Consider the following 107,975-nt stretch of genomic DNA (forward strand, 5'->3'; position numbering starts at 1 on the left):
CTTCGGTCTCTTGGCTGTCTCTTTGATGATCTGGTGCAGAAGGCTTAGTCTCTTGGCTGCTGCTTTGATGATCCATGCTGCAGAGTGCTTGGTCTCTTGGATGCAGAGGAGGCCTGAATGGAGGATCACGCTAGCCAGTCATGGATACCAGTGTGATGAGATCATGGTAGGTAACCATGACTACCAGTGTGATGAAGTGCTCCGGCCGAGGGCTCCTCTTTTATACTTGAATTGGGGTTACTTCTGACATACACAGAAGATAACCAGATGTATCTGGTTATCTGGGGGCTATGACTTCATTGCAGGTGGACTTTTAGTTATCATCATACTTTAAAACATGTCCAAACTTGTTTTCTGGACTTGTCCAGACTTGTTTTCTTTCCTATTACAATATGGAGTCAGCTCTGTTAAGGACCTGTTCCTTACAAAACAAAACAATACAAAAACAATGGGTGCTTCAGGAAAATTCAACTTTATAGTAAGCAATAGTTAGAAAGAGATTGAAACAGTATATAACCACCACAATGAAAACTCAATTTTCATAATGATTTACTGCAGTTACTGTATTAACCTGTGTGTAGCACTGAAAAGGTGAAAATCAGATTGGACAAAGGCTTTTTAGTGTCAACAATAATAGATTATTATTCAAGATTTGTTGAAATATGTCTTAAATATGTGTCATGAACTCCCTAGAATCCCCTGTCAAATATGCTTCTGAGGTCAGGAAAGTATTCTTTTAGGCTGAGAGATGCAATTAGTATGCAGCACTTACCTGACATGTGTAAGACCCTGGCTTCTACCTGCAGTGCCAGAGAGTAAAACAAACGTCTATATTCTTGACCCACCCTGTCCTTTTTGCATCACTAGAAACCTCACTAATTCGAAGATACACCCCAAATTGTGTTAACCTCTTATAATTGAGAGACAAGGGTAGAACTAAAGTTCTTGCTTGACACCCTTGAGGATTTTTTTGTAGTAAGCCAGACTTTTCCCTAGAGAAGAGAATGTTCACTGGCTAGGGCCCAGCCTTAGAGGACAGGGTACTGAACCCCTATGATGCTGCACTGTCAGCTTGATCTGGACCTGTGCTGCTTCTTAGGCAGAGTGTATACACATCACACGTCACATGGCTGATCCTTCAGTAGAAACATTCCTGAGATAGGAGCTAAATGTTCCTTAGAAAGAAAAGCCCAAAGAGCTCAGAAGCCTCTAACTCTTATGTTACAGGGTCTTGGGGTGCAGAGTGGTTGGCTAAGACACTGCAGAGTCTGTTGTATGGGAATGACAATTGTATGTCTTGGGAAAATATACCAATGTGGAGAAAAGGAAAGCAACAGACTGGGGAATTCGAAAGGAACTCCACAGCTCCATCCTGGGCAGAAGAAACAAAGCTACAGCTGCAGAGAAAGCAGCAGCTTCACACTGGGAGAGTGCAGAGTCACTCAGTCTACTCTGGACACCATGGCTGAGCTCAGTTTGGGTGGGAGTTGACTGGCTCCTTCCCTTCCCTGATACTCTCCCCTACCTGCTTCTAAGGTTTCAATTACTACCAAACACTCCCAGAATGGTTTCTTCCAGCAGCTTTTTAGCACTCTGTAGCAGTTGCAAAAAGAGTAAAGAGCTGGGGTGATGGTGGTGGAATGAGAGAAGGGGTCTGTGCCAGTAGGAAACAATCCTTGGAAGTTGCCTCTTAGAGGGTACTGCTCTCCTGATCTACCTAAATTCCAGGACCCTTCCTGGAATTGTAGAAACTTAGAATTAATAAAAAGCTCTGATTTTGGTTTTAAACTCAAACATTAACTTCCCCCCAGGGACACATCCCAGGGGAAGCACATTTCAAAGGCATTCCAGAGGAAGAAAGACCCAAGATAAGAGTTTATGAGCCCTTAACACAGTAAAACCTGGGTAATCAGAGATTACTTAAGCTGACCTTCTTTGTTAGTTGCTTAACAACCAGTCCTGGGGATGGAAAACCAAGCCTGAGAACAGCTGTTAGAGTTTGGCCTTTATGGTTAATGTTTAAGAAGTAATTGTATAACTGCTTTTATGAGCCCTGTGAATATGGTATAAATGCTTCCCTCAATTTTGGCTCAGGGTTCTTCTTATCTTCATATAGGAGATCCCCGGTACAGGCTATTATCAACTCATCAATAAACCTCATGTTATTGCAGCGAGTCCTGTTCGTGAGTTCTCTGGGAGAGCGTGTCACCTGTTATTAGATCTTTAGAATCCAACAGAATTTCACTTCACTTAGACAGTAATAATACAACAGTTCTGAACTGGAGGGTGGGTCAGTTCTCCTCCTGCATCTCTCACCTCAGGAATGGTGGATCCTCCACCCCAGATTGCTCCACGAGTTCACTGACTTGGCCATCCTCTTCACAGGACCACTAGCTTGCTTCCTTATACTCTGCACAGCAAAGGCCTGCATCTGTCTTCCACCCTGAGGGAGTTCCTCAAAGCAAGCTACACATCCCTGCCAGCTCTTCTTCCAGGAAAAAAAGAAGCCTGTGATGCTAAGAGAAGAGAAGGGGAGGGGAAGAGAATGGGGAGGGGGAGGGGAAGGAAGAGGGACAGGGAGAGGGGAAGAGGGACAGGGACAGGGACAGGGACAGGGACAGGGACAGGGACAGGGACAGGGACAGGGACAGGGAATGGGAGAAAATGTGAATCCACATACTAAAAAAGTCCTGGTCCAGAAATGCTTGAGAGAATTCTACCATCCACTTTCCCTCTTCAACAGACATTTTGCAAGAACATTCCGGATGCTGGATTTGACCAACTGTGGTCCTGAAGAAACTGAGACCTTTGAGAGATGTCCTTTGTCTCAGGAGTTGCCTCTCATGCTCTCCACAGCTTACAGTTTCCTAAAAACTTGCTAAGCAAAGGCTTAAAGGATTGTTGAAGTATGGCTGTTCTTGATTCTAAAACTGCTACAAAGTTGAATTTCAAGTGTTGTTGTTCAGACAGTCAGACAGTGTTGTTCAGTTCCCTGTCTAAGAGTTCTTACTGCTGCAACAAAACACAATAACAAAAAAGCAAGTTGAGGAGGAAAGGTTTTATTTTACTTATACTTGTTTATTGCTGTTCATCATCTGAAGAAGTCAGGACAAGAATTCAGAGGGCAGGAACCTGGAGGCAAGAGCAGATGGAAACTGTAGAGGGGGGCTGCTTACTGGCTTGCTCCCCATAGTTGACCCAGTCTGCTTTCTAACAGAACCCAGCACCCCCAGCTCAGGGATGGCACCACCCATAATGGGTTGGCTCCTCCCCCATCAACAACTCATTAAGAAAATGTCTTAGAGCTGGATCCTATGGTGCCATTTCCTCAGTGGAGGTTCCCTTCTTTCAGGTAACTCTAGCCTGTGTCAAATTGACACAAGTCTAGGAAAATACCTCCTTTAAAGGTGAAAATCTGAAAGATAATTTTTTACTTAGGGGGAGATTTCCCAGCTTATGGCTTCTATTCAGGGGGTCTACTGTTCTAGAACTATAAGCTGGCCATCCACATGTAGAGCAACCTCTCAGCTGCTGGTGACTATGAACCTCCTACAAGTTACGTGGACCTCAGAACAGATTGCTTGAAATGCCACCATGAAGTTTAGTGTTTCCTTTCTTTTTGGTGCTTGACCCACTCTTAAAGGCAACCTAACAGAACCCTATCTCTACCAGTTCCTGGACTCTGGCCTTGTTAGACAAAATTCAATGCCCAGTCAGACTTTTCTGGCCAGCAGGGCTGTTTAACTTGCTCTTAAAATTTTGAGACAACTACCCTTCACCTCCCAGAGTGTGATCTACAGGGCAGTTGGGGTGCCTCTGAAGCCCCAATCTTTCAGGATGCCTACATGAAAAGAGGAGCCCTGAAGCTGTCATTTTTATGCCAGACACTGGTTGAAAGAAGCTGGGATTTGGCTGGGCTATTTCTTCACACCCCAAAATTCTAGTCTAAGCTTTGGCCTAAGATGAGGAAGAACTGGCCTGGGGGCTTTGGGAACCAACAAGAAGCACTTCTGTTAACAATGGGAAATCACAGGAACTCAGCTCAGCTTATGGCCCTCTAGCCTGCCTCAGCTGAGGAGCCCAGGGGACTACTGCCACTGTGAACCTCTTGGGTAGTAGTGAAGCTCCAGACACCTCAAAAATTGCCACATTACAGGATTAGAGGGGAAAATCAGTGGTGCTACTCAACTTAATACACATTCTCATCCATGGAATTTGCTGTTCCCAGTGTTCTTTTGGCCACCACCATCACCCTACACACCCAAACCCACTGCCAGGTTCCTTAGGTAAGCACTCACTTATCATCCTACTCACAACCCACTGCTCTGTGCTAAGATGCTTGGAGGCAGCTCTGGCCACAATCACTATAGAGGGTGTTAGCATGCAGACCAGGACTCCCAGGACTCCCATGACTCCCATGACTCCCATGACTCCCATGACTGGTGGTAGCATCCTGAATCTCTGAGCTAGTGTGGACATGCTACCCATCTTGAAAGGCTCCAGAACAAGTGAGAAGGCTCCTCTTGGGAAGTCTGTGAGAGAAGATCAGTGAGTTGCTGGGGTGAGCAATTGAGGCGGGAAGGATGGAGCAATAAGGAAAGCATGTGTCCTCATACCTGTACCTGAACCCCAAGCCATCCCACCTGCTGTGGTCCCCCCTCCTCTTTCCCTCCCAGGCTTCTGCAGAGCTCCCAGCACTCAAGTGTATTTTCCCTAAGTTTTATTTTGTCCTTTGACCCCAAACTGGTAAAATTAGGGAAATTTTTAGTATGATCTTTGGGTCCATTTTACATTTAAACCCTTCCAATAAGCAGGCCTTGAAAGACTACCAAAAAGATGCTTCATTGTATTCTTTTTTAAAAGGCCTTGCCTTTTCCCAGCCCACAGAAGTAGTCTTCCTGCCAAGAATAAACAAGTCCTAACTCTGCAGATGACTACAGAACTACATAGGAATCTATTACTGAACTGCACCATTAGTGTCACTAAAACTATGCCAAAGAACAGGAACAAGTGCAGAGTAAAGGGAGGGGAAGACATGTGTTCCCTCAGAAGCCAGGATCCCCAGCAAGCTTCTGCAGGCAAGGATAGAGAAGATGAAGCATGCTGCCGTCTGTGGGCACCAGCTTTTCAGTCACATGCACAGCCACTCAACAGTTCATCACACATAAACACAGACCCAAAAAGAAAAAAATCGTCTTCACAAGGAATAAACACTAGTCTCAAATATGTGCAGAAGTGTGCTCTTCCCCCAGGCCTGAGCAGGCCTGCAAAGTCATTTACCACAATAGACCAAGCAACAATAGGACCTAGGAGAGGCATTGCATTACCAGCCTTGGCGCCTTGGTGCCTTGAAGCCTGCTACCTGAGCTAAGAAGAATGGACTGCCTGCTGAGCTAGCCTTGACACCTTCTGGACTGCTATCTCCTTGCCCAGCCCCTGGGCTGAACCAAGAAGAGACTCTGGGGGTTGGGGCTTCCCCTTTATATGTGAAAGCAAATTATTAAACTTCGAGCCTTGATCAGAGAATTTTGTCTTGGCTTCATCTCTTCCCGCCCATTTCCCTATCCTCAGCCTCTCTTACAGGTGAACCCATTCAGCTGTTGCTGCAGGCGGCAACACAGAAGAGTCCAGGGTAGCTACAATTGATCTGGGATCTCCCAGAGATGACACAGACTAAGGGTAAATCTGAGGAGAGAGAAGCCTGGCTAGGTTGCTTTGACATTGGCAACCCTGTTGCCATGCTGGAAAGGCACAAAGACTGAATAGGACAGGTCCTTGCAGGCTTCAGCATGTGCACCAGGCTCTCTCCTTCCTGCCCTTCCTGTCTGAGGTAGGAAAGTTCCTGGGCCTCCCCTAGTTGTTCTTAGCTCTCTTTCACTTGTGGGCTGATGCCAAAGTCCCTGGACCCTATGATCAGTACCCAAGACAAAGATGCCACAAGGTGATCTTTCAGGAATTGAGACAGCTGAAGTCAATAACGGTTCTCAAATACCTGCCCTAAACCCACTTGGTTCCTCAGTCATTGTCATGAGTCAGGGTAGGACCAGAGAAGGGTCTAAGGTGGTGCTAAGCTGCAAGAGCTGCTATAGCTCTAGCATGGAGAACTTTCTGAAGTTAGCTCCCCCACCCCCACCCTTGGTTTCACTGTCCTCAAGAGAGCTTTGAGACCAGGAGTGGGGATTGGCAAGGCACAGGTGGAGAGGAGGTTCTCCTCTTTGCTTCTTTTCCCAAGCAGGCTAAACTATTAATTGGGCAAAAGAGGCTTCTCAATGATTTGGGGTGATCGAGATGGGCTCAGAGTCACAAGGGCATAAAAAATGACCAATTCTGAGACTGCATACCTCAAAACAAATGCAATCCATTCTCTTTAGGGGTTTAGAAAGATTTAGATTTCTTTAATGCCTGCCAGGATTAAACTCAGGTCATAGACTTGGTGGCAAGTGCCTAATTTACCAGCCGAACCATCTTGTCAGCTTCTCCATCAGTTTTGAAATTTAACAATAAGACAGATATATATATATATATATATATATATATATATATATATATATATATATATATAAAATTTTCCTTCCAGCTCCTGCAATGATGACTCTGACACTAGTTATTTATTAATAAATGCCCAGGCCATAGCTTTGGCTCAAACTATTCTGTCTATGACATGGTTAGTTACCTCTCCTCAGCTTCATGTGTCCAAGCTCTTCATGTGTCTACTCCTCCTTATTCTATTCTGATTTCAGCTACCTGCTGGTTTACATCCATCTCCTCAACATTCCCAGGCCAGTTTCTCCTTTTACTCTATCCTGAGTTCATCTGTGTGGCTGCTTACCTCTGCTCAGCTCCCATGCTTCTGGCCTCCTCAGTTTTTCCTGGTGAATCTCCCTTTATTTGATCCTGAATTCATCTACCCGCTGGTTAGTTACCTCTCCTTCAATCCCTGACTGTTTCTTCCTTAGTGTCTTCCTTCTGCAGCTCCTCCAGTGTGTCTCTTGAATCTCTCTTTATTCTCTCATTATTTCGCAGAATCTTCTCTTCTACCTGTGTCCCACCTTCTATTTCCTAACTCTACTCATTAGCCATAGGCTTTGTTATTGTTAGGTGATGTGTATATGTGATTTTCTACACAGAAAAACCTTACTTGGAACTTAAATCAAAATGGAAAAACAAAAGAAATTCTTCAAGAAATAAAGTGCTTTAGTTCTAGCAAGGCTTACCAGGGAAAGGCTTTTTCAAAGTGGGCCAGAGAATCTGTGTTCAGCCCTGGATGAAGTAGCAGGATGGAACAGACTCCCTATGACTTAACTCCTTATTCGTAGCTCTCCCCATCCCACATGCTACAAACATATAAACTAAGTTAAATTAAGTAATTGATGTCTGTGTGTGTATGTGTGTGTGTATGTATGTATATATGTATGTATGTATGTATGTATGTATGTAAGGTTTGTGACAATGTGGGCTGAAACATTATTCCTTCCACCCATCACTTATATGTATGTATGTATATGTGTAAAGCTTCTCTGGGTGTGTGTTGGAGCTTGCTCTGTCCACCTATTGTGTGTATTTATGTATCTATGTGTGAAATGACTGAAGCCTACTTGCTGGAGCTTTGCTCTAACCAATCTATGTATGAATGTATACATGCCTGTCTATAAATCTGTAGGCATGCATGTATGTGTGTTTGTATGCATGTATGTTTGTGTGTATGACATTTCAAGGAACCCTGAATTTTCCACTTTAGAGGAACCAAGGACTCTAACTTGAAAATTCTATAACACATGCCTCTTAAGGCAGCTAGACCAGACTGACTTCATGACTCCCTTCAACTACCTGAACAGCATGCATATCAAAATCTGCCTTAGCCTGGAGAGACTACCCATTCCTTTTTAAAATTATTCAGGGCACTACCCTGGCATGCTGGCCCATGCCTGTAATCCCAGCACTTGGAAGACAGAGGCAAACAGATCTCTGAGTTTAAGGCCATTCTGATTAATAAAGTGAGTTTGAGACTATAGTTACCTATAAAAACCCTGGGGGTGGAGGGTAACAGTGCCCTTAAGAAGGTTTAGTTGAATTTCTTTATTTTCATACAAAAGAATTAAGAAAATGGGTGGTCCTTTCTCAGATCTCAGATATCTTAATTAAGCCTTTGAAAACACTAATACACTAGAGAAAACCTGTATCAAAAACCAAACAAACAAAAACAAAAGAAAAACAGAAAACAAAAGAAAGAAAACAATAATGCATACTCTAAACAGGAAAGCAGGTAAGCTAACTGCAGATGTTCACCTCGCCTTCTGCTCCTGCAAATCAAATCCCTAAGTCTCACATCCAGCATTGCTACAGAACACCTGCTGCAGCCTCTTGTTTTCCCATTTCCCAACTCCAGTGGATCCCATCTATCTTCCTATACTCATCTCCCTTCTCCAACTTGTTGCTTTGTTCCACACCCAGCACAAACTCATACTCCCTGGGATATTATGGTAATTTCTTACCCCAATGAGCCTGTATAAAAAAACACATAACCAGCTATTTAATTTATAAGCTATATGCCTAGAATAGGCACAGCTATCACTATACTAATTTATTCCCCAGTTATGAGACCCCCTTGCTACTTGTGGCTTCTCTGTGCTATAAGGTTCTGCTTCATCTTCCTTCCACCTCCTCTTCCTCCCTCTTCTGAGACCTCCCCTCGTACCTTTTTCTTCCCCTCCCAAATCATTGGCTCTACACTTTGACCAGTCAAATACACACACACACACACACACACACACACACACACACACACACACACACACACAGAGTCAAACACGCAATAAAGCACTCTGCCATCTATCCTAATTTAGAAATTTTACAATTTATGTTCTGATTTTACTTTGCATTACCATCTGAAAACCATCCTTTCAAGTCTATATCATATCTCTCAATACTAAACAACTTAAGTTTGCTTATGAAACTATAACTAATCTACTACAACCCTGTCAGAAATCCAAGAATGAATTAAATACTATCTGAGTATATAACAAGCACAAAACATGGCTTCTAAAACTTAAACAGTCTGTAGAGACAGCTCACTACCTGGACAGCTCCTAATGTCTCATAAGACTGGAGCTTCTGTCTTCAGCTTTCTTGCCCAGAACCACCTGTCAGACCTTGAAATGAAGCAGGAACCAGGACTAGCTTACCCTGTTTTGCCAGAGCTTAGCAGTTGAGTATCCCACATCTGTTTGTTTTGGGCAATATTTTGTCTGCAGATGACATAGGCAATGTCTGCACAGTGACTGTATTGCCATGATAAGCAGCCTATGATGGAGGTGAAGATGCTCAGTATCTTCTTTGAACCATGAAGGAGAACTGTCAGGAGCAGACATGTCTCATGGTCAAATGATCCTTAATAAAGAAATACTATTCAATGTCACATTCTGCAGATCTCTGTTTTTGAATACTACTTATCTATGAAAAGTATATCTGAACTGTTAAACCTTTAACTACTCAGCCATTTCTATTTGAGTAAATTGAAAAGACTTTATTATAATTAAATCAGAATCCAACATCAGAATCTAACATGAGTTTGCTATCTGTCCCTTAACCTGTGTTACTAATCATCCTAAACAGTGTGTAAAAACAGCTATTAGAAGGACTGGGACAAAGCCTCGTATTCTTAAATGGGTTGCATAGGCACAATGCCGAACTAAGAGTTACAATATTAATTTCAAATTTTATATCAATATGCAGATTTATACCAATGAAAACCTTAATCCTATATCAATTTGCAAATTCTGTACCAATGTAAGAAAGTATAACTTTAATTTTATATCAATTACAAAGATTTCTATCAATGTGTGATAATGGCTTACAATGTTTTGTTTAAGAATAAATTTGATAACCTATCTCTACTTGTCTATTCCTCTAATTTTTATGATATTACTATATTCCCCCTTTTCTCTTCCACTCCTTTTTCCTTTACTTAAGAAAGAAGGATAGAGAAGAAGAAAAGAAAGGGAGAGATCCCTGAGTCTGAGCTCTCTAGTTTCATTCCTGTCCAAAGCTACAACATTTGCTAACTATCCCTTAAAGTAAAACGTATCTATAATTCATAAAATAATCAGAGCCATTCACCCAACCTAAGTGACTGGAGCAATGATCTTCTTTCGCTTGCTTATATTGTAATGCTATGTGCAGGCCCCCAAGACCTGGTTATCCCAGATGAGAGAGCCCAGCACACATGTATACCCGAGTGACATTATGTGACCTTGCCCCCAAGTCATTTCTGAATTGTCAATAAAAGTACCTATTGTTAAAAGCTGGACAGAATTGACATATGCATTTCCTAGTGTGCCTGGCCTGGGGATGGGAGGAGACCATGACAAAGGTAGATAGAAGAAGGTAAATAGAGGAGATGCCACCATGAAGTAAGAATGTTTAAATAATGGCCATATTAGTTGGCTAATTAGACTTAAGTGCAGCCCAGACAAAACCATGACAAATTATATAACGGAATTATTGGCTGATAAATATGTATAATAGTATAGAGGATATCTATCTTCCCCGCTCTTGTCCTAACTAAGGCTGATCATAAATATAAGGGCTGTATGCATCTTTTATCCAGGAACTAAATGTTCAAAGGATGGGTAGAAACTCTGGGTTGAGATCACATATTTTATACCACACAAAACCAGATATCAGCACCCAGAATTACAATCTTCCCAATCCCAGATGCCTACACATGGAGAGATGTGCTGCAGACTAAGAGACCACAAATGCTAGACCAGACTACTAAGTCAGGTGAAACTTACAATCACTATAGATGGAAGAAATAAGATGTGACATGATAAAACAAAATTTAAGCAATATCAGTCTACAAATTTAGCTCTATAGAAGGTGCTAGAAGGAAAACCCCAAACTAACAAGTTTAACTACTACCCTGAAAAGTCAGGAAATAAATAATCCTAGACCAGCTAAGTCAAAGTAGAGAAGCATACATGTAACACAACAATAAAATCAAAATAACAGGAATCGACAATCATTGTTCATAAATAACTCTCAACATCAATGGTCTTGATTCCCCCCCCCCAAAGACACAGTCTAACAGATAAGATATCTAAATTGGATGCATCATCTGGAGTCAGCTGCACTGAAGAAATGCACCTTAACACAAAGGGTAGCCATCACCTTAGGGTAAATGGTTAGAGAAACATTATTCCGAGCAAATAAACCTAGGAAGCATAGCCATTTTTAATATCCGACAAAATAAACTTCAAACCAAAAGTAATAAGGAGAGATAGGAAGGATACTACATACTCATAGAAGAAAAAATCATTAAGAAAATGTTCCAATTCTTAAAATCTATGCCCAGTCCCAACTACAGCTCCAATCACATATTGACACTCACACTGAAAGCAGAGACTTCAATGCCCCATTCTCATCTCTAGATAGGTCATCTAGACAAAAACTAAATGGAGAAAGGTCGCTGGTCTTTGCTACTTTCTGGGTTCTTTCCTCCACCTTTCTCCACCCCTCCCCCAAGCTTCTAACACTAGGATAGAAGGGAGAGAGGAAAAAAGAGATCCCAGAATCTAATTATTTTTCTTCATTGAGCATGACAACTAACCAACCCATAACCACAACCAACCCTGACAACTACTGACAACAAACCAACCCTTCCCTTGCCTCTCAGGCCCTGGCATTTCTATACCCTCGAAAAAGTTCCCAGTTTTCCAAACATCACACAACTGAAGAAGTTACCTGCAGTTGGCAAAATCACGCCCCTGCTATAGTAAGAGTCAAATCACAGTTAGCTGCTGTGGACAATCTGAAGCAGTTCCATATCCCTGGAAACCTGGGATTAAAGTGAAAGCACATTCTTATAATATTTCTGTGTTTTTTTTTTTTAAAGAAATCGAGCCAGGCAGTGGTGGCGCATGCCTTTAATCCCAGCACTTGGGAGGCAGAGGCAGGTGGATTTTCTGAGTTCCAGGCCAGCCTAGTCTACAAAGTGAGTTTCCGGACTGTCAGGGCCTCACAGAGAAACCCTCTCTTCTTGCCAAAAGCTACATACTGACTAAAAATCTCTATAAAGTCCTTAAACATGCTATTCATTCTAGGCTTAAATGACAATGTTACATATATAACTTACGTGAAGTTATTTTATAAGTGACACTGATCTCAGCTATTGAAGAGATAGACTATCAGAAATAGAAGGACACTGCAGGACCCACCCTGGATATCTGTGTAGGATAACAGTAGCTGTACGACTGCTGTCTCAGACACACCAAGGGCATCAGATCCCATCACAAATGATTGTGAGCCACCATGTGACTGCTGGGACTCAGGACCTCTTGCAAGAGCAGTCACCAAGCCATCTCTTTAGCCCTGTTTTATTTTATTTAGGATTTAGTACATATACAGCATTCTGTCTGCATGCATGCAGGCCAGAAGAGGGCGCCAGATCTCACTGTAGATGGTTGTGAGCCACTGTGTGGTTCCTGGAAATTGAACTCAGGACCTCTGGTACAACTGCCAGTACTCTTAACTGCTGAGCTATCTCTCCAGTACCATTACTGCTGTTCTAGTCTGCCTGGTGCCTCCAGTCTATTTTTTCATGAATGTTGGCATGATAAAGTTTGATCTTACATTTTTGCACTCAAAATGGACAGTCATCTACAATGACTTGGTCATTTTGGTGTCAATTATGGAAAATTGCATTTGGTAATGGAAGGTTTGTTTCTGTTTATATTTAGCCTGGAACTCTGTATGTAAACTAGGATGTTCTACTCCCTGACATTTACCTGCTTCTGCCCTCCTGCTTGAGCTCTTGAACTAACAGTGGGCCACCAACATGACAGACACTTTCTTCTTCGTGTCCTACAACCACAAACAATTAAGTGCCTACTATGGCATTTTATAAAATATGCTATTAGCTTAGATGATTCATGACATCTGGCATGACGTATAGATTAAGAATTTTTAGATGGGTATTTTGAGGCTTCCATTGGACTAGACAGAAGACACTGACCTGAATTGTTTAATGGCGTTCAGTGCCTTGGGTTGCCTAGCATTTTTATGAGTCTGAAAGTCCTTTGAACTTTTGCCAGATTGAGGGTTGCACACAATTCTCACTAGAAATCAAGTGTCCGTTTTTGTAAAACTGAGGCTGAGGTTTTTTTTTTTGAGAGAGAGAGAGAGAGAGAGAGAGAGAGAGAGAGAGAGAGAGAGAGGAGTGCTTGTGGTGAGGGTGACTCAGGTCTCCTCCAACTCTTGGACTTGAAGGCAACTGTGGGAAGAGACACAGGTCAGGTGCACTAACTTCTTACTTCCACAAGGTGGCACCCCATACTTGATATTCATATGCTCATTTCTTAAGGACAAGTACATAACTACCTTTGGCCAGCAGGGGTCACAGCAACACCACTCTTCTGTTTCTCTATTTGTTGCATGTGACCACTGAACTTTCTAAGTGGAGATCACCCTTATAGACAGCATATTGCTGTGGTCAGAATGGAGAAATGTTGTATTTTAAGACCTGTCACTAGTAGAAATTAAAAGTTGACATTGTGCCATAGTCTATTGTACAATACTTTATTGAAGGCTTTTGTTGATACTTACAAAGGTATAAGAATAAAAAAGGCACAGTAACCCATTTTATCTGCAGATAGTATAATAAGATTTAAGAAAACCCCAAAGATATCATCAAGAAAGCTATTATCAGCATTACGGAAATTTTTCGAGGTGATTGCCCATTAATTTTATAAATAAATTGTATAAAAAAATAAAGAAAAGCATAGACTAATGAATACTGATTACTGCATGTTTTTGTTTTTAATTTCAAGTTTGTTTCACTCAGTGTGTGTGTGTGTGTGTGTGTGTGTGTGTGTGTATTTCTCCATTTTATACAGATGTATAAAAATATGAATGTCTCTATGACATGGACAAAGTAAAACTGTCATGAGAGATAAAAAGAAATGGTGAGAAGAGGTGAGAAAAGGATGGATAATGCTATTGAGAGGCAGAGATAGGCCTGATATACAGTAAATACATATGTGAAAATTACATGTGTGTGTGCATTCTCTCTCTCTCTCTGTCTCTCTGTCTCTCTCTCTGTCTCTCTCTCTCTCTCTCACACACACACATACATGCACACTTGTGCAATAGCAGCAAGGTACTCAGCAGGTAAAAGAACTTGCTGGACTAGTATGATTACCTGAGTTCAATCCTTGGAACCCATGGTAGAAACTAAAAACTGAAAATCGTGGCACATATTGAACAGACACACGCACATACACTGACAAAACATTGGAAATTAATAAGCATTTGAAATTTGAAGCACAAGCTTCAGGAGTTGGAGATGAGTCCCCCTGCCTCCCCCAACATTGACCTGCCTTGAAAAACCTCAGATCACAGACTGAGCTAAACTAATGTATCCTATTAAAGTGTGAAGCTTTTAAGAGAAAAAATTAATATGCAAGTATGCATGGCACAAACCACAACAAATATTAGGTTAAAAATATCATATTGCTGGTCCCTTAGCTTAGTTGAAAGAAAGAAAAAATGAAAGAAAGAAAGAAAGAAAGAAAGAAAGAAAGAAAGAAAGAAAAACAAAGAGAGAGAAAAGAATATAAAAAATTATGAAGGGAAATACAAGCCATTCAAATTAAGTCACGGAATGAAAGCAAATGGGCTCGGGGTGCCATACTTGCAGGAAGAAAACACGTTGGACCCTTTGCTCTAATGAGGTTGACTGAGTTTGTCCCTGCAGGTCCTCCACAGGCACTTGTCCCCTGCTGACTCAGCTTGGGCATAGTTGTTCCTCCTCTTGTAACCAGGCAAGGCAGGCAGTGGGAGAGCCAGGTCTCCAGCCAGCAGGATAAGCTGCTGTGCATCAGAGCCAGGGTGCATTGTTGCACCCTGAGCAGGAGTTCCTGAGTCCGCACAGCCACTGCCACAAGGTTTCCACTATGCTCCTGCTTTTCTCACCTGTGAAGCCCCTGCTGCACAGTGTTTGGTGCTTGCTACTGTACTGAACTGCTGCCAGAAAAGTCATGATCACTCCCTGAACAGGACTTCTTTCCCCATGTCCTAGTAAATTTTGTTTTCCAATACTTCTGCTGGGTGGTGGGCTGGAGGAGAGATTGAATGCCTATTAAAAGTAGGTTGCAAAAGAAATTGCCTACACACTGCTGTAGTAGAAGTAAGGAAAAAGGCAGGCTCCTTTGTACAAAGTATTTCATCAGAGGCCTTGGGCTCCTCAGGCTTCCTCAATAAAGCTCTGAAGTCAAGTTTAAGGAGGATCTAATAATCCTGTGTGTGGTAAAGGAAGCCAGGCACTTGGCTCAACTAAAAGCCATTATATGTGGTTTTAAATATGTTTCTTCAACAAAGAGAAACTTCCTCTTTGAACTCTGAAGCATCCTGAACTAAAAATAACAAATGAAGCTTAAAAATGATGTGCTTTCACATCTTCTGAGCCTTCTGTCTCCATTATTTTTACTTTTATTTTTTGTTTTCCTGTATGTTTGGGAGTAGACTGACTGGTTTTATGGGGGAGTTTAGGTTTTTGAGAAAAAAATCAACAAGACAGTCAAACTCTGTTTCCTTGATTATTTTTATTGTATTGTTTGTATTTTATTTATTTCAACCCTCAATTTGAATATTTCTTGTTATGTATTCTGCCTGTGTGTGATTTTTTCTTTTGGTTTAAGCATTCAGGTGTGCTGTTAAGTTATTAGTATAAACTTGGCTCTTGGAACTGCTTTCATTGTGTCCCCATAAGCTTGCACATGTTGTATATTCATTTTCATTGGATCCTAGAGAGTCATTGATTTCTTTCTTGAGTGATTTTTTTTAATTAATAGAAAGTTGTTCAATTTCTGTGAATTTGTAAGTTTTTGTTGGTATCTAGCTTTAATCTGTAGTGGTCTGATGAGATTCAGGGAATTGTTTCAACTTTCTTGTATCTGTTAAGATTTGCTTTGTTTCCAATTATGTGATCAATTTCAGACAAAGTTTCATGAGGTGTAGAGAAAGACGCATATTCTTTGCTGGTTGGGTGAAATGTTCTGTAAATATTTGTTAAGTACATTTGGTTTATAACCTCAGTTAACTACAGCATTTCTCTGTAGGAAAAATTTTGGAATTTGTATTTCTTTCTGTGCATTCCATACAGTATTGCTTCTGACCAAGGAACTCATTTCACAGCAGAGAGGTGAAACAGTGGGCCAATGATCATGGATTCTAATGGTATTAGTTACCATTAATACCACATTCCTTGTTACCCTGAAGGTGTTGAACTGATAGAAAAATAGAATGACCTTTAGAAGACACTTTTACACAGCCAGTTATAGGACAGCCACCTGAAGAGCTGGGCAGGGTCCTAGGCTGTATGTATTTTGAATCAGCTTCCAGTATTTAGTACAGTTTCATTCATAGCCAAGATCCATGGTTTAAGAAATCAAGGTTGTTGGAAACCTGTGTGAAGGTCGCAGTCCCCCAAATCTGAGCAGGAACTCAGCTCAAAATGGAGGACTCTCTTTATTAGAAGGGCTTCAATTTCTCTGCCTCGATTTTTCTAGACAATGTCCCTGAACATAATTGGCCGTCCTTTGTAAGAGGAGCCAAGGTGAGTAAAGAGGGAGAGAAAGAGGGGGAGGAAGGGAGGAAGGGAGGAAGAGGAAAAGGAAGAGGAGGAGCTAGGGTGGGTGGAAATGTAGGAACCATGAAGAGCCATGCAGGTATGGAGAGCAGTCCTGGGTAAAACTTTTATTTAGGTTAGCTAATTGGGAAATAATTCTCTTTTTATGGGCAAGTTGTTATTGAGAATTACTAAAGCCTTTGATTAATCTTTAAGCATTAGAGTCTCTTTTCTTACTGGACCCGCATGGATGGCAGGATGGTCTGGCACTGCCCAGTCTTGCAGAGACAGTGTGGAAGACTGGTAGAGACATCTCCCATGCTGGCATCTCATGGGTGGCAGAGCTGGTGTCTCTGGCTGGCCATTTATATCTGCAGTGTGCACATGGCCTCTGGTCATGGAACATGGCAGCTGAGCTAGGCAGAGCCTGCAGCCTAGACAGTCGGCCTGACCAGGGGCCACTTTTTAAATATTCACTTCAAAGACCTTATCAAAAGAATGTTCCTGTGTGGAGCTACTTAAACTCAGCACACAAGTTCCATTCTGTCTTCCCCACTTACATGATACTTAGATATACTATTATGACCAATTAATCCTTTCAACGTATACCCATTAAAACCCTCATATACCTTATTTCTGGAACAATAAAGTAGAGTTGACTCATGGTGCTGGTCTCTGGAGTTAGTTTTATAATACTCACAGCCATCTCAAGCCAGATTGCCATGGCTGTTCCCTTTGTCATCACTATTTGGTGGCTAACAACCACCCAAGAATAAAAAAGACCCACACCAAAGCTACCACCCTTAGTGACCCAATAGGGAAAAATTGCTTCCTATTCCTCTGATCTTAAGTTCTGTTGGCCTGCAAGTATTAGTTATAGAGAGGTGAGCTCTCCTTCCAGGAATTACAGCAAACCTTCAGTCTTCCCAATGGTCAATTTAGGCATCTAAGGCCCTTAACCCAACAAGATAAGAAAGTAATAACAATGTTAGAAAGGCTGATTAATCACCATGGGGAAGTTAAATTGTTTCTCCAAATGGAGTTACAGAGGTTTATGTCTAGACTGCAGAATCACTTGTGGTGGTTCTCACCTTTCTGATCTGGGACTGTTGAATACAGTTCCTCATATTATGGAGACACTCAAAGCATAAAATGAATTATATTGCTGTTTCCTAATTGTAGTATTGCAACTGTGATGAACTGTAATATGAATCTTTGATTTGCAGTTAGTCTTAGGCAACACTTGAGAAAAGGTTCTTAGATTCCACAAGGGTTGTGACCCACAGGTTGAGAACTAGTGTTTTATGGTATCTCTTGATGATGCAATATCTTGTAATTAAAAGCAATGGGAACCTATAACAGCCTTCTCCAGACAGGATGACAAAGGGCACAGACCCATCAGAAATAAAGGTATGAATCACTCCTCCAGGAAAAGCTCCAGATCTGCTGAGGTTATTACCAAGGTTGGGGAAAGTACAGCATGGGTAGTAGGGGAAGGTCCTTATAAATATAAACAAAGGCCACATGACTAAGTGCACAAATGAGGATTATAAGTGATGTGAGTGTTCCTGTCATATTTTGTTTATGTTGTATTTCTACAGACAGTTGTGGTTTCTTTCTCAATTTCAGGAAATCAATTAAGAGAATATCAATGGTTATCACACTTGAAGTTGCTACACTGAAAAATGTTCCCACGATGTGATATAACATTTTTATGTATCTGTGTTTATACAAGGAGTAGTTCAATCATTTTAGGCATAATTATGACATGGTCCAATACATAATGGTTTTCCTTTTTGCTGAAATTGTAACATTTAAACATTATTATGACATTTTTTAATTTGGAAATTAACCATGACATAAGAAGATATGATTGTGTGTGAAGTTGACATGGGGTAGAGTTAAGATTGCTGTCTTTTATTTATTTATTTATTTATTTATTTATTTATTTATTTATTCCAAAACAGGGTTTCTCTGTGTAGCTCTGGCGGTCCTGGAACTCACTCTGTAGACCAGGCTGGCCTCGGAACTCAGAAATCCACCTGCCTCTGCCTCCCAAGTGCTGGGATTAAAGGCGTGCGCCACCACTGCCCGGCTTGATGAGATTGCTGTCTTGATTGTTAACTCTATTACATCTGGAATTAACTAAAAACCCAAAAGTGACTTTAATCTGAGTCTTGATAGTGTAAGACACAGCTTTAATCCAGATGTTTGAGCTGCAAAGCCCCAGCTCTAATCTGACTTATACTGCAAGCCTATATAATGACATGGAAGGAAAAGGCTGTAGGAGCAGATAAGGTGGGAGGAGTAAAGAAGAGGAGGAGGAGAAGAAAGAGGAGGAGCTAAGGGTGAGGCAAAGAATGAGAGACGGGGACATGGAGGCTGATGTTCGCTTGTCTGTAGCAGTCAAAGATAGTTGGTATATCTAGGTTGGGTATTGGGTTACACCTTTGATTTTGATTGTAAGGGCATCTTGTTATTGATAATTACCAAATATATAAGCCTTTGGATAATCTAAGCATTAGAGTTTCATCAGTACTCAGCCCACGTGGTTGACGGGATGGTCCGGGCAATGCCCAGCCTTGTGAAGACAGCATGGAAGAATGCAGAGCCACCTTTCACACTGGTGTCTCATGGGTGACAGGGCTATTGTTTCTGTCTGGCCATTTCTAGCTGGCTATGCAACATGGCAGCTGAGCTAGACAGAGATGCTACAGCTTAGCCGGTTGGCTTAACCAGTGGCCACTTTTTAAAATAATTACTACAACAGAAGGCATTCGCTCTTGAGCTGCTTGCTCTCACCTTGATAGCAAGTTCATTCCTTCACTGACATTAGGGCCGCCTTGTTTGGAATTCCAGCTTTTTTGAAACTTCTAAGCTGAGACATCAAGTCTTGTGGACTGAGCAACTACTGCATCCTTGCACTTGGCCTTTATAGCTAGTTATTGTTGAATTAGCCAGACCATCACAGCCCTAAGTCATTCTAAACAACACCCTTTAAATAAAGAGGAATTTATTCTATTAGTTTGGTAGTCTATAGAACTCTGACTAGCATACTAGACAAGTAATGAATACTTTTAGAGCAGTTTGGGCCACACAACCATCTCAGCTCAGATACAACTTCAAAATGGCCACCTTCCCTTAATGTTTTGTTCAGGTGATGCTTTGATGCTGGGCTGTTACAGCTATTGGAAAAGAATGTCAATAGCAAAAGTGTAAAGTATCACAATTGTAACACAAATAATACAATTATATGAGGACCTCAGATAGAGAGATTCAAGATTAAGTGAGGAATGGAAAACCAAATGTCTTACCTTCTGTAGGCCAAGACCTGGCACCCCTACTCACATGAAGATCAGGTGACAGGAGATTCTTTTAATCCTTGATTTTATAGCACCAGTCTGGAGAACCCTACAGTTTCTTGTCCCACACATTGACTTGCTGACTCACTGTCAGGCTCAGAAATCAGGTTCTTTCTGGGGATCTTCACAAGAATAAAGCACTGGAAGAAACAATCAGTCACATCAAAAATATTTTACTTAGTATGTCAGGAGACAAAGTCACATTATCTAAATAGTTATTCCACTTCCATATTGTACAAATACTGGCCAACCATGTTTTCTCTCTCTCTCTCTCTCTCTCTCTCTCTCTCTCTCTCTCTCTCTCTATCTATCTCTCTCTCAGAGGGTTAGCAATATTTAAAAAGTTCTGCTGTGATTATTTTAATTCAACAGAGCTAAAGATATGAAAATGGTTGTGTTTTAATTTAGAAGATAAGATAAGCCCTGTGCTGGATCTTCCTATCTTTGTATATTTATCTGTTTTTAAAGAGGTTTTGCTAAATATAAATATCTTTTAAATTATTAACATGTTTACGCCTCTATAAAATTTAAATTATGTATATATCATAATGAAAAACATAGATATGTTATTCTTATATGAGGACAATGTCCAGTATTAATAACATCTTCTGGTCTAGGAGTAGTAAACTCTTTGAAAGTAACTTAGAATCTTAAGGGATAGAGACCACGTTGTGTACTAGAAATAGGATAGGGTTCATAGAGATATCACTGTACCCAGAACTGTATGTTTACATGTGTCATATATTTAAAAGTAGATGTTAAAATTTAATTATATATCCTCATGTTACCTATTCCAAGGAAAGATGCAGACCCATATTATCATAATATATTTATTGTACCTGTGTGGATATATTGGTTAAATATATTTTTGTCTTTTCATATCAATTTTTAAGTTTATTTTCATTAGGAACAAAATGAACTAGAGTCAAGTTAACAAGTTTAATTTATTTGTAATTTATTTGCTATTAAGTACATGGTGTGAATAACAAACCATGTTTCCTGAGTATATTCTACACGTAATTAATAAAAAGTCAATTATTAATAAGCCATGAATTTGTGTCTATTGCTTGTCTGGGATTCATGTTTCAGAATTTTCATTGTCAAGTGAAAACTTCACATAGAAACCTTTAGTAAGCCTGGCAGTGGTGGCACACACCTTTAATCCCAGCACTTGGGAGGCAGAGGCAGGTGGATTTCTGAGTTCCAGGCCAGCCTGGTCTACAGAGTGAGCTCCAGGACAGCCAGGACTATACAGACAAACCCTGTCTTGAAAAACCAAAAAAAAAAAAAAAAAACAAAAAAAAAGAAAGAAAGAAAGAAAGAAATCTTTAGTAAGCATATTTTTAGTTTGGGAAGAAAGTAAACCAGACATGTCTAGAGCAGAAGTGTACTGAAGGGCATTTTATCTCAGAGGAAAATTAACTGCAGAAATAGCTGACAGTGAGACCCAGCATAGGGTAGCATAAATGTTCTTTGCTGGCAGCAGGCTGTGTGGCTCTTGGCAACTTATCCTTTGATTATCTGTAGAGTTCCGTGAATATCAAAGTCTTTGCTCCATTTGCTAGCATGCTAGTTTTGGAGGCAAATGGCTGGAAAAACTTTTAGGTTCTTTCGAGAAGCCTTTCTATAAGTAAGAGAGAAGCTATCAGAATAAGAATAAAACAAACCATTAAGATATAAAATGAATACCTTGTAGGCCTGATATTTCTGAGCCTAACTCTATCCTCTTAATTTCCTAATCTCCTAAACCTAATTCTAAAAACCATTATCCTAATCCTAACCATGACACTGTCTTATCCCCTAACCCTAACTCAAACCCTGCTTGCTGTGGGGCATATTTCTTAATTACAACTTTTGAAGTGAGAAACCCTTTATTAATCTTGATCTTTAGAGATGTTCAGATCCACCTTTAATCTGGGCTACAAATTCTTTTGACAACATACATATATAAAGGACATTGAACAGGGTGGTGTTTTTGTTTTTTGTACTTGCCCTACTTTTTTACAAAACAAAGGTGATTTGTTTGTTTATTTGTGTTTTAAAACTGGCATTAGTAAGTACTTATCTCTTCAGAATCCTGAAATACACTGAATATTAGCTGTAATATCCTGCAAAATGAAAAGAACCAGTCCTTGATTTTTCTAATTTATCTTGTCTAACAGCCTTTATTGGGACATTCTATTAAATAACCTTTCTGTATACAAAGATTCATTCTCTCTATGATTTGAGATAAGTTTATCTACAGAACCTGTACTAATCCAACTATGTTTTTTCTTCACTTTGCCATTGATGAAGATGTGCTGGCTAACAATAGTGCTCAACTGTCTTTCCCTTATGATTCTGGATTTTCTCCAGGGTTGATTGATACCTATCATCTGGTGAAAGGGAGCTGGAGTTTCCCTGAGCCCAGTATAAAGCTTGTTTTCTAAAACCCCTCTTTAATGTTAATGGTGTTAGCATTCTGTCTAAAACTCCACCTCACAGTTATCTGGTGACAGCCAGGGAACCTCTTCCCTATAGCTACTGAAAGAAAATTTTGAAATAGGCCCAAACTAATAAGAATAGCTGGGCCCTATGATTCCTTTCTCTAACCTAAATAGTTAAAAATGCTTGTCAGCAGGTTTGGGCCCAGTTAGTTACAGAAGATGTGGAGTTACAAGACAAAGGCCTGTTGAATCATCCAAGAAACTGACTGGCCATGAAAGATAAAAAGTATGCAAGGACATTCGTAAAAGAACAGAAATATGTCCAAATGAGTAATGGGCCATCTGGTGTTCTTCCATTCTTCCCCCTTTTGGGCCTGCTCAGTCTGCATAGCCTGTAGATGTTCAAAAATGTAAAGCAACCAATCATGTGTACCCAACTGAAAATCTCCCACATGCCCCACCCCTTGCCTATAAAAGCCCTAATCCTTTGAGCCTTGGGGTCACCTCCACTGTCTCCTGAGTGAGATATGTGCTGACCCAGAGCTCTGATATTAAACTGCCTCATGAGTTTACATCAAGCCGGTCTCTCATGTGTCCTTGGGTGCATGCCGTCCTGAGACTTGAGTGGGGATCTCCTTTTGGGGGTCTTTCACTACCTCTCTTTAAAGACAGATGGAATATGTTCTATGGGTGTGTGGGGAAGTGTGGGAAAGGGGGTGTCTCAGCAGACTCATGCCTCCTGCCAAGATATTTTCCCCCCAGAGAGGCCATTTCTCATGCTGAGACATCTCATCCCCAGAAGCAACCTACCACAAGACAGTATAGTATAGAATATAGTTTATTCAGGACATGGGGAGGAGAGTTAAGAGGGTAGTAGAGGCAGAGAAATGCAGAGAGAGGCAGAGAGTAGAGAAGTAGAAGCCAGGCATGAGCATGTGGAGATAAAGGATGGAAAGGAAAGAGCCCAAGTGGGCAAGAGAAAGAGAGAACAAGAAAGCAAGAGATTAAGAGAGAGGAAGGGGCAGGCAACCACCTTTATAGTGGGTCAGGCCTACCAGGGTGTTGCCAGGTAACTGTGGAGAGGAGAGTGCCTGGCTGTTGCCAAAAGGGTTAAAAATTTTCAGAAACTCCTAGCAGGCTGATCAGAACCAAGAGTTCAGGTCAGCTTGGTCTTGAGCTCTGTGTTTCAGGAACTTGGCTGACCACAAGATAGATGGTTGATTACAGATAGGCTCTTTGAGAATAGCCTATACAAAATGTTCCCCATGTTCTGTTCCTTGGACCCTGTCACAAACTTAATAATGAGCTGGGACTTTCCACAGGTACTCTCCAATAACCCTCCTTCACTCCCCCTAGGTTGTGGTTTTCCACCCTGGGTTGTGTTTTTTGCCTTTAAATTTTCTCTGCCTCTAAAGCCCTGGGGGTCAGACCCAACTGCCCCTGCATGGGTCATGGGTCTTGACCTCAACATGTTGATCAAAATATACCTCTTGCTGATTGCATCGAAGTTCGGTGTCTTGTGAGTTATTGGGTGGCTGTGCATTCCTGAGGCTTGGGTGAGGTCCTCCCTTCATGGGGGCCTTGATTGCCACATAACTGGGGTGGAGTTTAAGCAGAATGCTAAGAAATAACCAGGGTTTCCTTCCACTTGTGGGTCAGATTGATACCTCCACTGCACCTTGAGTAATGGGCTATGGAAGCTATTCAACTTGATTATAGGAAGAAGGCAAGTACTGTGAGGAAAGCCCATACAAGGTCTGATGTCAGGTCCTGGAAGTGTAGGATCATTGCTCTTAGAGGGGAGGAGCAGGCAGCAGAAGAGCCAGAGCTGGAATGGTGGGTCCTCCCCCAGGGCTGGGTAGGGTAAGATTCCTCTTTGAAGACAGAAACAGAAGACAAAAGTGTCCCAGAAGCACACTTTAACCTTGGGGAGTGGTAAAACTCACTGGCCTATCAAGGCTTCCAGGCAGACCTGCCAATCAGACAAGGAGGCAGGTTTTTCCAGGTGCCATTCTGCAAGTTCACAGTGGCTGTGCAGGCTTGAATGATCATCTGTGCCCTGCTCTGAGCTCTGCTGTTGAGTGCTGTGTGGAGACCTCAGGGAAGCTCTAAAATCAAGTCATGGTGAGCACAGGATCACTGCCCACAATAGGTAAGGGCAGGCGGCTGAGCAGTGGGAACTGGAGTGCTGTGTCCTCTCTAGGGCTGCATGGGAAACATCAGCCAGATGTGACCACCTGTGAGGTACATGGTGATGCTCCTCACTTGTTAGATCAGGCAGTGACCTCTGAGTAAAGTCACTATTTTGGCTAATTCTGAATCTGCCCAAAACATTTGGACCAGTTGCGTTCTTACAGAAACACGGGTGGTTTCTCTGATTCAGCAGCACATTTGTCCAAACCCTTTTGTCTTTTATAGTATACATTAAGAAGCCAGGTATAGCTGGGCAGTGGTGGCGCATGCTTTTAATCCCAGCACTCGGGAGGCAGAGGCAGGGGGATGAAGGTGATGGAATAATGATCAATAATCATGTTGATCAACAATCAATACTAATCAATGGCCAATAATCAATACTAGTCAATAACCAAAAGTGATCAATAATCATGATAATAAATAATCAATAATCAGCAGTGTTGATCAATAATCAATACTAATCAATAGCCAGTAATGATCAATAATTGAGGACTCACACCTTTAATCCCAGCACTTGGGAGGCACAGGCAGGCGGATTTCTGAGTTCAAGGACAGCCTGGTGACAGAGTGAGTTCCTGGACTGCCAGGACTACACAGAGCTAGCAGCTGGCCTGAGACTACATTTCCCATAAGGACGGTTGCCAAGATGGCGGTCGGAGAACCTACTGCGCATGCGCAGTAAACTCAATCCAAGATGGCGGCCGGACTTTAAACTACATATCCCATGATGCTGCGAAAAAAGCAAGATGGCGGCCGGCCAGAGACTACACTTCCCATAAAGGCTCTGCCCAGGTGCACAGGCATGATGTTTGGAAATCCCCACTGGATACAATTCACTTCACGAAGGGCCCGAGAGACTGCGGTATGATACCACTGTTGCCACCACAGCAGTCCGGGAGGAACACCTTGGTCCCGGTGGCATTGGTGGGCTCTTTCTGATGTCACAGACCGCGCAACGCAATCTGATCACCCACCACTGGGCCGCCACAGACCTGGGAGATTACCTAAGCTTCCAAGCACCATGGCAGGTGGGTGGAACCCCAAGACCCTCAGGACTCCCAGCTAAAGTATTGAAAGACCAGTTGGCAAGATGAACCATTGTTTCTATGTCAGTGGCTTGTCTGCGAGATTTGTGTCTGTGTGCCTTGGTTTTCAGGTTTTTCTTGAGTATATGTGGAGGGAGATGACTAAATTGAACGTGGAACCCTGCTACAGTGGATACGCTGGAGGGTCATAGCCTTGAAGTGTTTCGAAGATGTTCCAGAGCCTGGTATAGTGGATGGTGTTTCTCTGGTCTTAATTTCTGGGAAGGTTAGAGCAGACTTGGAACCCTGACAGGGCTCACAGCTGCTGCCATCCTGTCTTCATTTTCTCCTCTGTCCAAGTGGAGGAATCTGCTGGGTAGACTTTACTGCCCACTTGTGGCTGTCTATTTTGTGTGTGGAGCTTTGTTATTCTCTCACTGAGGAAATGAGACAGATTCCATCCTAATAGATTTAGTTACTAGCCCCACACATTGAGTTAAATCCTTCTTAAAACAACAGGAATTAGACCCATTGACTACTCCATGGCAGAGCTCTTCCAGACAGAACCCGGGGCAAAATCAGGCTTTGCCTACCTTGTTTTACAGGGTGAAAAAAAAAAAAAAGACCTCATTTCCCACCTCTTGAGCTACCCTCTGCCCAGTTCATATATGACTCTATACTTTTAAAATTGGAGCTGTCATGAGATGGAAGGTCAGTCTTCATCAATTCTAAAAAAATTAGCATATCTTCCTTGGGTCAGAGCATATCTGTCCTTTGTTGATGGTCATTTCCAGGTCTGTGAGACAATCCGCTTTTCTGTGCACCTTCCAGCAGTTTTAGCCTCCTCTTTGGTAGCACTGGCCTGAGAACCCAAGGTTAAAGATGCCTCACCCAGGTCAGTACAGCCTTGGAGCACCCCTTCCAGTGTATCCTTCCCTGCTCTGAGCCAGTTGCCCTCCCTATTTTGTCCTGGCTCAGCCACAACTACAAGTCCCTCATGGGGTGGCAGGAGCTCCTGTAATTGATGTGGTTAGCTCATTGGTTTGAGTTTTTTACAACTTCCTCATTTATTATTGTGTCTGTGTCATAGTTGTTTTCAGTTCTCAACATTTGAGAGCTTAAGCCATCTGAAGGATCCTCAATCTAGGGTGTGCCCTCATCAGAATGGCTGGTTGTTATGTCTGTGAGAGATAGTGTTGAAGATTGATTAGGAAGGCTCTTCCACTTAGGGTGGCAATATCCCTAAGCAAGTGGTCCTGGGCTAGATGAGAGAGCTAGCTGAACTGGAGACAGTGACCTTGCAAGTGAGCAAGCCAGGAAACAGTGTTTATCCATACTTTTTGCATTCAGTTTCTAATCTAAGCTCCCAAAATGATGGACTGATCTGACAGAACCATGTACAACAACCACTTATTACCTGAGATGCTTTTGCTTAGAGGATTCAATCACAGCAGCAGAGCAGCAGTTAGAACAACAACATGGTATCAAAGGGTTATTTTGCTGCTGGACAGAATCTGTGTTGTAGATTGCATTCTTGTGGACATGAACAAATTTTGGGTAGAAAGGTTTTTGGATTGGTTGGTGTCTTTAACTCCCCACTGGGGGTCCTGCCTGACTGCAGATAAGCCGTCTTCAGTGTCCATATCTAACTGCTATGCATCTCAGCTAAGATCAACCCCATAGACTCCTTGTCACCCTCCAATTCATGGTCTCTGGCACATCCTAAATGTAGCTCTTCCCCCCAGCCAGCTGCAAATTTTGATTCATTTTCCGCATCTGGCTCTCTCTTGTCTCTCACCACACCTGTTGCTGGTTCTCCCCGATTCCCCTTTCTTATCTGAGCTCCCATCCAGTTCTCTTTCTTCCATCTGCCTCCTATGACAGTTTTATTCACCCTTCTGAGTGAGATTCAACTTTGCTCATTTGGGCCTTCCTTCTTGTATAGCTTCTTTGGGTCTTTAAAGTATAGTGTGGGTTTCCTTTATTTTATGATTATTATGCACCTGTAAGTGAGTACACACATGCATGTGCTTTTAGGTCTGGGTTACCTCACTCAGATAATAGTTTCTAGCTGTATCCATTTGCCTGCAAAATTCGAGATGTCATTGTACTTTATAGCTGAATAGTTTTTCCTTTTGTAAATGAACCACATTTTCTATATCCATATTTTGGTTGAGTGACATCTGGGATTCTTCCAATTTCAACCTGTTATAAATAAAATGGCTATGAACTTTGTGAAGTCCCTACTTTAGCTCGCCCACCTGCATAGAATCCTTCTCTCCAATATCCTCTGTTTCTCCTTTGAGAACGTGCACGCCGCTGGGTATCTGCACACCATGGTGCATTAAGTCTCTGTTGGGTTAAGTTCATCCTTTCCATTGAAGCCAGACATGGCAGCCCAGTTCAGGGAGCAGATTCCAAAGATAGAGAGCAGCTTTAGGGACAGCCCCTGCTACAGTTGTTGGAGGACCATCATGAAGACTGAGCTACACATCTGCTATATATGTTCCAGGAGCCTTAGTCTAGACTGTGTGTGTTATTTTGTTTGTGGATCAGTTTGTGAGTGTCCCCAAGGGTCCAGGTTAGTTGAGTCTGTTGGTCTTCCTGTGGAGTTCCTATCCTCTTCAGGGCCATCAGTCCTTCCCCCAACTCTTCCATAACAGTCCCCAAGGACCTTTCAATGTTTGACTGTGGTTCTCTGCATCTGTTTCAAGTCAGCTGCTGGGTGGAGCCTCTTAATGGACAATTATGCAAGGCTCCCGTGTGGGAGCATAACAGACTATCCATAATAATATCATGGATTAGTGCTTGTTCATAAGTAGGGACTCCAGTTGGGCAAGTTTCCTTGGCCATTTCCCCACTCTCTGCTCCAGCTTTACCCCTGTATTTCTTTTTAGACAGGACATATTTTGTTCTGTGTGTCTACTGTGTTGTGGTTGAAACTGATCAGTTGCCATTTGTGTTTCAGGGCTATATCCTATTCAAAGGGATCAGAAGCAACAAAGGTGAAACTTATAATTCAATTTTCTTCTAAAAGGACAGAATGATTAGATTATAACTTCTGTTTCAGGCGATAAGTGGAAGAAGCACCAGAATTGCATTGTTACATTGTCTAGAAACCATCCCTTTATTTACAGTGATGCCACGATCATGCTTTGGTTGTACAAATGTATGGAATATTTTAGGATGCAGTGACTTATGATGATGTGCATGTGAACTTCACTTCAGAAGAGTGGAATTTGCTGGATCGTTCCCAGAAGAAACTCTACAAAGATGTGATGCTGGAGACCTACCACAACCTCACTACTATAGGTAAGACTGTGAATTTTATTTTGCTTTGCAAAATACTGGAACAAGTGATTCTTGGTTATTGATGATCCTCTGTTATTTCAATTGAGAATAAAGAAGATTGAGCTGAATAAATCAGGTTCAGTGCTGTAAAAATTCACAGTAATTTGAATTTTACCTAATTTCCAATATTATATCATTCATTTTCTGGTACTGTGTTTTAGGTTACAGTTGGGAAGATCACCATCTTGCAGAACAACCTCAAAGTTCTAGAAGGAATGAAAGGTAGTTTTCATGTGCAAGCTGATACAAATATGCATGTGAGGAAATTTTAATGCATTTTGGAAGCTCTAAAGAAAAGCATGTGTGTAAAAATATCAGTCCTTTAAGTATAGCTATGATTATAATATTCTCACAAAGCCATGTTCCTCAATCTCAGATATCTGATTTGAATTTGTAAGGCATTCCTCTAAGGAAGAAGAAATGGAAACAATGCCTTGAGAGATACCTTTAATTGATTTGTAGCTCCATTAGAGCTTTGCTGTTGGACTACCAATCTGAATAATCTCATAATATTTAGCTGTTGCACATTGAATAGTGATAAATATATATCTAAAGCCATCCAATAAGCAAATAGTCCATGGTAAATTTGGTGATACTCATATTCTTGTAGTGACATTTCTAGGTTTATTGAGTGGTCAGTTAGTGAGAGTAAAGAAATTTGTGGAGAAACCTTAATCTATATACCACATGTCTACAAAGAACAAAATGTTGTGAATTTAACATGGAAACGTTTTATCTGTCCTTGTTCTTTTAATGGGTATATCAATTGTCAGAATGGATAAAACCTTGTGAGCATAGGGATGTTGAAAGAAGCAACATACCTCTTTCTACTCCAGAAAAATGAGAAGATATGTAGTATTCTGCCTTTGGTAGACTTTCTGAATATGATAGATATTTGCAGTTAATTGGTTTTCTGACATTACTGGGGACATCCACAAGTCAGACTGCTGAAAATCTATGGGTACTAGAAGTTTGGAAATTCTTCTCTTTGTCCTGGCTCACAGTGCTGCTGTGGTGTGATGCACACTACAAAAAACCTAAGAAAGCAATCAGGGTTTTAATACCCTGATATCTTCAGACATGTGAAATATATCACATAGAAATCTCATATAGAAAAAGGATGTTATAAATGTGAGCCATGTAGTAAATGATCTTACCATCACAGGTATTTTCAAAGAGGTAAAGCAACCTATAGTCAGCAAGTACAACCATGAACATCAAAGGGATAAAACCTTACAATCTGAGAGTTCTTTATTATTAGAAAAACTGCAAAATTCATTCATATTGATAAAATGATTGATCAGGCTAATGAATTTGGTAAAGCATTTACATGTGCCCATTATTGTTGCAGGCATGAAACAAGTCATATTGGAGAGAAACCACATGAATGTAATCAATGTGGTAAAGCCTTTTCATGTCACCGTTATCTCCAAAGACATAAAAGGGCACATACTGGAGAGAAACCTTATGAATGCAGTCAATGTGGTAAAGCCTTTTCAGGTCACAGTGGTCTCCAATATCATAAAAGGACACATACTGGAGAGAAACCTTATGAATGTAATCAATGTGGTAAAGCCTTTTCATGTCAACGTAGTCTACAAGACCATAAAAGGACACATACTGGAGAGAAACCTTATGAATGTAATCTCTGTGGTAAAGCCTTTTCACGACAGTCTCATCTCCATAACCATAAAAGGACGCATACTGGAGAAAAGCCATACGAATGTAGTCTGTGTGGTAAAGCCTTTTCACAACAGTCTCATCTCCAAATCCATAAAAGAACACATACTGGAGAGAAACCTTATGAATGTAGTCAATGTGGTAAAGCATTTTCAGGTCAGAGTAATCTCCAATCTCATAAAAGAATACATACTGGAGAGAAACCTTATGAATGTAATCAATGTGGTAAAGCCTTTTCATGTCACAATGGTCTCCAATATCATAAAAGAACACATACTGGAGAGAAACCTTATCAATGTAATCAATGTGGTAAAGCCTTTTCATGTCACAATGGTCTCCAATATCATAAAAGAACACATACTGGAGAGAAACCTTATCAATGTAATCAATGTGGTAAAGCCTTTTCATGTCACAGTGGTCTCCAATATCATAATAGAGCACATACTGGAGAGAAACTGAATGTCATGAATGAGGTAAAGCCTTTCCAGGACACAGTCATCTCTGAATACACAAAAGAAAACATGCAAGAATGAAACCTTATGATTGTAATGAATGTGGTAAAGCCTTTGCATGTCACTGTACTTTCCAAACACTTAAAGGAACACACACTTTAGAGAAACCTTACAAATGTAATGAATGTGGTAAACCCTGTGCATATCTCTGTAGTCTCCAAAGAACACAAACTGAGCAGAAACCTTTTGATTGTACTAAAGTTGGGAAATTGTTTACATGCCACAGTAGTTTCTGAATACAGAAATGCACACATATGAGAGAGAAACCATCTGAAAGTAATCAACATGTTAAAGCCTCTGCATATTCTAATCATTTTTTTGTTTTGTTTTTGTTTTTTGAGGCAGTGTTTCTCTGTGTAGCCCTGGCTATCCTGGAACTTACTCTGAAGACCAGGCTTACCTCGAAGTCAGAAATCTGCCTGCCTCTGCCTCCCAAGTACTGGGATTTAAGGTGTGCACAAACACTTCCTAATCATTTTTAAAAGTATGAAAGAAATTAGAGTAAAAATAAACTGGTGATTTAAATATTCTTGATCCTAAAAGGTGGTAATATTAAGAGATGCGCTTTGTGGGAGTGGATGTTACCTTTTTGAAAGAAATGAATTACTGTGGTGGTGGGCTTCGGAGCTCAGGCCAGTACAAAACAGACCCTCCTACCACTTGGCTGGAAGACAGTCTCTTCCTGATGCCTTCTCATGAAGATGCAGAACTCTCAGCTCCTTCTTCAGCATCATGGCTGCCAGCATGCTGACATTCTTCCTGCCATGATGGTAATAAACTAAACATTTGAAACTGTATCCAGGCCCAATTAAATATTTGCCTTTAACACAGTTGCCTTGGTTACAATGTCTCTTCTTAGCAATGGAGATTCTAAGACACAAGTTAGTACCCCAGACTTAAGCATTGCTATGATAGGCCTGATCATGCTTTGTTTTGTTTTTTTTTTGTTTGTTTGTTTTGTTTTGTTTTATGGAACAATGTGGATTTTTAGACTTTGGATTTCTACATGCATTAAGTGGAACTTAAAGCACCATCCTAGTAGGAATATGAAACACATATGTACTGAGGGTGATTTGAACTTTGCATATAGTTTTTATTATGTTTTGCTGAAGAATGTTGCTGCCTTTTGCCCTTGTCTGTAGAGTGTCCTTGAAGATAAGGTAAAGAGGTTGATGTTCATTGCATTGACAAAGGAAGTCTCAGTAAAGCCAGCAAAGCCTTTGACCTGTGTTTAGACTCATGATGATTGTTTTGAGCAAGCATAGTAATCTTAGAAAGAAAAAAATATAAAATGTTATGTCAAAGAGAAAAGCCTCACCAGGAAGTTGAATGAAGCTAAATCCTGTGATTAATGATATTAAAAGGCATTAAATGAATGGTAACATTAGGGCAAGATTCCACCCACCTAAACTCATGGATTTGCAGTTGTATGAAGGAGAACTGTATCATGTTAAGCTTTATCATCACCTGGTTATTGTTTTCATATGGATGCAAGGGTCACCAGTATGTGTGAAATTGACAATCAATGAACTGTGATTACACTTCTGGGTTTTCATTTTCAGATCTAAAATAAAATACTTCAGTACAGGCATGGAGGTACATGCCTTAAATCCCAGGAGATGAGCATCAAGCAGATTTCTGATTCAATTCATCCTGGTACAGAACATGTTTTAGGTAAAGAAAAGCTTAGGTACAGGCAAACTGTTACACATGTATTACACAGCATTCAGGAGACAAAGCCATGCAGATCTGAGTTTAAGGTTAATTTACAGAGCAAGTTCAAGGACAGCGGAGCTTAGGTAGTGAAGTCATTGAAAAATATAAAGCTGGTGATGATGTAATAGAAGGGGCAGTTTTCCAGCCCCAGCAAGCAGAGGAACTCAGCAGCTTTGTCCATGTGGTTCTGGCTTTAGAGGCAAGATTAGAAGGGACAACTGAGACAACTGATGCTGGTTGGCTGTAGTTAAAAAAAATTAGTAGGAATGAAGAAGAAATCAGCACCACTGAGGTGACATCTTCTGGTAAGTGTTTTCTGAGAGGAGAAAGAAGCTGTATTTCAGAGGTAGCCAAGGTTGTCCCTTGTGTTGCAGCTTGACTCAGTTTTGGGTGTAAGACTCACCCAGGTGACACTGGTTTTTAGGCATGAATATTTCATGCAGTGAAGCTGAGGCTTGGCACCATGAAGTGAGCATGAGAGGAATTCAGTGAAGACTGTTTGTCCCAGAAGAACCCAACATATTGAATATGTCAGTCCCATGGGATGAGCAGAAAAAACAGCAGCAGCAGTTGAGTGGAGTCAAGCAGAACATAGTGTACTGTACAGGGAAGAGCTGGAGACAAGACCCAGCTTCTCTCTTTTGAGGAGTACAGAAGATCACCTGTGGATCCCAGATACTGGAACAAGAAGCTGTAATTTTGAAGTTACTTGGAGACCCTAAGATTTTTAGGTTCCAGAACTATAGGATATCTTCTCAGGAAAACTACTTTCAGGAAATAAAATCCGACAAAGGGAACGAGCTTGAAGTTGAAAGGCAACATGCTGCTCCCTTTGGTGGTGCATGCCTTTAATCTCAGAACCCAACAGACAGGTCATAATGCTGAGCTGACCCAGCTCAGCTATCTAATGAATTTGAGGCTAGCCTAAGCTAAATTAAATATTGTCTTACTTTCACCTCAAATATTTTCATTGTCACTGGTTAGAAAAGGTGTGATATGAGTACATATTTCTGTATATATCCCTTTCTAATTAATGATTTAATGTAAATAAATTCATTGGAAAACAAGAAGAATTAATAATAAAATATTAAAATTAATTTCTGTGGGGGAATTTAAGTTTACTTTAACTTTTGAATTTTCTCTTTTACATCTATATTTCATCATTTTCTGTATCAAACATGGATTCCTTGTGCAGTTTAATCAAAAGCACAAACTATGACAAATACTCTACACAACAGGTGTGGCCTGTAATGTGTTATTTCATTCTAATTCCTGGGAATTTTTTTAAAAAAGATATTAAATACACATTTGTAGCCCAGCTGCCGAGGCCAAACAGGGATCAGGAGAGTCTCTAGTAGGAGAAGGCCAAGAAAATCTCCAGTGCTGGAGATAAATCACACGATGCCCAGGATGAGGTTATGTTTTCTCTTTAAGCAGCAGCAGATTCTGAGTGAGACACTGACTCTGCTCATTGCAAGAAAAGCTTGGTAGGGTGAAAGCAGAGCTTGAGCGCTAGATTTAGAGCATCTGCATATCAAAAATCAGCAGCCTCTAGAACAGATTCCAGCCTAGACTTCAGCCGTGTGAAGAACAGAGAAGGGAGGAGTCAGTAAGGTCACAAGGTGTGTGGCATCGTTAATTCAGAAGACGGACACATACATTATAACGTCATGTGCAGTTACTGACCTAACAAATGCCTTTTGGTCACTACATCTCCATTAACATCACCAGAAGCAGTTTTTGTTTTATTGGGCATTGCCAGCAGTATATGGTTACAGTTTCCCCTCCAAGATATATGGTGTTTGCAGCTCTGTGTCATAATGTAGTTAGAAAAGACTTGATCCTCTGTGTATTACATGAAATACGGTATCAGTGCTAGACCTTGATTGTCATAGAATTGTTTTCTAAATTCTGTTGAATTTGCTTCAGTGTGACTCCAACAGAACTTTTGCTTGTTAGTTTCCATAGAACCTGTCTATTAAACAAGCCACAATATTTTTTGGCTTTTCCTTACAGCCTTTTAGGTATACGTACTGTTTGCCTCTGCCAAATTCTAATTCATTGCAAGAAATTCATAGACTTCTTTTCTTAGGTAAGACCATAAGTTCCAGTGCTGATTACTTTATATCCACACAGGCTGGATTGAGTCCAGAAGCCTGAAGTTATCTATTAACAGTAGTGTTTTTCCAGAGGCTTCGGTCATTTCTTTTTAGATGACCACATTCCTGTGGTAACAAGTCTTTGTTCTCAAATAAGAGTCTAAATTTGTTATGAAGGTGCCAAGAGTACACTATTAAATGCAGTCTGCTAACCCCTTTAAATAGTTATCTCTATGTAAAGTTCTGATGCCCTTACATACTTAGGATCTTATCCTCAGACTCTAAGGTGGAGGAGGACTGAACTCTACTGATGAAACATTAAAATTATTGGGGGAGAAAAAATAAACCTTTAAATCTCTAACACCTGTATCTATACACAAGTCCTTCACTCACCCACAAAGACCTAACATCAGACTCATTCATTCTTGAATACTGAGACCCATCTCACCTCATATTCTTTAGTTAGGAGTGGGTGAGACTCCAGTTGTGATTTATTCTGGCAGAGTTACTAACTTCACAGCTACAAAACCATACACATAAACTTCTACCAGCATAGAGTTGGCACATGCATATAGAGGATTGTTATTACCATTTAAGGAAGAGAATTTAAAATAAAGAGAGCATCCAGGAGCCTGCAGCAGTTAAAAATGTTGGTTGGCAAATATCGTCTGATTTTAATACTGGAGAATATTTCCCTTAGTCCTTATGAAGTTGATTCTTGGCCTGCTTTGAGGCAGTAATCTTGTCCTGTTCAACATCTTTTCCTTTCAACATCTTTTCCAGAAGTTAAAGGAAGTGATTTCTGTGTTTACCACCCCAGAAAGATCTTTGTTCTGATATGTTAAATATTTTTTAGAGGTGAGGTCTGATACAGGGAGCCTTACAAAGTCTCACAAAAATACATCTATTTTTCATCTTCCATTAAAGGTATAGGACATAAGTGTCTGCAATCCCAAGATTACCCTCCAGAACAAATCAGTATTTCAGAGTGTCTTAAGCCCACATAATTACCATGGAAAAGATCCCCTGTAAGTTTTATGAAAAACGATGAATGCTGAGCAATCACTGCTGATATATTCCAATTGGCAGAAGACCTCCACTTGATCTGATATATTCTGAAATTGCTTACCTTTCCTAAACATCTGCAAACCATTAGTAATTATATCTTTTGTGCAGATATTAAAATCACACATCTTGCTTTCTTTCATGGCTTGGAAGGAGCTGTACTTAAAGGCCAGATCTATCTCATCTGGCTGTTGGGAGCCGCAGTGAGCATGTCAACATTCGCCATTACAAGATGGTGTGGACATCCTGTCCTCCCACTAGTAAACAACTGACTGCACAGGTGCAAAGGGCAAAAAGCACGCCAAAGTCACTGCCCATCCCGGGGCGTAATATGGGGTGATGAGTGAACAGCCAATCAGAAGTGAACACGCCACTCTAGGGTACATATAGCAGTGCCTTTCCCGGGCTTTGGGTCTTTCCGCTTCTGCTTATACAAGAAGTAAAACCTCATTGTAGTAACCACCCGAACACTGCCTCACGAGTCTCTTTCGTGGGCGAAGGGGACTCAAAAAGGGGCGCGGAACATCTGGCTCTAGTTTTCTTGCTAGGAATTCGAAGATCTTCTTTATGGTTCTTCTGGTGTCCTAAAAGAAGAGGACATTTTAAAGGAGGGTAATAAGGAGAGAGAAAGAATAAGAGAGGTCTGAGAAACATATGCAGAGAAAAGACTGTGGATAGGGAATGGAAAAGTGGCACCATGAAAAAGCATTGAGTGAAGTTGAGGAAAGAATAAGGCCACGGGGAGCAGGTAAGAGACATGTGCAGCATTTGTGTACTGACTTGACTTTCAACATGACTGATCTTTGGTTGTAAGAAAACAGATGGTAACATTTCTTTGAGGTAGAGAGGATATTAGAGGTGGGGTATAATATAACCAAGGATCTCTTCAAACTTGTTTTGTAGTGGATGAAGACTATGATATTTCTGAACCTTCTACCTTCTTTTCTTTAGGGCTATGTTTACAGGTGGGTGCCAACACATTTCCTAAATTTACAGAGATGATTTTTCTTGAGACTAGTTCTCATGATGGATCCATTTCAGGTAGAATGAAAACTGTTATGGAGACCATACTGAACTTCACCTTGAAGAGATCAGAAAACAATCTATCTCCTTTTGCTACATAAGTGCTGTTATACCGCAGCTGGAGTGAGATGTTTAAGGAAACTCATAGAAATATTTCTAAACAGTTATCAATGTGAATGAAGGCAATGTGCATAAAGAACTTGACAGAGGTTAATTCTTACATCAAATAATATTGCTTCCTATGGGTAAAGGAGAATAATACAGTTTTACAAGTTTCAAAACAATGTTCTTAATAGTTGTTACTTGGGGATATTTCTGGGAGATTTTGTTTTGTTTTGAGCTATAATGTTGTAACTCAGATGGCCATCAACATCACAGTCTTCCTGCCTCATATACAGAATTCTGTACTGACATTACAACTGTGCACTACCACAACTGACTTGATTTTAAAATATAGTCATAAGAAGGTAGAATCTTATACTGAATATTTTCCTTTCAGTATAGCTCTTCTACTGGTATTATTACTTAAAAACATTAATTAAATATTTTATTGCATATTTGGTTAATATTTTATGTGAAGATGAACCATGACAATCAATGAAAGAGTGTGTGGAGTAGATGGAAATGAGATTTTTGAGAAACTAGGCTAGCTTGCAGCAGTCAGCTAGGTAATGAAGTTTCCTGGAAAAAATTATGTCATAATCAAAAAGTAGATTTTACAATAAGCAAAGGAGCATAATTGCTTGTTTTGTTTGTCAATTTGACACAATATAGACTCATCAGGCTCCTCAGTTGGTTATGCCTCTGTGAAATCAAGCTGCCACATTTTATCAACTAGTGATCCTTGGAGGAGGGACCAGTGTTGGTAATAGGGCTGGGGAAGAGCAGATAGTTCCTCACACCACACTCTGTGTAGTTGGCTGGGAATGCCCTGGGTTCCTCCAGCTGGAAGTTAGGCCTGGCTGCTCACTAAAGGCCTCTCCACAGCTACTCATGGTGCAGCCCCAACACACGAGAAAGTCCTTGGGTTTCCAAAACCGGTTTATTGGCATGATGGATGGTGGATGGATCTCGATGCACACCCCCATAAAACCCAGGGCAGACCTGAGTGAAATGGGGGGGGGGAGAGGGAATGGGCTGGGGAGGAATGCTTAATTGACCCACCCTCTGGCCTTCAGGTACCTAATTAGTATGGAAATCTCTCTAGGGCCTTAGGCCTGTTTCTCATGCCCTCCACCTGTGTATATGACTGAAGGGCACAGGTTGAATGGAGGTTAGACCTTCTGTCAGGAGCCTGGGTTCTAGGGGCATAGCCAAACCCACAACCCAAGAACCAGGATACCCTTCCACGGCCCAACAGACCAGCACGTGGTGGGTGGTGCCATCCCTGTTTGTTATTCCTTATTTCTATAAGAAAACAGGCTGAGCAAGCCTAGTCAAGCAAGCCAGTAAGATGCACCCCTTCATGGCCTCTGCATTAGCTCCCACTCATTGGGTTCCAACTCTGCCTGAGGTCTTGTTCTGAATTTTCCTCTGTTCCTCCAGATTTAATCTCCCAATCCAACCCCCAGTTCTTATCCAAACAATCTATGGCAGCTCCCCAAAATTTTGGGGATCCCACATATTCTCTTCTAAACTTGCTTCTCCAGCTCTTTCAATATCCCAACCCACACCTCCAATGGGTCCTCCTTAAGAATTCACAGAACACTCTCTCCAGGAAAGTGGGAGGATAGCAATTGATCTTCACTTCTTATTCTATTCCTATTAGTCAAATCTCCCAGGCAGGATTATCCCCAGATTTGCAGCAGTACACCTGCAGCAGACACTCCCATCTACTGTACCTCACAGATCTTACCATCATAACCTTTCTCCTCTTATTCAGTGTTTGGTCTTACCCAAAAACTCCATCAGGTACTCCCTGGGAAACCACATTGCCAACCCATTCATGGAAGCTAGTAGGCTAAAACAAAACATCACCTCTGTTTGTTCCTCTAAGTCCAGTCCCCTAGTGTCATCCCCAGCTCTGTGCAGAACATCAGATGTAACCTCCCCCAAATGCTCTCATCTCCAATGGATCACAGATACTGTAACCTGTAAAACTCTTTTCCCCTACTCCTTGCTTTGTCCTAGTCCCCACATCCTGAGAATCCACAGGCCACTCTGATCAGGGAAGCACGTAGAGTAACTGCAGACATTCACCTCTCTCTCCATTCTTCCAAGTTTTGTACCCCAGTATTTTGATATAAACCTCATCCACAGATTTATATCAAACATTTTTATGGCCTTTCCTCTCTTAGTGCCTCTATTTCTGAGTGAATAACTAAGAAAATTCTAGTGGAATATCCAGCTTTCTTCCCTTCCATGGACTGCCTTAGGTTCCTCTCCTAGTTTATCTACTTTCTTAAGTGTCAGATCTTGATACCCAGAACACATTTTACCTGGAACTCTCCAGTGACTATACATATCAGGATACCAGAACAATTTCTCATTAGGCAACATACAGCTACTGCACTCACCTCAGAACCAGATAAGACAACAAATACTAAGAAAGAAAACACCAGTTCAAGAAGGCAGGACCAGATATCAGTACTTTGATGCATAATCTTTCAAATTCCAAATCACTAGATGCCAGGATAAAAACATAAAGTATAACATATAGGAAATTATGCCTTCACTACAGACCTGTTACCACAGTACAGGTCTTGAGTATCCCAACATAGATTAAGAACAAGAAAAATACCTTAAGATAGTCTATATGGAGATGATAGAGGTCCTTAAAGGGAAAATTAATAAATCCCATAAAAACTTCTATAAAAACACAGAGGACACAAAAGAACAAAAAAATTTAAGACATGAAATCTAAAATAGAATCACTCAAGAAAACTCAATCTGAAAAAATATGCTAATAAACATTTAGAAATTTGAACAATATCCTGAAAGTAAGATTCACAAACAAAATACAAGAGTTGAAAACCAGACTCCCAGCCATTGAAGATAACATGAACAACTGGATAGAGTAGTCAAGGAAACTTTTATATTAAAACCGGTCACAAAATATCCAGGAAACTTGGTACATTTCTATGAATAACAGAAGTAGAGAAAGACGAACTATTCATGTGAAATTCACAGAAAATATTTTTAACAAAATCATAAAAGAAAATATCTCAGCTGGGCAGTGTTGGTGCATGCCTTTAATCCCAGCACTTGGGAGGCAGAGGCACGAAGATTTCTGAGTTCAAGGCCAGCCTGCTCTCCAGAGTGAGTTCCAGGACAACCAGAGATATACAGAGAAGCCCTATCTCAAAAAAAAAAAGAAAGAAAAGGAAATATCTCAAACATAAAGATGGTGATACCTATCAAAGTACATGAAGCATACAGAACACCAAATAGATTGGATGAGAAAATAAATTTTCCTCAGTTCATCATCATCATCATAAACAAACATGCAGAACAAATAATGTATAGATAGGTAAGGGCTGAAAAGGGAGGATCACATGAGGAAGGAAAAAGGGAACTAAATGGAGGAATGGAATATGGGAAGAGACAGTTAAAATTAAGGAACATTTGATGGAAACCTACTAATGTAAAATCATTCTGAAATATATCAAGGCCATCTAAGTAATATTGCCAAATAATAGAGAGATGCTGTCTGAAAATGGCCATCTCTGGGCCCTAAAGGAAGCTTCAAGTACTGGCATTGATCTACATCCAATATATTTTTTGGCCCAAGAAGTTACATTGAAATCCTAAGCAACACAATCTGTTGCCAAGACTATAGGTTACTCTCCACAAACTGTCAATAAGACCCCAGTGCTGCAGATAACATCTAGAGAACTCACTGAACAAGGAGATGTTGGGCTGGTGCCAACATACCGCTATCACACATTACATTCAAACATGTTTGTTACAGGAAGATACTATGCATGTTATTGTGAGAACAAAATTTGAAAGCAGCATTGTAACAATAACAAAAATTCATGGTCAGCAAAGACCACCAACAATTTGTTAAATATAGTCATAATAAAAATATTAAGCCCCTGCAGGGGCAGGGTGACCCAAATGAAAAGGCATGCTAAGATGTGCCCAGATAAGCCCAAGTGAGTAATGGGCCATCTGGTGTTTACTTTTCTCTCCCCCTTTCTGAGAAGTCCAAGGTTTCATGGTCAAAAGTAACTAGTCATCTGCCACCTCGCACGTAGCCACTTCTGCAAGTTGCTGATGTTTGAAATATCCAATCATATGTAAGCGTGCCAAATTTTCCCACTCCCCCCAAACCCTACCCATAAATATTCCAAATTTCCTGGGTTCTGGGCTGGAACCTCTATCTCCTGTGTGAGATATGTTCTGGCCCGAGGGCCCTCGTCATTAAAACTCCTCTGCAATTGCATCAAGAAGGTCTCTCGTGTGTCCTTGGGTTCATGCAGGTCAGGACTTGGGTGAGGGTCTCCTTGCAGGGGTCTTACATTTGGTGCTTTGGCCAGGAAGTGCACAACCCCAGGACTCATGACAACCCCTTGGAGGTAGGTCTGTATGAGTGGAGTGTGTCTGAGTGCAGCACTGCTGTCTTTGTCTCTGTGTTTTGGTTTCTGTATCTGTGCCATGGTTTCGGTTTCGGGCAGCCGCCACTACAGGCCGTCAGGACTTAGTGGCCAGCAGTAGCAGATGCGCGGATCAGGCCACAGGCTGCAACCCTGGGGGATGCCCTAGAAGAGCTGGGAGAGCCAGCTAGGTCAAGGGATTTGACCATCTGACGGTCGAGGGATTCGTCCGGGCGGTTGAGGGATTCAACCATTGAGTTTCTGAATCTGGGAGATGGAGTGCTCCATCTGGAGGAGAAGACGTGGTGTGCTTCTCCATCTGAGGTCGCGTTTGGCCGACGTGGCCGGGTGTGTTTGTCTGTGTTTCCTGTGCCGCCCATGGCAGGGGTGAGCTATCTGTATTATTTGGTTTATATGTTCTTAGACTCTGACTGCTTCTGTTTCTTTTCTTTTGGTCTGAAACTACTGTGTAAAACATCCTAAGTTAAAAAGAGATAACATGACCACCGGCAGAAAAAGAGATGGAGCAGCTGGTGAGTGCTGCTGCAGAGCAGTGAGACAGGCAGGTCCTGTCCCACAGCTTGTAGCCAAGAGAAAATTCTGTTTCTCTGCTGTTAGTGGAGGCTACGGAGGAGGTAGGGTGCAACAGCTACCTAATTGAGTGTGTGTGGCTGTTCAGGGGACCCCAAGGTTGCTGCTGTAACAAATTGGCAGCTTTCCATCTGCTGCCTATGAAGATAGGTAGAGCCCAGGTGATAAAAAACCTGGTGGAGGAGAAAGACATCTTCCTTGAGCCATGCTGGATAAAACAGCCTCAGCAAGATTATTCACCTGAGAGTTATAATTATTTTTTTTAAAAAAAGAGAAAAGAACTGGTTAAAACTGCTTACTTAATTTTAGTTTAAAACTTACTTGTGAGGCAGTCTTGATTTACACAAGAAAAACTGATAATTCGCCCTGCTCTGTGGCCAGGAGAAGGACACCAGTAGAAAGAACCTTGAAAAGAATTTACTGTTTTCATAAGCAGCCCTTGGAAGGGGGCCAGCAGTTTTTTGGCTTCTGTAATAAGAAAGTTGATAGTGGTTTTTCCCATTTTAATAAGTGAAGGAGTGCGTTTTTTCTTAAATTACAGCTAAAAAGTTACAGGGTGTCCTGAGTCAGAAAATAAATAAATATATATATTTAATATATATATATTTATATATATAAATTATATATATAAATTATATATATATGCTTCAGTTTTGATAGACTTTCTAGCCATTGCTGTCTGAGATAATTTCATTATTTATATGAGATTTTCAAGATTTGGTTCAAAGATGAGAGTTCAGACAAGATAAAATTTAAAGAAGTGGTGAGGACTTGTGCTCATATGTTAGAGATAAAATGTTTACTTTCCTGTTCTTGTTGTGAATCACTTCTAAAACAATATTCTAATCAGAAATAACTTTTTAAAAGGTTTTTATAGAACTATGACAAAGGTTTCTATTTTGTTAAAAGTTAAGTTTAAATAAGTGTCATCTTAATAGTCCTTGCTGTGAAATGCTATAGATAAGGCTATTCATTCTGATTTGATTTCTTTCTTAGAGCTTCAGAGGTGAGCTCACATTACACCTGTGGACAAGGTACTGTTTGCAGACTGAATTAGGTTGTGGTCTCTAGTGTGATGTGAACAGCAGTCATGCAGCCTCACAGATACATTAGTCTGTACAGAATCCTAAAAGACTATTTACTGCTTTTACAGGTGATGAAAGTAATAAATAAGATAAGAGCCTTTCTTCCACAAGACTCTTGTAGGTTCTGGTCTTCAGGAGTGAAGAGCAAGGGAGGACACAGGAAAAAGAATGTTCCCTCAGACATGGGGACCTCATCAATTGATCAGGCTGTGGTCAACAGCGAGTTACAAAAGGTAAGGGACACTCAAAGGTCCACGCCAGATCCCATTGCACAAAGATACATGAGGTTAAGCAGGGATCAGATAAGTTACCCACAGCCTTTCTAGACTAGCTCATAGAGACATTCTGTCAGTGTAAACAAGGCTTCAGAGGCTAGAGAGACTATAAGATAAGTCATTGAAAGATTTAGGAAGTATACTATATTATATCAGGGAGAAAGGAAAAGAGCAGAAAAAGAAAAGAAAGATAGATGGGATCATAGACAGGGTTAAAATTATTGATGGTAATAGCAAGTGAGAGAAGGTTTAGAGTAAGTCTAGAGGAAAGGAGTAGAGGAGAGGAATAGAGATAAGTTGCTGGGAAAGTCTAAAAGAAAGGAGTGAAAAAGATAAAAGGTTTAGTGTAAGTTGCTGAGTCTAAAAAGAGGAAGAAAAAGAAAGGTGACAGGTAAAGAATTTACAGAAAGCAGAAAAGAGGGACTTCAATCAAAGAGAGATAAGAAACTTTTTGAAAAAGACCAATGTGCACATTGCAAGTAAAGGAGCCAGCTTTGGGTCCAAGAGGGCCCTAAGAAATAGAAGCCAGGGCCAAGAAATCCGAGGCTTTGAAAAAACATCCCAGATGGTGAAGATATTAGCTCTGTGTGAAGACAGCGATTAAGATAGATAGGGTCTCCCTCCAGGCCAATGGGCTAAAATATATTTATGGACTACCCGAAAATGGTGGACTAAGAGATGGGCTGGGTATCCCATTCATTTATGGTCATCCTAGACTGTTCCTACCCCCTGTTGGGTTGAGACTTACTCCCCAGGATTGGAGCCCAGACAGGCTGCAACTAACTGACAAGAATTTATGGGTAGAGGAAAGGCTTCTCCTACTGACTCCAGCCGGGAGCCAAGGTAACCTGCTTTACAGACGGGAGCAGTTTTCTCCATGCTAGTCAGAGGCAAGCCAGCACTACTGTGGTGGACACAAATGTCATCTGAGCTGTCTCCCTACCCCTGAGATCATCAGTGCAGAGAACAACCTTGGAACTTGGGGCTGACAAGAAGACCAACATCTGCATGGACAACAGGTATGCTTTTGCCACAGCCCAAGTCTGCAGGACTATATACCAAGAGAGGAAACCCTAATGAAGCCAGCAACTGTGAGTACTCGTTGCCCAGGACACCAAAAGGGAGGAGACTCAGTGGCCTGAGGCAATAACTGGACAGATCATGTGGCTTGGTACGGGAGCCTGTTCAGTTGTGGGCCTAAGAGATGGCCTCACTTAAAGCACAGAGTAAGAGACAGAACTTAGATTGCTAGCCATCCTGCCAGATACTATCTAGAGGAAAAGAGACAATGGTGCACACAAGAAGAGAGAACTATACTCCTCAGAAAGCAAAAGACTTACCAGGATAAATGCACAGATTGACTCTTAAGATATGAGTACAACCAAGCAGTTAAGAGATTTAAAATGTATAATAGACTTCAGGTTTTGGGCTAAAGAAATAATAAGATAGTGTAGGATATGCCAGCAAGTAAAGGCTTATGAAACTTAGTGTGAATAAGAAAATACCTAGAAGAGAACAGCCTAGAATAGAAGTTTTCCTGAGGTTTTCAAGTATCTGAGATAATTAGATCAGATAACAGACTTGCTTTTGTCTCTAAGTCAGGAATTGTCAGAAATATTAGAGACTAATTAGATGTTTCACTGTTTATACTGTTTCCAAAGTTCAGGACAGGTAGAGAGAATATAGAGAACCCTAAAACTAATTGCCCTCCAGAACTGGCGCTGGCTAGAGTGTTCCCTTGTCCTTGTTCCATACCCAGAATGTCCATTTTGTGTGAGAAATGATTTTTCAGGCTACTAAAAGACTGTTCCTGGTTTTGCTGACCATCTGACCTTGAAGTTCACCATCACCACCTGTGACTGATGCCAACTGGAGAAAATCCAGGTGCCTGAACAACCCCCTACTCTTTAGCTCCAGGTCTTCTGCTATTCTACAAGACTAAAGAGCAGCAGGCCTTGACTCCTGAGACCACCCCAGGGGCACAGGGAAAATGCTGCCTTGGTGGGTGGGACTTAGTGTGTATACTCCCAAGGTTAAATGACAACTTGTGATTCCAAAATTAAAATCGAAATGTGAATCTAGAGTTATACAAATTTGTTCCTTTTTACAATTTCTCTTTATTATATATGTGATTATATGTATGTGTAAAAGTCAGAGGACAACTTTGAAAGTGTGTTTCAAAGAAAAGGAAATGTTTTGAGACCCCTAGTCAATAGAATAGAGCCCAAGGAGCCCTACTAACAGATACTTAGTGCCTAAGATTGATAAATAGTGAGCTTACAGTTCAAGATTAACCCTTTATATATCTACTTCTGTCTTTGATGAGGTCAAAGATTATTGAGTACTTGTCTAGCTAGTCACCCAGGTTTATTACCACCCTGAAGGCACATTTGAATGTGAGTTTGAGATACACCCTAGACACTTCTGCAGAGAGCCTATTTCCTTGACCCTAGCTATCATACTGGGACTTGGAGTGGCTGCAAGTGTGAGAACAGGTACTGCTACATTAATACAGACACCCCGTTATTTCCAATAGCTAAGAGCTTCCATTGATAAAGATTTGAGAGCCTTAGAACAATCAGTACTTCCCTCTCAGAGATTGTTCTGCAGAACAGAAGAAGATTAGACTTGCTGTTTCTTAAAAATGGAGGACTATATGCAGCCCTCAAAGAAGGTTGTTGTTTTTATGGTGATCACACCGGGGTAGTCCAAGACTCAATGCAGAGACTTAGAGAAAGGTTAGACCAGAGACAGAAAGATAGAGAGGCACAACAAAGTTGGTTCAATAAGTCTCCTTGGATGATAACCCTACTCTCTGCTCTGGCCGGTCTCTTGATAATAATTATTTTTTACTTTTGGTTTTAGGCCCGTGTGTGATAAATAGATTGCTAGCTTTTGTTAGAACTAAAATAGATACTGTTCAACTAATGATGTTAAGACAAAGAGATGAGATTATAAGAGACAAGATAGAAGATACTGATCTTTAACTTTAAGATTAAAGTTATTTAAAACAAAAGGAGTAGGCAATGTGAGAACAAAATTTGAAAGCAGCATTGTAACAATAACAAAAATTCATGGTCAGCAAAGACCACCAACAATTTGTTAAATATAGTCATAATAAAAATATTAAGCCCCTGCAGGGGCAGGGTGACCCAAATGGAAAGGCATGCTAAGACGTGCCCAGATAAGCCCAAGTAAGTAATGGGCCATCTGGTGTTTACTTTTCTCTCCCCCTTTCTGAGAAGTCCAAGGTTTCATGGTCAAAAGTAACTAGTCATCTGCCAGCTCACACGTAGCCACTTCTGCAAGTTGCTGATGTTTGAAATATCCAATCATATGTAAGCGTGCCAAATTTTCCCACTCCCCCCAAACCCTACCCATAAATATCCCAAATTTCCTGGGTTCTGGGCTGGAACCTCTATCTCCTGTGTGAGATATGTTCTGGCCCGAGGGCCCTCGTCATTAAAACTCCTCTGCATTGCATCAAGAAGGTCTCTCGTGTGTCCTTGGGTTAGTGCAGGTCAGGACTTGGGTGAGGGTCTCCTTGTGGGGGTCTTACATTATCAAAAGAGAAATGCAAACACCAAGCCAGCCATGAATCTACTTATCTACAGTGCTGTCATATCTGTAAGACATGCTAGAACAATGGTGGCATCAAGCTTGTGGTAGTAACTCACCAATAACTCATTTGTCTTAAGGTTCACTCTATGAGATGGAACCCAGACCTAACATTCTGGCTGGCCAGAGACTAAATAGCCTGTGGACTCGGTATGAAATAAAATAATATGTGTGTGAATAAATTAGTGATAAATACTCCTAATGATATGATTAGTGATATGTTTAGCAGCCATCAGAGACTTTCTCCTTCAGCATTTGGAAACAATAGAGAGACCCATAGTTATACAATTCAGAGAATGAGAGGCCTTTTACCAATGAGCCCTAAATGGAATATTTCCATCAAATATGTCCATTTAGAGATCAGGCATTCTTCAGAATAAAAGGCAGAAAGAGTTCAAGAGCCAGACTAGAGGGAGGATGTACCCTCCCCCCCACCATGAGCAGGCCTGAGAGACCTTGTTTACCACAACAAGGTCAAGTGACAGGATCTAGGTGGAGTTCCCCAACTTGGCTGCTGGGAACACAGAAGCAGAACTACCCCTGGGCTTGCCTTGAGACATCTCTGACTTTGACCTGGAACGGACTATGGATTATCCCACCCATCTGAAACCTGGTGGGGTTGTAGGATGGGTCTTCCCCTTTAAATTGAGAGCTGAACATTAAAGCTTTGGGCCTTGATCAGAGAACTTTGTCTTGGCCTCATCTCTTCTCACCCTCCTTCCCCCTTCAATTCCCAGCCCCCCTTTTAGGTGAACCCAGTTGACTTGTGGCCACAGGCGGCTACAGGAGGACACTAAGAAAACAGGGCCCTCCACATCATTTTGAGAAAAACTCTTAAGTAACCACAGGTCTAGACCAATATTCAAGTATTCACCAGTTCTCTCTCTCTCTCTCTCTCTCTCTCTCTCTATCTATCTATCTATCTATCTATCTCATAGAGGTTTAACAATATTTAAAAAGCCCTGCTGTGAGATTATTTTATTCAACAGAGCCAAAGATATGAAAATAGTTGTGGTTTAATTTAGAAGATAAGATAAGCCCTGTGCTGGATCTTCCTATCTTTGTATATTTATCTGTTTTTAAAGAGGTTTTGCTAAATATAAATATCTTTTAAATTATTAACATGTTTACGCCTCTATAAAATTTAAATTATGTATATATCATAATTAAAAACATAGATATGTTATTCTTATATGGGTGAGGACAATGTCCAGTATTAATAACATCTTCTGGTCTAGGAGTAGTAAAATCTTTGAAAGTAATTTAGAATCTTAAGGGATAGAGACCACATTGTGTACTAGAAATAGGATAGGGTTCAGAGAGATATCACTGTACCCAGAACTGTATGTTTACATGTATCATATTTTTAAAAGTAGATGTTGAAATTTAATTATACATCCTCATGTTACCTATTCCAAGGAAAGATGCAGACCCATATTATCATTATATATTTATTGTACCTGTGTGGATATATTGGTTAAATATATTTTTGTCTTTTCATATCAATTTTTAAGTTTATTTTCATTAGGAACAAAATGAACTAGAGTCAAATTAACAAGTTTAATTTACTTGTAATTCATTTGCTATTAAGTACATGATGTGAATAACATACTATGTCTCATGAGTATATTCTATACGTAATTAACACAAAGTCAATTATTAATAAGCCATGAATTCGTGTCTATTGCTTGTCTGGGATTCATGTTTCAGAATTTTCATTGTCAAGTGAAAACTTCACATAGAAACCTTTAGTAAGCCGGGCAGTGGTGGCACACACCTTTAGTCCCAGCACTTGGGAGGCAGAGGAAGGTGGATTTCTGGTCTACAGAGTGAGTTCCAGGACAGCCAGGACTACACAGAGAAACCCTGTCTTGAAAAAATAAAAGAAAAAAGAAATCTTTAGTGAGCATATTTTTAGGTTGGGAAGAAAGTAAAGCAGTCATGTCTAGAGCAGAAGTGTACTGAAGGGCATTTTATCTCAGAGGAAAATTAACTGCAGAAATAGTTGATGGTGAGACCCAGCATAGGGTAGAATAAATGTTCTTTGCTGGCAGCAGTCAGTCTGGCTCTTAGCAACTTATCCTTTGATTATCTGTAGAGTTCTGTGAATATCAAAGTTTTTGCTTCATTTCTTAGTATGCTAGTTTTGGAGGCAAATGGCTGGAAAAAAACTTTTAGGTTGTTTTGAGAAGCCTTTCTATAAGTAAGATAGAAGCTATCAGAATAAGAATAAAACAAACCATTAAGATATAAAATGAATATCTTTTAGGCCTGATATTTCTTTTTTTGTGTAATAGGGATAATATTGATTCAGTGGGACTATCAAGAATAATGGCAGCCTCCTTAACTTTAACCCTGAGCCTAACCCTATCCTAAACCTCACCTCTTAATTTCCTAACCTCCTAAACCTAATTCTAAAAACCATTATCCTAATCCTAACCATGACTGTCTAATCCCCTAACCCTAACTCAAATCCTGCTTGGTGTGGGACATATTTCTCTATTACAACTTTTGAAGTGAGAAACCCTTTATTAATCTTGATCTTTTGAGATGTTCAGATCCACCTTTAATCTGGGCTACAAATTCTTTTGACAACCTACATATATGAAGGACATTGAACAGGGTGGTGTTTTTACAAAACGAAGGTGTTTGTTTATTTGTGTTTTAAAACTGGCTTTAGTAAGTACTTATCTCTTCAGAATCCTGGTATACACTGAATATCAGCTGTAATATCATGCAACATGAAAAGAACCAGTCCTTGTTTCTCTTTTTTTATTGGATATTTTATTTACATTTCAGATGCCATCCCCTTTCACTATTTCCCCTCCCTAGAAAACCCCTATCTGATGCCCCCTTTTACTTTTTGCTTTTATGCAATTTTGTAAAATGTTAATCAAAGGTTTTATAAGTTTGGTAATGCTCAATCAGAAGTGTAACCCAATACCCAACCTAGATATATTAACTATATTTGACTGGTGGAGACATGTGAACATCTGCTTTCATGCCCCACCCTCTCTTTCTCTCTCTTTCTCTCTCTCATCACCTAGCTTCTCCTCCCCTTCCTCTTCTCCTCTCCTTACTGTACCTCTCAGCACTCCTTCCCCCTTAGTTCCTCCTATATATCACCCTTCCTGTGAAAATAAAATTTTCTAATATACCTTGTCTAACAGACTTTACCGGGACATTCTATTAAATAACCTTTCTGTATACAAAGATTCATTCTCTCTATAATTTGAGATATGTTTATCTACAGAACCTGTACTAATCCAACTATGTTTTTTCTTCACTTTGCCATTGATGAAGATGTGCTGGCTAACAATAGTGCTCAACTGTCTTTCCCTTATGATTCTGGATTTTCTCCGGGGTTGATTGATACCTATCATCTGGTGAAAGGAAGCTGGAGTTTCCCTGAGCCCAGTATAAAGCTTGTTTTCTAAAACCCCTCTTTAATGTTAATGGTGTTAGCATTCTGTCTAAAACTCCACCTCACAGTTATCTGGTGACAGCCAGGGAACCTCCTCCCTATAGCTACTGAAAGAAAATTTTGAAATAAGCCTAAACTAATAAGAATAGCAAGGCCATGTGATTCCTTTCCCTAACCTAAATAGTTAAAAATGCCTGTCAGCAGGTTTGGGTCCAGTTAATTACAGAGGATGTGGAGTTACAAGACAAAGGCCTGTTGAATCATCCAAGAAACTGACTGGCCATGAAAGATAAAAAGTATGCAAGGACATTTGTAAAAGAACAAAGATATGTCCAAATGAGTAATGGGCCATCTGGAGTTCTTCCACCCTTCCCCCTTTTGGGCCTGCTTGGCTTGCACTGCCTGCTGATGTTCAAAAATGTAAAGCAACCACTCACGTGTACCCACGTGAAAATCTCCCACTTTCCCCACCCCTATTAGGCCTATTAAAAGGCCTAATAAAAGGCCTATTAAAAGGCCTAATAAAAGGCCTATTCCTTGAAGCCTCAGGATCAGCTCCACTGTCTCCTGAGAAAAATAAGTGCTGACCCAGAGCTCTGATATTATATTGCCTCATGTGTTTATATCAAGCCAGTCTCTGGTGAGTCCTTGGGTACATGCAGTCCTGAGAGTTGAGTGGGGATCTCCCTTTGGGGGTCTTTTACTACCTCTCTTTAAAGACAGATGGAATATGTTCTATGGGTGTGTGGGGAGGTGTGGGGGAAGGGGATGTCTCAGCAGGCTCATGCATTCTGCTGAGATATTTCTTCCCCTGGGGGAAACGTGCCTCATGCTCAGACAGCTCTTCCCCAGGAGCAACCTAGCACAAGACAGTATAGTATAGAATATATGTTATTCAGGACATGGGGAGGAGAGTTAAGAGGGTAGTAGAGGCAGAGAAATGCAGAGAGAGAGGCAGAGAGTAGAGAAGTAGAAGCCAGACATGAGCATTTGAAGAGAGAGGTGGAAAAAGAAGAGCTCAAGTGGGCAAGAGAAAGAAAGAGCAAAAAAGCAAGATATTAAAAGACAGAGGAAGGGGCAAGCAGCAACCTTTATAGTAGGTCAGTTGCCAGGTAACTGGGGTGGAGTTTAGACAGAATGGTAAGAAAGAACCAGGACATCTTTCCACTTGTGGGTCAGATTGATACCTCCACTGCACCTTGAGTAATGGGCTATGGAAGCTGTTCAACTTGATTACAGGAAGAAGGCAAGTGCTGTGAGGAAAGTCCATACAAGGGCTGCTCTGAACTCTACTGTCGAGTGCTGTGTGGAGACCTCAGGGAAGCTCTAAAATCAAATCATGGTGAGCACAGGATCACTGCCCACAATAGGTAAGGGCAGGCGGCTGAGCAGTAGGATCTGGAGTGCTGTGTCCTCTCTATGGCTGCATGGGAAGCATCAGCCAGATGTGACCAACTGTGAGGTCACTGGTGATGCTCCTCATGTGTTAGATCAGACAGTGACCTCTGAGTAACATCACTGTCTTGGCTGATTCTGAATCTGCCCAAAACATTTGGACCAGTTGCTTTCTTGTAGAAACACCGGTGGTTTCTCTGACTCTGCAGCACATTTGTCCAAACCCTTTTGTCTTTTATAGTATACATTAAGAATAAAGGTATAGCAGGGCAGTGGTGGCACATGCTTTTAATCTCAGCACTTGGGAGACAGAGTCAGGGAGATGAAGGTGGTGGAATAATGATCAATAATCATGTTGATCAATAATCAATACTAATCAATAGCCAATAATCAATACTAGTCAATAACCAAAAGTGATCAATAATCATGATATTCAATACTACAGAATACAACAGACAGTGCTAATCAATAATCAATACTAATCAATAGCCACTAATGATCAATGATTGATGACGCACACCTTTAATCCCAGCACTTAGGCGACAGAGGCAGGCAGATTTCTGAGTTCATGGCCAGCCTGGGAGAAAGAGTGAGTTCCTGGCCTGCCAGGGCTACTCAGAGACAGCAGCCGGCCGGAGACTACATTTCCCATAAGGAAAAGATGGTGGTCCCAGAACTAACTGCACATGCGCAGCAAACTCAATCCAAGATGGCGGCCGGCCGTGAAACTACATATCCCATGAAGCCTCGGAAAAAGCAAGATGGTGGCCGGCTGCAGACTACCTTTCCCATGAAGGCTCTGGCCTGGCGCACAAGCATGATGTTTGGAAATCCCCACAGGAGCCAATCGACTTCACTGAGGGCCTAAGAGACTCTACTGCTGGATCACCGCCAGCCAGAAGAAGCATCTCTGTCCTGGTGGCATTGGAGGGCTCATTCTGACATCACAGACCGCACGCAATACAATCTGATTGCCTGCCGCTGGGACACAACAGACCTGGGAGATGACCAGAGCTTACAGGTACCCTGGCGGGTGGGTGGAAATGGAGGTCTCAGGCTGCCCAAGAGTGGGTGGCGGTGGCGGTGCCTGTGAATCTGAGGCAGGGGCATGACCAGAGCTGTTTCCAGATACCATGGCTGGCAAACCTATAGACATGGCCCCAGACTTGTAGAAAGTAGAACTGTATCATGTTGGGCATTGTTATTGAAAGACCCCCAAGAGGGGAGACCCTCACTCTAGTCTCCAGTAACTGGCAAGACAGCTAGAGGCTTTATTTCCAGAATCACCCAGCTGAGGTCAAGACGAAGAGCAAGGAGTGTCGACCTTGAGGCCAGAGAAAGAAGGGTATTTAAAGGAGAAAAAGAAAAAAAAAAAAAAAACCCACCAGGGGAGTTAGGGAGAAACCAAGGAAGGATATCAAAAATAGTGGAAAGTCCCAGCCCATCATTCAGTTTGTCATGTGGGAAACATCTTGTACATGTTTTTCTCAGGAATTGAATCTTGCTCAACCATCTACTTTGTGGTCAGCCAGTTCCCAGAACAGCCCAGCTGACCTATACTTTTAGTTTTGCTTTTTTTGTGGTCATCCAGTTCCTGAAACCTGGAGCTAGTGAACCAGTTGACCTACATTCTTGGCTCAGCTCTAGGGGTCATAAAAACTTTTCATACCATTTATAAATTTTTATAGCTTTCAATTGTCACCTGCTCATCATTTCCATGTGGACACAAGGGTCACCAGTATGTGTAAAACTGACCATTGATGGACTGTGATTACTATTCTGGGCTTTCATTTTAAGATCTAAAATAACATATTTAAGTACAGACACAGTGGTACATGCCTTAAATCCCAGGAGATGAGCACCAAGTAGATCTCTGATTCAAGTCTTCCTGGTACAGAACATGTTTTAGGTGAAGTAAAGCTTAGATACAGGCAAAGTGTTACACACATATTACCCAGCATTCAGGAGACAGAGCCATGCAGATCTCTGAGTTCAAGGTTCATCTACTGAGTAAAATCCAGGACAACTGAGCTTAGGCAGTGGAGTTGTTGAAAAATATAAAGCTGGTGATGATGTAATAGAAGGAGCTGTGTTCAAGCCCCAGCAAGCAGAGGAACTCGGCAGCTTTGTCCATGTGGCTTTGGGAGGAAAGAATAGAAGGAATGACTGAGACAATTGATGCTGGTGAGCTGTAGTTAAAAAATTAGTGGGGATGAAGAAGAAACCTGCATCACTGAGGTGCAATCTTCTGGTGAGTGTTTTCTGAGAGGACAGAGAAGCTCTGTTCCAGAGATAGCCAAGGCTGTACCTTGTTGTGCACCTGGAGTTGATAATGTGTGAGACTCACTCAGGTGGTATTGGTTTTTAGGCATAAATGAATCTCATGCAGAACAGCTAAGGCTTGGCATGGTGAAGGGAGTCTATGACAGGAAAGCAGTGAATCCTAGTCGCAGGGGAAGAACCCAGCATATTGAAGATGTCAGTCCCATGGGATGAGCAGAAAGAACAGCAGCAGCAGTAGAATTGAGTCAAGCAGAACCTAGGGTGCTATAGATAAAAGAGCTGGAGAAGTGACCCAATCTCTTTTGAGGATTGCAGATGATCATGTGTGGATCCCAGATACTGTAACAAGAAGCTGTAATATTGAAGTTACCTTTGAAACCCTAATATTTTGAGATTCCAGAGCTGTGGGGTACCTGCTCAGGAAAACAGTTTCAGATGGTGCAGTAACAGATAGTGAGGTAGGCCTTTCGACAAAGTACCTTTTCAACTGCCATGCATGTCTTGTGTTTGAACAGGAGTATCTTTCAATAATAAGGACCTCAGGCACAAAGATGAGTTTGTAAAGCCCAATAAATTCTGTTTTAGAGAGCTCACAAAGTCCACTTGAGCAAACATTCTATGACAACCCCCCTTGTCAACAGCTAGTCAAGATACAACTGCAAGGTATAAATAACTAATACACCTTACAGAGAAAAAGTCTACCCATCACGGTTGTCAGATGATATTTGCCCCCTTGAGTAGTTTCTGCAGATTATGCCAGACATGTAGCTTTTAAAGTATTAAGTTGCTGGCCTGCATGTTAATGTCCCAGTCTTGCTGTAACTGCAAAAAATACCCAGCACCTCTAGACTTGGTCTCTCAGATTCAATCTCACGTGAGGCTGACTGGTGAGAATCCTTATTACAGAGCTCATAATAAAGACCTCCATGTGTTTGCATTACAATAGGCTCCTTGTTGGTTGTTGGGGTCTTTGTGACTTAGACATAACATCTTAATGCATTGACTAGAACCCCAAGACCCTCAGGACTCCCAACTAAAGTATTGAAAGGCTGGTTGTTAAGATGAACCATTGTTTCTATGTCAGTGACTTGTCTGCCAGATTTGTGTCTGTGTGCCTTGGTTTTTAGGTCTTTCTTGAGTATATGTGGAGGGAGATGACTAAATTGAACATGGAACCCTGCTACAGTGGATACCCTGGAGAGTCATAGCCCTGAAGTGCTTCGAAGATGTTCCAGAGCATGGTATAGTGGATGGTGTTTCTCTGGTCTTAATTTCTGGGAAGGTTAAAACACACGTGGAACACACAGAAGCTGTGACAGGGCTCACAGCTTCTGCCATCCTGTCTTCATTTTCTCCTCTGCCCAAGTGTAGAAATCTGCTAGGTGGCCTTTATCGCCTTCTTGTGGCTGTCTATTTTGTGTGTGGAACTTTGTTATTCTCTCACTGAGGAAATGAGACAGATTCCATCCTAATAGATTTAGTTACTAGCCCCACACCTTGGGTTAAATCCTTCTTAACAAGAAGACATAGACCCATTGACTACTCCATGACAGAGAGCTCTTCCAGATAGTATCCAGGGCAAAATCAGGCTCTGCCTACCTTGTTTTACAGGGTGGAAAAACAAAGACCTCATTTTCCACCTCCTGAACTACTCTCTGCCCAGTTAATATATGACTGTATAGTTTTGAACTTGGAGCTGTCATGAGATGGATTCATCGATTCCAACAAATTCAGCATATCTTCCTTGGGTCAGAAATCATGTCCTTTGTTGGTGGTCATTTCCAGGTCTGTGAGACAATCTGCTTTTCTGTCTACCTTCCAGCTGTTTTAGCCTCCTCTTTGGTAGCACTGGCCTGGAAACCCAGGGTTAAAGATCCCTCACCCCAGGTCAGCACAGCCTGTGATCGCCCTTTCTGGTGTATCCTTCCCTGCTCTGATCCAGGTGCCATCCCTATTTTGTCCTCGCGCAGCCACAACTCCAAGTCTCTCATGGGGTGGCAGGAGCTACTGTATTGATATGGTTAAATCATTGGTTTTGGGTTTTTACAACTTCTTCATTTATTATTGTGTCTGTGTCATAGTTGTTTTCAGTTCTCAACATTTTAGAGCTTAAGCCATCTGAAGTAAACTCAATTGAGGGCAGCAGAATGGCTGGTTGCTATGTCTGTGAGAGATAGTGTTGAAGATTGATTAGGAAGACTCTTCTACTGAGGGTGGCAATATCCCTAAGCAAGTGGTCCTGGGCTGCATAAGAGAGCTAGCTGAGCTTGAGACAATGACCTAGCAAGCAAACAAACCAGGAGACAGTGTTTATCCATTCTTTTTGCCTTCAGTTTCTAATCTAAGCTCCCAAAATAATGGGCTGATCTGACAGAACCATGTACAACAACCTTTTATTACCTGAGATGCTTTTGCCTAGAGGATTCAATCACAGCAGCAGAGTAGCAGTTAGAACAACAACATGGTATCAAAGGGTTATTTTGCTGCTGGACAGAATCTGTGTTGTAGATTGCATTCTTGTGGACAGGAACAAATTTTGGGTAGAAAGGTTTTTGGATTGGTTGCTGTCTCTAACTCTCCACTGGGGGTCATGCCTGACTGCAGATATGCCATGTTCAGTGTCCATATCTAACTGCTATGCATCTCAGCTAAGATCAACCCCATAGACTCCTTGTCACCCTCCAATTCATGGTCTCTGGCACATTCTAAATGTAACTCTTCCCCCCAGCCAGCTGCAAATTTTGATACATTTTCCCCTCTGGTCCTCTCTTTTATCTCACCACACCTGTTGCTGGTTCTCCCCGATTCCCCTTTCTTGTCTGCTCTTCCATCCAGTTGTCTCTCTTCCATCTGCCTCCTATGACTTTTTTCTTCCCTCTTCTGAGTGAGATTCACCCTTGCTCACTTGGGCCTTCCTTCTTCTATAGCTTCTTTGGGTCTTTGAAGTGTAGTGTGGGTTTCCTTTTTTTATGATTATTATTCACTTGTAAGTGAGTACATACATGCATGTGCTTTTAAGTCTGGGTTACCTCACTCAGGATAATAGTTTCTAGTTGTATCCATTGCAGGCATAGTTGTATGCCTGCAAAATTCATGATGTCCTTGTATTTTATAGCTGAATAGATTTTCCTTTTGTAAATGAACCACATTTTTTATATCCATATTTTGGTTGAGTGACATCTGGGATTCTTCCAGTTTCAAGCTGTTATAAATAAAATGGCCATGAACTTTTTAAAGTTTGTACTTTAGCTCTCCCACCTGCACAGAATCCCTCTCTCCAATATCCTCTGTTTCTCCTTTGAGAACGTGTGGGCCCCTGGGTATCTTCACAACATGGTGCATCAAGTCTCTGTTAAGTTAAGTTCATCCTTTACATTGAAACCAGGCATGGCAGCCTAGTTCAGGGAACAGATTCCAAAGATAGGCAGCAGCTTTAGGGACAGCCCCTGCTACAGTTGTTGGAGGACCATCATGAAGACTGAGCTACACATCTGCTATATATGTTCCAGGAGCCTTAGTCTAGACTGTGTGTGTTATTTTGTTTGTGGATCAATCTGTGAGTGTCCCCAAGGGTCCAGGTTAGTTGAGTCTGTTGGTCTTCCTGTGGAGTTCCTATTCTCTTCAGGGCCATCAGTCCTTTCCCCAACTCTTCCATAACAGTCCCCAAGGACCTTTCAATGTTTGACTGTGGTTCTCTGCATCTGTTTCAAGTCAGCTGCTGGCTGGAGCCTCTTAATGGAAAATTATGCAAGGCTACCGTGTGGGAGCATAACAGACTATCCATAATAATATCATGGATTAGTGCTTGTTCATAAGTAGGGACTCCAGTTGGGCAAGTTTCCTTGGCCATTCCCTCACTCTCTGCTCCAGCTTTACCCCTGTATTTCTTTTTAGACAGGACATATTTTGTTCTGTGTGTCTACTGTGTTGTGGTTGAAACTGATCCTTCAGCTTTCTTCTCATGCTCCCATACATTCCCCATTTGGTCTCAACCCTTAAATCATGTAAGATACAGTATAAACATTTGGTATTCAATACTAAGCTATTTTGCAAGCCTGGTGGTTTTATATTTTTAACTTTACATCTTTTGTTTATTGTTTTCAAGATAAAATTTTTCTATGAAGCCCTTCCTGTCCTGATTGTAGATATAGAAACCACCAAAGCCACCTGACATGTTTTTCTAAAATATGCACATGCTTCTGTGCACCTCTTCATCCACAACTTTAAATTTAAAATTCAGCAAAATATATTATATTATATTATATTATATTATATTTCCCAGAATGGCATATGTTCATGATATGAATACTGCTTGAGGCTTCACACTCATTGGATTCCAGGTGTATGTCGTTCTGCCTTACTCTTGTGTTTGTTTTGAAATTTTTGAATAAATAAGAGTATTGTGCCTGTGTGGATGAATATGAATATCATGTGTGCCTCATCTTTACTGATGTCAGAAGATATCCTCAGTCCTCTTGATCTTGAAGAAATGGGTAGTTGTTGATCCCAATGTAAATACTAGAAATTGACCACCATTATGTGGAAGACCAGCAAGAGCTTTCCACTCCTGAGCTCTCTTTCCTGCTCTATGTTCCTTATTTCTGATCAAAATATACATTACTAATATTTACATCTGTCCATTTTTAACCATTTAAGTATGCATTCCCTTCTAGTACAATTTATTAATGTTGCTGTTTAAACTGGTTTTCTTCATGTTTTTGCAAGATGGATATAGAACTGCAGTGAATGTATATTTCTTTGTAGGAACTTCAGTAACAAACTGTGAGTTCTCTCTATCATTTTTGTTTCCTTGGTTGATTTTCACAGGGGAGTGAGGGTCTTAATATGTAACTTTTGCTGTCCTGCAACACATCACATAGACTATGCCAGCATCCAGCTCAATGACATACACCTGCCTGTACCTCTGTGATTAAAGATCTGAGCAAATACACACAGCTTTCCCATCACATTTGTAGTTAGTAATTGTTCATACAGTTTTTCAGATGTTTGCTCAGTACAGTTGATCTGTTTCCCCTGTATATCCCTCTCAGTTGCCATTTGTGTTGCAAGGCTATATCATATTCAAAGGGATCAGAAGCAGCACAGGTGAAACTTATAATTCAATTTCCTTCTAAAAATGACAGAATGATTAGATTATAACTTCTGTTTCAGGAAATAAGTAAAGGAAGCACCAGAATTACATTATTACATGGTCTAGAACGTATCCGTTTATTTACAGTGTTGTCACGATCTTGCTTTCTGTTGTACACTTATATGGAATATTTTAGGATGCAGTGACTTATGATGATGTGCATGTGAACTTCACTGCAGAAGAGTGGAATTTTCTGGATCCTTCCCAGAAGAAACTCTATAAAGATGTGATGCTAGAGACCTACCAAAACCTCACTATTATAGGTAAGACTGTGAGTTTTGTTTTGCTTTTCAAAATAATGGAACAAGTGGTTCTTGGTTATTGATGATCCTCTGTTATTTCAATTGAGAACAAAGAATATTGAGCTGAATAAATCAGGTTCAGTGCTGTAAAAGTTCACAGTAACTTGAATTTTACCTAATTTTCAATATTGTATCATTCATTTTCTTGTACTGTGTTGTAGGTTACAGTTGGGAAGATCATCATCTTGAAGAGCAACATCAAAGTTCTAGAAGGCGTGAAAGGTAGTTTTCATGTGCAAGCTGATACAAATATGCCTGTGAGGAAATTTTAATGTATTTTGGAAGCTCTAAAGAAAAGCAAGTGTGTAAAAATGTCAGTCCTTTAAGTATAGCTATGATTATAATATTCTCACAAAGCCATGTTCCTCGATCTCAGATATCTGATTTGTGTTTGTAAGGCATTCCTCTAAGGAAGAAGAAATGGAAACAATGCCTTGAGAGATACCTTTAATTGTTTTGTAGCTCCATTAGAGCTTTGCTGTGGGACTACCCATCTGAATAATCTCATAATATTTAGCTGTTGCACATTGAATAGTGATAAATATATATCTAAAACCATCCAATAAGCAAATAGTCCATGGTAAATTTGGTGATACTCATATTCTTGTAGTGACATTTCAGGTTTATTGAGTGGTCAGTTAGTGAGAGTACAGAAAGTCATGGAGAAATCTTAATCTATATACCACATGTCTACAAAGAACAAAATGTCAAATGCTGTGAATTTAATATGAAAACCTTTTATCCATCCTTGTTCTTTTAATGGTTATATCAATTGTCAGAATGAATCAAACCTTGTGAGCATAGGGATGTTGAAAGAAGCAACATACCTCTTTCTACTCCAGAAAAATGAGAAGATATTTAGTATTCTGCCTTTAGTAGACTTTCTGAATATGATGGATATTTACAATTAATTTGTTTTCTGACTTTACTGGAGACATCCCCAAAGTCACACTGCAGAAAATCTCTATGGGTACTAGAAGTTTGGAAATTCTTCTGTTTGTCCTGGCTCACAGTGCTGCTGTGGTGTGATGCACACTACAGGAAAACCTAAGAAAGCAATCAGGGTTTAAATACCCTGATGTCTTCAGACATATGAACTACATCATATAGAAATCTCATAGAAAAAGGATGTTATAATTGTGAGTCATGTAGTAAATGATCTTACCATCACAGGTATTTTCAAAGAGGTAAAGCAACCCACAGTCAGCGAGTACAACCTTGAACATCAAAACCATAAAACCTTATGATCTGAGCATTCTTTATTATTACACCAACTGCAAAATTTATTCATATTGATAAAATGATTGACCAGGCTAATGAATGTAGTAAAGCTTTTACATGTGCCTATTATTGTTGCAGGCATGAAAGAAGTCATACTGGAGAGAAACCACATGAATGTAATCAATGTGGTAAAGCCTTTTTATGTCGCAGTGGTCTCCAATATCATAAAAGGACACTTACAGGAGAGAAACCTTATGAATGTAACCAATGTGGTAAAACCTTTACACGACAGTCTCATCTCCAAATTCATAAAAGGACACATACTGGAGTAAAACCGTATGAATGTAATCTATGTGGTAAAGCCTTTTCACAAAGCAGTCATCTCCAAGGACATAAAAGGACTCATACTGGAGAAAAACCGTATGAATGTAATCTATGTGGTAAAGCCTTTTCAGGTCACAATAGTCTCCAATATCATAAAAGGACACATACTGGAGAGAAACCTTATGAATGTAGTCAATGTGGTAAAGCCTTTTCAGGTCACAGTAGTCTCCAATATCATAAAACCACACATACTGGAGAGAAGCCTTATGAATGTAATCAATGTGGTAAAGCCTTTTCTCGTAAACATAGTCTCCGATATCATAGAAGGACACATACTGGAGAGAAACCTTATGAATGTAATCAATGTGGTAAAGCCTTTTCTGATAAACGTAGTCTCCCATATCATAGAAGGACACATACTGGAGAGAAACCTTATGAATGTAAACAATGTGGTAAAGCCTTTTCATGTCACAGGAGTCTCCGATATCATAAAAGCACACATACTGGAGAGAAACCTTATCAGTGTAATCAATGTGGTAAAGCCTTTTCACAACCGTCTCATCGTCATATCCATAAAAGGACACATACTGGAGAAAAACTGTATGAATGTAATCAATGTGGTAAAGCATTTTCACATAGCAGTCATCTCCAAAGACACAAAAGGATACATACTGGAGAGAAACCTTATGAATGTAACCAATGTGGAAAAGCCTTTTCATGTCACAGTAGTCTTAAATATCATAAAAGGTCACATACTGGAGAGAAACCTTATGAATGTAATCAATGTGGTAAAGCCTTTTCATTTCACAGTAGTCTTAAATATCATAAAAGGACACATACTGGAGAGAAACCTTATAAATGTAGTCAATGTGGTAAAGCCTTTTCAAATCAGAGTACTCTCCAAATACATAAAAGGACACATACTGGAGAGAAACCTTATGAATGTAACCAATGTGATAAAGCCTTTTCATGTCACAGTAGTCTTAAATATCATAAAAGCACACATACTGGAGAGAAGCCATATGAATGTAGTCAATGTGGTAAAGCCTTTTCAGGTCTCGGTAGTCTCCGATATCATAAAAAAACACATACTGGAGAGAAACCTTATCAATGTAATCAATGTGGTAAAGCCTTTCCACATCAGAGTGGTCTCCAATATCATTATAGAACACATACTGGAGAGAAACCTTATCAATGTAATCAATGTGGTAAAGCCTTTCCATATCAGAGTGGTCTCCAGTATCATTATACAACACATACTGGAGAGAAACCTTATGAATGTAATCAATGTGGTAAAGCCTTTTCATTTAAATGTAGTCTCCAAAAACACAAAAAGACACATACTGGAGAGAAACCTTATCAATGTAATCAATGTGGTAAAGCCTTTTCAGGTCTCGGTAGTCTCCAATATCATAAAAAAACACATACTGGAGAGAAACCTTATCAATGTAATCAATGTGGTAAAGCCTTTCCATATCAGAGTGGTCTCCAGTATCATTATAGAACACATACTGGAGAGAAACCTTATGAATGTAATCAATGTGGTAAAGCCTTTCCATATCAGAGTAGTCTCCAGTATCATATTAGAACACATACTGGAGAGAAACCTTATCAATGTAATGAATGTGGTAAAGCCTTTTCATGTCACAGTGGTCTCCAGTATCATAAAAGGACACATATTGGAGAGAAACTGAATGTCATGAATGAGGTAAAGCCTTTCCAGGACACAGTCATCTCTGAATACACCAAAGAAAATGTGCAGGAGTGAAACCTTATGATTGTAATGAATGTGGTAAAGCCTTTGCATGTCATTGTACTCTCCAAACACTTAAAGGAACACACACTTTAGAGAAACCTTACAAATGTAATGAATGTGGTAAACGCTGTGCCTATCTCTGTAGTCTCCAAAGAACACAAACTGAGCAGAAACCTTTTCATTGTACTGAAGTTGGGAAATAGTTTACGTGCCACTGTGGTTTCTGAATACAGAAATGCACACATATGAGAGCAAAACCATCTGAAATAATCAACATGTTAAAGCCTCTGCATATCATAATCATTTTTTGTTTTGTTTTGTTTTTGTTTTTGTTTTTGTTTTTTAGGCAGGGTTTCTCTGTGTAGCCCTGGCTTTCCTGAAACTCACTCTGAAGACCAAGCTGACCTCAAACTCAGAAATCCACCTACCTCTGCCTCCCAAGTGCTTGGATTAAAGGTGTGCACCAACACCGCCCAGCTATCCTAATTATTTTTAAAAGCATGAAAGAATTTATAGTAGAAATAAACTGGTGATTTCAATATTCTTGACCCTAAAAATGGCAATATTAAGAGATGTGCCTTGTGGGAGTAGATGTTGCCTTTTTGAAAGAAATGAATTACTATGTTGGTGGTCTTTAAAGCTCCGGCTACTACAAAACAGACCCTCCCACCGCTTGGCTGGAAGACAGTCTCTTCCTGAATGCCTTCTCATGAAGATGTAGAACTCTCAGCTCATTTTTCAGCATCATGGCTGCCAGCATGCTGACATTCTTTCTGCCATGATGGTAAAGGACTAAACATTTGAAACTGTAAGCCAGGTCCAATTAAATTTTTGCCTTTAACACAGTTGCCTTGGTTACAATATCTCTTCTTAGCAATGGAGATTCTAAGACACAAGTTGGTATCCCAGAGTTAAGCATTGCTATGATAGGCCTGATCATGATTTTTTTGTTTTGTTTTATGGAACAATGTGGATTTTTAGACATTAGATTTATACATGCATTAAGTGGAACTTAAAGCACCATCCTAGTAAGAATATGAAACACATATGGAATGAGGGTGATTTGAACTTTGTATGTAGTTTTTATGATGTTTTGCTGAAGAATGTTGCTGCCTTTTGCCCTTGTCTGTACAGTTTCCTTGAAGATAAGGTAAAGAGGTTGATGTTCATTGCATTGACAAAGGAAGTCTCAGTAAAGCCAATAAAGCCTTTGACCTGTGTTTGGTCTCATGATGATTATTTTGAGCAAGCATAGTAATCTTAGAAAGAAAAAAATATAAAATGTTATGTCAAAGAGAAAAGCCTCACCAGGAAGTTGAATGAAACTAAATACTGTGATTAATGATATTAAATGGTATTAAAGGAATGGTGATATTAGGGCAAGATTCCATCCATCTAAAGTTATGGATTTGCAGTTGTACGAAGGAGAACTCTATCGTGTTAAGCTTTATTATCACATTGTTATTGTTTTCATGTGGATGGAAGGGTCACCAGTATGTGTGAAATTGACTGTCGATGAACCCTGATTACTATTCTGGGTTTTCATTTTCAGATCTAAAATGCAATACTTAATTACAGGCATGGAGGTTTATGCCTTAAATCTCAGGAGATGAACACCAAGCAGATTTTTGATTCAAGTTATCCTGGTACAGAACATGTTTTACATAAAGAAAAGCTTAGGTACAGGCAAACTGTTACACATGTATTACCCAGCATTCAGGAGACAAAGCCAAGCAGATTTGAGTTCAAGGTTAATCTACAGAGCAAGTTCAAGGACAGCCAAGCTTAGGCAGTGGAGTCATTGAAAAATATAAAACTGGTGATGATGTAAGAGATGGGGCCATGTTCCAGCTCCAGCAAACAGAGGAACTCAGCAGCTTTGTCCATATGGCTCTGGCTTTAGAGGAAAGAATAGAAGGGATGACTGAGACAACTGATGCTGGTTAGCTGTATTTAAAAAATGAGTGGGGATGAAGAAGAAATCAGCACCACTGAGGTGACAACTTCTGGTAAGTGTTTTCTGAGAGGAGAAAGAAGTTGTATTCCAGAGGTAGCCAAGGTTGTCCCTTGTGGTGCAGCTTGACTTAGTCCTGTGTAAGACTCACCCAGGTGGCACTGTTTTTTAGGCAGGAATGTTTGGTGCAGTGCAGCTAATTCTTGACACCATAAAGTGAGCATGAGAGGAACACAGTTAAGACTGTTTGTCACAGAAGAACCCAATATATTGAAGATATCAGTCCTATGGGATGAGCAGAAAGAGCAGCAGCACAGTTGAGCAGTGTCAAGCAGAACCTAGTGTACTGTAAAGGGAAGAGCTGGAGACAAGACACTGCATGTTTCTTTTGAGGAGCACAGAAGATCATCTGTGGATCCCAGATACTGGAACAAGAAGCTGTAATTTTGAAGTTACTTTGGAGACCCCAAGATTTTTAGGTTCCCAAGCTATGGGATACCTTCTCAGGAAAAGTACTTTCAGGAAATAAAATCAGCCAAAGAGAAAGAATTGTGCTGCAGTGAGCAAAGCAGGAAAAAGTTGGAGATCTGAAGAACCCTTTTACATCAGACATGGAGATGCAGAATTTGGAGATTGCCTTGTTGGCTTCTGATCTTCTTTAGTCCTCACAATGGTGATTAGGAATGGTGAAGTAAGTCCTGTCAATTTGAACATATATGATGTGCTATTTGTTTTGGATAGTATAAGGAATTATAGTTACATGATTGTATGAATCTCAAAAGAGACTTTGGACTTTTAACATTTTGAGAATGCTTTAAATGATTTAACATTTTCATTTGGACCTCACATATTTTGTATTATGTTCTTTTTAAATATGGTCCCCATACACTCATGTGTATGCACAATCATATGGGGGCCAGGCAGTGGAATGTGGTAGTATAAATATGCTTGGCTCAGGGAGTTGGAGGAAGTTATTATGAGATGTGGCCTTCTTGGAGGAAGTGCATCACTGTGGGGGTGGGTTTTGAAGTTCCACTTACTGCAGAATGGACCCTCCTACTAGCTCCCTGGTGGACAGTCTCTTCCTGGCTGCCTTTGGATCAAGGAGCAGAACTGTCAGCTTCTTTGCCAGCATCATGTTTTCTTTCATGCCTGCCATGCTTTCTGCTATGATGAAAAAGGACTAAATCTCTGAAACTGTAAACCAGTCCCAACTAAACTGTTGCTTTTATAGGAGTTGCCTTGTTCATGATTTCTCTTCATAGCAATGGAAACGCTAAGACAGAATCCCTATGAGTGTATTTAGTATGGTCAAGTTTTTGCACAATTCTTTAGTCTTCATTATCATGAGAGACTATGTGCTAGAGAAAAACCTTATGAACATGTTTGTTGTGGCCCGAGCTGCCCCACGCTTGGCGGCCAGAAATGTTGAGAACTGCACTACCCTACATTTTGGGTCCAAAATGTCTCGGACCGTTCTGTCAGTGTTGGAACGTGCACTGCCAAAAGCCTTGGGGGCTAAGTTGTTAGAGCCTGCACTGCCCCAAACTGCTCTGGTCTGCGGGTTGGGGTTCAGCAAGAGAGAGGGTGAGGACAGATTCAAAGAATGGAGACCAGACAGTGTGACTCAATCTTGTTTATTCTTCAGTTTCTCTTCTTCTCTCCAAGTCCCTAGTTCCTAGTCCCTAGTGCCTCCAAGTTCCAAGTTCCTAATCCAAGTGCCTAATGTCTAACACCTAATAATTCTTCTTCAGAGTTGTCTAGTCCAAGTGTCTTCTTCCTAATGCCTAATTCCTAACTCCAAGTTGTACTCTATGTTGTACTCTAAGTTGTACTCTCTAACCTAATTCCTAGTTCCAAGCTGTACTCTCTGTTGTATTCTTCTGAGTGTCTAATGTCTACTCCTACTCCTAGTGTCTGAATCTCTGTTATTCCAAATTGTTCTGAACTCTTCTGTCTGCCTCTCATTTTTTATATGTCTCACTTCTAAGCCATGCCTACAAGTCACACCTTTAATCATGCCCTTGGGTCTTGTCTCTAAATCTGATCTCTAAGTCACACCCTTAAGTCACACACCTTTAAGTCTCACACACTCAAGGGAAAATCCTGGGTATCTAATACAAGATGTTATCAGAGTGTGCTCAGCTGTTGCAGGCTATTGTAATCAAATCTCTTATCAGAGTATATGGCTCAAGATGGCTGAAAGGATGATAGCCACCTTCTGTCAGCTCCCCACAGGTCCCCCCTTTTTAAACTTTTTTTTTTCAAAAGGGAAGGCTGGGAAAACTTACAGAAACCGTGTCTCTCTTAGGTTGGAACATATGACCCCAGCCTCCCTTTCCCGTCCTTGGATACTCAACAGCAATTGGTTGAGCTCCTGTCTTAGGATGGTGAGGCCTCCCTTTTTAGGGGCAAGGGTCTTAAAGTGTTCTCTTACCCATCATTGACTATCCAGCTTAGTGCATAAGTTAGGGGATAATCCTCATTAGTCTCGATGACAGAGTTTTTACAGTCCCCTACTTCCAGCCTGTAATAACGGACCTCTGTGGGTTTCATTTGAATAGCATCTATCTGTTGTACAAAAGCCATCAGTTTGTTGAACAGCATGGACCCAAGGGACAAGAGACTTAATCATGCCTAAATAGTAAGCACAAAAGCAATACTCTTTTTAAGGGCACCACATAATTCCCTCTATCAGAGGAGTAAAAAGTATAAGCCTGTTCTATTCTGCTTACAAATGTGTTATAGCAGAATCTAAATCTATATAAATACAGAACTGATCATAGCTTTGATCTTAACAAAACAAGTAAGGAAATCCCTGTTTCTGCTCTAGTCAATCTGAACACCCCCGCCCCCCAAAAAAACCCTATAGTAACTGTGGTAGTGGGTTTTCTCCTGGGTCTAAACAATGTTGCCCTCTAAATCATAAGTTGGGAAACCAAGAGTCTAATAGAGTCACCCTGGAGGTACGGGTGGTGATGTCTCCTTCCACACTGAGGACTTCCCAAGTCAGGTTTGCTGGTTGATCTGTTCCAGTTTGAAGGCAATTGAGAAGCATCTTCGTGTTTCCAGTGAAGAAAAAAATATGCTTCTCAGAGGGTTTCTCCTCCCTGGACTTGTTATTGTTGTCTATTTGATTAATCAGTCTCTCTGGCAGCCAGCATGTGGCATTTGCAATTTGGGAATATATGCAGACAGAACTTCTTCCCCAGATAAGCACTGGATCTGGCCCATTCTAGGTTCCAGTTAATGGGTCTTTCCAGAGGACTGTTGCAAAATTATATTTGGTATTAGGATGCCAGAATCTATCTGCAGTAGATTTTCCTTCAGAAATCAAAGTTAAAATTTTTAAAATAAAGAGTGTGTGATGAAGGATAGTTCTGGGGGATCTCTTCATAGGGTACCATTCCCCCTTTTTAATTTTTTCAAATTGACATTTAATGGTTTGATGTGCCCTTTCAACCATACCTTGGCCTTGTGGATTATATGGAATACCTGTTTTATGTAGTATTCCCAATATTTCACAGAATTGGCAGAAACTGAAGCTTGTGTAACCTGGGCCATTGTCAGTCTTTATCAGTTTAGGCACACCCAATACAGCAATTGTAGAAAGCATATGAGTGATCACATGCTTGCTTGTTTCTCCAGATTGTAATGTCCCATAAATGAAACCACTGTATGTTTCTACACATACATGTATATATTTTTGATTGCCAAATTCATTATAATGAGTAACATCCATTTGCCAGATACTGTTTGGTGTCAGTCCCTTTGGATTTATGCCCAAATGGGGAACTGGTAAAAGTGTAACACATGATTGACATTGTTTAACAATTTGTCTAGCTTGTTCTCTGGTAATTTTAAACATGATTTTTAAAGTTTTAGAATTAAGGTGATGTAACTCATGAGCCTTTATGGCCTGATCCAAGTTAGATAATCTCTTCTTCAATTTTTCCTAATCCTTTCCCTGGGGGAAAATTGAGAGTATATCACTTGAGCTGTGATTAGTTCATTAGGGCTGCATATAATCAGTCCCAACTGGGATAACAGATCTTTGCCCCAGAGATTAATAGGAAGGCCTGGGATGACATAGAGTTGTATATTCTCAGTATTACCTTCTTTATCTTTCCATGTCAGCACCTTAGAGCTTTGTAGTGGATTTTGACTTTGGCCAATACCCCTTAGATTGGTTAAGGTTGGGGTAAGAGGCCAGGTGGCAGGCCAATCACTTTGTTTTAGGATAGTCACATCAGCTCCTGTGTCAACCAAGCCTTGGAATGCCTTTCCATCCAGCCATAGTGTCATCATAGGTTTTTGTTTAACTATAAGCTGTACCCAATATGCATCAGAGGAACCAAAGCCTTGATCCCCTCTCTTAGGATTCTTATATTTGTGATTAGTAGGGTACAATGGAAATATCAATAGTTGAGCTATCCTCTTTCCTGTAGGAATGGTGACTATGTTTTGAATTGCCTGTGCCATTACTTTAATCTCACCTTGATAATCATTATCTATTACTCCAGGAAAAATTTGTAGTCCTTGCATAGTAGTACTGCTTCTTCCCACTATCAGACCAAACACATTTGGATAGAGTGGTCCAAACACTCCAGTGGGTAAGGCCTGAGGTCCCATTTCTGGGGTAAATACTATGTGGTTGGCAGAACTGAGGCCTAGTCCTGTGCTTCCTGGTGTTGCTCGACTAAGTTCCGACAGGGATTGTTGTTTGTTGGTATGAAACTGACTGCTCCATAAACCTGTTTTGGCTTGTGTTGGTTCGGGGCCTGGAGCTGGCCCCTGTTCCCATTTCCCTGATTATGGGAAAGGATGTTTCCTTGTGCATCTCTTTTGGACCTACATTCACTAGCCCAATGCCTTCCACATTTGCAAAGTGGGCAGAGCCCAGGCAGTTTTCTGGGCTGTCTCTGGGTTAACTCATTTTCTACCTGCACTCTCTTGCAAAGTGTCTAGGCTTGCCACATTTAAAACAGGCCTTTTGGTTTCTACTACCCAAAAAAATATGTATATGCACACACATATACAATACACACACATCATGTATGTGCAGATGCAGGAGACAAGAGCATTAGTTCCCCTTGAATTGAAGTGACAGGCAATTGTGAGCTGTCCAATGTGAGTGCTGAACCCTTGGGACCTCTGGAGGAGCCGCGAGGGCTCTAACTGCTGAGCCATCTCTCCAAATGCCTTATCTTCTTGTGTCTTTGGGGTTGCTTACTGAGGAATGGGCAATTTACCAATGACTATAGGGCTGAAAAAAGTGTTCCTCTCCCAGCAACTAGAAACTGCCTATAGATCCTCAAATAGGGGCAGGTTTTTGTGAGCTCCTCCTTCTCTTGCTTTTTTCCCCAGCATGTTTGTTTTTGTGCTTTGCATGTGCATGGTGCTGACAGAGGTCAAAAGAGGGCATTAGATTCCCTGGCACTGGTGTTACAGACAATTGTCAGCTACCGTGTGATTAAGCTAATATGGTTACATATTATATAATATGGTTACAGCAAAATAAATTCAGGACGTCTGGAAGAGCAGTTAGTGCTCTTAACTGCTGAGCCATCTCTCCAGTTTCTACAAGGAAATATTTTAAGATGACTTATTTCATAGGGTGAGACAGTTACCAATGTTAACAGTAGTGTATGCTAGAAAATATGTCCACAGGAATCGTAGCAGAACTGAGGCAGTCTACAGAATGTGGTTATCAATCAAGTTAACCTTCTCTGCCTTTTTTATTTGCTGGGCTTCCTCCAACTTCTATTTTGAAAATTTGAGCAGAAAAAACAGCAGCAGCAGTTGAGTGGAGTCAAGCAGAACATAGTGTACTGTACAGGGAAGAGCTGTAGACAAGACCTAGCTTCTCTTTTGGGGAGCACAGAAGATCATCTGTGGATCCCAGATACTGACTGGTACAAGAAGCTGTAATTTCGAAGTTACTTGGAGACCCCAAGATTTTTAAGTTCCGGAACTATGGGATACCTTCTCAGGAAAACTACTTTCAGGAAATAAAATGAGTCAAAGAGAAAGAGCTTGAAGTTGAAAGGCAACATGCTGCTCTCTTTGGTGGTGCATGCCTTTAATCTCAGAACCCAACTGACAAGTAGAGAAGATCATAATGCTGAGCTGACCCAGCTCAGCTATCTTATGAATTTGAGGCTAGCCTAAGCTAAATTAAATCCTGTCTTACTTTCACCTCAAATATTTTCATCGTAACTGTTTAGAAGAGGTGTCATATGAGTACATACATCTGTACATATCCCTTTCTACTTAATGGTTTAATTGTAAATAAATGCATTGGAAAACAAGAAGAATTAATAATAAAATATTAAAATTAATTTCTGTGGGGGAATTTAAGTTTACTTTAGCTTTTGGGCTTTCTCTTTTGCATCTATATTTCATCATTTTCTGTATCAAACATGGATTCCTTGTGCAGTTTAATCAAAAGCACAAACTATGACAAATAGTCTACACAACAGGTGTGGCCTGTAATGTGTTATTTCATTCTAATTCCTGGGGATTTTTAAAAAGATATTAAATACACATTTGTAGCCCAGCTGCCGAGGCTACACAGGGATTGGAAGAGTCTCTAGTAGGAGAAGGCCAAGAAAATTTCTAGTGCTGGAGATAAGTCACACGATTCCCAGGATGAGGTTGTGTTTTCTCTTTAAGCAGCAGCAGATTCTGAGTGAGACACTGACTTTGCTCATTGCAAGAAGAGGTTAGTAGAGTGAAAGCAGAGCTTGAGCGCTAGAGTTAGAGCATCTGCATATCAGAAATCAGCAGCCTCTAGAACAGATTCCAGTCTAGACTTCAGCCATGTGAAGAACAGAGAAGGGAGGAGTCAGTAAGGTCACAAGGTGTGTGGCATCGTTAATTCAGAAGATGAACACATACATTGTTACATCACGTGCAGTTACTGACCTAGCGAAAGCCTTTTGGTAACTACATCTCCATTAACATCACCAGAAGCAGTTTTTGTTTTATTGGGCATTGCAGCAGTATATGGTTACAGTTTTTCCTCAAAGACATATGGTGCTTGCAGCTCTGTGTCCTAACATAGTCGGAAGAGACTTGATCATCTGTGTCTTCCATGAAACGCAGTAACAGTGCTAGACCTTGATCATCTGTTTATTACATGAATTACGGTATTACTGCTAGACCTTGATCATCTGTGTATTACATGAAATATGATATCAGTGCTACACCTTGATCTTCGGTGCATTATATGAAATATAAAATCAGTGCTAGCCCTTGTAGGTCTGTTTATTACATGAAATACAGTATCAGTGCTAGACCTTGATCCTTTGTGTATTACATGAAATATGGTATCAGTGCTAGACCGTGATCATCATAGAATTGTTTTCTAAATTCTGTTGCATTTGCTTCAGTGTGACTCCAACAGAACTTTTGCTTGTTAGTTTCCATAGAACCTGTCTATTAAACAAGCCACAATATTTTTTGGCTTTTCCTTATAGCCTTTTAGGTATACGTACTGTTTGCCTCTGCCAAATTCTAATTCATTGCAGGAAATTCATAGACTTCTTTTCTTAGGTAAGACCATAAGTTCCAGTGCTGATTACTTTATATCCACACAGGCTGCATTGAGTCCAGAAGCCTGAAGTTATCTATTAACAGTAGTGTTTTTCCAGAGGCTTCGGTCATTTCTTTTTAGATGACTACATTCCTGTGGTAACAAGTCTTTGTTCTCAATTAGAGTCTAAATTTGGTATAAAGGTACCAAGAGTACTTTATTAAATGCAATCTGCTAACCCCTTTAAATAGTTATCTCTATGTAAAGTTCTGATGCCCTTACATACTTAGGATCTTATCCTCAGACTCTAAGGTAGAGGAGGACTGAAGTCTACTGGTGAAACATTAAAATTATTGGGGGAGAAAAAATAAACCTTTAAATCTCTAACACCTGTATCTATACCCAAGTCCTTCACTCACCCACAAAGACCTAACATCAGACTCATTCATTCTTGAATACTGAGGCCTATCTCACCTCATATTCTTTAGTTAGGAGTGGGTGAGACTCCAGTTGTGATTTATCCTGGCAGAGTTACTCACTAACTTCACAGCTACAAAACCATACACATAAACTTCTACCAGCTTAGAGAGTTGGCACATGCATATAGAGGATTGTTATTACCACTTAAGGAAGAGAATTCAAAATAAAGAGAGCATCCAGGAGCCTGCAGCAGATAAAAATGTTGGTTGGTAAATATCATCTGGTTTTAATACTGGAGAATATTTCACTTAGTCCTTACGAGGTTGATTCTTGGCCTGCTTTGAGGCAGTAATCTTATCCTTCAACATCTTTTCCAGAAGTTAAAGGAAGTGATTCCTGTGTTTACCACCCCAGAAAGATCTTTGTTCTGATATGTTAAATATTTTTTAGAGGTGAGGTCTGATACAGGGAGCCTTACAAAGTCTCACAAAAATACATCTATTTTTCATCTTCCATTAAAGGTATAGGACATAAGTGTCTGCAATCCCAAGATTACCCTCCAGAACAAATCAGTATTTCAGAGTGTCTTAAGCCCACATAATTACCATGGAAAAGATCCCCTGTAAGTTTTATGAAAAACGATGAATGCTGAGCAATCACTGCTGATATATTCCAATTGGCAGAAGACCTCCACATGATCTGACATATTCTGAAATTGTTTACCTTTCCTAAATATCTGCAAATCATTAGTAATTATATTTTGGTGTGGATATTAAAATCACACATCTTGCTTTCATTCATGGCTTGGAAGGAGCTGTTCTTAAGCACCAGATCTATCTCATCGGGCTCTAGTTTCTTTCCTAGGAATTCACAAGTCTTCTTTATGGTTCCTCTGGTGTCATAAAAGAAGAGGAAACATAAAAGGAGGGTAATAAAAAGAGAGCTCTGAGAAACATATGCAGAGAAAAAGACTGTGGATGGGGAATGGAAATGTGGCACCATGAGAAAGCATTGAGTGAAGTTGAGGAAAGAATAAGGCCATGGGGAGCAGGTAAGAGACAAGTGCAGCATTTGTGTACTGACTTGACTTTCAACATGACCAATCTTTGTTCCTAAGAAAACAGATGGTAACATTTCTTTGAGGTATAGAGGATATTAGAGGTGGGATATAATATAACTGAGGATCTCTTCAAACTTGTTTTATAGTGCATAAAGACTATGACATTTCTGAACCTTCTACCTTCTTTAGGCCTATGTTTACAGGTGGGTGCCAACACATTTTCTAAAGTTACAGAGATAATTTTTCTTGAGACTAGTTCTCACGATGGATCCATTTCTGGTAGAATGAAAACTGTTATGAATACCATTCTGATCTTTACCTTGAAGAGATGAGAAACAATCTATCTGGTTTTGCTATATACGTGCTGTTATACCGCACCTGGAGTGAGATGTTTAAGGAAGCTCATAGAAATACTTCTAAACAGTTATCAATGTGAATGAAGGCAATGTGCATAAAGAACTTGACAGAGGTTAATTTTACATCAAATAATATTGCTTCCTATGGGTAAAGGAGAATAATACAGTTCTACAAGTTTCAAAACAATGTTCTTAATACTTCTTACTTGGGGATATTTCTGGGAGATTTTGTTTTGTTTTGAGCTATAATGTTGTAACTCAGATGACCATCAACATCACAATCTTCCTGCCTCAGCTACACAAGTTGTGACATTACAACTGTGCACTACCACAACTGACTTGATTTTAAAATATAGTCATAAGAAGGTAGAATCTTATACTGAATATTTTCCTTTCAGTATAGCTCTTCTACTGGTATTATTATTTCAAAACATTAATTAAATATTTTATTATATATTTGGTTAATATTTTTTTTCATTTTATATTCTTTTTTCTTTTTTTATTAGATATTTTATTTACACTTCAGATGCCATCCCCTTTCCCCATCCCCCCCTTAGAAAACCCCTATCCCATGCCCCCTTTTCCTTTTTGCATTTATACATTTTTTAAAAAATAATGTTAATCATAAGCGTTATAAGTTTGGAATTGTTCAATCAGAGGTGTAACCCACTGACCAACCTAGATATAACAACTATCTTTGACTGGTGGAGATACATGAATATCTGCCTCCCTGTCTCCCCCCTCTTTCTCTCTTTCATCACCTAGCTTCTCCTCTCCTCCTTCTCCTCTTACTCCTTTTCTTCCTCTCAGTACTCCTCCTACCTTAACTCCTCCTACACATCACCCTTCCTTTTAAAATGAAACTTTTCATTCAAAATACAATTAGAGCATAATTATGCCAATTTGTACCAGTGAGGTACAAGATAGTCCTAATACCCCATCCATCCTTTTGTTGACTAACCAGCACCTCTGTCATTTATCCTAACTAAAACATTTAGTTCTGAACCTGGCTTTAGGATGAATGTCAGCTGATGACCATACACTCAAATCTTTTCTCTTATGGTAAATAGCTGTAAGTTTTCAACCCCATCAGAAATCCAGAATGACTGAGTTAACTATAATTGTGGGAAGCACAAAGCATAGCTTCTAAAACTTAGCCAATTTATAGAGACCTCTGGACACCTGAAAAGCCCCTATACTACCGAACATTGGAGCATCAAATCTTCAGCCTTCTGGCCCATCATCATCTGACAGACCTTGGTGATGCAGGATTATTAAGGACTGATTACTCTGTCTGGGCAGATATAATCAGTCGACTATTCTGCATGTGTGTCCTTTTCTGGACAGTAATTTGTCTGTAGATGGAGAGAGGCAATTCTTGCCTAGTGGCTGTTACCACACAACTGGTGTAACTCCAAGGATGCTCAATTTCTTCTTAGAATCCATGACAGGAAGCAGTCAGGAGCAGACAGATCTCTAATCAATATGAACATTAATATATAAATATTTGTAGCGTCAGTTCTATGGATTTCTGATGTTTTGAAAACTAACTATCCATGTAAGGTAACCTGGACTGTTGTCTGTTCACTCCTCTCAGCTATTTCTAAATAAAATATGGGAAACACCCTAACAATAAACTCAAAAATATGAATTTGCTATAGTCCCTTAACTCATAGGTTAAGCGTCCCAAATCAGTTAAAAAGGTTAAAAAAGGGTTGGGTCTAGGCATTGTATTCCTAAATGTGTTATACAGGCACAATGCCCATGAGAGTATCAATATTCATCTCATTTTTATATTAATAAGAGGCTTGTACCAATGAAAACCTTAAATTTGAGATCAAAGTAAATTTTGTACCATTTAAGAAATTATAACTTCATCTTGATAATAATTATACAGATTTCTACCAATAGGTTATGGCTATGCAATAAGTCCTAGCTAATCCCCCCTGTTCCAACAAAACCACTACTTTTCCCTAGAAAGACAGACCATTATTAACCACATTAGTCCCCAAGCTCAGGGAATAGGGGCGCTGACTCTTCTTGAACTTCTTCAAGCTGATTAAGGGTGTTGAGATTTTAGAAGAGGGGTGGGGGGAAGAGTAAGTTGATAAGCCTCTTCTGCTGTGTCTTCACTGAATACAGATGGAATTCCAGGACATCAGAGGTTTGGGCAGGTCTGCTCAGTATGCTTGATGAGTAGATACACCAAGGCTGTGTATTCTGCAATATACAATTCTCAGAACAAGTTTTAGTATCAAGAAAAAAAAAATTTCCCACCCCCAGGGGGCTGACATTTTTTTTTTTAAAGATGTTGGTTCTGACGACTTTTTTTTTTTCGCTTGTTAAAATTGGTTGTAGTATTTACGTTTCAGATTTTATCCCCTTACCCTTCTTCCTCCCACCACCCAGGAACCTCCTATCCCATCCCCCTCCTCATGCTTCTATGAGGCAGTGACAGCACCTACCCCCCCCACTATCCCCTGCCCGCCCTCACATCCCCCCCCACTGTGTGTGTGTGTGTGTGTATGTGTGTGTGTGTGTGTGTGTGTGTGTGTGTGTGTGTTTATGGGACCAAGAAACTCCTCTCCCACCTATGTCTGACAAGGCCATCCTCCCCTACATATACCTCTGGAGTCTTGGGTCCCTCCCTATGTGTTCCCAGGCTGGTGGTTTAGACCCTGGGGGGCTCTGGTTGTTTGGTATTGTTGCTTTCCACCTGGGGTCATTAACCCTTTCTGCTCCTTCAGTCCTCTCACTAAGTTCTCCATTGGGAAACCCCTGATCATATCAGTGGTTAACTGTGAGTATTGTCCTCTGAGTGTGTTAGGCTTTGGCAGACCTCTAAGGAGACAGCTATATCATGTTCCTCACATTATGCACTTCCAGCCATCCACAACAGTGTTTAGATTAGGTGGCTGCACATGGGGTGAATACCCAGGTGGAATGGTCTCCTGATGGCCCCTCCTTCAGTTTCTGTTCCATGTTTTGTTTCCCTATTTGCTCCCTTGAGCATTTTTGTTTCTCATTCTAAGTAGAACTGAGGCATCCCCTCTTGGTCTTCCTTCTTCATGAGCTTCATGTGGTCTGTGGGTTGAGTTTTCGCTAATCCAAGCTTTTGGGCTAACATCCCTGGAGATATGTTTGTGTAACTATCTTCTTTTGGGGTTTTTGGAAGATTACTTTCTTGCTTTTTCTAGGTTGTAGTTTCCCTCCTTGTGTTGGAATTTTCTACCAATTATTCTTTGAAGTGCTGGATTTGTGTTGAGATACTGTGTAAATTTGGATTTGTCATGGAATATTTTGGGTTCTCCATCAATAATGATTGAGAGTTTTGCTGGGTATAGTAGTCTGGGCTGGCATTTGTGTTCTCTTAGGGTCTGTATGATATCGGTCCAGGATCTTCTGGCTTTTATGGTCTCTGTTCTTGTCTAAACTATTTGGAGTTCTGTAGGCTTCTTGTATATTTATGGACATCTCTTTCTTTAGGTTAGGGAAGTTTTCCTCTATAATTTTGTTGAGGATATTTACTGGTCCTTTAAGTTGGGTGTCTTCCCCCTCATCTATAACTATTATCCTTAGGTTTGGCCTTCTCATTGTGTCTTGGATTTCTTGTATATTTTGTGTTAGTAGCTTTTTGTATTTTGCATTTTCTTTGACAGTTGTGCAATGTTTTCCATGGTATCTCCTGCACATGAGATTCTCTCTTCCATCTCTTGTATTCTGTTGGTGATACTTGTGTCTATGACTCCTGATCTTTTTTTTAGGTTTTCTATCTCCAGGGTATTGTCCCTTTGTGATTTCTTTATTGTTTCTACTTCCATTTTTAGATCCTGCATGGTTCTGTTTAATTCCTTTTCCCGTTTGGTTGCATTTTCTTGCAATTCCTTAAGGGATTTTTGTGTTTCCTCTTTAAGGGTTTCTATCTGTCTACCAGTGCTCTCCTTAAGTTCTTTGAGAGTGTTATTTATGTCTTTCTTAAAGCCCTCTATCATCATCATAAGAAGTGATTTTAATTCTGATTCCTGCTTTTCTGGTGTGATGGGGTGTTCAGGGCTTGGTCTGATGGGGGAGCTGGGTTCTGATGATGCCATGTAACTTTGGTTTCTGTTGCTTACATTCTTGCTCTTGCCTTTTGCCATCTGGTTAACTCTAGTGCTGCCTGTACTTGCTGTCTCTGACTGAAGCCTGTCTTTCTAGTTATCTAGCTTGTGTCTGATCTCCTAGGGTCCAGATGTCTCTGTGATCTTTTCCAGGTTCACTGATTACAGTGGTACCTCTAGGATGCCTCAGGATATGGTGCCTCCAAGGTAGTAGTCCAGCTAGGTGTCTGCTGTTCTGGGTGCAGTGTCTCCTCTAGAATATCTCAGGATATGTTGTCTGATGCTCTGAGTTCAGTTGTTCCTCTGTGGCTCTGGGTTGAGTGGACCTTCCAGTATATCTCAGGTGGAATCCGGGGTCCACACAATAGCAGACCTGGCAGAGGTCTGATCCAGGCCTCAGATCTGAGAACTAGTTTCTAAGACACTGTCCAAGTTAGAGCACCTGGGATCCCTGCTTCCGCTGGGTTCTTGGAGGTTGGGGGCAGAGCTGCCACCCAAGATCTGCTCAGGACTCTGGCCCAGACTGGAAGGAACCAGTGTTCCAGGCCGGGAGTGACTTCCTGGGTCCTTTTGGTTCCCAGTTACTCCCTGTTTAGGGCAGGCCCTGCTGACTGCTTACCTAAGATACTGCCTGAGTTCAAGCGCCTTGGATCCCTGCTTCCTCTGGGTTCTTGGAGGTTGGGGACAGAGCTGCCACCCAAGATCTGCTCCTTTGGTTAATATTTTATGTGAATGTGAAACATGACAATCAAAGAAAGAGTTTGTGGAGTAGATTGAAATGAGATTTTTAAGAAACTAGACTAGCTTGCAGCAGAGTCACATAGGTAATGAAGTTTCCTGGAAAAAAATTATTTCATAATGAAAAAGTAGATTTTACAATAAGCAAAGGAGCATGATTCCTTGTTTTGTTTGTTAATTTGACACAATATAGACTCATCAGGCTTCTCATTTTGTTATGCCTCTGTGAAATCAAGCAGCCACACTTTATCAATTAGTGAGACTTGAAGGAGGGACCAGCACATGGTGGGTGGTGCCATCCCTGTTTGTTACTCCTTATTTCTATAAGAAAACAGGTTGAGCAAGCCTAGTGAAGCAAGCCAGTAAGATGCACCCCTTCATGGCCTCTGCATCAACTCTCACTCCTTGGGTTCCAACTCCACCTGAGTTCTTGTTCTGAATTTTCCTCTGTTCCTCCAGATTTAATCTCCCAATCCAACCCCCAGTCCTTATCCAAATAATCTATGGCAGCTCTCTAAATTGTGGGGATCCCACATATTCTCTTCTAAACTTGCTTCCCCAACGCTTTCAATATCCCAACCCCCACCTCCAATAGGTCCTCCTTAAGAATTCACAGAACACTCTCTGCAGGAAAGTGGGAGGATAGCAATTGATCTTCACTTCTTATTCTATTCCTATTAGTCAAATCTCCCAGGCAGGCTTATCCCCAGATCTGCAGCAGTAAACCTGCAGCAGACACTCCCATCTACTGTACTTTACAGATCTTCCCATCATAACCTTTCTCCTCTTATTCAGTGTTTGGTCTTACCCAAAAACTCCATCAGGCACTCCCTGGGAAACCACATTGCCAACCTATTCATGGAAGCTAGTAGGCTAAAACCAATCATCACCTCTATGTTTGTTCCTCTAAGTCCAGTCCCCTAGTGTCATCCCCAGCTCTGTGCAGAACACCAGGTGTAACCTCCCCCAAATGCTCTAATCTCCAGTAGATCAAAAATACTGTAACCTGCAAAATTCTTTTTCCCTACTCCTTTCTTTGTCCTAGTCCCCACATCCTGAGAATTCACAGGCCACTCTCATCAAGGAAGCATGTAGGGTAAATGCAGATATTCACCTCTTCCTCCATTTTTCCAAGTTTTGTACCCCAGTATTTTGATATAAACCTCATCCACAGATTTATATCAAACATTTTTATGGCCTTTCCTCTCTTAGTGCCTCTATTTCTGAGTGAATAACTAAGAAAATTCTAGTGGAACGTCCAGCTTTCTTCCTTTCCATGGACTGCCTTAGGTTCCTCTCCTCGTTTATCTACTTTCTTAAGTGTCAATCTTGATACCCAAAACACATTTTGCCTGAAACTCTTCAGTGACTATACATATCAGAATCCCAGAACAATTTTCCATTAGGCAACACACAGCTACTACACTCACCTCAGAACCAGATAAGGCAACAAATGCTAAGAAAGAAAACACCTGTCCAAGAAGGCAGGACCAGATATCAGGTCTTTGATACATAATCTTCCAAATCCCAAATGGCTAGATGCCAGCATAAAAACATAAAATATAACATCCAGGAAATTATGCCTTCACTACAGACCTGTTACCACACGACAGGTCTTGAGTATCCCAACATAGCTTAAGAACAAGAAAAGTACCTTAAAATAGTCTATATGGAAATGATAGAGGTCCTTAAAGGGAAAATTAATAAATCCCATAAAAACTTCTATGAAAACATAGAGGACACAAAAGAACAAAAAAATTTAAGACATGAAATCTAAAATAGAATCACTCAAGAAAACTTAATCTGAAAAAACATATGCTAATAAATATTAGGAAATTGGAACAATGTCCTGAAAGTTAGATTCACAAACTAAATACAAGAGTTGAAAAGCAGACTCTCAGCCATTGAAGACAACATGAACAGCGGGATACAATAGTCAAGGAAAATGTTACATTCAAAACCTGTCACAAAACATCCAGGAAATTTGGTACATTTCTATGAATAATAGAAGTAGAGAAAGAAGAAGTACTCATGTGAAATTCACAGAAAATATTTTTAATAAAATCATAAAAGAAAATATCTCAGCTAGGCAGTGGTGGCTCATGCCTTTAATCCCAGCACTTGGGAGGCAGAAGCAGGTGGATTTCTGAGTTTGAGGCCAGCCTGCTCTACAGAGTGAGTTTCAGGACAGACAGAGCTATACAGAGAAACCTTGTCTCAAAAAAGAAAAGAAAAGAAAAGATCTCAAACATAATGATAGTGATACCTATCAAATTACATGAAGCATACAGAACACCAAATAGGTTGGATGAGAAAAAAAATTTTCCTCAGTTCATCATCATCATCATCATCATCAAATACATGCAGAACAAATAATGGATGGATAGGTAAGGGCTGAAAAGAGAGGATCACATGAGGAAGAAAAAAGGGAACAAAATGGAAGAAGGGAATATGGAAAGAGACAATTAAATTTAAGGAACATTTGATGGAAACCTACTAATGTAGAATCATTCTGAAATATATCAAGGCCATCTAAGTAATATTGCCAAATAATAGAGAGATGCTGTCTGAAAATGGCCATCTCTGGGCCCTAAAGGAAGCTTCAAGTACTGGCATTGATCTACATCCAATTAAGTTTTTGGCCCAAGAGTTTACATTGAAATCCTAAGCAACACAACTGTTGACAAGACTATAGGTTGCTCTCCACAAACTGTCAACAAGATCCCATTGTTACAGACAACACCTAAAGAACTCACTGAACAAGGAGATGTTGGGCTGGTGCCAACATACCGCTATCACACATTACATTCAAGCATGTTTGTTACAGAATGATACTATGCATGTTATCAAAAGAGAAATGCAAACATCAAGCCAGCCAGGAATCTACTTATCTACAGTGCTGTCATATCTGTAAAACATGCTAGAACAATGGAGGCATCAAGCTTGTTGTAGTAACTCACCAATAACTCATTTGTCTTAAGGTTTACTCTATGAGATGGAACCTAACACTCTGGCTGGCCAGAGACTAAATACCCTGTGGACTCGGTATGAAATAAAATAACATGTGTGTGAATAAATTAGTGATAAATACTCCTAATGATATTCTGCTATACAGAGATTAGTGATATGTTTAACAGCCATCAGAGACTTTCTCCTTCAGCACTTAGAAACAAATAGAGAGACCCATACCTATACAATACACAGAAGGAGAGACACTTGAACAGTGAGCCCTAAATGGGATACCTCCATCAAATATGTCCATTTAGAGATCAGGCCTTCTTCAGAACAAAAGGCAGAAAGAGTTCAAGAGCCAGACTAGAGGGAGGACACTAAGAAAACAGGGCCCTCCACATCATTTTGAGAAAAACTCTTAAGTAACCACAGGTCAGGATTAGTATGCATAGTGTGCAACACCAATGTTCAAGTATTTCTCTCTCTCTCTCTCTCTCTCTCTCTCTCTCTCTCTCTCTCTCTCTCTCTCTCCTTCTTCCATATGTAGATAGATGATAGATAGATAGATAGATAGATAGATAGATAGATAGATAGATAGATTATGATTTCCAGTTTAGTCTTTTTATGGCACTTGTGAATAAGCAAACATGTGGGTCTCTGATTTGTGTGCCTTCTCTTGGCCTCCTTTTATTTGGTCACTTTGTCTCATCCAACTTTTCAATGATACTTCTGTCTTACAGCGTATTGGGTTGTATTTTTTTAAAGGAATAAATGAATGACTGGAACTCTAGACATAGGTTGCTGAGAGAGAGACAGAGACAGAGACAGAGATAAAGACAGACAGAGATAGACAGAGATGGACAAAGACAGAGAGAGAGAGACAAAGAGAGAAGGAAAGGTCATTTTTTTTTCAATAGAGTGAAACTGGGTATAGTAACCACTCCAGGGTAGCTGATGAACACATACTAGATTCCACATTTTTGTTTGTTTGTTTGCTTGCTTTCATATTTTTTGTGTGAGTGTGTGAGTGTGTATATGTGTGTGTGCATGCAGTTTTATTTTTTTTACAAATTTATGGATTTTGGGGGTATAATTTGTTTTCTTGATTTGGAGGGTTGTATTTTATTAATATTTTATTTGTTTCTTGAGAAAGAACTTGAGGCTGGGTTGGTAAGGATGGGGAGAAAATTTGGAAAAATCATTAGGGTGGAAGAATATAATAAAATACATTTAAATGTAAAATGTTTTAAATTATAAAAATATAATAATTAAAAACAAATCACAAACACACAGTAAATTTTAACTATCAGTAATGTTCCACATCACAAGAATCTGCTTTAATAAGGTAAAAATGGCTGTAAGACTGCTTTTTCTCCTCAGTTAAATTTTTTCAATAGTTCTAAGATGGTGAAAGTGTTTTATCTGGCAAAGTGTATGCTCAATGAAATTTTCTTCCTCACTTAAAAGTACAATTGGCATCTTTATCTCTGATGCTTATTTTTAACCTATAACTTTCAAACCCTTGAAACTTTTGAACTGCTGATCAAATGACAATATGTGTGCTTATAAAAATGGTCTTATTATGTGTCCATCATTGCAATGAATATTCTTTATTTAAATAAAAATAAACTACATAAATCAACTTAAAATATTTTATTGGTCTTATTAAACAATGTCTTTTGTAGCAAAGGTTAACCTCAAAATTACCATACAACAAATAATGACCTTGAACCACTGAGTCTGTCTCCATCTCCAGTGCTAGGTCTAGACCCATGTGACATTGTACCCAAAATTATTTTTCAGATTTCATTTTTTGAAATAATTATACCCTTCAGTGGGGCATTTCAATATATATATATGAAACTTTCAATTATCAGATAAATACATGCCATATCAATCTTTAAGACATATGTCTTGCTTAATGTTAAAATATGTAAAAGTTTCTCTACAAAGACTTTTGTATATGTATCCTAGACCACATTAGTTACTGGCAACTATTGTAGAGCAGAGGACACCATCATCCCTGACTGGCTTCACTCTGTATGATTCTGTCCATATTTGAATACTGCTCAGTCCTGTGATTGCCACTCAAGTACTTGAGCTTTCACAGGTTCTCTGATGGATTACTTGCTTTTGTCCCTTTTCTCAATGGTCAAATGGAGATGGCATGCACTTGAGCACAACAGAGGAATGACACTACTTTACACTTTCTCTATAACCATTTGGTTACCATTTGATTTTTTATATGTGTTACATTCACAGAATTATAAAAAACCTGTGCTGCAAGTGTGAGTTACCACATTCTTCCTCGGGGTAAACTTGGTTAACATTTTGAGAGAGAGAGAGAGAGAGAGAGAGAGAGAGAGAGAGAGAGAGAGAGAGAGAGAGAGAGAGAGAATGAGATGATGGACAAGAACCTGGGAATGAAAAGACACACTTTTTGGGCTAATCTCCACTTATCAGTGAGTAAATACCATGTGTGTTCTTTTGTGATTGGGTTATCTCAGTCAGGATGATATTTTCTAGTTCCATCCATTTGAGCGTCTTTGGAGTTACTCCAGTTGTGGTGAGACAGCCACTAGACAAGAATTGCCTCTTTCCATCTACAGACAAATTACTGTCCAGAAAAGGACACACTTGCAGAATAGTCGACTGATTATATCTGCCTAGACAGAGTAACCGGCCCTTAACAATTCTGCAGCACTATGGTCTGTCAGATGACCCTGGGCCAGAAGACAGAAGAACAGATGCTCCAACGTCTTGTAGTAGAGGGAGTTGTCCAGTTGTTCAGAGGTCTCTATAAATTGGCTAAGATTTAGAAGCTATGCTTTGTGCTTCCCATAATTTCAGTTAACTCAGTCATTCTGGATATCTGATGGGGTTGAAAACTTATAGTCTCATAGCCCATCTTGGTTATTTACCTTGAGAAAAAAGATTTGAGAGGATGGTTTTCAGCTGACATTCATTCTAAAGCCAAGGAAAAAGCTAGGTTCAGAACTAAGGGTTTTAGTTAGGATAGATGACAGAGGTTCTGGTTAGTCAACAAAATGATAGACTGGGTATTAGGACTATCTTGTACCTCACTGGTACAAATAGGCATATTTATGCTTTAATTGTATTTAGAGAAAAGTTTTATTTTAACAGGAAGGGTGCTATGTAGGAGGAGATAAGGTGGGAGGAGTACTGAGAGGAAGAGAAAGAGTAAGGAGAGGAGGAGAAGAAGAAGAGGAGAAGCTAGGTGATAAGAGAGAGGAAGATGGGGGATACAGGGAGGGAGGTGTTCACATATCTCCACCAGTCAAAGATAGTTGATATATCCAGGTTGGGTATTGGGTTACACCTCTGATTGAACATTACCAAACTTATAAAGCCTTTGATTAACATTTTTTTAAAAAGTGTATAAATGCAAAAAGGAAAGGGGGCATGGGATAGGGGTTTTCTAAGGAAGGGAATGGGGAAAGGGGATGGCATCTGAAGTGTAAATAAAATATCCAATAAAAATGGAAAAAAAAGAAAAGACAGACACAAGTAAATAAAGCCCACAGGACATAAACATACATCTACCTTTAATGACTCTTCTTAGCCTAACACATAGTAGGTGGAATGGGGACAATGAAAAATGTGGAGTGCTAAAAGAGGTGAATTTGTAAGAGGCTGTGTCATTGTGTAAGAATGATGGTTACCTTTTTCAAGTCATCATAGCATAATAAAAGAAAGTTTTTCTCTTCTCTCATGGACAACCATCCACGAATGTGTTCAAACCATGATCCATATGGAACTGTGTGTAGAGAGGAGGAAAGTGTTGGTTACAAAGCATGAAAGAAGACTCTCCTTGATTTCTTCTTTTTTTAAACAAATGGCAGAAAGCTCTATGAAAAAAATCAAGCTATTCTCTATTTACAACATTCAACATTACATTTAATATATACACACACATACATACACAGAGCTAGTGATTTGATAAAATTAAGTTGATTAGTAAACTGATCTCCTTATAGTCTTTCTATCCCTGATTCCATGCAGGAACAACTTCCTGAGAGGTTGACATTTCAGAGCCCCATGGTTCCCTTAACCCCTGAAGGGTGCCATTTCTCATATGTAGGTCTCATTTATTCTATGAATGAGCTCTCTGAGTATGCTTCAGAAACAGACTCATAATGACTTTTCTTTATACCTATTTCTATGTTTTACTGCATCTCTCAAACATTAACAGAAAACATTCTCCTGGCAGTGAATAGTGATTAATAGTGAGATAGACAACTGTTAAAAGTAGAGACAATAAGAAAGTTTGAAGTAATCAATACTAAATGGAAATTCTATATTCTTTCCACATTTATGTGCTTTAAATGAGACATGAGCTTCAGGGACCATTGGAAGCTGGGATGCTGGCTTTGCATACACTCCTACAACACCCAGAGAAAACTTGACTACCAGGTGCTCTGAAACACCCAGGATCACAGGGTCATGGGATTATTAAAAGAGATCAGACACACCCAGGACACCCAGGATCACTGGAGTTCTGACACACTCAAGATCACAGTTGAGGCCACAACATCTTTCCCAACATCCTATGTAACTGGGACCCCAACAGGAACTAAGAAAACATGAACCCATGCACAGGCAGAGGCACAGGGTTCTTCCAGCTTGCACCTGTCTCTTGTGCAGACCCAGTGCTCTGGCTCCCCACCGACTCCTGCAACACCCAGCAAAAGTATGACTCCCAGGAGCTCTGGCAGAAGTCATACAGACCCCAAGGGAATAAAAATTCTAGCCCATGTTAATATATCCAGAAAAAGTCTCAATTATAATAGAGGGAGAAACCAAGATATTCCATGAAATCACACAGGATCTCAGAAGCTTCATTACACCAAGATTTTAGAATGCCAGAGGTGGCTTCACTCAAAGGAGCTCTTACACACCCACAATCTCAGGATCACAGAATCCCAAAATTAAAAGATCCAAGAGATGGCTGGACTCTGAGGAGTTCTGACACAATCAGGACCACAGAGGGAGAGGATCCAATCAGAGACAACAAGGGCAGTTAACACTATAGATAACCAGATGGTGAGAGGCAAGTGCAAAACACAAGCAACAGCAACCAATGCTACCTGACAACATAAGAACCCAGTTTGCCCACCACACCAAGCCCTAGATACCTTAACACACCTTAAAAGCAAGATTCAGACATAAAATCCCATCTTATGAATACAAAAGAGAAATTTAAGGACATAAATAGCTCACTTAAAGAAATACAGGAGAATACAGGTAAGCAAGTAGAAGCCCTTAAAGATGAAAACAAATAAATATCTTAAAGAAATACAGAGAAACACAGTCAAACAGATAAAAAATTGAACAAAACCATCCAGGATCTAAAAATGGAAATAGAAACATTAAAGAAATCACAAAGGCAGACAGCCCTGGAGATCAAAAACCTAGGAAAGAAATCAGGAGTCACAAATGCAAGCATCACCAACAGAATACAAGGGAGAGAAGAGAGAATCTCAGGCATAGAACATACTAGAGGACATTGACACAACAGTCAAAGAAAATACAAAAAGCAAAAAGCTCCTAACACAAAACATTCAGTAAATCCAGGACAAAGTGAAAGACTGAAACTAAGAATAATAGGTATAGAAGAGAATGAAGATTCCCAACTCAAAGACCAGCTAACATCTTCAAAAAAAGTTTTATAAGAAAACTTCCCTAACCTAAAAAAAGAAGAGATGCCCAAAAACATACAATAAGCCTGTAGAATACCAAGTGGATGGGACCAGAAAAAGAAATTCCTTCTGTCATATAATAATTAAAACACCAAATGCACAGAAAAAAACAAAGAATGTTGAAAGCAGTCAGGGCAAAAGTTCAAGTAAGATACAAAGGGAGACCCTTCAGAACTACATTAGACTTCTAAACAGAGACTATAAAAGCCAGAAGATCTTGGGCAGATGTCATACAGACACTAAGGAAATAAAAATTCCAGCCCAGGCTAATATATCCAGCAAAACTCTCAATTACAATAGAGGGAGAAACCAAGATATTCCATGAAAAATACACATTTAAACAATATCTTTCCACCAATTCAGCCTTACAAAGATTAATAAAAACAAAACTCCAACACAAAGAAAAAACTACACCCAAGATAAAGCAAGAAACTAATCTTTTCACAACAAAACAAAGAGAAGAGAACGACATAAGCATAATTCCACCTCTAACAAAAAATGACAGGAAATAACAATCATTGGTTCTTAATATCTCTCAACATCAATAGACTCAATTCTACAATAAAAAGACAATAGAATAGTAGGATGGATACAAAAACAGGACCCAGCATTTTGCTGCATACAGGAAACATATCTCAGTGATAAAGAAAGATATTACCTCAAAGAAAAAGGCTGCATTAATATTTTCCAGTCAAATAGTCACAACAAACAAACTGGAGGAGCAATTCTAGTATCAAATACATTATACTTTCAACCAAATGTTATCAAAAAAGATGAGGAAGAACACTAGATATTCACCAAAGGAAAAATCCAGCAAGAGAAATTCAATTCTGAACATCTATTCCCCAAATGTAAGGGCACCAACATATATGTAAAAGAAACATTACAGAAGCTGAAAGCACACGTTGAATCCCAAACAATAATAGTAGAAGACTTTAACATCCCACTCTCACTGATGGACAAATCATGGAAACAGAAACTGAACAAAGACACGGTGAAACAAACAGAAGTTATAAACCAATTAGATTTAAATGATATCTACAGATTATTTCATCCTAAAACAAAAGAATAGATCTTCTTTTGGGCACCTCATGGTTTCTTCTCCAAAATGGAACCTATAATCGGACACAAAACAAGCCTCAACAGATACAAGAACATTAAAATAACCCCATGCATCCTAACAGATCATCATGGATTAAGGCTGGTCTGCAACAACAGCAAAAAAAAAAAAAACCCAGGAAGCCCACATATACATGAAAGCTAAACAACTGTCTACTCAATAATAACTTGATCACAGAAGAAATAAAGACAAAAATTAAAGAATTTTTACAATTTAATGAAAATGAAGGCACAACATACCCAAATTTATTGGACACAATGAAAGCAGTGCTAAGAGAAAAACTCATAGCTGTGAGTGCTTCCATAAAGAAATTGGAGACAGCATACAATAGCAGGTTGACAACACATCTGAATGGTCTAGAACAAAAAGAAGGAGGTATCATCTACACACCAGAGGAGTAGATGGCAGGAAACAATCAAATTCAGGGCTGAAATCAATCAAGTAGAAAAAAAGAGAACTATCCAAAGAATCAACAAAACCAGGAGCTTGTGCTTTGAGAAAATCAACAAGATCAATAAATCTTTAGTCAGAATAACCAAAGGGCACAGAGACAGTATCCAAATTAACAAACCAGAAATGAAAATGGAGACATAACAACAAAAACTGAAGAAATTTAAAAAAAATTATCAGATCCTACAACAAAAGCCTATACTCCACAAAACTGGAAAATATATATGAAATGGTTGATTTTCTAGACAGATACCAAGTACCAAAGTTAAACTGGGATCAGATAAATGATCCAAACACTACCAAAACTACTAAGGCAATAGAAGCAGTCATTAAACGTCTCCCCACCACCACCACCAAAAAAATTACCAAGACCAGATGGTCTTAGTGGAGAATCCTATCAGACCTTCAAAGAAGACCTAATACCAATACTTTTCAAAGTATTTCATAAAATAAAAACAGAAGGAACAGTACCTAATACATTCTCTAAAGCCAAAATTATGCTTATACCTAAACCACACAAAGACCCAACAAAGAAAGAGAACTTCAGATCAGTTCCACGTCACACCAGTCAGAATAGCTAAGATAAAAAACCCTCAGGTGACAGGAGATGCTGGGAAGGATGTGGAGAAAGTGGAACACTACTCCATTGTTGGTGAGATTGCAAGCAGGTACAACAACTCTGCAAATCAGTCTGGCAGTTTCTCAGAAAACTGACAATACTACTACCTGTGGACCCAGCTTTACCACTCCTGGGCATATACACAAAAGATGCCCCAACATATAACTAGGACATATGCTCCACTATGTTCACAGAAGCCTTATTTATAAGAAACAGAAGCTGGAGAGAACCCAGATATCCTTCAACAGAGGAATGAATATAGAAAATGTGATACATTTACACAATGGAGTACTACTCAGCTATTAAAAACCATGACTTTATAAAATTCTTAAGCAAATGGATGAAACTAGAAAATATCATCTGGAGTAAAGTAACACAATCACAAAAGAAAACACATGGTATGCCCTTGCTGAAAAGTGGATATAAACCCAAAAGTTCGAAATACCCAAGATACAATTCACAAGCCGCAGGAAACTCAAGAAAAAGGAAGACCAAAGTGTGGATGCTGCAGTCCTTCTTAGAAAATGGAACAAAATACTCACAGGAGGAAATATGGAGACAGTGTGGAGCAGAGACTGAAGAAAAGGCCATCTTGAGACTGCCCCACCTGAGGGATCTATCCCACACACAGTCACCAAACTCAGACACTATTGTGGATGCCAAGAAGTACTTGGTCACAGGAGCCTGATATAGCTGTCACCTGAGAGGCTCTGCCAGAATCTGACAAATATAGAGGCAGATGATCACAACCAACCATTGGGCTTCGAAATGGAGGAGTTAGAGAAAGGACTGAAGGCATAGAAGGGGTTTGCAACTCCACAGGAAGAACAACAATATCAACAAACCTAACCTCTCAGAGCTCCTAGGGAGTAAACTCCAAACCAAAGAAGACACATGGAGGGACCCATGGCTCCACCCACATATGTAGCAGAGAATGGCTTTTTCGGGCATCAGCAGAAAGAGAGACCCTTGGTCCTGTGAAGGCATGATGCCCCAGTGTAGGGGAAAGCCAGAGTAGGAAAGCAGGAGTGGGAGGATGGCAGTGGGAGCACACTCATAGAAGGACAGGGAGAGTGTAATCGACAGAGAGTTTTAGGAGAGGAAACCAGAAAAAGGGATAACATTTGAAATGTAAATTAAAATATCCAATAAAAGAAAAGAAAAACTTCTCTGCCCATGAAAATATTTTTAAACAAATAAGAAAATATGATTTATATTTGGAAAAATCCATTTTAACAAAATGGTAGATGGGTTATGTAGAGTACTGGAAGCTAATGAAAACAAGACTAATCAAATCCAAAAATGAGAAGTATGATAGGAAGAAAGCTGGATTTTCTAATTTTCTATTGCTGTGATAAAACACCAAGAGCAATGACAATTCGGGGAAAATACAGCTTTTTTATGGGTAATGATTCTAAAGGGACAACAATCAAAGATGGATGAAAACAGTCAAAAGCAACAAGTGTTAGGAAGGACTATAGTAGCAGGAAAGTATTAGCTTATCTCCTCAACTACAAGCATTAACTAGAGAGGAAATTAGAAGTGCCTTAAAGAATTAACATCTCATAGTCTACATTCAATGATATACATCCCTCAGCAAATCTGTGCCTCAGAAACCTTCTAAAACCATACGATCAACTGGAAAACACATGTTGAAATGATGGAGTCTCTTTGAGGCATTTCTCATTCAAAACTCTAATATCTACAGTAATACTGGGAACAGTAGATACTCTATAACCTCCCGGTATTATATATCATGGAGCAAGTTATGGCTCTTCCCTGTTATGTGGTGTTGTGTGATAGCAGAAAGACTTCACAGTTAGGTTCAAAATGCTGAAGAGGCCCAAAGATTGGTTGAATGTAGAGGAATAATATGGAGCCAAATGAAGACCACAGAAGATAATAAAAGGCTAGAAGTGAAGTCAAGTTAGATAAAAATTCATAAAACTGAGGGATTGAGCCCCAGAATCAGATGAACAGAGCATGGAAATAGATGTGCGAAGTCCTAGAACTCAGGAGTTAAGTCCAGGAGACAAACACCTTCAATGTCATCCCTAGATATACAGAGAATTCAAGGGCAGTCTATGCTATATAATTACCACAGCGAGGTTTTATTCTTGTATCAGTAGAAGTGGAAAGACCCCAAGCCCGGGAAAAGCACTGCTATATGTACCCTAGAGTGGCGTGTTCACTTCTGATTGGCTGTTCACTCATCACCCCTTGTTACGCCTCGGGATGGGCAGTGGCTTGGCACGCTTTCGCCTCTTGCACCTGCGCAGTTAGTTGTTTACTTGTGAGAGCACAGGATGCCAGTGCCATCTTGTAATGGCGGATGTTATCACCGCTAACTGCGGCTCCCTACATCTCCCCCTATCTATATTATTAAGATGGAACAGCCTTTTGCCTATCAAGCGCGGCACCAACTCAGTGAGGGAAAGCAGAGGCCTGATCCCCTGTGCAAAATGAGATATTGTAATTGGTTTCTTCTCTTGTCGTCATGCAATGAGTAATACTTCCCATACACATCTCAATGCCTTTTGACAGGGTAAGGGAGCCTCCACCCTGGGGCGCCACCAGGGGAGGAGGTTTCTTGGCATCAAACCTTTGTGCAATCAGGCATACTTTCGGGAAATCTATCCACACTCGTGGAACATCCCCTGTCGAGTACCCACTCGCAAACACCTCTAAATATTCAGGTACCACAGTTATTCAGGCAAGGGCTGGCTGGACTTAGACCTCTCATTGACCCAGTGCAATGGGCTGAACCCTTGGGGTGCATCGACTGAGGGTCTCAGTCATCAGTTACTTTCTTAGCATAAATAGCCAAATTTCAGCGGGAGATCCTTGCTCCAAGGCTGCGAGTGCTTGGGCGATAGCGGCCTTGTCACATTTTTGTTGGGCTCTGAGCTTACAGACCAACCATAACATGAACACTAATCCACAACATAGGGCTGCACCAAACAGGCCTATCCCCACCCTTTCCTTAAAGAAAGAAAAAGGCAGAAGAAATTCAAGAAGTAAAATCGCCAAGGGTAACAGGTCCACCCACGCTCCATCAAGGCTCAAGATCCAGATCTGCAATTGCTGCTGCATCTGGTCCAGCTCCCCAGTCCAACTCCCTTGTAAATAAGCAGAAAGATTATGGCTTTGAACAAATGCATCATTCACAAATCTCAGAGGTGTAATACATAGATGTGGGGTTGCTGACACGCAGCTCATTTGAACCACATCTGTGAGTTGTTCTACATGGGCTTGGAGCAAATCAACTCTCTGATTGACCAACAGGATGCCTGATGCCAAGTATGCATCCACTTTCTGTAGAGTGGTCAAAGCCTCAGAGGTCTTTTCTGAAATTTGATTAACAACAGTAGCTGCTGTAACCTGATCAGCCAAGGCCATGCTGGCTGTCGCAGCTGCAGAGATGGCAACAGCAGTGATAATGGCTGCAATTATATCAAAATCTCTCTTCTGTCAAAATAAGGTCAAGGTCCCAGACGTCTGAACGGGAATAGGGATCCAAGTGGTATACTGGCTATTAGGGCCTGCTTATAGACAAGAGCAGACTGGCACTGGGACATAAAGCAAGTTACATAGGTAGAAGTATTAAAGGAGTTGTTGGATAGGATGAAAAGAAATGGAGGATACACACAAACTGGAGTGAGGCATTACAGTTAAGGGTATAGGAGAAATTCTGTTTAGCAGAAGCGGCGCCTTTTAAGAAGGCAAGGGCATAGGTTTTGGAAAAGCAGATAGGATAGCCATCCAAATTCACTATATATACTAGAAACCCAATTTAGGAGAGTCCAAGTGAGAACTGAGAGCGTCTGCAGAAGAGTCCTTGGGGGGGGGGGGTGTCATTTTCAGGAACCTCGAGCCGCCGCGTCAGTTGCTCTGGCAGCCAAAATGGGTTGTCTTCTTCCTGTGGAAAAACACAAACCACTCCCCTGGATCTTATTAAAATAGGATCCGGGCCTTTCCATTGACCAGTCAAAACATCTTTCCATTTTATCATTTCTTTTGGCCTAGTTGGTTCCAGGCAATGGCGATCAGCCGCTGTATTGCCCTGACTGTCCAAATTCAAAAACTTGAGAGTAAAAAGTGCCAGAGAAACAGTAACCCGTGGGACCGTGGGCAGAGCTTCCTCAACTTCTCCTTTTTGTTTTATCAAATAAGTTTTAAGGGTACGATGAGCACGCTCAATGATGCCCTGTCCCTGAGGGTTGTAAGGAAGGCCCGTCAGGTGTGTCACCTACATTTGGCGACAAAATTGTTGAAATTTTTGAGAAGTGTAGGCTGGTTCATTGTCAGTTTTAAGGATTTTAGGCTTTCCCCAGGCACTCCAAGCTTCGAGACAATGTTGAATAACATGGGCCGCCTTTTCTCCGGTCAATGGAGAGGCGAACATAACTCCAGAACAGGTGTCAATGGAGACATGCAAATATTGTAATTTGCCAAAGGATGGGATGTGAGTAACATCCATTTGCCAGATCTGTAATGGCCTAATTCCCCGAGGGTTAATTCCGGTATGGGGAACAGGTAGGAATTGACAGCAGTTTTGGCATTGAGTCACGATATCTCTAGCCTCCTTTCTAGTAATGTTAAATTGACCTCGTAGCATCTCAGCTGTCACATGAAACCTTTTATGAAAGGCTTTAGCCAAATCTAATTTTGGCGAAAGGGCAATTGCAATCAACTTTGTGGCTCGATCTGCCAGGTCATTTCCACGGGACATAGGTCCCGGTAAGCCTGAGTGAGCCCTAATATGAGTTAGAAAGACAGGGCATCTTCGCTTAGCCAGGGTAAGCCGAATCTTTTGAAAAACTTCTGCAAGTCTGCTAGATGTCTTAATTAACCTAGCAACTTCTAATGCTTTCACTGCATTAACCACATAGAAGGAATCTGAAACAATATTTAAGGGACCTGGAAAGATTTCCAGAACCTCTGACACCACTAAGCATTCCACAATTTGAGGTGAGGTTTCATGGTATTGTTTGGATGTAACCTTATCATTAACCACATAGGCACCTACTCCTGTTTTAGACCCATCTGTATAAACTACCATTCCATCTGGGAGTGGCTCCTGAGACACAATATGTGGAAATATGATAGCTTGAGTTAAGGCAAATTGTAAGATGGGATGCTTAGGATAATGATTATCTATTTGACCATTGAAGGAAGTAACCAGCACTGCCCAAACATCAGAGGTCGCCATTAATATTTGGACTTGATGGGCAGTATAAGGCACTATCAAAACCTTAGGCTCCCTTCCAAAATGGGTAATGGCTGCTTTTAGTCCACGAAGGGCAAGCTGAGCGACTGAATCTGGATACCTTTCAATAATCTTTTCGGGAGAAGCATTGGGATGAATCCATAATAAAGGCCCCTCTTGCCATAATACAGCAGTGGGTAAGCATCTAGTTTTGAAAACACATAAATCAAAGGTTTGGTTTCATCTATGCGTTTCAGCTGGGCATCTTGTAAAGCATTTTCTACTGCTTGTAGAGCATGGCTCGCAGCTGGTGTTAAAGCCCTCGGTGAGGAAATATGAGCATCCCCTTCCAAAATATCAAATAAAGGTTTCAGCTCGGCCGAGGGAATTTTTAAAAATGGTCTTAACCAATTTATATCACCTAATAATTTCTGAAAATCATTCAAAGCATGTAAATGGTCTCTATGAATCTCCAATTTCTGAGGAATTATCTTTTCTGGATAGATAACGTCCCTAAAAAGGAGCCAATTTCTGAAAATTGAACTTTCTCAGTAGCAACATGCAGACCCCACTGTTCCAAGGTGTTTAATAATAAGGGGTATGAGGTCTGTAAAGTAATTAAATCCTTATGACACATAATAATGTCATCTGTGTAATGGGCCAGCAGCAGAGGGAATTGTTTCTTAATTGGCTCAAGGGCCATTTGTACATACAGCTGACATATAGTGGGGCTGTTGGCCATGCCCTGAGGCAGAACTTTCCACTGATATCTTTTATCAGGTTCGAAATGATTAATAGTAGGTAGTGTAAATGCAAATCTTGGTCTATCTTGTGAACACAAAGGAATTGAGAAAAAACAATCTTTAATATCTATAATTATAATTTTCCACTGCTTAGGAAAGGCAGAGAGTAAAGGCAAGCCTCGTTGCACAGAGCCAAATAGTCGCATCTGTGCATTGACGGCTCTTAAATCATGTAAAAGTCTCCATTTTCCGGATTTCTTTTTAATGACAAATATGGGTGTATTCCCGGGAGAGGTAGAAGGTTCTAGATGACCGAGCTGCACTTGTTCTTTAATTAGTTTTGTAGCAGCTTCCAATTTTTCAGAGGATAGGGACCACTGAGGAACCCACACGGCCTCCTCTGTGAGCCAGGGTATGGGCATAGAACCCTCAATGGTAACTAGGGAAAACCCAGGCCTTGTCTTCCTGTGTTTGATTCTTGTGAGACAGGATCTAACCTTCCTTGTTCATTTCTGCCAAGACCTTTCCCTTCTTTAAATCCCATTCTCTTTATAATGTTTATAGCTTGTGGGGAGTACTCACTGGTCAGAACTAGCCTTAGGTCTTGTAAGATGTCTCTTCCCCAAAGATTGACAGGGAGGGGAAGCACATAAGGTATAAAACTTCCTGTTTGACCTTCTGGTGCCTGCCACGTCAACGAGCGAGAACTGACTGCGGGACTGGCCTCATATCCCAATCCTTGTAGGGAGTGGGAAGATCGTTTGACAGGCCACGCCTTAGGCCACCAATTAGAAGAAATAATACTTTTATCCACTCCTGAGTCCAGAATTCCAGTAAAGTTCTTCCACTCTATTGCTGTGAGGTGGGTCTAGTTTTAAGGTCAACCACCAGATGAGCAAAGTCCGTTCCTGAGGAACCAAGCCCGTGAGCACCTCTAAGCTTCTTGGTGGATGGAAAACAATCATGCAAGCTTGGAAGGACAACCAATTGAGCAATCCTGTCCCCAGGGGCGATGGAGAATACACCTTGTGGGCTAGAACAGAGAATTTGATGTTCTCCGGTATAATCCTGATCTATTACACCGGGGTGTACCACAAGTCCTTTTAAAGTAAGAGAGGAGCAGCCTAAAATAAGGCCGACACATCCCCCTGGCAGGGGGCCTCTATAATCAACCGGGATTGGCTGCACCCCCATGTGTGGCATTAGTAGGACTCGGGAGGTGGAACAGAGGTTCATTCCTGTGGAACCCCTTGTGGCTCTGCAGCAAAAAGAGTCCCCTGAGTGTTCAGCAGTGTCCCATACCTTTTGGGGTCCTGGGATCTTGGGCCTGTATATCCATTTTTTGAAAATTTTCCTTCCTTAATGGCTGAGGGATTTGGAGGGAGGATCTGACCTCTTATATCTCTAACAGAGCAGCAATCCCGAGCCAAATGATAGCCCTTTCCACACCTAGTGCACAGCTTTGATGGTATTTGATTATTTGGGCACTCTTTCTTCATATGTCCTGCCTTCCCACAGGCAAAGCATCGGGCCATATGTTTTGAAGGGAATTTTCCACGATTCTGACCCTTAAAGAGGACTGCAGCCATTTCTAAGTTAGCTGCTGCAAGTCCGGCATTAGAAAGGGGACCTCCCAAGCCGTGGCAGACTCTTAACCAGTCTTGTAGCCCTTTGGCTCTCCGAGGAGCAATGGCTGCACGGCATTCAGCTGTGGCATTTTCAAAGATCATCTGTTCAATTAATGGCATTGCTTGCTCTGGTTCACCAAAAATCCTACCCGCTGCCTCGGTCATTTGGGCCACAAAATCAGAAAAAGACTCATTAGATGTCTGAACTACCTTGGACAAATAAAGGTTACTGCCTTCCATCCTAGGGAGAGACTACCATGCCTTTATTGCAGCTGATGCTATCTGTGCGTAGACCTGCCAAGGGTGAGCGGTCTGGTCATTCGCGTGTACGCCAACTCCAGCTAGCATGTCAAAAGTTCATAATTGCTGTCCCTCAGTGTTTGCATTAATCCTGGCTTGTGCTTGCTGTGCCTCGTGCCACAAGGCCTTCCACTCTAGGTATTGGCCCATATTGTTAAATACTGCCTTCACTGTGTCCTGCCAGTCTCCTGGCATCATAGCAGCTGTACTTAATCTCTCCACTTGGGATATGGTAAAATTAGCCCCAATTCCATATGCACGTACTGCCTCATCTAATTCTTTGACCTGCCTATACTCTACTGAGTCATGAACACATGCTCCTTCTGCCGCTTCAAAGACCGGGAATACAAGCTGTAGCTGTCTCTGATCTCCTGGGCTGAGAAATGAATTAGAGGCACTGCCTGGGGCATAGGCCAGAGGCAAGGGCGGGACCAAGGGGCTCAAGGTCTTTCTTAGTCTTATCCCAGAATGGCTATCTTTTGCACAGGCGGCTGTCTCCTCCTCGAGGCTCTCTTCTTCGGAGCTGCCAAGGTCTATGGAGGCAAGCTCCTTAATGAGATATAGGGGGGTCCTTTTGACCTCCACTCTCTCTTCACCAGCCAGTGAAGGGTCCTTAACCTTAATAGGTCCTGCAGTGGCCCCTGTTCCTTTTGAGTACTCTTTTCTTTGACCAGGCTCCTTGGCCTGTCTCTGCTGCCCAGGATTTTTTGCCTGCTTCTTCTTTCCAGGTTCCTTGGCCTGATCTTTTTCCCCAGGCTCCTTGGCCTGATGCCGGCTAACACACTCTGTTTCTGATACCCTGGAGTGGACCTCTCCTGAAACCTCTTGACTTGCCCTAATAGCTGTGCTGCGAGCTGGATCCCCACAACACAAATAAGCTAAAAGCAAAAGCAACACAAGCAAGAGGGCAACTAGTGTGGCGGCAGCAATGGGTGACAATCCGCTCGCAACGAAGGCTTCCATTCCAAACATATCTCTCAGAGACATAGCTCGATCCTGTAGTCATTTAACTAGCCCCGAATCTCAGGAGGTCTCCAGCGGCGCCTTGAAGATCCCAGGTTTCGGCACCAGATATTCCGGGCCCCTTCTGAGTCCCCTTCGCCCGCGAAAGAGACACAAGAGGCAGTGTTCGTGTAGTTACCACAATGAGGCTTTATTCTTGTATCAGTAGAAGTGGAAAGACCCCAAGCCCGGGAAAGGCACTGCTATATGTACCCTAGAGTGGCGTGTTCACTTCTGATTGGCTGTTCACTCATCACCCCTTGTTACACCTCAGGATTGGCAGTGGCTTGGGGCGCTTTCACCTCTTGCACCTGCGCAGTTAGTTGTTTACTTGTGAGAGCACAGGATGCCAGTGCCATCTTGTAATGGCGGATGCTATCACCGCTAACCGCGACTCCCTACAAAGAAGGACTAGCCTGATCAAGCTATAGATGTCATTCCTGAGGTTTGACCAAAATGGAAATACTGACCTCAGGCCATGGATAATTTTATCAGCGTTATCTGCAGCATCAAAGCTCAACAAAGCAGCATATTTTAAATTCATAATATCACTATGCAAAGTTAGCACAACCAGAGAGGTGTTAGGATTATGCCAAGTATCCTACAGGTGTCTTTAAACTTTTTTCTAATTATAATGACAATCATTGTAAATTTTAGAAGTAACACTACTCCAATGATTTTAGTCATGACACTTGGGATGGCCCCTAACACTTGAATGCTCAACCTCCTTCAGGTAATTTGGATAGGTTATAAAGCATCATCCGTTGTTCCAGATTCCTATATAAATTATTTGTATACTCAGTACATTAGTAACATTTTTTGCTAGATGGTTAACAAAAATAGTTGTCTTAACTCCCTGTGTCAGTGCTACTGTTGAAGCAGTGGTGCTAGCAATTAATGGTATTAAAGCTGTTATACCAGCAATAATCAAGCCTGCTACCCTCTTGCTTCTGATTAAAGCCTAACTCACTTCTTCCAGCACTTTCAAGCTTTTTTCAGAGAAACAAAGTTTTCTAAAACTCAGGGCAGTGAAACAAAAGCTGGTTGATAGACCCTTGTAACAGACATGCCAGGTTTCAACACACTAACACAATTGGAAATTATACAGTCAATACAGTAAATACTGTAGAAGAGACCAAAACCAATAGCTTGACAAGTAAAAGAGCCTTAAAACATGCTCTAACCCTCATATGAAATCCAGATTCTGTCCCAACTTTATCTCTTGCTATAATAACATCATAGTGAACTGCTTTGTCAGAACTAACTTCCAAATATGTCTCTGACACTGTCCAGACCCAGCCTTCTAACATAGACTGTTATTTCCAATAGTGGATTGATTTCTAGACCAGTACATGATTGAGTCCTAATAGCTGGTCACATTTATGAAAAATACAAGAGACATTATAATTTCTCTTTTTTATTCTCTGTCCCACAAGGTCTAAAAATTGAGCCAAGGCAGCTTGTTCCATCTGGGATATAGTCAACGAAAGGTGGATCAGAAACATATGTTCAATACAACTCCCCAGTCACCCTTGTCAGGGCACTCAGCAAGCTCAAATTCTGCATCATTCTTTGTCTCAGAAACAGTATGTCTTACCAATCTTTTTAAAGTTCAATGAGCCACTTCAACAATACCTTGTCCTTGAAGATTATACAAAATTCCCATAATAAATTGTTGAACAAAAGTCTCAAATGCTCAACTAAAATTGCAAACCCATTATCTGTTTTTGTTCATTTGATATTTTATTTACCTTTCAATGTTATACCCTCTCCTATTCCCCTCAAAACCACTTAACCAATACCCCTCCCTACTACTACTATGAGGGTGTGCCCCCACCCATCCACCCATTCCTGCCTCCTTGCTCTTGAATTCCCCAACACTAGAGAATTCAAAACTTTCAGGGACCAAGGCCCTATTCTTCCACTGATGCCTGACAGGGCATCCTCAACTGCCTATACAGGTGGAGCCATGAGTCCATCCCTTTGTGTTCCCAGGCTGGAGGTTTAGACCCTGGGAGCTCTGGTTGAGTATTTTGATACTCTTTCTAAGAAGGACCAAAGCACCCACACTTTGGTCTTCCTTCTTCTTCTTGAGCTGCATGTGGTTTATGTGTTTATCTTAGGTATTGTGAGCTTCTGGGCTAATATCCACTTATCAGTGAGTGCATACCATGTGTGTTCTTCTGTGATTGGGTTACCTCACTCAGGATTTTATTTTCCAGTTCCATCAATTTGCCTAAACTTTATGAATTATTTTTAATTATTTTTAAAATTTGAGTAGTACTCCATGTGTAACTGTACCACATTTTCTGTATCTATTCCTCTGTTGAAGGACATCTGGGTTCTTCTAGCTTCTGGCTATTATAAATAAGGCTGCTATGAACATAGTGGAGCATGTGAAATTATTATATGTTGGAGCATCTTCTGGGTATATGCCTAGGAGTGGTATAGCTGGGTCCTCAAGTAATGCTATGTCCAGTTTTCTGAGGAACTGCCAGACTGATTTGCAGAGTGGTTGCACCATCTTGCATTCCCACCAACAACAGTGGAACATTCCTCTTTCTCCACATTTTTGCCAGCATCTACTATCTCCTGAGTTTTTGATCTAAGCCATTCTGACTGATATGAGGTGGAATCTCTAGGTTGTTTGATTTGCATTTTCCTGTTGACTAAAGATGTTGAACACTTCTTTAGGTGTTTCTTGGCCATTTCAGTTCCTCAGTTGATAATTCTTTGTTTAGCTCTGGACCCCATTTTTAATAGGGTTATTTCATTTTCTAGAATCTAATTTATTCAGTTCTTTATATAACTTGGATATTAGCCCTCTATCAGGTGTAGGATTAATAAAGATTTTTTCCCAATCTCTTGGTTGCTGCTTTGTCCTGTTGACAGTTTCCTTTGCTTTAGAGAAGCTTTGCAGTTTTATTATGTGGCATTTGTTAGTTCTCGATCTTATAGCATAAGCCATTGGTGTTCTGTTCAGGAACTTTTCCAGTGTACCCATGTGTTTGAGGTTTTTTTCATTTTCTCTTTTATTCATTGTATCTGGTTTTATGTGGATGTCCTTGATCCACTTGGAATTGAACTTTTTACAAGGAGATAAGTATGGATCAATTTGCATACTTCTACATCCTGTCCTCCAGTTGAACCAGCACCATTTGTTGACACTGCTGTCTTTTTTCCACTGGATGGTTTTAGCTCCTTTGTCAAAGATCAAGTGACCATAGGTATGTGGGTTCATTTCTGGGCCTTCAATTCTATTCCACTGATCCTTCAGCCTGTTTCTGAACCAATACCATGCAGTTTTTATCACCATTGCTTTGTAGTACAGTTGAAGTCAGGGATGGTGATTCCCCCAGAAGTTCTTTTATTGTTGAGAATAGTTTTCACTATACTGGGATTTTTGTTATTCCAAATGAATATGAGAATTGCTCTTTCTATCTCTCTAAAAAATTGAGTGGAAATTTTGATGGGGATGCATTAAATCTGTAGATTGCTGTTGGCAAGATAGCCATTTTTACTATATTAATCCTTGCATGGGAGATCTTTCCATCTTCTGAGATCTGCTTTGATTTCTTTCTTCAAGGACTTTAGGTTCTTGTCATACAGATCTTTTACTTGCTTGTTAGATTCATACCAAGGTATTTTATATTATTTGTGACTATTGTGAAGGGTGTCATTTCCCTAATATCTTTCTCATCCTGTTTATCTTTTTAATTGAAGAAGGCTACTGATTTGTTTGAATTAATTTTATATCCAGCCACTTTGCTAAAGCTGTTTATCAAGTTTTGGAGCTTTCTGTTGGAAATTTTTGGGTCACTTAAGTATACAATCTTATCATCTGCAAATGGTAAAATTGTGACTTCTTTCTTTCCAATTTGTATTCCTTTGACCTCCTTTTGCTGCCTAATTGCTCTGACTAGGACTTCCAGTACTATATTGAACAGGTAGGGAGAGAGTGGGCAGCCTTTTGTGGTCCCTGATTTTAGTGAGATTGCTTCAATTTTTTCTCCATTTAATTATATGCTGGCTACTGGTTTGCTGTATATTGCTTTTACTATGTTTAGGTAAGGGGCTTGGATTCCTGTTCTTTCCATGTCTTTTATCATGAAGGGGTGTTGAATTTTGTCAAATGCTTTCCTAGCATCTAGTGATATGATCATGTGGTTTTTGTTTTTTTTTTTTAGTTTGTCTATGTAGTGAATTATATTGATGGATTTCCATATATTGAACCATCCCTGCAGTTTTGAGATAAAGTCTACTTGATCATGATGGATAATTTTCTTATGTGTTCTTGTATTCAGTTTGCAAGAATTTTATTGAGTATTTTTTGCATTGATATTCATAAGAGAGATTGGTCTGGAGTTCTTTTTCTTAGTTGGGTCTTTGTGTGATTTAGGTATAAGTGTAATTGTGGCTTCATAGAATAAATTGGGTAGTGTTCCTTCTGTTTCTATTTTGGAAAACACTTTACAGAGAAATGGTAATAAGTCTTCTTTGAAGGTAGTCTATAGAACTCTGACTAATATACTAGACAAGTACTGAATACTTTTAGAGCAGTTTGGGCCTCACAACCATATCAGCTCAGATACAAATTCAAAATGGCCACCTTCCCTTAACCTTTTGTTCAGTTGATGCTTTGATGTTGGGCTGTTACAGCTATTGGAAAAGAAAGTCAATAGCAAAAGTATAAAGTATAACAGTTATAACACAAATAATACAATTATATAAGGACCTCAGATAGAGAGATTCAAGATTAAGTGATGTAGGAAGCCATGGTCAGCGGTGATACATTCGCCATTCCAAGATGGCACGGACATCGTGTCCTTCCCACTAGTAAACAATGGACTGCGCAGGTGCAAAGGCAGAAATCCCGCCGAGGCGTAATATTGGGTGATGAGTGAACAGCCAATCAGAAGTGAACACGTCACTCTAGAGTGTATTTAAGCTGTGCCTCTTCCTGTCTTTGGCCCTTCTGCGCCTTTCCACTTCTGCTGTTACAAGTAAAGCCTCGCTGTGGTGATACCCGAATTCCGTCTCTCGTGTCTCTCTTCCACGGGCGAAAGGGGACACGGGAGGCGCACGGAACAAAGTGAGGAATGAGAAACCAAATATCTTAGCTTCTGTAGGCCAAGACTTGACACCACTACTCACATGAAGATCATGTGACAGGAGATTCTTTTAATCCTTGATTTTACAGCACCAGTCTGGAGACCCCTACAGTTTCTTATCCCACACACTGACTAGCTGATTCACTATCAGGCTCAGAAATCAGATTTTTTTTCTAGAGATCTTCACAAGAATAAAGCACTGGAAAAAACAATCAGTCACATCAAAGATATTTTACTTAGTATATCAGGAGACAAGTTACATAAATAGTTACTCCACTTCCATAATGTACAAATACTGGCCAACCATGTTTTCTCTCTCTCTCTCTCTCTCTCTCTCTCTCTCTCTCTCTCTCTCTCATAAAGGTTTAACAATATATAAAAAGCCCCACTGTCAGGCACACCCAGCTGTTGCCAGGTAACTGGGGTGGAATTTAGACAGAATGCTAAGAAATAACCAGGGAATCTTTCCACTTGTGGGACAGATTGATACCTCCACTACACCTTGAGTAATGGGCTATGGAAGCTATTCAACTTGATTACAGGAAGAAGGCAAGTGCTGTGAGGAAAGCTCATACAAGTTCTGAAGTCAGGTCCTGTGTTGCGGCCCTCTCCACTCCACGCTTGGCGGCCACTGTTTCCTGGCCCAAGCTGCCACTCTTGTCTGCGGGTCAGGGTCTAGTGAGAGAGAGTGTGGGGATAAAGGGGAAGAGACGTGAAGCATGGAGACAAGACAAAGGTTCTGATCTAGTCTCTGATCATGTCTCCCCTATTGAAGGGAAATCTGGGGTATTTATAGGCTTTTGCCACATGCCTTGTAGGTGCATGAATACCATGTGCCTTGCAGGTGTAGATGTGACATAAGCCTTCCAGGCGAGTATAGCATGGGTAGTACATGCACCGTTTGCCTTGCAGACATGGATACCACATGCACCTCACAGGCATGTATGGCATGGATAGCACATGGACAGCATGTGAACTGCATGCCTTGCAGGTGTGGCTACCATATGTGCCTTGCAGCTGGGGGAAGTAAACAGCAAAACAAAATATGTGGGATATCAGAGTGTGCTTCAGCTGTTGTAGGCTGTTGAAAAACAAGTCTCATGTCAGGGTTTATGGCTCAAGATGGCTGCAAAGCTGATAGCCACTTTCTGCTAAAAGTTGGCTCCCAACAGGTCCCCCTTTTTAATTTTTTTTTCAGAAGGGAAGGCTGGGAAAACTTATGGAGACTGTGCCTGTCCTAGGTTGGAACAAAGGACCCCAGCCTCCCTTTCCCGTCCTTGGATACTCAACAGCCATTGGCTGAGCTCCTGTCTTAGGATAGTGAGGCCTCCCTTTTTTTAGCAGCAAGGGTCTTGGGATGCTCTCTTACCCATCATTGACTATCGGGCTTAGTGCGTAAGTTAGGGGTTAATCCTAATCCTAACTGTCAGTCTTGATAACAGATGTTTCAGAGTCCCCTACTTCCAGCCTGTAATATTGGACCTGTGTGGGTTTCATTTGAATAGCATCTATTTGTTGCCATACAAAAGCCATCAGTCAGTTGAACCACATCAACCCAAGAGACAAGAGACTTAGCAATGCCTGAATATTCAGTATAAAATCAACACTCTTTTTTAAGGGCAACACACAAAAATACAGAACTGATCATAGCTTTGATCTTAACAAAACAAGTAAGGAAATCCCTGTCCCTGTTCAATCAATCTCAAACCCAAAAAACAACTATAATAACTGTGGTAGTGGGTTTAAACAATATACTCCACTAAATCATAAGTCAGGGAATCAAGAGTCCAATAGAGCCACCCTGGAGATTCAGGTGGTGATGTCTTTTTCAGCACTGATAACTTCCCAAGTCAGGTTTACTCGTTGATCTGTTTGAAGGCAATTGTGAAGCATCTTCATGTTTCCTTCATATTTCCTGCAAAGAAAAAATACACTTCTCAGGGGATTTCTCCTCCCTGGTTTTGTTATTGTTGTCTATTTGTTTAATCAGTCTCTCTGGCAGCCAACGTGCAGCATCTGTAGTTTGGGAATATATGCAAACAGAACCTCTTCCCCAGATAAGCACTGGATCTGGCCCATTCCAGGTTCCAGTTCATGGGTCTTTCCAGAGGACTGTTGCAAAATTCTTTTTGGTATCAGGATGCCAGAATCTATTTGCAGCAGATTTTCCTTCAGAATCCAAAGTTAAAAAATTTAAAATAAAGAGTGCATAATGAAGGATATTTCTGGGGGATCCCTTGGTAGGATCCCATTCCCCTTTTTTAATTTTTTCAAATTGACATTTAATGGTTTGATGTGCCGTTTCTACCATACCTTGGCCCTGTGGATTATATGTATCCAGTTTATGTAGTATTCCCAATTTTTCACAAAATTGGTAGAAACTGGAGCTTGTATAACCTGGGCCATTGTCAGTCTTTATCTGTTTATTCACACCCAATACAGTGATTGTAGCAAGCATATGAGCGATCACATGCTTGTTAGCTTCTTCAGTTTGTAATGTTGCATAAATGAAACCACTACATGTACTACACATAGACGTATATATTTCTGTTTCCCAAATTCATTATAATGAGTAACATCCATTTGCCAGATACTGTTTGGTATCAATCCCTTTGGATTTACACCCAAATGAGGAACTGGTAAAACTTTAACACATGATTGACATTGTTTGACAATTTGTCTAGCTTGTTCTCTGGTAATTTTAAACATACCTTTTAAAGTTTTAGAATTAAGATGATGTAACTCATGATCCTTTATGGCCTGATCCAAATTAGATTGCTGATCTGATAAAGTCACTGCAGCTATACGAGTAGCTAGGTCTGCCTTGGTATTTCCTTCAAAGAGAGGACCTGGTAGCCCACTGTGGGATCTCAGGTGTCCTATAAAGAATTTATACTTTCTCCTCAAAATTAATTGTTGGCACTGTAAAAACAGATCAGCTGCTTCTGAGGAATGCTTTATTTGTGCAACAGTTTCTAGCAGAGGAATAGACTGAGCTATATAAGAGATATCTGTATAAATATTAATAGTTTGATTTGGAAATGCTTGAAACACCACAATAACAGCATGTAATTCAACCAATTGAGCTGACACAGATGATGAAGCAAAGGAGATTACTTGATCTTTAAAGGCATAAGCAGCTGTTCCTGATGAGGAACCATCAGTAAAAACTAGCAATGTTTCCTTGATAGATTCATGTGCAGTACAAGATGGAAAACCAAATTCATGATGATTACAAAACTGAACCAATTTATCTGGTGGATAATGATTATCTATCTGACCAGCAAATGAGTCACATGCAATAGGCCAGACTTCAGAATTCTGCATAAGCCAATCAACCTGATGTCTTGTATAGGGTTGTACTATGATATCAGGATCTTTTCCAAAATATTTTTGACCGTTATCTCTGCCTAACATAATCATATCTGCTACAGATGCATAGTATGAATTAAGAACCTTCTTGGGGGCTGAGGGAAGATGAACTTATAATATGGGTGCAGTTTGCCAAAAAACTGCAGTAGAAGTTAGTTTAGTGTTAAAAATAAGAAAATATAAAGGCTTAGAATGATTAATATGAGTTACAAATTGAGATGAAATAGCATTCTTTACCTTCTGTAAGGCTTTTCTACCCTCCTCTGTTAGAGCCCTGTCAGACTTAAGGTCAGGATCTCCCTTGAGAATATCAAACAGAGGCTTCAGCTCTATTGTTGTAAGTTTCAAATATGGTCATAGCCAGTTAATATCTCCCAATAGTTTTTGAAAATCATTAAGTGTCTTAAGGGAATCAGTCCTCAGTGTGGCTTTACTATTAATAATACTTGGACCATTAATCTGAAATCCTAAATAAGTATATGGATCTTGTAATTGTACCTTTTCTGGTGCTATTTGTAACCCTGCATTCTGTAAAGCTGTTCTA

The 107,975-nt window shown here is 40.5% G+C and overlaps 1 protein-coding gene across 1 annotated transcript; it reads left to right on the top strand.

The window, feature by feature from the left end:
- Window positions 1-25,367: 25,367 nt before the first annotated feature.
- On the top strand, window positions 25,368-63,201 carry LOC143439449 (uncharacterized). Its single transcript, XM_076925888.1, is given in 9 exon segments — window positions 25,368-25,633; window positions 28,816-28,942; window positions 29,143-29,203; window positions 30,333-31,078; window positions 51,521-51,530; window positions 61,099-62,615; window positions 62,618-62,629; window positions 62,632-62,718; window positions 62,721-63,201. Coding segments are annotated over 9 exon segments (2,982 nt in total). The 5' UTR covers window positions 25,368-25,543; the 3' UTR covers window positions 63,053-63,201.
- Window positions 63,202-107,975: the final 44,774 nt, after the last annotated feature.

Source organism: Arvicanthis niloticus, chromosome 26 (assembly GCF_011762505.2).
Source record: "Arvicanthis niloticus isolate mArvNil1 chromosome 26, mArvNil1.pat.X, whole genome shotgun sequence".
Lineage (NCBI taxonomy): Eukaryota > Metazoa > Chordata > Mammalia > Rodentia > Muridae > Arvicanthis > Arvicanthis niloticus.